This window comes from Metopolophium dirhodum, chromosome 5 (genome assembly GCF_019925205.1).
Source record: "Metopolophium dirhodum isolate CAU chromosome 5, ASM1992520v1, whole genome shotgun sequence".
Classification (NCBI taxonomy): Eukaryota; Metazoa; Arthropoda; class Insecta; order Hemiptera; family Aphididae; genus Metopolophium; species Metopolophium dirhodum.
The window spans coordinates 34734552-34878730 of NC_083564.1; the positions used below are offsets into that span (position 1 = coordinate 34734552).

At 29.8% G+C, this 144179-nt stretch overlaps 1 protein-coding gene, 3 long non-coding RNA genes and 1 pseudogene across 4 annotated transcripts; 4 read left to right on the forward strand and 1 right to left on the reverse strand.

Annotated features, from left to right (window-relative positions):
• The first annotated feature begins 6112 nt into the window (after positions 1 to 6112).
• LOC132945481 (uncharacterized) lies at positions 6113 to 9576 on the forward strand (annotated as a pseudogene).
• Positions 9577 to 30025: 20449 nt separating this feature from the next.
• Positions 30026 to 67597, forward strand: LOC132945338 (uncharacterized). Its single transcript, XR_009664549.1, has 3 exons — positions 30026 to 30322; positions 33231 to 33308; positions 66690 to 67597. It is a non-coding gene; the product is annotated as an uncharacterized LOC132945338 (long non-coding RNA).
• Positions 31661 to 32722, reverse strand: LOC132944666 (uncharacterized). The gene has a single exon (XM_061014135.1). The coding sequence runs from the start codon at positions 32720 to 32722 to the stop codon at positions 31661 to 31663; it is 1062 nt and encodes a 353-aa protein (XP_060870118.1).
• Positions 67598 to 69463: 1866 nt separating the features above from the next.
• On the forward strand, positions 69464 to 80326 carry LOC132945498 (uncharacterized). Its single transcript, XR_009664575.1, has 2 exons — positions 69464 to 69589; positions 79904 to 80326. It is a non-coding gene; the product is annotated as an uncharacterized LOC132945498 (long non-coding RNA).
• A 13563-nt stretch (positions 80327 to 93889) lies between these two features.
• LOC132944315 (uncharacterized) lies at positions 93890 to 109007 on the forward strand. The gene is made up of 3 exons (XR_009664443.1): positions 93890 to 94042; positions 94104 to 94251; positions 108840 to 109007. It is a non-coding gene; the product is annotated as an uncharacterized LOC132944315 (long non-coding RNA).
• Positions 109008 to 144179: the final 35172 nt, after the last annotated feature.

The window sequence follows — 144179 nt, forward strand, 5'->3', positions numbered from 1 at the left end:
TTTTTCGACTCATTAAAACGAAAATGATAATGATGAAAAACAGTGGCGGATTTAGGAGGGGGGGGGGGGGTAACTGAAGCATCCACCGTTCCACGTTGAACTTTTTTTTTATTATAAATGACTTAAATTTTAGATATTACTTAGAACTAAAAATATTAACTGTAAACTACTATACCTAGTACCTAAAAGTATACCGAAAAATAGGTTAAATTTGTTTTTACGCCGAAATTGAGTTGTTCATGATAAGTATAAGGTAGGTATATCTAAGGAGCTTTATTATTAACATAGCACCCACCATAAAAAAATCCTAAATCCACTACTGATAAAAACATATTTAAATGAAACAATCATTTTTAGGATTAATAATAATATGTCTAATACCCACCTCTCAAATATTATATTTAAATATAATATATAATATTTTATTTCAAACAGCCTATTCATGTCATGTAAATTAATATTATTTATACAAACGATTGTATGACCAATTTAACACGAATAAATATTTTTCACAAACGCGTATTTCATCATTTTCACTAGCGTAGTTTATAAATATGGCAACTTTAAAATATGACGTTTCGTCGAACTTATAGTTTATTCGTTTTAATCTAGTCCACATATATTATACATTATTATAAAGTTACATTATAATATTATATAGGTAAATGTACTAGTATACTATACTGATAATAATGATAATAATAATACCTACCCAAAGAATTTCGAACAAATCGTGTAAAATGTAAACCTACTATATGCAACTATTTTGATGAAGGTATAAAAAAAAATAGAAAATTTATTATACCGTTTTTTTTTAGCGTGTTTGTACGACCTAAACGAAGATGTTTACACGCGTTTTAATATAATACGTATACCTAGGTACAAGATTATTGTTACCCGTGCGTATATATAGCGATATGTATCCAAAAATGGTATATAATTAAAGCAACAAATGCAAATGGAAAAAAAAACTTTCGCTTGAAAAAACCAACAAGTTTTCATTAATCCCGTGTTGGTCGTTCATGTCTGACTCTGTAAACGACCCCGACCGGGGATTACGCCGTAGACGGCGCCGGACAATAAATACGTACACAGTAATAATAATGATAAAAAAAAAAAAACAATAAAACGCTTTTATATTTTATTTAAAAAAATAATAAATTTTCATACTTCTTAATATAATATATTACTTACTGTATTATAGGTATTAACATGTAACTTGATTTTATTACTTTCACGCGTATTGATGTATGTTTCGATTTTTTGTTTATCGTTTCATAAAAATCTCATCGTCAAATTGTTATTATATAGAGTCAGTAAAAATAATATATAATATACCTACGATCAATAATAATTATAATAATATATTATATCGTTAACGTTTTCTTCTCGATTTAAATACACGCAGTATAACCAACCTATATGTATATGCCGTTTATAAGTTTTAAGGCTATTGAGAAGAAACTTTGGAATATTGGAAATTTATTATATTTGAAATGTTTATGTGTATACATTAATAAACGTTGCTAAAATCATTTAAATTTCTAAAATATTACAAATGCTCCTTAAAATGTCTCTCTAAAAATATTAATTTACTAGTGGATACCGCTAAAAGAGAAAGATTGTTTCAAGTATTACTGCGATCTGATTTATATGTTATTAAAAAATTTGTATTCATTTTATTTATTTTTTACTAGATTATGTAGGAAAAATATTTAACATTTACAACTTAATACGTACATATACATTTGAAAAGAATAACTTCGTTGTTTGAACATTTTTTAAAATTAAAAAACAAAAAAAATATTTTTCTTCATCTAGAAAAGATGCTAATAAATTCATACATACATTCTATGCAGTAATCGAAAATTGCAGGAAATAACCTTCCACTTATTGGTCTGAGACCACAACAAATATAGGGAGCACCAATACAGCCTTAAAGCGCGTTTTCTTGGCGTGGCGGACAGTGTAACAGCACGGCCACCGTCATTCTGAGTCTAGACACCGATCATGTCAAGACTAATTGCTGCGAAAATACACTTAATAGGTACCTTTAAAGGAAGGTAATATAATAAAGGTTTATAGTATAATATATTATAATGGAATGCACTAATGCCATTATATTTGCGAACAAGAACGTATTATTACATGTTTGTATACTATGCGTGCTGAGTTCAAATAGCCACTATAATGTTACTACCTATTTTAATAAAATATTCGTCTCTCAGCCAATCTCTCTCACTCTCTCTCTCTCCCTCTCTCTCTCTCTCTTTCTCTCTCTCTCTCTCTCTCTCTCTCTCTCTACGATGCATATATATTTTTAAGTGATGCTGCACCACATCGTCTATTATTACATTTACATATATAGGTTCAAAAGTTACGCATATTATTATTATTATTATTATTTATTATCATGTAATAGGTGAGCGGAATAGGCGGTCCGAAAAACAGTTTCAACGATTTCAAACTTTCAGAGGACCAATGGAAATATTACTGAAATCGACGTATTCTGCACCACCTGTTTGTGTGAAGGCTGTATTTCTGTTTTATATAGGCGTCCAAATAGAAATAAGCAGATTATTCGCCACAATACGTATGCAAATGTTTAAGTCTGCACCTACCAGCAAATGAACACGTAAGCTTGCATTTTAATCCGCATTACGTGTATTTTACATATTATAATGTATTGGCATTGTTGTCGCGATTGGAACAGCAGTACATTTTTTCCATGTTGTTTATAATTGTTTGTGATTTACTCACGATTACGTGAGTGATTTTCATTTTCAGGATGAAGTTTTTTTTTTTCATTATTATTTAAAGAAAACTCATAACTCCACATTTTTGTTCTAATATAGGCCTAACACGCACAACTAACACAATTAATATAGAAAATAGCTTTAGAAAATCACCGCAATATCGAATGAAGTAATAATATCAGAAATAATAATATGGTGTTCAACGAAATTATATTAATGTGTTGATGCTTAAATAGTAAAAACTGGCAAGTTATTTAAATGTTTAAAACGTATACGACAACACGCGGTTGAAGAATATTTTGTTCACGTACGACACAACAATGTAATAATTGATAACATTTTAATTAAATATATACATTATAGTATAAAATATATTACTACCTAGTAAATCAATAATATTAGAAAATGAACTTCTATATCATTATAATTTTGGAACAAGATATCTCACAAACTAGATAATATAAGATTCAGGAAATCGTGAACGACAGATATCAGACAATTTTTAAAAATGTTTACAACGTTGATTTTATATTGAATATTAATATGTAGAAGAAACTATCTGAAGCTAACAGTCAACAGAAACTTTCTGTACACATTATACAATAATATACAATGTTAAATAATCAAATTAATGTCAGTAGGTATAATATTACTGTTATACAGTAGGTATAATATTATGGTAACGAAAACGAGTTGGCTTATATAATATAATGTATAATGCGTATTATTATTATATTATATATATCTACTCCTTTCAGTAAGTTGTCTTATATCTTCAAGATATGTATCCCGACGTTTCTTTTTACTCAATTTTATAATATTATTATTATTCCTTTCGAAATCCGCTACACTGCGATAAGTATAATAACTAAAATATTTATAGTTTATAAGAGACCATTTTTTTCGCCCTAAGGTTTTTATATAATTAATTGGTGCGGTACATATTTTAATACAAGCGATAAAATGTTATCGTTGAAACGTATACTTATAAGAGTTATTATGTGTTACTTGGTGCGTTATCCGATGGGATTTGGACCTTAAAATTACGTTTTTCACGTCCACGGACTGGTACAACACACGACATACTCAAAATACAGTATATGTGCGCATTACCGGCGGCTATACGTAGGTATGCGTATAAACCCGAGTGTTGTAATGTTGTAGTAGGTATTTATATTATGATAAAACAAAATAAGCGCACTTACGGATATATACCTACCTACAATAATATTATAATATAATATATACTGCATATGGCGCTGCAGCGCGTGTCACTCGAATGTACACGGCAATTATTATGCGCGACAGCGTGGCGGAAAAATGGGCAAGGTTCGGGCCGCGTTTTGTATAAATAACGTGTTTTCCGCTAAGTCCCCGGGCAGGTCGTTTTCACGGGTCCAAGATAAATAATTAACAATGCTTTTTCAAGCTGAAAAACAAGGGATTTCACTTAATCCTCGCAAAAAGCCGGGGCCGGCGGCGACTGCCAACAAAAAGGGTCGACAAAAAGACGGTAAATTTTCTTTACCACGGCCTGCGATGCGAGCGTCGGACGAGGGGTAGGTCCACATGCGAGGGGTAAAGCGCAACGACAACGGTGGGCGCAAGATTAAGCCCGGGGCCGACGCGCGTATAACGATGGGAGGGCGGTTTTTTGTTGAATAATATTCGCTAATTTGGGTCCGAAGAAAAAGGGTAAACTTTAATGAGATCTCCGCGGGGCCTTGTGTTTGCGTATTATATATCCCTTTTGCTCGTACAGCGGCAACGGCAGCGCTTACTGCTATACTGCTACTACAACTACTTTATACTACAAAGTTTATATATACATACTATAACACTATATACACACACAAGAACACGACTATATATATATATTTATACTATACATTTCGTGATGGCGGGCGTATAGCGTTGGCGAGGGGAGGGGTGGTCGGGCGAGGACTATCTAATTTCCTTCTCTTTGTTTTTCATGTCGGCCGAGGCCGTTGGCTGGACGACGATTGCGCAGAGGGTGTGCGGTGAAAGTGGGGGACGAAGGACCGAAGGGACATTGTTCTAGCAATTTATATATACCAGTCACCCGCACACACGCACACAAGTGCGGGCGTGTATATATATGCAAATGTAACGCGCAGCTCGTTATTTTCTTGGGTTGACGCGATTACGGACGGGAAATTCGCATCGCACAGCGCGGAGGAGGGTCGTATACTATACTATAACCTACTATATATACCGTACTACTATATAAGCGAAAGGGGTTTTAGCGGAGAAGGGTTTCCCGGTTTTGGTCGCGCACATGCGCCTTGCCACTCCTCCGGTGCGGGTAAAACACGCACACTCGCACACACACTCAAACACACACACATACACATATACTTACATATACACACACGTGCACATACGCACCACCGCAGGGGCATACAAGGTTCCTTTTCAGACCGGAAGCGCGTGCGGTAGCCCGGAAGACGCGCGCGCGGGACAATATCGGCGGTGGCGTCCCGCGATGGATCCGGTTCATCGTGCGGCGTATATTCATATAATATATTATATACAAGTAGTAAGGTGTTATTTCTACCCCAATAATAATATTATGTAATACTAATAATAACGGTTTAATAATAATATTATACACGTCCCGCAAAAGAAGAGGTTCGTATTTTTTTCCCCTACCTGTTGCGCTGACGTGCTGATACTCCGCTTACCATATACCGTGGTAGAGTGTGTACAGGTACGATATTATAATAATAATTCGTACATCTCTTGCAAATATTTCCCACCGTTGACGTCCGCTTCACCTATATAAGCTGACATGAAAACATAATACATTTTTAGTTATTTTGACGTAAGAAACATACGATTATTTATCAGTAAAATAAATCGAGCATTATAAATATTTTTTAATTTTAAATATATTTCAATGGTTATTAATTGACTTAAATAAAATAATTGTATTATGATCTTATTTTAACCGTACAAATGATTGTTCTTTATCACATATTTAAATTTCAATATGGGAATAATTAATCGACTGTTTACAATATACATAGTTAAAATAACTGCGACAGGTAGGTACTAATAATTATAATATTATAACATGTTAGCGGCGAGGTATAAAAAATGTAGTTCACATAACCGTTGTATAATTTATTTTATTGACGGAGCGACGCACGTCTTCTGAATATAATATAGGATCAACGGTAGAAAAAAATCGACTGACACTGCAGAGTGTGCAATATAAATAACGCCACGCCGTAGCACGGCGTGAATGAAAAATACTATAGCAAAGGACTTTTCCGAAATGAATTCGTTAAAATGTTTAATGTGCGAATAACCATAGGTCGTATGGTCAAAAACAACCCTAAAAAAAAAAGAAAGTAAAATGTACACAATCGTAACATCGTATATTAGCTATAACATAAGTACATAACGTACATATTCACGTGTCATGAATAGCTGCTGAATTTAAGACGAACGTTGTGTCGGAATATAATGTACACCTATAAGATATTATATTATATTATACTGTAAAACTATCAGGGTCGCCGGGACGACTATGAGGTACGGGTTACGGGGGGAGTATATAGGGGTCGCTTAGGGGATGGAGACTCAAGACCGGTTTGGCCTGGGAAAGTAATGATAATTTATAATGTAATAGTGTATAATATAAGAACTCTTGAACTCTCGAAGGAACTGGTTCGCGCGGTCATCGCGGATGCCCCGTTTTCCCACGGTCTCCCACTCCGATGCGAATTTTGTCGACATTATTTTCCGAATAAGAACTATTTCGTAACTGAAAATCTCGCTCGATATCACATCTATAATAATACTATGATCGTACGACGTCCACTCTATCGCCCTACACGAAGGTCCGCCAGTCTACAATAAATCGCCGTCGCGTCCGTCCGGTGATACAAACCAGGTATATACGGATCGAACAAAATCTCCGAGTCACGCGCGTCCGACGACCGGGAAGGGATGAAAAAAATACAAATAATAATAAAATAATAATAAGCGGTGCCACACCGGGACTACAGGTTTACAGGTGGCGCGTGCCGACGACAGGGCCCCAGCAAGAACGGTTAGAAAAAATAAAAAAGGGTCCCGCAGGGGAATGTCCCGAAAAGGGACACACACACCGCCGCACTACCACCAGTTATTCCGTCCGGTCTTGGTTCGATTTTAATTTCATCATCCTGCTACCGCAAAAATATACAGGTATTTGATTTTATTCATTCTATAATATTATATTATTATTATTTTCGTATAAAATATGCTGGCGAGTCCGTAGTAGTATAATACTTACCACAAGGGCTATGTTTAGGGAAACTTTTATGTCAAGTCAGTTAAGAATAACGTACTTAATATTTATCGATTATGTATGTTTAAAAGTAAAACACAAATATTAGAATTAAATATTTTTTTTTCATTTGATCGGAAGTACATATTTTAACGGTTTGGCCGGTACTATTCTACCTATATTGGCTATATTATACCTATAATAGATTTAGGATTATAAGTTAAATATGTTCAAGTATTAATATGTATAATATTACTCCGATCGAGTCAGTGCATTGTTATTACTATTTTTTTATAAAAAATTTTTTTACTGTCAGCACTTGCGTGTTTGAGCCCCAGATCATAATCAAAAATCTTCCGAATACGATATCAGGTTTTTTAGATATGACGCCGTCCGGACAGAGCACGAGCGGTGAACCGGTTGGCCCGTGTCGGACGCACGCCGCGTCCAGTGACCGGATCCGCGACCGGGTCACCAGTGTATCTATACAAACAGGGGGCACAGGGTGATTACCGCACCCTTGTGGGGTCACGGGGGTCAAAAGCACGTGTTCACCACCCCGTACGGGAATAATAATAATAATAATAATAACATCGTCGCGATGATATATTATGTTATGAATTTTTTTTATGTGACGGTTAGGTGGACGGTCTGACGGAGTAAACAACGGGAAAAAATTAAACAAGTGTTTTATTATTATTATTTTTTGCGTACCCACCGCACGAGCGCTTGTTCAGTCGATTTTTTTTTTTTAAAGGATAAGCAATTATTACTCGGCCGGTGACAGCTATTAGGTTTTTTTTATATGTACCTATATATAATAGATATTTAACGTGGTTTTAATGGACAAACAAATGGTTCACTGGTTGTTTTACAATATTTATATAAACGTCGTCATTAATATTGAGAGAGAGAAAATATTTATCTTCGTCTTGTTCACTATCATAAACAAGTAACAAGCAGGCGATCACATATACAATCGAACTAAATTGTCAATGCTTATTCAATAATATAGTTATGCGTCTCATTGTGTGTGTTTCATTAAAAACAATTAGAAATACCGGAAATATCATCTGTGGGTAGTACCAATATACTGTTTGAATATTGTCATACTGTATTTTTTAAATGATTGCTATTTTTATTTGTTTCACTCAATTATAATATAGTTGTAATAGGTAACAATAATATTATGTAGTCGTATAACCATAAGGCATACGGTATACAATTTACCATAGTTAATTAAATTCACCCAAAACCATAAAATACCATTGATTCACTTATTCTGCTAATAACACTTTAGTTCGGCACATTTATTATGCATAATATTTGATTTTTGTAATTTCTTATGCATTTTATTATTGCAATCTACCGCTATTAAAATTATATAATTTCTTTGATTAAATTATTAACATATAACATATAACTAGTGTAAAATCAATAGGGACTTTTAATTTATATATCTTAGTAATAGGCACTTCTTGTCAGAAAGAGGTTGAAATGGGTCGGTCACGTCTGACGAGCCGAGGGAACAATAATTAAGAAAATCATGGAAAGCAAGATAATGGGGAGAGACCAAAAGGCAGAGATGGAATGATGCAATAGAAAAATACTTAAAAAAAGTCAACCCATTGCTAGATATGGGAGCAGCATTGGATAGAGAGAGGTGGAAAGGTATTCTAGAAGCGGCGATGGTCCTTAATGGACCACTATAAGTCTAGGAAGAAGAATCTTGGTAATGGGTAATTAACATATTTAGTCTCAAGATAACAAAAATAAATATCGAATTAATATTATGCATATTAATAAGTTATTTGAAGCTTCTTGCTAAAAATAGATATTAGTAGATATTTAAAATTGGATATATTTAGGTACTAAGTATATTATTCCTAGATATCAATTTTGTTTAATATATCCATGTTCCTTTTATTTATCTGCATCTCAACGAAATTGTTGTAAGTTTATACTATTTTGGCTGCAATATGATATACATTTTTAAATACTAAGATGATTTAATAATTTATCATACTTGTTAAATAGACATAAATATTTAAGTTTCATTGTGATATTTGCAAATTACTGCTGAATGTTTATTATTTAGAAATTTGCTTTAGAATGTATTAATTAAATTATTTTATTTTTCAGGACCTTTTAAAGCAAACAATTGGGTCATGTTCAATATTTGGATTAGAACAATTTGCAGCGTTGTATAGATTTAATTAATTTTATATTTTAGAAATATTACCTATTATATAATACGTTAATGTGAATGTGCTTGCTTTGTATAAACTATTTATTTTATTGTACCATATTATAATATCAATACGTTGCTTGAATTAATATAAATATCAATTTTGTTATTAAAATAGACTTGGATTGATAAAATTATATGAATATAAATCTTTAAATTATTGATCGAGTGTAGAGTACACAACAATGTAAAATGTATAACATCATGATTTGCGAAATAAAATGACGATTTGAGCTTTTAATTAATTATTTTGCTTTATTTTGTGGTTTAGTTTAATAAAATATGTATACGGAAACAAAATAATTTGTAGTTGTTTTGTTTTAGTTCGCTTTAATTGCCTTAAAAACAATAAACATGTTATTGTATAAAAAAAATAAACAGTTCAAAGGTGTCGCGTGAATAAAAAAAATGTACCCGCAATTAATCGATTTAAAAAGAGATTAAACATATTAGGTACAAACGACCTTTTATTACAATACACGTTTGCACACCATGTCCTCATAATAAACAGAGTTCGACGAGAAAAGAAGTTTAGCCAATGTATTTATTTTTCCTAGACAATTAATATTATTATGCAGGTACCAGGTATCGGAAAATGAAAATAATATTATAGATTGTTCATTTCGGTTAGTCGTCGATGGACGATCAAAAATTAATATTGTTTGAAATAATATACATAAATTCAAAATTCATAACATTATACGATCAACAAAGATGTGGTCATATTTTACCTTAATTCAATCATGTGTACAGTATTAATGTATATTATTGAATTTGATAACTAAGCGTCAACGCAACGAGTGGAACAGTAGGTATATTTGGGTGTTAAAAACCGTCTGGAATTTTCAGTTTTGTCATCCACCATATTATTATTATATCAAATATCGAACTATTAAGGACTTTTATAATAATATAATGTAGTTTTAGTATTATAATATAGAAGTCACACAGATATATTGGTTTGTACAGTTTCTTAAAATGTTATATCGCTATGAAAAAAACTTAAACTCATATATTCGGATCATATTATTTTGCGATTAACGATGAATGTTAATAATAATGGGTTGAGTGAAATATAATAGTAAATTATAAACAATAATCAAACCAGAGGATTGTGCTGAGGCATAAAAGGTGAATGGAGATTGTGAATGGAGTGGTCATTGCCCCCACGTAAAAAAAATCATCATGTTGTTGAAATGAAAACAAAACAAAAAAAATAATACGCACAACTTAACAAAATGGCTGGCATTTAATTAGGAAAGTCGGCATTTAAAATTAATGCATAACCCTGCTCGAATTTTGTCTTTGTAACTTCGGTCGAGTTAATATATTTTAATTTATATATAATTATATATTATTGGATCAATGAAAATATTATTAACTTTTAAATTAGTAGTATTTCGAATTTTCATTGATCTAATTGTTTTTCCCGTCAGTGTGGTAAATGTATCATTATATATCATATATAATTGTATATCGTAGATTCAATAACAATATTATAATATATTAAATAAAATTTCATAATATAACAAAATATATTATGATATAAGTAGGTAATAACTTAATGTGTTTTACAAGAATATTTTCCTTAAAATGTTAAATTAATTAATTAAGCGTGACAAGATTTTAAATAACAATTATGTAGGTAAGTCAACAGTAAAATAAATTAAATTATTATAAAAAAAATTCCAAAACATATCATTTTGAATTAATATCTAATTTATTTATTGTTTTACATCATTAGTTATAAAAAAAAAAAATATTATTAATTTTAACATATAAATTAAAAATAACATTACTACAATTAGAATGATAGATACAAATGATGGATAATATGGAAATTTTAAAAATATTAACCTTTCTTAGTGTAAGAGAAAAAATTATTCGAGGACACCTCAAAAATCAATAATATAATAATATTATTACTTTATTATATGCAATATGTCAAAGTATCAAAATGTCTAATACATTATTTTCGAATGATGTGTATAAATAATATGTATTTGATATATTTTTTAATACAGAATATCTTTTATTATCTAATTTATAAACAGGTTTTATGAACTATTATAAGATACTACTAACTAAAATATAACTGAGTATTTTAATAAAACATAAAATATTTAGTATGAAACTATGAACCGTCAATGTATGCTAAAATAGGTAATATAACATTTTAGAATTATTATAATATCAAAAAAATTGAATACATAAATAAACACAAATATATAATATTGTCATATCGTGTTAAATGTGTTTCAGTAAAATAACACAAGACTAGTTAAAGTATCATATTATTATTTATTATATTGGGTGTAGCTAGTAGTTTTAAGAGATTAAAAAAATATAAGTTTTTGACAATACCGCTATTATTTAAAGACATCGTCAAAATACATTTACAAATTTAATACTGCGTAAGATATTACAACTGTTTGAATTTAAAATTACCATTTTAAGGGTGTAATCAAATTGCTTTAATTGCTTACTTATATGTGTTTAGTATATTTTATAAATAATTATTAATTATACATAAACATACTAAAAACTTAATATTATTGCTTTATCATTTAATTTTGAAACGATCACCAACATATGTTTTTTTAATTATTCCCATATTTTACGTTTGGTTTTTAAATCATTTGTTAACAGTAAACTGTAAACAAAGCATTTTTTTTAAATTTTGGTTAATACACAATACGTAAATATGTTACATAGCGGCATCTAGTGAATGAGATAAATCAAGGAAAACAATACTGAAGGGTTGTAGCGCTAAGGAGTCAATAATGTGTAGTTGTGGGTTTCACCCCTATGACAATGTTTTTTATTTAACCCTCACAATCGCTAGTTGTACCAGTTTTATATTCTGAATTTTAACATTTCCAAACTCACAGAAAGAATCAAATTGTACACAATGATATTGTGATGAATATTATAGTATAACAATACGATAATCATCCTACGTATACATACGTACATGCAACTGGGCCGAATAAATTTGAGTCAATAGCAATAATCTTAAATAATATAAATATAAAATTACCAGATGCATTATAATAATACGAGTACATACGAGTATAATGTATATTTTAATAGATTAAGTAACTAAGTAGGTATAAATTTACGAATTTGACGATTAATACATTATAAAATAAACGGTTATTTTTAAACCATAATGATCATTTTATATAATAAACAATTCTTGAAAAGTTCACTATAGAATCTATAATATATTTAATAGTATGTAGTCGTACAATATAACATGGTCGTAGAATGTAGAACAATAAAAACATTTATTTATAGAGATTATAACTTCGTTTACATTTTGTTGGATGTTCTTTTTTTATCATACATAATATATTATGCACATTTTTCTATTCACAATTGGAAATGTGATTGTATTAAAAAACTGTTAAACATAAATTATATGGGATATGTACAATACAATAAAAACAAAAATCACTACAAGATTAGACGACAACGACAAAAGAGAGATAAAATTCTTTTATTTTTGATATTATGTTATTATACAAAGCAAGTTTTATTTACAGTTGGAGTAATACTATAATAATAACTATAATAATAACCTAACCTACGAAAAATATTACCGACAAAATACTAAAACAAATTTTCGGGCACATTTTGTGATTCTCTATGCAACGTTTAAAAAGTGTGCATTTGTATGTTTCTTACAATATCATTAAAATTGCCTCTTAGTACAATCATGGTTGTTGTAGTAAATTCATAAAAATTAAAAGCATTTACGTTAACTCGAATAAAATTTTTTAATGAATGGATAATAAATTGCCTAAACCTAACTGTTATGGTTTAATAAAAGAAAAAAAAACAATTATAACCGAGCTCGAAAATAATCATAATTTATAAATTTGTTGACGTCGAGTGTGATAATTGCTATTTAATTGCGACCATATTATTATAGTATCACCGTAAATCGTGATCGGAAGCAAAGTATCATGTATATGGTATATTATTTGGGCGGTTCATTACAACCCGCACGTCGTATACAAAAGTATGACGCGGCGTACCGATTAGGCAGTTTAACCTGCGTCGATGTGTTGAAACATCGGAGCAGTGGTCTGGATATCGGTAAATATAATACGAGAACACATGTATTTTGTTTTAATAATTATTACAAAAAAAAAATATATAGTAATAATTAAAGTAAAAAGGAGGGCGTTTTTATGTGATTTCCATTAGCCATAATTAACCATTCGCATTTTTATACTCATTGTCACCCTCCGCTAGAATTTGAGGAACGACGGAAAGAATTATTATGATTTTTATTGTACAATACATAATAATAATATAATACACTACACTCTTCGATCGTTCGTTATAAAAAAAAAACTTGTTGATTTAATCGACTAAATAATAATAATACTATAATAATAATTCATTTTAGATTGATTCTAATGAAACGGTAATGCCAGAAATTATTGGCATTTGTCAACGATTCGACCGTATTTTATTAACCACCCAGTAATTTAAACCAAAAGTCAAATGCCGATTCTTCAACGTTTTTTAAACACTAATTTTAGTTTCACTTTATCCATAATCGGATAAAATATAATCTATATTCTATAGTGTTTATTGGTAGGCGATAAAGGTAATTGTAATATAATATAGGTAATTTGCATGGACGAATATTAAATATCTACAGATCACAGACATACCAATAAGGTATATTTTTTCATATAAATATATTTTTTGTAAAAATCAACAATAGTCACAATGTTTTTTTCAAATTCCCTGGAGCTTTATTAATTGAAACGACCCAGAGGTCTTTATAAATATGTTTAACAATTATATATATTTTACATATTATACTAGATATTAATGATTTATAATATACATAAAATATTGATGGAGTCACTTCCAGTGAAATGGCTCCTGCCTTAATTTAAAATCTTAAACTAAGTCTTACGTCCTTGGAGTTATCTAATAACTGGATGACCATTGATTGACATGGTGATATAGCCTTGTCTCGTGCTTGCGAGCAAACCTTTGGATTTCGTTTAGTATTGTAGGTTAGGTTGCATCATATCACGGGGATAATAATATTAACAAAATCAAATAGGAGGTAAATTTATATATTTAATATGATTATATATGTTTAAACTAACTATCCAGTAGATGGTGTAATGAAGTTTATAGGTAAAGTGAAACATCTAAATAACTGACACTCTCGGTTATCGACATTTTGTCCGCTAATCGGAGGTGTCCGTTAAAGGAGCTTTCACTGAATTATTGAAACAGGAATAAAATAACATTCAACAATTTTTTTTTGTTTAATTTGATTAGGTACATGATGTTGTATACCACAATGTTAGTTGAAGAAAATAAATAATCGTTACTCTTAAGAAATATGTGTTTCTGGGAACAAAATTAATACACATTGCCAAAATACAAAACAATACAATTTCAATATTCCCTTTGAGGACTGTCACTGCCTCCTCCTCCTTATATATTATATTACCATGTAAATATTCTCCATATCATAAACCTATCCTATTTGCTTATTGCGTACATATGCTACAGATTGTAAATTCTCTATTTTAATAAAAAAAAATAATAAATAGTTTTTCCATGTATTATTATTATTATTATTTTTTTTTTTATTAGGGTTTCGACTACTAGGTCATTAGCCTGTGGTACTGTAAGGGAGGTTACTGTAGATTTGTTTACACGTGTGTGTTTGTTTTGGCAGAATTTTTGATTTGGGCACCCGTAGGTATCTGCCATGCCCGGGTGGGGGATGGCGGCACTTGTTCTCCGGACACCGTGACTTGCCCGAAGAAAAATGCCACCCGCGACCGAGGTATCGAACTCGGGTCGGCCACTCCGTCCCGTATTATTATTATTACCAAGCTATTGCTGTTTTTATTTAGTTTATATTGTTTTTTAGTTTAATATCCATATATTGTATACAATATATTTTATTTATTCATACAATTTTATAAGTAATTTTATAAGTTGTACCTAATAGGTACTACCTCTAGGTATTCTAAAGACATATAAATCTACTCTCTGTTTTCCCGTCTACAAATATGATATCAAAAACCGATATTTATAATACCCTAGTTTTTTAAAATTATTTCGCAATATTTTGAATTTTTTGTAACTCTTTGTTATATGTGTTTTGACATAATAAAATAACTTTAACTTTATTGCATAAACTATATTATTATTAAGGCGTATTCATATATCTTAAAAAATAATTTTTATTTTATATTATATACCTTAAGCTATTTAAATCTACCGAATAAGATAAATATTATTATTATTAAAATGTTATAATAGATTATAATATAAAGTATTGATAGACATTAGGCACATATTATATATATTATTATATTATTATATTATAACTTATTATAGGTACTTCTAAATACCTATTTTACCCATCTGCCGTATAATATCATTCAATAACAATAATATGATCAAAGTCCATAATATTAAAACGGTGCTAAAATTAATAAACACTATATTATTTTATCATTCTACACTCAGTAGTATCTCTCAGTATTAATTGTTATTAATCGAAATAAAGAAAAGCAAAAGTGTAAACGGTATTGAAATAGATAAATATATAATATCGTATGATCCATTTTAATGCAGTCCATGCTAATTTTAATAGTAATTTTTAATTTTCAGAAAATAAATGTTTCTTATAATAGTATCAGCTCGTATAGTTGGAAGTACCAATAGGTACCTATTTATAAGGTATAAGAACAATTTTTTACTCTTTACTCACCGTTGTGATTTCTTAGTAGTTTCAATTTTTATATATCAATCTTTATGTTTATAGTTTTAATGAATGTATAAAATCACTATATGGTAATGATTTTTTTTTTTTGTAAAATTAAAGTTTTACAAGTATGATTATTAAAATGTTATGAAAAAAATTTTTTTATCAATTTCATAAAATGCGACAAATAAAATTAGTTTAATTATAGTTAAATTGATCACGACCTCCAGTATTATGATATTGGTAATAGTTTGTATTAATTTATGATATTAGGTACAAGCAATTATATTAAATTATAATGATCGACTCTATATATATCATGTTTCGGTTACACACCTCGGTTAGTACGGAAGTGCTGCAATTGCAAATGTTCTTAGCCGGTAGTATTATTTATTATAAATTAAAAAAAATAAATTTTATTTATTTATGTACATATTTATAGTGTATAAATGGTTGGGATGCTAAACCAAAAGAAACTATAATATTATTGGCTACGTGCTATTCGTGTTGAAAAAAAAATCGATATATTACTCAAGAGTCCATACTTATGCGGGCCAGCCAAAAAATCCTATACAGGATGACCATCACGAGGTCCTCGCTATACATATATGTATTATATTCACGTGGTATAATATGGGTTGTCGACCTCTGTCGGTGATTATTTTTGCGCGTTAATGTCACGTGCAAACGCTTAAATGCAGCGGATGCGTCTCGGTCGACCCAGCGCGTGCCATTATACGTCATGTAATATTATGCGTGGGTATTTTACTACGAGGGACGTAGGACGGGTTCCAGCTCGGTCGAAAACGGGTCTGGTACCGAAACGGTACTTCGTCGCACGAGGAGTGTAGCAGTCCTGCACAAAAGGCCTATTGAATTCTACGGGCACATAATATAATTAAAATATCATACACGTATACCTACGTATAACAGAGAGACTGAGAGAGACAGAGAGATAGAATCAGTGAGAGAGATAGATAGAGAGAGACGGAGAAAGAAACATCAGACATCGCTTGACCACACCAACGCGTGCTGAACACCCGTTTCCGACGGTGTGCGAATGATAAAATATTATGTACATAATACATAATAATGATACGCATATTGATAACAATAATATAATATTATGCATATTGTTGATAGGTATATTATTATAATAACGTATCGATTGTAGTACGTAGGTAAAGGTACTCAAGGCCTCATCGGTCTCCGACGTATATTATGGCTTTACGGGGGTATTGTAATACAGTCGACGGGATTATTACCTTAAAAACGCTTATAAACGGTTAACATACAATAGTATGGGTAAAATGTATGTGGGGTAGTTATGGTACATACGTACATATTCGCCATACATAATATCAGTCGTCCCAGATGGAAGAAACATAATACGTAGTTACAAGTTTCATATCATACCTAATATGTGAGTATAGGAGTGAGGCTCAGAAAAGCTTTTTAACGTTTCTAAGACAAGAACCGTATCAGGCATTCCAATCCATAATAATATGCCTAACTATTGATTATGCCAAAAAAAAATAGCAGCTCCCTGCCTCCCTGTAGCTACTATAGGTACATAACAGTTTACAGTAATGTTATCACTAGCCACCGATGAATAAAATATGTGTAATTTTGTATTTTGTTAGTATTATAATGACCATTTGCAATTTCCTTAAATATTCAAGTTTTAAATAAATAGTGCATTTTTAATAAAAACAAAAGAAAGAATAGTACCAACACAGCATACACATGCCATTACACATTTACATGGCTATAATTACTATTCACATATTATATAATATAATATAGTTAATAATAATATGAATGTCATTGGTCGGTATACACATTATTATTTCGTTTGAAATGTATATACCTATTATACCCTATATTATTATGACTACACTGATAGTTGATATCAAATATATTATTATATATTATATTCATATATTAATGTATATTATAATAATATGTTTGGTATAGATGAGACTATATTAATAGCATTTTTTTCAAACAAAGAGTGTTTTATTAATTTTTACAGATTTCTAAAAAAAAATCATGGGTAAAACGTTATTTTTTTCCGTTTAGGGCGCGGTCGTACTTTATTGCGCAAGAGCCACGTTATGTATAATATATATAGTATAATATACATTATAGTATAATACAGTATTATGGAGATTAATGTGCAACTATAGAGAATTAATAAGTGATCATAAAATAAATTGTTATCGTACTTATTCTATAAATTTATTCCAAAATGAGAGTTATCGATATTCAATGTAAAAATGGGTTTTTTTAGTATTAACTATTTTAATATACCTATCCTAAGACCAGCTATATAGATAAACATATTAATTTGACTATAATAATGAAAAAAACACGAAAATTGATACGTTTCGTTATTTACACAGTAGAAGCAGTTAATTATTTAAAAATATATAAACACTATATTTAGCTATCAAATACACACAATTATACAACTAAACATAATATATTATAATAATAATAAAAATAAAAATACCTAGGTTTATAAGGTTTTACGATTAAAAAAACTAAAAATGTAATAAATTAAATGTAAAAGGTAGAACTGTAAATAATATGAAATAATTAATTGAATTCATATTTTATTGTTAGTTTAAATAATACTCAACAGCGAATAAATTGCAATGGATTTAAAAAACTGTGTGAATTGTGGAATACGTAGTACAATATTTATTTTCTAATTTCTACCATGACTTTAATGATATATTTTTGATATTATTTCTGATGTTTTAAATAACAGACAAAGTCATAAAAATGATTTATAAGCATTAACGATCAAATCATAGATTTATCTAAACATATATATATATATATGTATGTGTACCTCAAATAAAATTTAAATTCACTCCATGAAAATGTGTATTTGAAAAATGTCACAGGTAATTAAGAAATCAATGGAGATCTAATGTGATTAAAAAATATGTATATTAACAACGGGTTGCTAATGACAATTAAAAAAGGGCGATTGATTTATAACATTTATTAAGCACCAGAAGTTTCCCACAACAAAATATTTTGATACCTTTACAGTTTAGCACTTTAGCCTGCAGCTTTTCTTAAAATGAAGAAATAAATATATTTTTGTCCATGCAATAAAAATTACATACGTTAAATCGTTGCGAAAATTAATAGTAAATTAGGACAAGTAGTAATAATATAGGTACATGTGTACAAATATCAAAAAATAACGTCCGTCAAATTGGGTATATTTTTCCAATTAAATGGTATAACAATATTTGTATAGACAAATATTTTATAAATGTATTGTAGTTCTTAAGTACAAATAAGGTATTTGAAGTAGATGATATCAAATTTGAATCGATTCTTTACTGATTAATAAACGATTTACTGAAATATAAGACAAAATGTTATAGGGTAGAAAAGTTTTGTCGTGCAGGTTTGGCTGCATGAATTTATTACTTTATAGTGTATAACTATTACCATTGAATACTAGCATATACATACCATGAAAATAACATTTTAATTTGGTTTCAGTGCAATATAATATATTATTATTATAATCACGATCTAAAGAATATTATGATACATTCATTATATTTTTTAATGCAAAAATGTCTATTGCCTTATAGTAATTACAAATTATGTGCTTTATTGTTTATATTATGTATTTTAGGTCATATAAACAGTGTGTTTACTATAGCTAGTGATATACTAGTTTACTCTTATAAATTATAATGTTATTCTATATGAATTATCAGAGTTACGCTCAAATGCAATCCTCACAATACGTCCAGAAAATAATGTGCAACTTAAAACTGTACAAAGGCTCGAAACAAAAACTAGTGTTTTATTTTTGTTGTTTTTATCATAACTCATGATATAAATCCTAGTCCGAGAATGAAATAATTAAACAAAGAGAAACTATCATACTGCATGCTTGTATACAGAAAAGTGAATAATAATTATTTAAAAAATTAAATGTGAACGTGCCATTGTTTCAAAGGTAAAATATTATACTAACTTTGGAAATGGTGTACTGATCTGCGTAGTTGCTATAGTAGTTGTAGTAGGCAACTTTTTTTTACCATCCAAACTGAACTGCCGGGAGTTCAAAAGAGGAGTCGAAAAAAAAGCGAAACCCAGTTTCAAAAACGACCTTTTTTTTAAATAAAACACAAGTTTAAAAATAAAATAAAATGGTCAGTGATATTATAAGTAAGTTATAATGTATTGTTTAGTGATGGACGGTGGTAACAATTGCTTATAAAACTATATCTGCAGAAGCCAAAAAATAACGATTATAGTTCACGAATCACTGGGAACAGCACAATATGATTTTGAAATTATTCAAAAGTAGTATGATAAGTGATATAATTACAGACCAATTAATTCAACTTACAAAATAGAGTATACAAATATTTATTTACGTTTTGTTTTTGGCGACATCTCTTAAATATTTGCATTCAACAGCCACTTAGGCATACTTGCATGACAATTGAGTTCAATAAATAGTGGCTGCAGGGTAATTAAAAATTCCTTGACACCACCACACTTAATGAATCACTCAATGTATATATACCTACAATCTACATGAATGTAAATGTTTTCAATGTTGACTTGTCGTTGTCAAATGTATGTATAATATATATTGTGTCAATTTTAGGTATATACCTACCTACAAATACAAGCAATAAATTATCTACTTCATTTACAGTTCATGAATTTTAATATTATATTTTGACAAGATATTAGGTATGTATAAATTATAGGAATATACTATAAGATAATATATTCAATAGATATCGATTATAAGGCTCGATTATAAAATACAATCCCAGGTTTTTTAAATAAAAATTTATTTATTATTATACTCGGACTAAGCCCTTATAATACGTAGTTACGATTAACAATATCAATGTTTACGATATATAAATATTACAAAACTTACAAAACTTATTATTTACTTACCTACCTAAATTCAATAAATACAATGAACATTAAAAGTATAGGATTCATGTTGGCGTTCGAAATCACAGGTCTTAGAAAAACGTTGGCCATTGGGAGAATGTGGAGTATAAAAAAACAATTATTATAAACTTGGACGAACACTGAGGTACCTTAAAACATATCAGCAATATAAAGGCTGCAGATCACTTAATTTCACCAATCAACAATAACCGTCAAAGAACTATTATGGTATTAGCCCACAGTCCTACGCTCAGCCAAAGAAAATAAACCTAGAATAAGTATATTATATATAAGAACTATAGGGCATAACCAATTGCGCAAAAACTTTGGCAGAACTCTTTTAAACTGCATTAAATCCAGTGTTTGGCAAGTTCCTTAAAAAAAGGAATTCGTTCCGTTCCTCGTTCTTTTTTTTAAAAAAATTAATTCGTTCCGTCCCTTGTTCCTTAAAAAAAAAATTCGTTCCTTTGTAAAATGAACGAGTTCCTTTTTTAGTTCCAAATAAAATAAAAATTCTTATTTAATCATTAATGCTTTTTTTTCATATGCATATTACTTTAATTTTTGATTCTAATATATACAGGTAGGTACATATTTTATAATTCTATTTTGACATTTTCTTCAAAAATTGTTGGCCAACGTATGTCGATTGTCTTAATGTCGATACTCGATAACGATCACTAATTAGCAATATGCATTATACACATTAAAAAAATATATCTTAATTTCAATTATTTACATAATTATCTGTGTAAATTATTGGAACTAGAAAGGAACGAAAAATTTTGTTATTTTTCCTTGAAAAAAAGAACTAGTTCATTTTCTCGTTCTTTTTTATAAAAAGGAATTCGTTCCAGCAATCCGTTCCTTTTGAAAATCGTTCCTTCCAATTTCCAATCGAAATGATTGGATCCCAAACAACAATACCATATTCAAGAATAAGGCGGTGGTTTCAAATGATTACAAATTATATTACATAATTCTACATATTAACTATAACAAAAATATTATATAGTAATTGGAGTGGGCCAAGGTAATTCACCTGCCAAGAAGGGCACAAAAAAAACGATTTCTCAGATATAAGATACTTCAGTTAATACATAATATACCTATATATTAGGTATACAGGTTTATGAATAATTTTGAAAAAATAATTATTTAATATTTTAGTACTTTTACGAGGATTAAACGCTTTTTAATTAATAATTATTATATTATTCATGTTATATATTATTAATTGTACCTACAAATAAATTAATACATAGGTAATATAATGAGTACCTATAATATGGTTTTCATTTTTCATTTAAACGATTCTCCATTGGGTGTATATTTTAGATTTAATCTGTCGTACCTATACTAGATTCAAAAAACGATTAGACCACATTGGTTACAGTTAGTGGTTACCTATTTTTTCTTTATTTCTTCAACTTTTTACAGGCCTTTTAGGCCCATTTCCGCAACAACCGTTAAATATATTATTTATTAAATATTAAATGTATATATTAATTGTATTTTATAATTAAATACATAATATCAAATTGTATGGGTACTATAATTGAAGAAAGCATCGCAGTAAAATATATGTGTATTCTGTATTGTTCATAACATATTATGTCACGTGAGTAATAATATCATGCGAGTAACTGATATAATTACTCTTAACTTGTGTGTTTGTTAATGGGATATTAATCGTTCTATATAGCTTTGTAAACGTTGAAAAACAGAAATAAAATTGATTTTATAACAATTTATAAACATACCGAGGTACTTGAATGTTAGAGAAATCATACAGTATCCTTGTAAACCGATAAACTACCTAGAGATTCTATAAAACGTATTTTTTTAAAGTATAGAAATGACAAAAAATTAAACGAGTGTACAACGTTATCAACGTTTGTATAACTATCAATAAATACCTTTATTTAGGTATGAAGCGGTATGGAATATAATATATGCGGTATAATGGTATATATGGTATACATTAGTATAGGTATATTTTAAATAGGAGTAGTAGATACTATACACATATATATATATACGATTTACGATGTATGTATGTGAAACGATCGTGATTCGCACGCTGCAGTTTTGTCGCTAGCGCAGCAGCGGTGTTAAAATTTTAAAATAATAATAATAATAATAATAATAATACGAATATAACATTATACGGTACAGTAAATTATATGATATTCGTCGCGTCGGGTGGTTGATGAGGGAGGGCAGGATCGACGGCGGTGACAGGGTGTTAAAAAAAAATAATAAAAATAATAAAAAAAAAAACTTTTTAGGGATTTGAAATTGAATATCCGGTCGTCGCCACAGCCACCGCCACCGCCGTATTTAATCCATCATTTATGCGACGGCAAACGGCATACGTTTAAGTGTCGATATGTCCCCATCATCGAGTAATTTTTTTCTCTCTCTCTCTCGCTCGCTCTTTCTCTCTATTTTTTTTTACCCCCACACCTCCCTTCACCACGACGATAACGTCGACGGTCCTTTGGGGGCAATGGCTGCTGCCACCGCTGTTGTTGGCCGCCGCCACGCAGTATATACGAGCCTTTCGTCGAGCAAAATGGCCGACCGACTCATGCACGCACGCACGCACAAACGCGAACGCACACTACACAGCTAGTGCGTCTCTCTGCCACCACCCCTACACGTCCTTACCTACACGTCAACATCAGCGGCAGCAGAATTTTCCCCCTACTTTTATTTTTTATTTTTTTATTGACGCCTTTTTTGCTTGTGCTCTACAAGCCAATTGTTTCCCTACATAATTATTATAATATATATAGTCACCACTGTCGCCACTACCACCTAGATAGGTATATGTAGATAATATAACCTACATATAACATATATATATATATATATGTACAGAGTTTCGGGTCTCCGGGTATAAAGATATTTGCCATTAAAAATTCTATACGATTATAATAATCTATATACATATATATAGGTAGGTACTCGTATATTCGCCTGCTGTAGCACCACTATACCAGACGACAAAACCGTAGTCGAATCGCGTATTCACCTCTTTTTTTTATTTTAACCGTCGCCCCTTATATAAGCGCGTAGATGTACCTGCACCACTTTATCTATATATGTAAATGTGAGTGTGCAATAAGCCTATGTGCTGCAGAAATGTGTGTGTGTGAAAATATGGTAATTCACGCTGTAATAGCGGCACACACGGTGTGTGTATATGATGTATGTACTGCGACTTGTGTAAATGAATTCGAAAAAAAATCGTATACGACGCACATATGTATGTACTATGTACATATGTATATATATGTATTATATATGTGTGAGCGCGCGCACGCGTTTAATAATTGTCTGCAAAAACCTTCCGGGTCCATCGAGTGCGGAAATATTACTCTGCAGTTTTAATAACTACCACGTCATCAATACACAGTGAAAAAATAAATAAATCATCAGTCTCCGGTTAGGGGATGAGGAGGGGGAGTTTAATACCGAGTGGAAAAGAACATAGTATTTTTATTTTATTTATTTGTGTTATATATGTATTTAAATAAAAACACAATTTGAACTAACCTAACAAAAATACATCTTAACCAAAACGAATTTCATATTCCAACTTAAGAAAACCACGAAAAAGTTATGAAAATCTTAAACGCTCCATATATACTTGTAAGACACTCATTATTTCAGAATACACTACTTAACGTTTTTTAACATATTTATTTTAATATTTTATACAATTTTAAGTCGTATCAAACCAACATTTTGAAAAAAAATTAGCTTTTTACTTTTATATTGACATACGTTTTTTATTTCATTTCTGAATCATAAATTTATTTGAAGGATTTCGATCAATAAAAATAAAAATAATTCTACAAATTCTTGTTTATTTTCGGAATTGATAAATTTCAAATGTAAATTTTTTTTTTGGTTTTTATCCTATATATATATAGTTATAACTGTATAAGTAATAGCTTCAAATTAAGCCAAACCTATATTTATTTTGATTTGAATTTAACTGATATTATCAACCTATATTTAGAGATTTATTATATATATTATGTGAACCAAATTAAGATCTATTATAGAATTAACACAAACAGAGTTAACTTCATTAGTCATTACTCATTAGAAATAAAAGACTCTAGATAGCTGCATATACCTATATATGTCATAATATATAGGATAAATTAGTTACTGATTTAAATAAAACTGCAAACGAAAAATAACAATAACGAAATGCAATACAAATTGTTCAACAAATCAAAATATCATAAATATCTAAAGTATATTATGCCTAGAGACCGTTTATATATAATAATAATAATAATTTATTATTTATTATTAAAAAGTACATAGTTATTATTACAAAGCCCAATACTTACATTACAATGATATGCGGCATTATAATTTATAAGATATACAATATATAGCTTAATATATTAATAATACAAGTATAAAATTCACAAGATAATATTTTTAAATTTCAATAAAGAGAAAGTTGGATTTACATTGCCAATATCCACATCATACTTCCAAGAGGCTCATTAGCAGCGTAGTTCGTGTTACTATAGCAATATAGAACGGATAGTGACTTCGAGAGGAAAAAGATGGAACTTTGAAAATTGAAATTAATGTAACTAAGGAGATTTAGGGTATATTTAGGATTTAGTTAATTTTACCTGAAAGTAGCTTATTAAGAAAATCTAAATTCGCTTGTACACTTCTATCATCAGCTAACGAGGACAGATGCAATAAAGTAAAAACAGAGAAGTAATCATGTGGTAGATGATTCATTTTTAGTATCTACACAGCACAATATAAAAATGTACGTCAAGGAGGCTTTAAAAGGGCAGGTGGAAAAAAAGCCCAAAAAAATAAACACAACCAAGGAAAAAAAAGCCCAGAAATATAAATATGAACACATGTATACTCTACTCCTAATTAGTAATTACCATGTACCTGTAACAAAATATAATTATATATTATCCATAGGTCCATAGGTATAAATACAAACTTGAGCAGCGAAAAAGAAGCTCATATAATATTTCTAATAGAACCAAGAATAACGATGATAATTATTTAGTTGCAATTCAATTTCTATTATATTTATATATATTATATACTAATATTATAGGTAAATTTAAATTTTTTACTATGGTTATATATGATTAATAGTTAAAAGTATAAGTCATATTCAGACATATAATTATTTATACTTGAAATTTTAAGATTTTATTTTATTTCTCTTACATGAGAGTATCCGTATATAAAATTGCCTATATTGGCCTCTTATACAATTAACAATTATATACTACTAGTTATTATTATTTATGATTATTATCTGTTATAGTAGTATATACCTATAAGACTTATGTCTTTTTACTTATAAGTTATTAGTTATAAGTTTATAACACAATATTTCATGACGTACCTATACCTACATATTGTGTTCATATTTATATTTTCATTATAATATATTATTATATTTTGTTATAGGTACATGGTAATTACTAATTAGGAATAGAGTATATATGTATTCACATATATATTTATATTTCTGGGCTTTTTTTCCGTGGGCATTTATTCCGCAATTCCTTTAAAAGATATTATACCTATAGTATGATTAGCTGTATGCGGATCATACAATACAGAAGCATATTCCAAGACAGAGCATACGAAGGCACAGTATAAAGACTTAATGGGCGCAACTAATTTGTACAGAGCACAAACACATTTTACAAAACCTAGAATTTTCAACGCCTAACAACAAGATGATTCAATATATATGTATATCACTGACTGTATTCCCTACACATGCAAGATAGATCCACTGATTTTGAAATCAAAGATAATCGGAACACGATATGATAAAACAACTTAAACGGCATTTTTTAATGCTTTGAAGATTTATTACACGATATTACGATATAAGTACTTTCTATAGTGAACAATGAACATATATATATAATATGGGGCAATGCGCCGATTTACGATAAACATTTCGAGTAAAATTATATAATATACACGTTTTACCTATACACATGTGAGCAGCGCACTTGAATAGATCCTATAGGCACTGTGTTCTAAAGTCATGATGACTATTATATATAATACATACACATACATGGATCCCTATGTTGAAGGATATAACCGATTTGCTTTAGGTTGCTTCCCGTTAAACATACTTCTAATCCACGTCCGTATAACCACACTACATTTTATGTACACCACGGAAGGTAGGTGCTGATGGTGGGGAGGGAGTGTGGTACATATCGGTATGTATACTGTAGTACACGCGCGTACTAATTATACATAGCTCGTCGTTCAAAAGCGCGCAAATTGTAGGGCAACGCACCGACGTTTTATATACATATTATGTATTTATGTGTGTGTGCGTGGGTGGATGTGTAGGTATATATAATACGTATATGCAGATGTATATATAGGAACGCGTAGCTGAAACTCAATCAAGAAGTCAATTTAAAATAAAGTATAAAACCTACAATAAATTGACAGGCTTAGTGTTGCTGCAGCGTCTACCAGTATCAAAATATGCGCGATGCTGGTAATTGCGTTAGGTGTAAATAAAAAACGAGAAAAAAAAATTGTTAATTTGAAAATATGATGCGTATATTCTATAGCAGGATATATACGGAATGAAAATATCTAAATGGTATGTTTATCTTATAACCGTTTGAATCCGATTGAACTACCTACGACCGTGTGACGTGTTATTATGTGTATTATATATGACGTGTCAGTTGGATAGAAATGTAAAATCTCACTGCATAATAGCACTTATTTTATTAGGAATGATTTTAGCTGAAAACTAGTAGTGAATAAGAAAGGAAAATATATCAGAGTTAAACAAATAAAAAAATATATTATGTGGGTCCTATTATACATTATACGTAGACACGAAACCTTCTGTATACAACTTAAAAAAAAATAATATAAAATTGCAATAGGTTACAAATGTTTTTAATTGTTAATATTTTTAAATAATAACGAGCAAATGTGCATTCATTAATTTAGCAAGTTCAACTAAAATTAGTACCTAAATACATTTATTTTAATTGGTAGCTTTTATTTTATTTTTTTTTTTTTTAAACACGTGTTAACACTAGCAGTAGGTAGTAGCCAGTAGGTAAACTTATATAATATATGAATTATAAACAAACTATCAAACATTTGGGATTTTTAAAAAATAAATGTTGAAAGCTTAAACAAATATTGTGTTTAACAAAAATAAAAATCCAGATTTATAATATTATTAAATATACCTATACTTAATACATAATATATAGGTAATAATATATTTATTATGATTAAAGTTAACAATAATAATATACCTCTTAAGAAATATTATAATTACATAAACAAGGACATAAACTATTCATATTATATAGTATCGTTTATTCGTTGAATTGTTATTGTAAAGACAATAGGTAACTACTGCAAATCTATAACAGAACTACAGCATCCCTCGACCTTTGAGTCAACAAGTAAACCTAAATAACATTTTTATTACAAATTTCCATAACGAGAATTATTATTAAATTCATCACCTTCACGCGTGTTCTAAAACGGTTTCCAATAAATAGTATATCGAATATTATATACCTCGATCAAATACAAAAACTTAAATCAAATATTTATAAAGGCATTATAAAAGTATGACCACGGTGTTCTAATAAAATCCTTATACTAATATTATAAATCCTTGATCGCGATAAAATAAAAGGTTAAATGTATATTATATAGTACCATAAAGTACCTACCTATATGGTATTATATATTTATATCACATAAAAACCCAAATGTTTTCCATTATATAGAACAATGATTAAAATTTAAATCAGCGATCTGATTAAAATTTGTCACGATCTCAAACAGGGTCGGGACACTGCAGATGTTTAGCGACGACGCTTTCTGCAATATACTCGTATTATAGTATAATATATATTATAATATAAAACTATAATAATAGCATAAAAATTATGCACAATATGTATGAGATAATTTTTTTCTAGATATAATATTATAAAAATATCTAATGAAAAAGCTTCATATATCCAGATAGAAAGAGATGATTTTTTTTACATATTATTCTTAAGACACATATATTTCTCGATATATAGAGATTATCAATACTATTATTAGTTTAGTTTAAATCACTAATAATTATTTACGGATGTTAACTAGTTTAAAATAACATGTACATTTTTCTTTATAGACGGCCACAATATTTATATCTTAGATGTCAGCTTATACCAACTATGGTCTATGAATATTATAATTATCTAGAAAAATTCAATCCTTCTAAGTGTAGGTACTTATTGCATGCAGCACTGAATAATTATATTAATTGTTGATAACAATAAACTATACTGCGCGTTTTGACCGTTGCATTATGCTGCAATGTGTATACGAGGATATTCGTCGCAATTTTTGTGCCAACTCTCCCCCAACGCATATTATACGCAGGTAGAGGCAATAATAATAATAATAATAATAATAATAATAATAATAATAATAATATAATAATAATATAATACGTAATGTTATTTAGACGGCAAGTCGCAACAAAAGGCGTCTATCCGAGGCGTCTCCGCGACGTTCTCACCGCCCCCGACCCTTTGAAACATAATTTTATACACACACACACACACACACATAGTATAATAATATATAAATGCACGCATTACACACATGCGTTCTATTCACCCAGCTCTCACCTACACACACTCCCACGCCGGTTATACACGTACCCACACCTACAATATTTTATGTACACGTATGGCAATAATATATAAAAACCGGCTCTCTGTTTCGTGGGAAGAAGTATTACTAGCTCATCGTACACGCTAGCGAGTCTCCCCCGCAACTGGTCCACATCTTTTGCGCACAATACCTATCCGCGCATAAATTAAAAGAAACAAAACCCAGACCCTGTGAACCCTGTGAACCCACACTCGTGACTGTACCTTTACTAACTGCGACTATCTATTGCTCGCCTTAATACATAATATTATTATTATTATTATCTTCGTAGTCGTTTCATTCGCCTACGCGACAACGTCGTTAACGCACGCACACGTCGTCTTCGTCGTCTCTGTCAGTTCTACAATTATTTCCGTGCTCGATATAATGATTTACACCGTCTCTCGTCATAATAATTTTATCACGCGTAGCAACAGTATGCCGGTACAACGTCGTCGTGTAATGTGTATAATATAAGAGTTACGCCGAAAACTTTTTATAATATAACGTCATTCCGTCTTTTAGCAGAGGTGAGTGAAATATAATATTTTAATTAAAATATAGTAGGTATAGGTACATTCCGATGAATATCGATGACCGGTCGATTAATAACAGTAAATAATAATAATAATAATAATCAAGTTAAGCAGATGATATAAAATAATATACAATTTTCGAAATCGTCATTAATTTTTTAGGATAGAAACTTTAAAAGGTAACTTTAATAAGTAATAATTAGTGATTGACTGTACTGTAATATTTGGTAAATTTAACGAGAAAATCATATTAAAATGGATCGAATACACAAATAATTAATTTAAATACACGATAATTTATTTAATAGGTAATAATAATTAAGTACAATATACACCAATAATTTTATCCCTCCAAAAACTATTACAAAAAAAAACAATAGGTACGACCCGTCTTGATACACCATAGTATAATATATACGTGGTTAAGCCCCGCGGCCGATTCCGGGAGGGTTCTCCAGCTCAAACCAGTTGGCGGGACGGCACGCGTTCACCTCTGACTCGTGGCCCGAGCAGCGTATAACACGCGTAACACGCGTACCTATATTATATATATTTTATATTGTAGACAGTATTATCGTGTGCGCGGGTCGCCCGGTTCGTACCCTCTCGGACCTCGGAGTCCGGTTTTCGACAACGCTACTGCACTGTTTACGGTGTCGTGTATTCATAATTTAAATGTAGGAACTAAGATATTGAATGAATATAACAAGCTGATAATAAAAAAAAATTTCTAAATATAAGCAGAAAAAAATATTCACCCAAATTTACGCTTATATTAAAAAGAAGTACGAATGTACGATGAGCCACGACTTCACCTTCCTTGTATCAAGCATACAGCACACAACCCTTATCGTTAAATCATAAAACTTATAATTTATGAAGAAAAAAGTAATCAACTAAGTAATACTTGTTTATTTATACCTAATTTATATAATTAATACGACGAATAATGTAACTTTTTTTTCATAAACATTAATATAGATTCTTTTAAAACTGAAAGCTGTTGTTCACTATTTTATCATTATAATATAATATATTTATACTAATACCGTCTGTCCCTCTATCTGTATTTTAATATTGTTAATTGTTCACGTGACTAATATGTAATATGCGAGTAGTAAAAAAAAACATTGAGAACAGCTTGAAAACAATATATAGGTACTATATTATAATCTATGTACAGCTTAAGTTAATTTTTTATGATAGTATTATAATACTCTCTTTTTAAATATCCCAAAAATAAGGGTAGTGGTGTCGTATGCTATCTACGCACTGAATGTTATCTACACATTGCTATTTACGTATATGAAGATAGTCAATGAATGTTCTTAATTAAAGTTGAAAAGTAATTTTCATATCAATAAAAAATGTTTCGAACGTATTTGTTGTGTTTATGGAGCGCCACCATTCTTCTTTAAGCTGCCTTTCCAGCAAATTAGTGGTACCATGCGATTTTATACCATATCTCACCTTTATATGTCGCCAATAACATTCCATAGTTTGAGTTTCAGCTCCTGTTTGTGGATCAATGAAATTAATTTTATGATTTACGGTATTGTGGATATAGCCATGATCGTTTAAACAGCTGTAAGCTTTCCATTCATCTGAAAAAATGGTCGTCCCTGGCTCAATTTCTCTTTTAATAATTGGAAGCAAAGTGGCGCGGTCTCTTTTTTGAACGATAAACAATCGACGTTCTACTATATTATCACGTCTACAACACATTCCAAACACTCGCGGCCCCTGTACGCGTACACCGTAATTTCGATTAGTTATTTCAGTATCGGTATCAGAACTGCTAGATCCTGATTCTACAATTTCTTCTCCAGGTTGACGATCTCCTAGACGTAGGCGACCACGGTTATACTTCCGCTTGCCTTGAAATAAAGATTCGTCTATTTGCACTACGAACCCTACACCACCCGTTTTCGTACGTTTTTGAAATTGGTCAACACAAATATCACGGCAAAGATTGTACCAATCCGACACGGTGTGTTGACTTCTGCCTGTCCATTTCATAATTTGAATTACTTGCATACCATGTGCCCAATACCATACGAGCTCTACTATCTGGCATAAACTTAATCCGCTATTACATTTTCCATTAATATCGACATAGGTAAAAAACGGATTTTTTTTACGAATAGTCTGATAGGTTTGACAACCACGTGTTTGGCAACGTAAGTATTTTGTTTTCACAAATTGCCCATCGGAATCTCGTTTGCGGCTATTTTTATAACATTCCTTAAGAACGCCACCACACACTTCATTGCTAATATTATTGATTTTTTCACAAAATTCTTGTTTAGGTAAGACACCTTTTTGTTTTAAAAAATTCACACTAGTATCATCAGTATAAATAATATGTCTATATAAATCACCAATTGAAGACATTTTGAACGCAATACAAATGACAAACACACGCGAATAATTCACAGACCCATCTAATCGTTAAAAACCCGTGGAATCTAACTTTGTACTTTGTAGAGTGTAGATAAATATTTGTAGATAGCATACGACACTAGTATTCAGTGCGTAGATAGCATACGACACCGCTACCAAAATAAGTTGGTACCTACCTACTGACTGATACTAGTGTATTTCCACGATAATCTATATTTTATTAATTTACCACCTATCATTTTTCTCGTCGTCTATACTCTGTTCCAAAAAAATAATTATTATATCGTTTAAAAAAATATTAATAATAAACTTTAGGTTTATAATTTAGGGAACTTTTAAAAGAATAATATTTCAATATCCATACTTGTAATACTTGGACCCAATTATATGGGTAGGTAAAAAGTATGTGTGAATTGTATATGTTATTATATAAATTTATAAATAATTTGTTGAACTGATTAACGTTTCATTTCTAAGCTCATATTTTTTTTTTTTTCAGGAATTATATCTATTAAATGACATACTAAGGAATATTGAAGAACGTACATTCACAATGGCACTAAATTAATATATTGCGGTAAGTCTTAATAATTTGTTTAACTACTTAATATAATTTTAAATATCGAAATATGTTTCGATTAATATGAATGTATTAAAAACATGAAAGATTTTATTATGCGTCGATCATGATAAATTATAAATAAACAACTTGTTTTTAGTAATCCAATATTAAAAGTAGTATAAAGTATGTATGATAAAATGTTAAACGGTTATTAAATTTATTTTTTTTAAAGTACTAAATTACAATAGCTCAATCACTGATAAAATATGGGTGATTTATTATTCCAAAAACATACAGAAACATCGCGTGGAATATTCATTAAGCATTATTTAGAACAAACAAGTATAGTGATCCGTATCGAATAATTTTAGGACAGTCGGGATGATGATAAAATATATTGAATTCGTTATGCAAAACAAAATATAATAATTAATAATCTATAGGTACCTACATATATTATATATATTGAAAAAAACTTAAAACTTTTATCGAAAATGGAAATTATAAATCCGTTTCCGTTAACATATTATATTGCTATGATAGTGTTAAATCTTAAATAATCTACCAATATATATATTTATAAATACTACATATATTTAACTTTTTATTTAGAACGTCGTTTATAATTTACCTCCATGTAGGTACCTATATTAATTAAATATGGACGAATTTTCGTATAACTCCTGTACCACAAAACTCGATTTTTTTAATAGCCATAATTTATAAATCGTATGGCCAATACTATACCTCATGAACATTGGTTTAGTTATTTTTATAATATGAAATGTGCAATGGTTGGTGTATAACATCATAATAATATTATACTATAGTATAGCATTATAACTATAAATTTATATCTACGCCAATCTTAAAAATTGAAAATATATAGGTACATCTACAGCTGAATGCAATGGCTGAGACAAACGACAAAACGAAATTAATTCCAGGATGTTGTTAATCGCGCACGTATATTACATTGTATAGATGGAGGGATGAATTTATACTGTAGCAGGCCAAAAACGTAATTATTTATAATGGGGGTTTTTCGACGTGTTTCGTTATATTGTGCAGCTTATTCCGGATTTCTGAGAGGAATAAATAACGGGCGGTAGCTCGGAGGTTTTTCCGGTTGAATAATGTGTCTCGCCTAGTTTTGCCGCGAGTTGAATTAGAGACGCATAAAGAAACGGCAGGACGTTTTTGTTGGACAATAATTCTGCCGGGGCCGACGAGCTTTTACCCGGGGTTTCTCGCAATAAATTAAACGGAAGTGAGCTGAAAAAAAACCGCTCGGGGCAGAAAAAAATCGCATATTAAAAAATCCTGCTTACTGTAGCGTTACGTTAATGACTGCCGGGTTGAAATTCTTGCGCACAAGTGGCGAGTAGGGAGGAGTGGACCCTTTTTTTCTGCTAACGGGGCAGGGTCGACTGTGCAAACATTACGGCGTTATCTTCTGGTCCGGGCAAAAATAAATCGCTTTGGACTGGACCGAAAAAAAAACGAAAACGAAACGAAAAAGGGTAGGAAAAAAAAGCCCTTAGTTTAGCGATCCTTTGGAGAGGGACCTCGGTCGACGTGGAGGAAGGGAGGAGAGAAAGGTAGGAGTGTGGTGGTATTACGCCCCTGTCCCTTAACAACACAAGGGTAGTTTTTAGGGTAAAGCCGCCGTGGCGTCCGCCATCTTTTAGTCGATAACGCGGACTGCGTGCGGGAGCTGTCTGCGCAGACTCGCAGAAAACGCTTGCGAAAAAAAAAAGTTTTCCTGGCAGCGAAGAAGTATGATGCCACCCCGCCGACCTCTCCAGTGTGTGTATTTTTATAATATACATCTATATGTAGCCGTATAGTGCGCGTGTACGGTGAAATTCCCCGAGTCTTATATTATAATATCACAACAGCCGGGGTCGTAGATTGTAATAATATTTTATGCACATTTGGTCCTTGGAGGGTTTTTTTAATATATATAATATTCTGTATATTATATGTGTATTGTGTATATATTAAATGCAGTATATATGTGCGTGTTTTCATTGCGCTTGATAATAATTGCGATTATGATAATGTCTGCGTCCGTCGCATTTCCCTATATTACGAAGGTATATGCATATACATTATACACACGCATATCGTTCTCTATCTTTTTCTCTTTCACCTCTCTCTCTCTCTCTCTCTCACTCTCTCTCTCTCTCTCTCTCTCTCTATCTCTCTCTATGTATATATATAAATACATAAATGTGTGCATGCATACCTACCGTTTTCCGTACTCCAAACACCCTGGATTATATTATCTGGCCAGCAGCAAAATGAAAATATACCCATCACGTTTACGCGCGCGCTGGATCGAGAGCCCTTAAAAATATGCTAAAATCGTTCAAAAACGGCCTCGTGGATTTAAGAGGGTCAGCTCACGTATTATACACGCATACATATGATTTATTATTATATAGATATGTATATTATACAGATGCAATATCTACGGATAGTAATAATGGCTCAGCGTGAGTATCCGATGCTAAATAATGGTCATGAAATCTCTAATGAACATCAATACTATATTTTATTATAACAAGCTCTACATTTTAATTTAATGAACAATAATACTCTATAATAATATACACATAATATATCATAATTTGAAATATTTGAAATAATGAGTTTTTAATAATATAAAAGATATAGGTACCTATATATATATTATCTTATACATTTTATAATGGAAATAACTCGAGTAGTTAGGTCGTTTTTAATTATATCTCACTTCAAGATTTCAAAATAAATTATAACATACCATAAATGTACGAGTAACAAGACAAAATAGTTCAATACCCTTTGTTAAATTGTTGCAAAAAACGATAATAATTTTAAATAATAATAATTATCATTATTATTTAGTATAGTATTTTTTTATCATATTATAGTTTATCAATTTATTCAGTTTTAATTATCTATTAAAAATGTGTATCGAATAATTAATTGTATCAGGTATATAATGATCTCTAAAAAATAGTAATAACCCTAGTATAATCAATATTCTGATACACAATATTGATGAAGATACAAATATACTATAATTATACATTAAATATATTTTTTAAATAATATATTATGTTATTATATTGTAGCAATAATCAATAATTTTAATAATTGTAATATTTTATACGTAATCACATTGGAAATGTATAGATACACGATAAATTACATTCAGTATGATTCTTCTCTCAATAGTATAACAAACTATTTCAATATTATTAAAATGTATTAATCTTGTAGGCAGAATATCTGGTATTCTGGCTAATAAATCGTTTGAAAAAGAACTAGTTACCTATATAGTCACGTATCATACATTACGAGATATATTATAAATGTAAACAGATGTACCTCATATTGTTATGTTTATTTGTTTAATGAAAAACAATACTGTACTATATTTTTAAGTAAACAATGTATAGGGAATACCTATTAGTGGGTATAAATGTTTAATAACAAATAATAATAAAAACGTGTTACATATACACGCCATTGTATTATAAGTAGTAATTAAGTATATACCTAAATAACTACTAATTTTATTATTAGTTATTACCATAGGTGCAATTTGTGCAACTGATTTGGAGGGGCTACATTTATAAAAACGATAAATACCCATAGGGGCTCCGCCCCCGCACCACCTCACCACTTGTAATAATTTTTACGGTAATAATATATTACAAAAACATTTAGTTTTGTACTCAACAGCAAAAACAAAAATATACTTGATAAATTAAATACAATAATATGCAACTCAAGTACTCAACAATAGTAACAACAATAATTGATTATATTATATTCTATAAATTGATATTAATTATTACTTATTACTTATTAGACAACATACGTACACTGATTATGAAGTTGGCTAAAAATTCCATAATTATTTTTTTTTTTAATTTGATAATTTTTTTTATTAAGTGGGTTTAAGAATGAATATATTTAAAAACTTAGGGGGGCTAAGCCCCCTCTAGACCCCCTCCCCCAATTGCGCCTATGGTTATTACGTATAAATGTAATTTGTAGGCATTTACAAAAGTAGCAAAAAAATATTATTTTTGTCTTTGAAGGAATTTTAAAAATAATTAAATATATCAAATAATAAATAATTAGTTTTATAATCAATTAAATATACAACTTTGTTAATCATGAAAAACTGTCCTACAATTGTGTAATCTATTTTGTACAATCACTGCATTTGTTTGAGTTTATGATTATGTATACCTAATATTAATAATAATAGACCTATATTATACAGGACTATAAATTGTAATTCAATGATCAAAATTATGTCGTATTAGATTTTTTCATGTTCAAAATTATTTTTGTTAGTAATTGTAGAAGTATTATAATTATTTAAAAATTTAACGTAAATATTTTAGTTAAAAAATTATTTATTTTCAAAAGTGAATGTGAGCATGAGTAATAATTTATTACTGAATTTGTACTAACCATATAATATTAACTACCTGTGTTAACTTATGAGTTATGACCTACGTTTTATAATTGACACATAAGTACCTATAGTATTTATTTAAATATATTTTATATAAAACAAACAAGAAAAATAATATTACTGACAGTACAAATGTACAACTGCCTATTATTAAAAATATTTTAAACGTTACGAATTCCAACTAATCAAAAATAAAATATATCATCATCCTCAAACTAAATATGTATTTGAGTAAAAATAATATATCCTATCAAATTAAAACCTTATAAAAATGATAACTAACAGAACGCAAATAATTTGGTACATACATAGCTCAATATTATGCTTGTTATTAAACCAAAAATACAATATAAAATGGATAGCATAAAGTTAACATGAGGTTTCGGAGAATACTATTCAATAACGTTCATACAAGACTGGATATAAGTGAATGTCTTATTTTGAGCTAAGTTTCATCATACAGTTAAACTCATAAATAAATCATAATAATTATAATAATTATATAGTGGACAATCTCAGAAATGAGATTCACAAATTAAATTTTGTTTTTGCTTTTTGTTGTTTTAATTTAATGTAGTCATTCGAACAACATGCAAGTATAATATTGATGAAAGAACTATTATGTTTGAATTTTAAATTATTACCTATATCGGGCTATATTGTCCAATATACCCATAGACCTATAAACTAGTTTATAGCCTTATAGGTCTATGATTATACCCATCTACCGTGCCTTAAGAAACTCAGTTCCGGCCGCCTCTCAATTATCCCCTTCGCCATGCAACTTCCACGAGTCCTTCCCGATGATCGTCGGTAAATGTGATGCAAGTCAAAGGATTAAAAGTAAAGAAAGATACTAATAATAAACTTGACAAATATATCTGCCGTAGGAAACCATATATACAAATTACTGGTCCATTTCATAATTGGCAAGTACCTACACCAGTCGTGGGAAGCAGACGATTCATATTATACTATTTTTTTATAGGTATATTATTTAGGTCTAAGAATCTTGTTATCAAACGTATTGATTTCCAATTGCTAAATATTACATTAATTGCAATGCAATAAATATTTTATTTTATATATAGTATTAAAACGAATATTTAACGGCTATATACTAGTCGCAGAATACTCAACTATATAGTATAAAATTAAATAAATACGACATAGGTATTATTATAAAAAAACATTATCGGTTTGAGATGTTTTGTATACTACATTATATTGAATTTACATACACATTTAACGAGAAAACCTTTAAATAATTATAAAAACCTAATTTTATTTTATAAAATCGAACTTTCATCGCTACTGAGGATTTCGAATGCCTACTATACAAATCGGCTATGGTATGCTAAATGCAAATACTCAACCAGCAGAGTCCATTAGTAATATATTAATCGGCTAAACAACATCCCAAGAGAATAAAAAGGGAAAAAGCGCTTAAATTGTCGATAATTGACCACTGTATATATATAATAAATAAATAAATAATTTTAAAATCTATTTATAAATGTAATGTAACATTAAAATATTTAACTGTTCTTCAGTTTGTACACTTACACAATTGTACATAAAACATAACAAACTAAGGCCATAACAATCATATTGTGCAGATCATACATTAACAAGTAGTATATATAGTTTTAGAATGTTAAAGTTGTATTAAGATTAAGGTTAACGAATAATGATAGATGCTCATATGAAATTGTCTAAAAATAAACAGAATGATTAAATAAATTATAATGAAAAAGAAATTATTAATCCAACATAAAAAACTGAGGAAGTCGACCTGCTGTATAGTAGGTTTTGAGTGTACCTTATCATTGTCCATTGAGTATAATAGGTCACAGTAATGGATGTGTTAAATTTGAATTCAATGTTCACCCATTGCATGTTCTCGATATTATAACATGTACAGTAAAGAAGTATAATTAATTATCAGAATTTGCAATTCCAATATAAACTATATAAATGTATTGTTTATTTATTTTATGATTGAACCCCAAAAAATAACTATTTAAAATCTCAACTAGGTATCCAGGACCTCTAAATATTTGCAAAATGACCGTAAATAAATATGTTTATCTCGGGGTTTATCTATATAGTACATTTATATCATAATTACGCGTTGTCGCTTTTTTTTTTAAAATCTGAATTCAAATACCTATAGTTAAATTATTATTATTCAGCCTTTGATGATAATGAAATGTTAATTTATTGGGTATTTTTTTTTTTGCAAATTTCTATTGATTATTACTACATAACATATTTTGTATATTACTATTATTTTTTTTAAATTACGTGACTATTATAATATAACGCGATAAGTCATGTAGAAAAAATTAATGTTAAACTAAATGCAAAATATGTATGTATTATATTGTTATAATTTTTGCAACCGATGTGGTTGAAAATAAAAGTATATATATTATATACTGACAGATATTTTGTATTTATTTAACTAATTAAGCTGCACAAAATTATGTTTTAAAGTTCTATCTCCCACAAGCGGCTATTTTATCACTTCATTAAAATGTTTATCAAATGCAGTAAAACACGATGAAAAGACCTGACTCGACAATATGAACGGGTATCTTTTTTTGCGCGTGAAATCATTGATGTGTTAATGAAGTAGGGGATTGAGGGAGCTTTTTCGCTATACCAAAAGCTAAAAGCCAAAAGGTATAATATAAAAAATATAGCTGATGAAATCTTTGATACCCAAGAGTGTTAAATATTTCCTACATATAGCGTCGCAGTGTCATAATTTGTTTCAATAGTGCACAATAACAGTGCTGTCATATTTACAAATATTTTATTTGTATTTAAAATACACTTTAAAACGCAAATGAATTTACTTGTTTTGCTTGTTAAGTTCTATTATGTTTATGAAACACCTAAATTTTTTTTTATATACAACACATAATCATTAATATTTTTGATATCACAAAGAATATTTATGTGTAATATACCTAATAATATAAGTACTTTTGTATTTAAACGAACAGTATAACATTTTAAATGCATTGTCATTTGTCGTACTTTCAAAGTACATTTTTTGTGTTAAGTTGTAATATAATGTGTAAATAACGTAATAAAAACGCAATTCAATTATTGAAATACGAAATAAAACTAAAAATATTATTATTTTCCATCTGTAGGATCATATTTTTACTAAAAATGTATAAATATAAAACAGTTTGATTTATAGAACTTAAAAATAAATATTGAATGGACTTATCATCTGAAGTTTTCATATAAATTATTGATTGGCCACATAGCCATATTATTATTACACTATAAACTATAGTATGAATAAATAACGATGCTTCAGTAATAATTATCTTATTAATATGCTAATATACGTCATACCTGCAAGTACAGTATATTATGCATTACACATAATACGAAATAAGTCAATTACAAAAAAATTTAAAACGTGTTTTCATGTTTATTAATTTAATCTAAATATACTGCCCATAGTAATTAATAAAATCGTTGTTGTTTAACATTGTTTAATATGTTGGCATGTAATGTAGAACAAAACTAACAAGTGAATAAAATAAACGTGTCTGTCGTTATTTAATTTTAAGTTACCTCTAATGCGTTTAGCATACAGAAAAATTAAATTTATTGCCTTACTGTGACCTATTTCCATGTGGTACACAGTTTAATATTCTAAATAAATCAATAAAATACTGTAGTCGTATAGGTATGATACCTAACGTCTCCATATACCATTTAACTTTGAATATCGATGCGACTATGTATATCCTATACATCAGTTGGGGGGAGGGAGAGGATAATTAGTCACAATACCCCACCACCCACACCACTAGTTTAAAAACGTCTTCCATCATGAAAAAGTATTTCTACAAAATATTCTTCTCTTCTCTTAAGTACAACATTTATATGTAATTTCGGTAAAACTATTACTAATAGAAACTCTTAAAAAAAAATCCTGTTTAAGCTACTAACTTATATAAGTACCAATTACCAATAGACACACCTCTAAAGTATTTTAGTTTTTTTTTCAGCTTATAAAAAAAAAATCTAGATTATTATTAAGTATTGAAATTAATTAAATACAATTTAAAATTATAAATATATATTTATATACACACTTTTAGTTTTCAAGACTACAAACCATTGGAGTGTTTAATATAGTGCCAGTTGGCAAAATGTTAAATGATTACCTATTATACTAGATTTACTGTAAATGTTATATACAAATGATGATACGTACAGTTAGATTATCTTGTTCTTCAAAATCAGATTGTGCTTCATAATAATTAACTAAATAAATTCAATATATTATATATTAACTAAGAACCATAACTAATCAGACGGCTGGACGCGACGGACGCTCAAAACTGTTCGACTTAGAAGTGAGAATAGGACGCGGAGCAAAACGAGCAAAATATAGCCTGCAAGACTGACCAAAAGAAAGTCATCTACGATCATAGATATAATAAAACAACTAGATAGTAGATAGCCGACTCGTGAGTCGTGATACAGCCTCATAAGATCTATGGAGTCTGGCAGGCGGCAGCCATAATATGCCAAGAGGGCAAAATTCAATTGATTAATTTCAATATAATAAATATATTAATTAATATTTAATTTATGCCATGAATTATGTGATAACGACCAAATAATGATTAACGATACTTAAAAACCACAGAATAATCTTATAATATAATAGGTCAATGGTTGTTTTGTTACCATAAAACAATATTATATTCCATGACATGGTTACTGATGTCATGGATTAATCAATCGTATTTTGCTCATAGACATTAACTTAGTTTATATGATCGAAGGCCTGCGACCCGCGGCTCGTGCTAGTATATTATTATACCTACTGCAAACATGATAATATGATATATGGACCGTGGTAAATTTGACCGAGTATATCGCGGTCGGGTGACAGCATTGACTTATAATAGATACTTAAATCATAATGACAGCGTTCTTAGAACTCCTTTGGAGTTCCCAGTGCGCGCCCTCGTCATGAAAATAGCCGCCAAAACCGATACCAGAATTGGATAGGATTAGTACCGCCACGATTTAAGATATTATCTTACCGTTTAATTTTACTGCCATGAAATATAATATTTATTTATTAATACTATTATTTGAGATAGTATTATATTACCTATGCGCCAAATAAGTCTCATAAATTGGTACTAGAAAATTCTTATAATTCGCATATTCTCAGTAATTGGTCTAGGCGAACTCTACTGCCGCAAACGCGATATTGTAAAAGCGCACACTGCAGTAAGAGTTTCATAGTAATAATAGCAATATATTTAACACAACTACCAATACCTAGGTGTGTATGGTTTTATATTATGATGGCAAGAAAACGGTATATCATTATTGTTCGTGTACGTATAAATGTTTAATTATTTTACTCGAGGGTTAGTTCTCCGATCGCCTTCCGCGAATATTCTTGAACACCAAATAATCATAATTGATGACAAACATAACGATCTGTCCGATACATTATCGGCTCGGCGTGGTTATATTATAACGACGCATTAGTCCAATAACCCTTTTATCGCATAATTTCTACACGGTAAGTGCGTATAATATTATTATAAATTATAATGTTACACGGAAAACACTCAAACCGTGTTCGCGTGGTTTTTGAACTTTATAGATGACGCGCGCGCGCTCGGACCGAAAAAATTACTTATCATTTTTCATACCCGTTATGAAAAATGATACGCATAATAAAAAGAAAACCCCTTGGAAAAAAAAAACGTCCCACCCACTCGCTTTATTGCCGTTGTCGTTTTTAGATTTTATTTTTAAATTCCACACAACGCAGTCCAAGTTTGTTCCGTACATACACAGCAGTAGCCCGAGATATATATATGTATACATATTATTATAATATGCGCATATATATATATAATATTTTCCCCGCCGCGCTCGTCCCGAGTAATTAGTATTTCGTGACCAGCGTCCGGGGGCTTTGTAATTAGACCCTCACAAGAGGGACGCCTCTCTCAGAATCCCCGAGAGAGGGAAACATGGCAACTCGTTTTTCAACCTTTTCCCGACACTTTTCCCGGGGTCTTTTTTTCCACGTACGTATATATATATACATGTATATATGGTTCCGCGCGCGCGTGCGAATGTGTACGCGCATTTTCGAGCTCGCCTGTGCGGTGTCAGTGTGTGGGTGTGTGTGAGTGTGTGTGTATACCCCAGACCGGCCACGCCCAAGCGGTCCCCACCCGCTACCATCGCCGCCGATCCCTTTTTTTCATTTTACCTCCCCTCCTCGGCCGCCACCGCCACCGCCGCGCCCCTAGGATTTTTCTCTGTAATTTTTTTCATACTCACCATCCGCGTCCTACGCGCGGGGCGGCGGACTGCGGCGGCGGGGCACGATATATACCTTCTCCGGTCCGAGTTTTTTAATAGGGGAAAACTTTCTGTTGGATTAGTGACGCTGCCAGTATTCGACCCGTCTGCAAAAAAAAAAAATAAAAATAAAAAATAAAAACCTCTCTGTAACTCGCGCGCACACGCCATACCTACACTTGCACACGCGCGGGCGTGGAGAAAAAAAATTGTATATAAAGGGAAAATGTTTCTCTCAACTTTTTACCCTCTGCCTTTACGTGGAGCCGGCATACTCTCTCGCATGCATACGCGTAGTATGCATACCTACACGTATATAATACATGTATAATTTATACGGCGTACCGCATGCACACACGTGTACGGTCGGTCGTGATTTCGCGGGATTTAACGATATTATATAAATCTTTGTTGTGACCGCTAGCGACGGCAACTGTTATAGGTGGTAGCTGATGGGCGATGGACAACATATTTTTAAATAAAAAACTGAAAAAAAATCCGACCGCAATAAAACCTACTACGCAGAGTAGTCGGGAAGTACATAATACAATATAATAATAATAATAATAATAATAATAGTAATAACATATATACGTATTGTGTATGTGTATGTATTTGTAGTGTGTATATATCGTGTCGAGTCGCAATGCGTTTCTAGGGGTTGAATCGTATTGTTTATGGTAACGCGCGCGTATAGTATATACAGCACACATATGTACATATTATAATATATATATTATATTATATATTCGCGTGTGTATACACTCTCAGGGCAAACCAAAGCTGTTTTCAATGAATACTTAAAATATAAAAATAAAAAAACCAAGCATACACACACACACACAAGAGGCTGACATGACTGTAGCGTGCTCCGTGCTCGCTCGTGCGTATATTTTTACCAGAATCATCGTATACTTAGCGCCGGTTATTCCGCGCTCGTTGTTTATACCCGGGTCGTGGTCCTATTGTATATATATATTTGGTTATACGAGTTCACGCAATTCGGTAAAACCTTTTGTTTTCACACACACACACACTTTCGCGTGCTCATACATGTATATATGTATATTATTATCCTCGATAACGTTAATGCGCGGACTATGATTGTTTTAAAGTTGTATGCAGCTTTATATGTGCTGTATATATTATAATATAAGCACACGTTCGAGTTGAAATCCTACCGCGCCGCGTATATAAAATATATTTTTTATTGTTTCACAAAACCCAGCTTGTGCAATAAAGAATTTCAAACAAAATAATTCTCAAACATAATAACAATAATAATATATTATGTATGGCTGCGGTTAAACAAAACTCCATTTTAATATTCGTATCGGACTTTACTATGTTTCAAAAAAGAATCGTATTGGAAAACTTAAATTAAATGATTTCATTCGGTTTTTTAAAACTTTGAAACTCTTAAAACTTTACATATAGTTATTACCTACATACATATTGATATTTGTCTATAATTCATTAAATATTTATATATTTTTAAAACGCATACTTATATTAGATTAAAACCATTTTTCATACAAAAATTGTATTCCATTTCTCATAGAAATTGATTTTTTCAGTATGTTAATTTATATAGAATAGATTATATTATTATGTACAGCTGTACAGGTTGTACACAGGTGTACTGAACATATCACGGATCCATGGTGCTTCATTGTAAATATTATGATATCCTACCTCATGCAAACACTTTTAAACTTACAGAACTATTTACATTTTAAACACTTAATGGAAATTAGTTATTTATTTTACTATGTATTTACATAAAATAGTGCTGACTCAACTTTTTCAGAAACAAAATTCAATAGGTTAGGTTATATTTTGAGTTTAGGTAAATTTAAAAATTGCCTACATATTATAATAATATCGTCAGTGTGACTCTAATTCAGAAACAACTTTCCATAATGATATTTCAAAAATAAGAAATAATATATTGATGGGGATCAATACTCTATGTAATATACATTATATATATATTATTTTTGATGTCAACATCCTTTTTTCCTAACGAATACTGCACCATATTCAATAATCCGCACACCAAACGATGCGTTATTGCTTCCGCTTCTGACATCGCTCAATCACTTTGCGTTAAAATTTCCTGCTTCGTTAAAAAATACGTTTAAATGAAACAAAAATTCCCCATTGGCCAACGTCTCTAATGGATACGCAACTCACAAACACTATGGGCAACCGTGTCTAATGGATAGGTACGCATCTAGAAATCACATCTTTGCTAATATAACAACCGAAAACGACTACAGGACCTAAACAATAATTCCTTCTCCAACTGAATTTTCAAGTATTCAATATTAAAACGTAATAAACAAATACTTAACGGAAAACGAAAAACAAGAAGACGTGAGAGATGACTGTATTTTTATTTCTAACATTGTATACGAAGAAGTATTGTAAATTAAACTGTACTGTAAACTGCTTTTCTTTGGGGTATTTTAACTTCAAACATTGTATATACCAAGTTCTGTACTTCTGTGTATACAAAAAAAAAAAAACATTTTTTTCACTTACCTCACGAACATACTATATCATTAATTTATTATCACGCCTCTGTAATAATAATTATATACCACGGACTAACTGGTATATTATATTATTAAGTACCTGCACCTATAATAGAAACCTCGTACTTATCATTATATCAATACTAAGTGCTAATTCTTGTATAGTTGTACTCGTATGACATAAATTCGCAAGTTCTAAGTGATATTTGTATGTTAGACTAAAACCACATTATATGTAGGTACTGCAATATTCTAATCAACAATGTGAATATGATCGTAGACCTACATCACAAAGAGACAAGGAATAACATTATATGCAATATGCATATAGCTTGTTAATAATATTATAAATGTCAAACAGTGGACAGTATTTCGAATGTATATTGTCATAATAAAATAATATATATAATATATTCCGCATGGCATTAAATATTCTAGTATATGTAATGCGATATATATTCGTGATATAGGTAAATTCAGGATATTTGTCAAAACGTTTATAATGAACACGAGAAACCTCAAAATATTATTCAAATTCTACTAGTGGACAGTGGTATTACTATCAATTGACGCAGGCGCAATCATATGGGCACAAATAAAGACTTAGGACTGAGGACCAGTTAATATTTAAATAATGAACTGAAAAATACGAATCAAATAATTTATCATACCATTTCCAAATTAAAATTTGTAGCGGATAAAAGAATATGTTTCGTTTTAAATGTATTGCTTGTTGTATCTATATAATAGTATATAACATATTATTATAGACTATTTGTCCGTCAACTTATTATTATTCAAACAAATATAATATGAGATAAATTGCATGTATTTTTATGATTGTATCTTTCCATAAATATAGTAGGTATAATATATTTTTAGTTATAAAAAACAATGTAATTTCTATACAGTTATACTGAACTTAGAATATTAAGACTATTTAGTATTTGTTTAAGAGTTATGCTTATGCGTTATGACAATATATAACTAATATTGATGTCCTATTATATACTGATACATAAATGTGCCTATACACAGGCTAATTCGACAAGCATGCGCATTGATCAACTCTTTTTTAAATTTAATAATGAATTAATTCAAATTTTGACTTTTGGAATTTTTAGATATACTTAGACTATATTTTAAAAGGTTAAAAACTGGAACTTTAATTTGTATAAAATTGTATAACATTTAAAATGTACAATGATTGAGATACTGAAAAATGTAAAGTTAGTGTTTATTATAATAATAATAATGTAACACTAATTTCTTTTATTAAAAGTAAATAAATATAACAAATGAAACAGAAAAATACACTTTTTCCTTTCTCGTTATATATACGACATATATTTTATTTGTCACGTAATGCACATGTGTATACGGAGCAAACAATTCAAAGCATTGTAATTAACTAAATGTTAGCGTTAGGCATTGTGACGTCGACGTATAAAAGAATAAAACAATCATTTCCCCGTGTCCAATAAGTGGTCCGTAAAATCAGTGCGGCGAAATCCGATTTTTAAATATTTAATCAAATAAAAATGCCGGAAAGTTTTAGCCACGGAGAGTTTGAAAATTACTGAGAATCCTTTTTTTTAATTAAAAACTATCCAAACAATTTATACAGTATACATATTTTATATATATATATAAATTATATATGTGTATTTATTTTTTGGCTTGGTATCGAAATAACTTTAATGCGGTGTACAATGGATTTAGTAAGTATCATAATATATATAATATATTATACTTATAATTAATAAAGTTCTATATATTGTATATACGTATTATGTATGCATAATATATTACATAAAACAGCTGAAACAGTTTAGTCTCAGTAATTATTATAAGCGTCACCCGATATCGCGATAATTAAAACTGTTCACGGATAACGATATTTTGTGCGTTTATATAAATAATGGTTTTTCGAACAGTAATAGTACCTACCTAACCCATGGGAAAATATAAATTATCTATATATCTCACTCAAGAGTTGTATAACTATTACATAGTTGGGTCATAATAATGTCGTGTGTAAAATAAACGTCGACGTATCGAAGCGGAAATGACATTATATTTGGATACAATATAAAAATATAATTTTCTGGACGCTTCTTCGATGCACAATATAGTTATGTTTATCATGACGGCGTCCGTCCTCTCGACACGATCTCTGTGTTTACAAAGAATAATACGGATAAAATTTATTTTGGAAATGATGATGATGTTCCTAAAATATTTCAAAAACATTATCCGCATGTGTTGTCTTCGTCTTACAAGTGCATAACATAGCAAATTTCGCTCAGCAGATAACGTTTAGCTCCGTAGTTTAAAAATTAGAGTGAAGAGATCTATTATGAAACTTGATGGTAACAATATTATTTGGAGGATTTGATAATATTGATCTCTTAAATCGTTATAATATTAACTAACCATGCAGAAGTGGTATCACTCGAAACTAGCAAACTATCCTAACCTAACCCGCGTCCAACTATACATTGCAATGTGCGCACTCATCACGACATATTATTGCGATATACTTTGTACAACAAAATGCTGATTGTCAAGATAGAAGACGAATGTTGGCATCGTTCGAATAATTTCACGTCGCTTGTACGGTGTAGACGTTAGGACCGGACAGGGTGGATATGGGCGCTGTTGCGGGGTGAAGTATATTATATAATGTAGACAATTTGTGTATCGCGCAGCGGTCCGTTCCATGACGACAGTGCGTCGGGCGAGGGATCGGCACGAACGGCGAACGGAGAACTTTTGCTAAATTAAATTAATAATCCCGAAATGTAATTTAATAATAGCCCATAGCGTTGTTGTATTTGCCGACTATTGCGCCAACAAAACGTGTGCATAGTTTGGCTCTGTACGTAATAATATATCGCCACAACGCCGACAGAATAATATGCACGCAAAATACTAATTAACTTTTTTGGCGAATATTGTTTTATTCACACTATAGTACAATTTAATTTCCAAGAGTACAATAATAATACATAAGGCGCAATTTATATTGGTACACGAGATGAGATAAACAACTCGCCTCAATCCACCACCGTACTGCCAAGCCTCCTTAGCTACGGATAAATTAAGAAAACGTTACACCCACCAGTGTTGTGTTCGTCTTACACAAGTACGACATGGACAGAACGCGTTCACGCAGTCTGAGTATAACTCACTCAATTTTGGGGTTCGATTAAAATGACAATATTTTGGAGGGCGAAACGTGAGTTTTTTTAAAAACAATTTTAATTTTAAAAAGTTAAAGGTATTTTAAAAATGTTGAAATTTTTGCTATTTCTAAACGATATAATGAACGTTTTATTGGGTATAATGGAAAAACGCAACGACTTGCCCTTAGAAATATTATCACAGTTCAATTTTATAACAATTATTTTTACTCTAGAATCAAAATTGATTGATTGACTCAGACTGCGTAAACGCGTTTTGTCTATATTGTCGTGTGTAAGACGGAGACAACACATGCGGGTGTGGCGTTCTCTTAAAGGAACCAAAGTAATGTATATAAGTACATAATGTCATAATATAATAATATACTGAAGGCGGTTCTCTTACCGTGAATCATAACTGAAATATCTGAAGGATATACACGGAATTTTTTTATTATTTTTTTTAACATTAACAAACATAGGTAGGTACTTTTACTAACATTTTTCTATGACTATTAGTTCTTATATAACTAATTGTTCTTACAATTTTGAAAATACGTTTATATACCTAACGTAACCTAACCTAGGTATCTATGGTCAGAACCAATTACCTAGAGGCTGATCGTCTAAGGAAAGCCATGTATCAGGTGAACCATGCTAACAAATTTTTGAAAAATCTGTTTGGCGTTTTTTAATTTAAAATAAAAATAAAAATAACATCTTGTACTTTCTAATCATTTTCTATATTATAATAATATGACTTACATTATCCTATATACGCAATACAGACACAGCTGCAGGTACATTTAAATTATAAAATAATTTGATTAAGCTTAAGATTGATAATCGATTATTTTCACTTACTGTATTTTGAAATTTCGATCAGCTTCATATTCAAATATGGTATATATAGGTTATTTTCCCACCACGCTGGTCCAAAATGCTAGAACACAATATACAAATAATGATGATATTGGATATAGTATTTAATGTAATTGAACGCAATAAATTGTCAATAAAAAATAAGAGAATTATTGTCATATCACAATAATCAGAAGTTATAGCACTGTTAAGACATGTCTGTGCACTATAAGTAGGTTTATAGGTAAGATGTATTTACATATTAATATATTATATAGGTAACTAAATACGATTAGTAATTTTAATTTTAATGCGACTTGCTAGTTGCTACTTTGTAATACAATGCATAATATAACGCAATGATAAAATAATATATAAAGAATATATAATAAGATAATAATATAAGATCACTGACACAATTTGTATAAAATAATACAATAAATACAGTAAAAGTTTAAATCGTGTGCTATGTATTATACCACCATTATTTATCTATTAGGAACACATTACGTAGGTAACAAACAACATGCTGGCTAACAAAAATACCAAAGCTAATTATTTAATTTAACATTTTTAACATTATTATTACTAAAAAAATTGTATAAATTACTATTAATAAAATATATGCTCGTTACTGTTGATGTCTAAGCTCTGAATTATATAATATTTATTATTTATAAAAACAAGTGTTTTAAACTTATAATACACCTCAATATGCGATACCTATATCATTTCAAGTTTTAATTTATTCAGCAAAATAAGTTCGGTTTTTTAATCCGAACACGGCTTGAACAAACACAACAAATATTCAAATATCATAATATTTATAAATATATATATATACCACCATTATTTATTTGCCAAAACATTATAAAAGTTATGTTTACAAGTAGGGGATTTCTATCTGCACAATAATTAACATGCAAATTTTATTTTTTGAACAGTATTAAACCTTATATGTATATATTGCGACTTTTATTATAAAGTTGTTTGATTTTTATTATATAATATCAGTGAAATACACACAAAAAAAATACCTACACTGTATAAACGTTCAGTTAAAATACAAGTCGTTTATATTTTTCATATATTATATAGGTACAATGGATATCATGCACCTGCCTACCAGCTACACTGGTTTTACCTATAATATGATGTTTAAAAGAAAACCAGAACTGTATATCTGTATGACTATATCTATATCCATATATAATATAAACAATAAATTTGATATATTATCTCAGTAATTACATTAAATTACGGTTTTCGTGATGTATAATAATATTATACTCACATCGTCCATAGAGTAGGTTAGGTTGGGTATTCAAGGTATTCAAGATGATTCACCAAGCATTCTCGTCCCAATTTGTTTCCTTTAGTGATGAATTTATTTAAATTCTGATTTTCAGAATTCTTAAAAATAAGTAATTATTCACTAGGTACTCGCAGACAATACTTTTAAACACGTAGGTATTTATACCATTTAAGGAGTGTGTTTAAATAGTTGTCCTGAGGCTATAAAGTTTTTTTTTTTAATGTGAATCGCTTTTATTTATATGGGAAAAATCTCATATAAATAAATTGTGATTCCGATTACTTTTTTAAAATGTTGATATATCTAAATTGGAATTTGAACGAATGGTTTTACAGTTATTTAACATTTTAGTTGTAAGGATAATTGGTCCATGATGATTTTCATCTGAAAAAAAAAATAGTTTCACAGGACACTCCTAAAGTGATAAAGTGATATAAAAATTGAAATATTTGAAACTATTAAAATCTGAATAAATGCATTATTGAAGAAAAAATGGGAGTGAGCATGATTGGTGAATCATCCCGTATAATAATTGTGCGATTGAGTAAATTAAAATAATATAAGTACCCACATCGTATCAAACACAATATTACAATATACTTATATGTATAATATTATGTATTATGCATAATGGTAAAATTGTATGACTCGCATTGTTGGATTTGTGAATGATTTAATTTGGTATTGTTATTAGCCAGAGCGGATGATACTTATGTATAGTGTGGCCAACTATGTGCTCGATGGATATAAGGTTCATTAGGTAGTTGATTTAGTTAGAGAATTGCGCACAGCATGCAACAACTGTCAATAATTATCGATAAGTAATGTTGAGTTCTACTGTACTATTGTATTATACTGGTCCATGAAGCTTGTAAAAAGTTAGGTGTTGTATACATGTGTAGAAATATAGCGATTGATTACTTGTTACAAAAATATTTAGTCTAAAGTCTTAAATCGAACACACGTTGACGTCGTTGACAAAACTAAACCTAAAGTGGATTTAACGGATTAATTTAAGTAATAAAAAGCAATATTTTCGTTTCAAAATAATTTCACAAGAACCTTCTATGTAAATCATGAAAAGCGTGTAAGACTTAAAGTCACATTAACTAACACATTTTTTATACGTGGCATTTTATTTGTAACCATTCATTCTATTTCTTTTAGAATCACTATTAAAAAATGTATTTATTTTTTATTTTTAGGAGAAAATATACAATCTATATCGTAGACATAATAAGTATAATATGTGGGTTAAGAATACAATAGAACATGATTTAAATAATTTGAGAAAAAAAGCCACTTATTAGTTTAGAAAGTTGACATGACTTGAGTTAGAATGGCAATTGATCGAATTGTTAATGGTTTGAAGTCATCAATAAAACTGGACATTATTTTATATCATGAGTTTAAAATAATTATTTAAAAGATAGTAGTTATAAATACTACAGTTTAAAAAGTAAATAAAACTATTCGGTACTTACATTATTCTACAACGCCATAACGGTATTACCTATGTTATAAATAATAATTATCTATAAATACTAATGACGGGGTCAAAATTGATTTTTTTTTAAACGCATCCATTAAAAATGTATAAAACATGATCTGTTTAATATGCACCGGTCACTGTTTTTAGTATAATATCATCATTGATAATCCACTGATAATAGCAAATACCTATAATAACCTATTATAATATACCTACCTACTGAGAACTCTTATAATTGTTTTAAAAATAATTTATACTTTATCGTCCAATGATTCGATTCCTGAATATTATGTGGAATCGATATTAGTTTTGACGTTGAGAACGTTTTCAAGGAAGTTAAAAATTTCTAAAACAATACTTCCGCCGTGCCTATATATATTTAAACTATCAAACCAGATGACTATAGTAGTATCGTTATAAGCTATAGTACCTACACAGTAACTCAATTTTCCAAATAATAAGAAATCATAATCAATACATTTAATTTATAACAATAATATTTTAATATTTCACAATTATTGCTTTATATACCATGTATAAATTATAATAACATTTCTTATTAGAATTAGGTCTTATCATAAGACTATTTACTGAGGGCCAAACATTCAGGTAATTAATTTCTAGTAACGCAATGCTTAAAAATTAAATCAAACCATTTTAAAGATTGTAATAATTTTAGAGGAATAACAACCACGTCTCGTGGAGTAGTCAGATTTCGATATATTTTTTTTTCGAGAGAGATAAAAACTTTATTCTGGTTGCATTGGATTCCAATTTTTGAACTAACTAATTGACGCCAGAAAAATATAATTCAAAATACTAAAAAGATTGTGATATATAAACACATATTATAATTTTGAAAATTGAGTTTTTTAAAATTGATGTCTAATCCAACCCGCATAAAGTCTTCGCCATTCAAATGGAAAAAAAATTATCGAAATTTGAGTATCTCGCTGTTCCAAGAGCGAGGTCTTTCCCGTGATCCAAGTTTATGTACAAAAAACACATCGGCTCGGACACCCTTAAAAACAATATTAATCGTTAAAACAATGATTTGAAATTTTAAAATGATTTTACATTTATTTTCGTTTAGATACTTACTACAGATAATAATAATATAATAAGAATAAATTTAAAAAGTGTTGTTAAAGAAAAGGAGTAATCTATAGGCAACACATCTAACATTATAATTATTTATCGCATAATATTATAGAAATCTTGGTAAAGATTTATACATTGTATTAATGAGCCGTGATCGTACAAAATAAAATATGAATATTGTCATATAATAATAAACTTTTATTTCGAACTTATTAATATTGTTCGCAAATGTTTTTAATGCAGAGAACGAACGAATCCGTCGGTAGTTACGTTATTGTTTGACAGAGAATTTCATTTTACGGTGTAGTTGAACATCAGAGCTAGCGCAATCTGTTGGCTCGGTATATTGTTAGCTTGGATTGGAAACTGATAAACACAGGAACAAAATAAAATTCAAAAGCATAATATTATTGTACCTACCACAAAAACATTAGTACACGAACCGTAAGCAACATGGCTGGATGACGATGAAAACAAAAATAATAGTCAGATGACGATCATAGTAATATAATATTATAAATAATAAATATAAATATATATAAATCATAGTAATATAATATTATTACGTCTTGGATTAGTTGGATTCGATCGAAATGATAATAATATTATAATTATTTCTATTTTCTGTTATATTATTATTATTATTAATTATTACTACTATAATTCGATTTGGCAATAGTAATTATAACAAAAGCGATTTGAATTTTTTTTTTATTTACCCATCCTACCTGCAGAGTCAACCGAACCAAACCCTGCGTGGGCGTTAATCTCGATCACGTACAAATAACAGCGAAACCAAAACTGTAGGCTTAAAAGATAATGCACACGCATCAGAATAAATTGATTATTATTACTTATCGTAAAACTATGTCTAAAATAATTATACTATTGGGACGTTTTCTGTTGTCTCGTGTGAAATTACTTTTTAAATCCATTCGTTTAAATGTTAACTGAATAAGTTAATAAGTTAAAACAAAAATAATTAACTAGTTAAGTTAAAAAGTTAAAAGAAATTAACTTTTTAACTTAACTTTAACTTTTTTAACAAGTTAATGCCCACCTCTACATTTCAACGCATAGTAATATACCCATGTAATAATACGTAAGTATTATGATACTTCTAGTTATTATATTCACATCCCATAGAATAGGTATGTCAAAAATAATACAAAATATTGGTGGGTTATAGCCATCCACAAGGTTTATTTGGATCCGGAGACACTATAGCTAGTAGGAGACACATAGTGTATAGACTTACATATTTTGTTCTTCCACCTCAAATCAAAATTATTTTACCTAATTAGGTAGGTTCTCAGTTGTTTTTTTTTTACTGTGATAGGTACATATTTTTAACTTGGATTATGACTTATAATTTATCTAAAATAACTTAATACTCTTAGGTCAGTAAAACTTTATTTTAAAACGGTGATTTTTTTTAATATTTATATTATTTAAGGATGTAATAAGTAATTAAAAAATATTAGCAAAAGAGGTCAATAAAAAAACAAGTATAATATTATTATGTAAGTATTCTGATTTCTTCATCAATTTTTATATTATTGAGTGGGTTTTTGTATATGTATATGTTTTTCATACCATCAAAAAGTTAATTGTCCATATAGGTAATTAAGAAACCAAAGTTTAATATATTATGATACCTAGTACCTATGTTATTTTTTAGTGATTAGTATAATATTATCTAAGGTTTTAGTGTTCTTGATTTTTCAGGTTGATATATTCTCATACCGTTATAAAATGTTTCTCCATAACATTGTATCATAAATATTAATATAACACAATAATTTATAGTAATAATCTCTATTATTTTTACATGTAATTTTATCGAGTTCAACCTACTAACATTTTTTTTTATTAATTACCTACATAAAAATAATTTAAATGATTAATTTGTTGAAATATATACAACAAACATTTTTTTATGAAAATAATTGCCACCCTGCTCCCCTTAGAACCAAGATTTCTCTCCCCCCACTAAAATATTATACATATCCTGTTTGAAGTTGTCTATATAATATAACTACTGCAAACAATAGGTACTTTTCGATGGAAGATTATATTAAAATATTTGTTATCGTCCTCTTATGTGAACATCGAGTTTTTATATTCATCAAGTCGAGCCGTAATGTTTTGTTAACCATCCCCAATCGTGTGATGGTAGTACGGTTAATTCTACGAAATTATCAACGAATTTACGATAATTTACACGTATACTTGGTGTTTCTGATCTCCAAGTACTTACGCATGGATGATTAACCAAGGCACACATTTAATTATTTATTTATTATACGGATATATGACTTTTTGTGATAGTATGTGAAATATACACATAGAAATATGTTTTTAATTCAGCTGATTTAATTTTATAAAAGTTGAATATTTATGGTGGATACCTACAACGATTTTTTATTTTACCATTCAGGACGCTTAATTAATGGACTGTTGAATACTCGAATTAATGTTCTTAATAGGCAAATATCATTACTCCCCGCCATTACCATATTATTTAAAAAGTTAATACTCCGTGGGACACCTTATACATCAAAAATATTTTAAAACACAAATTAAAAGTTAAAATATGTATCAAAAGCCAGTATAATTGTCGCAAAATCCAAACGAATTATTCGTACCTACCCAACTGGCAACTATAATACTTTAATTGTTTAGGTTTGATTTAAAATACTTATATAATATGTTTACATAATATTTATATAATATTATTATTATGTTATTAATTGTACGAGCTGATATGTAATTTTTAGTTAGGTTAGCCTAACCTACCTATTGTATGCTGTTGCATTATTCATGAAAAACAGCAGTCCGCTATAAAAATTGACAACCAGCTCGCAATCTCTGGAGATCAAAACAAACAAAAACAGAATTAACCATCTTATTTTGTACAAAAAATAAAAAATAAAAAATGGCAAAAATAAATCATAAACCTATACGAACGTTAAATACATTTTAACATCGCCTCTCGAATTTATGTTTAAGCCTTCTTACAAGAGTTTCGTTCAGGTAGGTATATCATAATTCTATTCAAAATACATTTTATGACTTAATAATAATATTTGTTAAAACAAACATGAAGGACCTATATAGGATGACGGTAATAACAAAATATAAATTAGCCGCCATAATTAACGTATTCGTATAAAACGTATATCGGTAAGTATCTATAAATAACGAGAAAGTACTCGGCCGCGGAGTTTTGATTTTGTTGTTTGTTTTGTAAGTACTTCTTTTATTGTTTATATTTTTTTTATGATTAAAATTATTTATTGATAAATTATAAATTTATAATACAATAATATTAATTAAAATCTATACATTTTAATCTAATATACAAAAATATAAACATCGGACAATGTTATACAGTTTTTTGAGAGCCACATAATATGTGGCATAACATATTATCCAGAAAGTGATTAAAAAAAATGAATACTTTTTATTGTATAATTGTACAGTTATCAAATACAAATTAAGCTAAGTATAGTGTTATGTGTTCACAGTTTTCGCACGTACTTTTTAAATTTTATTTTAAAAACAAAAATTATTGAGACATTTTGAAAAATTATTGTTTAATTTTTTTATCTACAGATAAAATAATATATACCTACATATAGGCGGTGCAACACAGGCAAGCAATGATTCCATGTAATATATTTTAATTCTTCTTGGCCCGTTTGTATTATCTTATTCGTCTTATATACTATGCATTTTTATAAGTTTTCAGTTGATAATTGTCAAATTATTCAAATATGTATTACTATTATTACTCCAATATTATAAGCTCTTTAAAGATTGAAAATAATATATGAAAGTATATTATAATACGTATATCCGTTTTACTGGTACATATGAAATTACAGCAATGGTGCACATATTACATATATAACTCTTGTAATTATATTTATATATAATATTATTATTTATTGCGCACGCTGTATCATACGATACAAATTTTTTAGTTGCGTTGTAATTGGCGATAATATATTATTATATAAAATACTAAGTTTCCTTGAACGCTGTATACAAACATGAACGCAGGAATAGAATATATTATACCTACATATAAGTACATATTATATACAACAATACGCGCTGTATGGTAACTCGAAAAATTGATGATATATTCGCCACTTGTGCTGCAACACTTTCGAGAGTATGTGTGTCCACAGAGACCTGACCGAAAGAGAGCAGAGAGAGAGAGAGAGAGTGAGAATGAGTGAGTGAGTGAGTGAGTGAGTGGGAAAATATATAATATTTCGTTGCCAGCAACTTTAAAAACAAAAAAAAAAAGTAATTAAGCCGGTCCGGGTGGTATATAGGAGGAGCAGAGGAGGACACTAACAAAAAAAAAAAAAGATAAACGATATATATTTTTTCGTAGCGAAAATAAAAAAAAAAACAAAAATAAAATACAACTTTTTTTGCGGTCTTCAACTGCGTGTGGTTCTTAAATTCATCCAAGAGATTAAACACACGGGTTCCCCCGCCGACTTGGGCTAACAAAGATTAATTCTTTCGCGACCGTCGCCTCCCCCCTCCCCAAAGCGGGCGCAGACCCCTCCGGAGCCCCTTAATTAATCATATATACACACACGTACAGCGAGTGCGTGCACGCGAAAAAGGAAAAATGTTTTCGTCCGTCTGTGTTGTAATGGGTTTTTATCCGAGCGCGGGTGTGTGCGTGGTATATACGCGGCGGCGGCCCCGACATGCCGCCATAGGGCGTAACACCCCCCCCTCCCTCCCCGTAAACTATCATACAGGGTGATTCACCCCGATCGTTCTCATCCCCTGTTTTTATTCTACTATTTTCGCGTTTGTATATTGAAACAATTACGATGTTTGCTGCAATTTTCAAGTCATGCGCGACTCGATGAAGACGATAGACGCCTATATACCTACAGGGTGATTCATTTATAGTTGAACACTAATTATTTCAAGAAGTGTAAATGTTTTTTTTCAAAAGGATTCTTATTTACGGTACCTATATAAAAGACGCGCGTGTCCCTCGAAGAAAGAAACGATTTTTGAGTTTTATTCAACTATTAGCACACCAAGGACGGTGATATGATAATGATGGTTAGAATAATAGTCGTAATATTTTAGCATTAATGATTTTTACTTGAACCTTAACAATATCTTTAAATTAGGCGTTTATATATTTTGAATTTTGGATAACAAATTGGACTCTTAGTGATCTGTAGGTAATTTTTAGTGATAAATATTAATCATTTAATTAGTTATTATAATATAATGTACAGGAATATTTAATATATTATTTATATTTCCAAGTTAAATCTTCAGTTAGAGGTACTTACTGTAAACAATATAATACTCTTTGTGCACTTTATTGCCCTTTAAATAAGTAACGTCAATAAACATATAATTATTAGGTTTGGTCCTCTAATTATCATACAAAGACAATTTTTACAGATCTTATAAAATGTTAAAATATCAGTATTAAAACATAATATATATTATATCATTATTTTCTCCTTATACAGCTACTAACTGCATACAGTTTAATAACTAGGAAACTATATAAACTATATGAATAGTCGTTCGAATTTATCTTTGATTTATATCTATACGTCAACATAAGAAAAATCATCTTCCTACATAACAAAATAGCTGTTTAATGTTGATAAAAAGTGTATCACTACAGCTATAACAATAATAGTTACTTCTTGTATGAGTATTATAGGTACTTAAACTGACATAAAAAAATCTAAGCAATTTCAGGAAAGATATTATGGTCTTAACAGGCATGCCTACTTAAAAATTCCAAAAATCATAATTTGAATAAATTCACAATCGAAGGAAAACGCACGCGGGGGCGATGAATGGCGAGCACCCTTGCCAAATGACCCTGTATGCCTATACGCATGCGCGTGTGCGGGGTAAGCATATAGTACCTATGTATAGAGATGCGACGGGGAAGTCGAAGCTCGAAAATGGCCATTTCGGTTGGGTATATATACCGTGTATGATATATACGCGCATTATAATATATACGTACATAATATTATTATACTACCTATACCGTTGTATTATTATTATTATATGCCCTCTGGTCTTACGCCACCGCACACACATCGTTACGTACATTATGATAATATATTCTTTAACTCCGAAAACTCGACTACCGTGCAGCATCTACCCCCTTTCCGTACACCCCCGATATCATCATCATCGTATGCGTTACGGTCGTCCGGGCGGCCCCGTAGGTACCACGCGACATATATATAGTATAACATGCGTTATGTGGTGGTATACATTGTATAATAGGCGTACAACAATCCCCTCGTGTAATTGTCGACGTGGATCGCAAAAAAAAAACGGTCGGATATATTATTATTATACGTAAATGTTACCCCGTCAATGATGTGATTCGGGTAAAATAACGTAAATATATGCCGACATCTTTTGGAATGCGCCCAACACTAATCAACGACGCCGTCTGCAATATACCTGTAGGCTATAACCTATAATATTATTATGCACCAACACAGACGATAATATGGGCAATGTCGTAACTCGCAAGAGTCAAATGTTTCGTTGTTTTATCATAGGTATGTGAACTTATTTACAGTCTGATTCGATCGGAAATATCGACGAGTCAAACACCGGTCAATCACTTAATATTTGCGTATTTTTTTATTGACTGTAACATAGTGTAAGTATACAGTATAATATATTTCCTTCAGAAAGCCGAATAGTTTGAATATTGACACTTAAACACATTATTACAATTATATGTAAATGTTACCCCGTCAATGATTTGATTCGGGTAATATAACGTAAGTATATAATATGCCTATATATACTAGCTGACATCTTTTGGAATGCCCAACACTTATCGTCGACGTTGTCTACAATATACCTATAACCTATAATATTATGCATTAACACAGACGAGTATAGGCAATGTCGTAAGAGTCAAATATTTTGTTATCTTATTAGGTATGTGAATTTACAAAGCTATTATCTGAAAACAATGAATGTTACCTATTAGTTTATTTACAAGTCAATATCGTATACAGTCTAATCCGATCGGAAATATCGAAAAGTCAAAAACCCGTCAGTTACTTAATATTTGCGTATTTTTTTATTGACGGTAACATAATATAAATACAGTATAATATTATTATATTTTCTTCAGAAAGCCTAATAGTTTGAACGTGGACACTTTAACACATTATTTTTACGTACGTCATCGTCAAAATCACGAAAATTATAAACATTTTTTCTGGCATAGAAAAGGTTTTCAATCACTATAATTTATACAATGTTTATAAGTCATTATTACTGGAACAGTAAAAAAAAATTGCATACCCACAATAATTTTTTACGAGTGGTTAAAAATCAAATAGAAACAAAAATGATTATTTTAGTTATTTTGTTTTAATTTAAAAAAATATTAATCATAGATACTTGAACTTTCCGACAATAATATACTTATAGTTACCTATGTTATCATTTACTATGCACAAAATAACTTCAAATTAATATTCACACAAATTTCAAACTATTTATTCCACCTATAGCATAATGTGCATAATATCTTTGTATGACAGTTTTTTTACATTTATTTGTATTATATAAATGTAGCTATACAGAAACCAAAAACAAATATATATAACATTATCATAAACTAACGCATGTATGCAATTAAAATTAAATTAAAATAAACTTCAATAATATTGTTTTTATTATTAAATTATTATAATATTAGCACTCATTCGGGTTTGATATAGGTAATTTATTATCTAAATCAAAATTTAAAATATATTTAATACTTTAAATCATGTGGTCCATTGATAGGTGTTTGTTAATTGTTGCTTCATTACAAAATTATTTTACTTTTTCGATATCGCGTTTGAAAAACATAAAAATAATGTATTTTCAAACAATAATAACTACTCTTTGTATTAAAACGATATTGCACGATCAAAGTTTATCTCGTTTTCTGTTTATCATTATACACCTTTGGTGACAATTTGGATTCTCGACTAGGACTAGGCAATGTACATAGCTCGAATATGGTTCGAAACTGTGTTGCATAAGAAATCCAACATGACCGACTGGTCATGAACCTCCTACTGTGATTGACACGTTGTATCGGTGACCAGAGCCATGTCGCTGCATTGCACCCTACATAAAGCCACATTATTTTATACAAACACTATCGTATTGTTAAATTATTATATCATTAAATGTTTTTCAGATTAAAATCAATTTATATTATTTTATTTGGGTGTATCATATACCGAGCCACAAATTGTCAAGTAGACGGAACCATATAGGATATACTGATACAGCCAATAAACAATTAGGTATAATAAAGTTATTGAAATGTTACAATCAAAGTTTACAAACTGCTCTGATATGGTCGGCGACTAGTACATTTTTGATGCCATGCAAAATTCTGAAATTAAGCCTAAAAAAATAAATGCATTTTCTTCGTAAAAACAAAAATAATTAATCTAATGTATAAGAAATAACCAGTTAAGTATAATGATTATATTTATGACACTATTGACTGAAACTAATAATTTACAAGGGTGCAATTAGAATACAATTATATTCTAAAAATAAACCTAATAGTGCTGAAAGTTACCTATTCAATAAAATAAAATAAAATAGCTATAGAATTGAATTATATATTTATTTTAAACAAATTCGTTATAACTAAACAAAATATGTATTATTTTTTAACATCTAACTCGAAATAATACATCAAATAATAAAACAAAATATATTATGAACTAATTATTATTTTTAGTTTATTCTTATTTTTCTTATGCTTTATAATCTTTTTTGCAGTACATTTTACCGGTGCTGTAACCGGTAAGCACCCCTTTCCTTAATTGTGCCCATGCTAACTATAATATATTATGCACCTTCATTTCACTTAAAATCATATAAACTATTTAATATTTTGTTTCCATTATTTGAAAATTTGAAATACGCAATTAGTAAAACGAATAGAAGAATTTACGTATTAATAGAGATACTATTGAGGAATTATAAACGTTGCTAACCATTCGTCAGTGACAATATTGGCTTGGGTTAATAAAATATATAACATAATATACGAGTGTCTTTAACTACCTGCTGAAACGTCGGTTTTAATTAAATCGAATTTACATATGAATATAATATGATTATATGACGTAGGTATATTATCTGTACGCGTATAATAAGTAATAAACTATTTCATTTCAATGTCACTCTCACCTTGAAATAAATAATACAAATACAATGATTCAATGAAAAATACGACAATTTGTGTGTTGGTGGGTGGATGGGTGGTACTCACCATAATTATATCGTATACAATATGCATATAATATATATATATTAGGGGCGGTGTTTCGTCGTCGGGACCGTGCAGCAAAAATCCACTCTCGATTTTTCCTTTCTTCCACGACCCTTATATTATATAACCGTAGTAGTTTTCCCCGCAACCCCTCGTGCAGTCTTCCATTTGTATAAAGCTCACATTTTCCCCGAAACTCGTCTCCACATCCGCATCGCATCCCACGATTTGCATAATGCTCTATGAATAATAATTCAATTACACGTCAGCCGGTATATTCTCTCTTTGCATTCGCATTGCCGTCCCCGTTTCGTTTAAATTAAAATTATTTTTTTTTTTACGGTATTCTATTTAATTTGGTCGATACCGCAGCAGCACAACACCAGTCGATCCCCAGAAATTCGGTTTGTACTTCTGATATAAATTAACGGGGAAAAACAAAACAAAAAAAAACCTATGGAAAAAGGATCCACTCAATTTTGCCAGAAGTGCCTCAAGATAACCCGGTCGGTTTTGTTTCGTAGCCAACAAAAAGGGTTTTTTTATCTGTCTCCCTTTCTCTTTCGCTCTCTTTTTCCACTCGTGCGTTTTTTCGCTTCCCTGAAGCCTTTTTCGGTTTCATATAATCATGTACCCTTTTTTATTTTATTTTTTTTTTTATTTGACTGTACCACCCCCGCGGGCCAATGAGGGTCGGCGAAGTGCCTTGGAGGGGTTTAGAAAAATCGAAGACACGGACCCGGCAGATAACGACATTCATTAATTCCCAGCAGGGCTTCAGACCGCATCGCCAAACGTAAATCGACTCTGCACAACTTTGGCCATTACGTGTGGAATTCTAGTGGGCTCGAGGAGTGGAGAAGGGTTATTATATATATATATATGTATTTTTTTTTGTTTGTCGGGTCTTCTCGTCCCCCGCGTCTCGTATTTATCAGGCAACATTTTAATGTTTATTTTTTTTTTGAACTCCCCCGCGACATAAATCTCGAAACTCAAAAGAGTAAAAAAAAAAAACTACTAAACTTTGTTCATTTCTCACATGTAAACACGACTGACTGACCACATTACCTCGTGTTTAAAAATGTAACTACGAATCAGATTTCTTGAATATTCTGCAACTTTTATGGGCACATCAGACTGAATTTAAAACCAATAAACTATGCCTAAAGATAATAGTTATGCTTGAATAATATAATACAATATAGTACCTTATATTATATTATATACGCGCATGGTTATTCTTTCAAATGTAAACACTGATATTTTTTCGGAAAGTTTCAACTTTTTTGGAAAAATTGTTTTTTCTTGAATCATCAATTTAGGTCTTTATAAATCAAAATTTTTGAAAATTTTTTATTGTTAAACTACGAACGAGAAGTTGGTTATAGTTATAACTTATAATATTTTAAGTTTAAGTGAGTAGCATAAAGTTTCTGGCCCTGGTATACCGCAAAATATTGGTCCACTACCTTATGAAATTAAAAAAGTATAAAACTATTACTATTAAGTATCAGCTTGTATATATTATCAGTTATAAAATGATATATAATAACAATTGTTTCCCCAACTATAACAATATAAAATTATTTACTTTGACGATTCATTAAACATTGATTGTGTAATTCATTCTAACGTTTGATATTATTTTTACATAATAATTTGTAATTATTAATTATTGTTCTTAAACAATTATAAATGTGTTTAAACTCGGTTTATATCCATTATTACTCTTTAGGTCTTCATATATGTTTGATAAAAAACGGAAAATTAGGTACCTAAACACTATTAATAATAATAATATAATATTATAACGAATCGCCGTCGTATGTTTAGACTTATTCTGTCGATTATCCGGGAAAAGTAAACACTGCAGAAATATAAGGCGATAACGGGACTTAACCGCCACAAGTCCCTCGATAAATAATTCCACGGGATTTTCGTCGAACATTATATTATGCAGACTTTGCGGCGACGATCATTAATACGTACGGCGGCGTGTTTAGTTTGTTTTTTGTTTATAATTATTTATTTTTTCAAAAGGGGTGGAAGGGTGGGAGGGAGGGAGGCTTATACAAAACGAACAGCACGCACCGTATACCTACATGCAATTGTGGTGCTGATAAATATTAATCATTTCATCGTACCTACATGTAAATTACTCGATTAACATCTCACGCGTGTATTATATGACTATAATACTGCTGCAACGTGTTGTTGCGAGCCGGAAAAAAATAGCACTCAGGATGATGTCTGGGGTAAAATAAAATGTAAAACAGAATGCGCTATTAAAAAAAATTGTAGGTACCGAATTTTATTTTTATTTTTTATTTTATATGACACGTCTAACTATTATAGCGGTGCGTTTTAGATAACACGTTTTATCGTTTTGGTCAAATTCACGACACCATCGTATATATAGATACCACACGTTGTTTTTAGTTGGTTCTTATGTTTATTAATATGTATTTTACTATACTATTATAATATACTTATAATCATATGTATATACATTAAATTAAAAAATAATGTCATGTTAGAATATATAAACTTTGTATAAAAACGTGGAAAAAGTAATTGCCTTAGCTGCTGAAGTTTTAGATCTATAAAAAAAATTAGCTATAACCTATATATATATTAGTCTACAATTTATCACATAATGAAATTTTTTTTGTTACAGGTTTTAAAAGTCATATACTTCTCAAGTGTTCATTCGTAAATGGGATTTAAGTGAAGCAAAACAACAAAATATTTATGAACCTAATATATACGTAAAAAAATTCTTAAGATTATAAGTACATAATACGCGATATCTATGTGATTTATTTTAACTTTTAAGTTTATTTTGTTGTTGTATTCGTCGTTATAACTCAAAAGTGTAAATATATATTTTATTATAGTATGTGAAATTACTTAAAAATTTAGTTTAGACAAGTGGGGAACTCTATTAATGAAACATTACCATACAACCACTTGCAAACATATTAAATATTTTAAAAGTGTATATTATTATTATTATAAGTTTTAAATGTGCAGTCGTAAGTATAAAAATGATGTGCAGCTGTTGTACCTAATGACAATTTTATTTTATTTTTATTCTAATTACTATATTACTATCAAGTGTCAACGATGTAAATAATATTATAATATTTATAGCTATGCATTAAATATTAGGTTATATAATAAGTCTTAAGAAAAGTTTTAGTGACCGACGATCGTCGCATTGTATACTCACATATTATTATTATTAATTTCTTATAAAAGTAAAATGTAAACATTTCATAATTTTTGTATTATTTAAATTGTAATTGTTCATTAGTTTAAACTTTAAAGTGTTATTTTAAAACTATACCTAATATAATTTTATAATAATATAGCACTATCGTTTTTGGTGCCAAAGCGCACATAATATGTGTTTAGTTTTTTTTTAGTTTAAGATCTGAAAGGGGCTGAAGCAAATGTATAAAGTTTCATAAGTCTTCAAAAATTTAACTTTGACACTATAATACTCATCTCAGATGGTGTATAAAATATAAACTATAATACAAATATATGAATGGTCAGATTCAGATGATTGCCTCTCCGATCACTCTACACTCTCAAAAAAATAATCATTCCATATCGAGTTTAATCCATTGCCAAATGATATTCGTAGATAAATTAGTTCAGTGTATATAGCATAGACTTTAATTTTATCATTTTTAAATACTTAATACTATGTTAGTACATAAATAAAGGCACTAATATAGAATAAGTAGGTATTGTTATATTATTTTGATGGAAACAATTTAACTTCATCTCTATATTTGTTTATAATTATAAAAAATAAATTCAACTTAATATATAGACCCTAGTCCTTATTTTCCTAGTCAAGATTAGTAGGTACTAATAATGTTTCCTCAGATTACTTGATAATATATACGATTACTATAAAGTATTCATCACCGATAGAACGTCGATAAATTAAATGTATAGGTACAGTGAAACCTCGCAAAGACGGAAACGCTTGGGATGGTCCAATTATTCGGTCTTAAAACGGTGTTTCCGTCTTACAGAAGTTCCGTCTACCCGATGTCTTACTGCGTATTCCAATATGTTTAAAACAAAATAATTATGGAAAAAAGAAAGAATTGAAAAAGTTAATTATGGCGTAGTTGTATCACAAAGACATATGGATTTCCTAATAATAATAAAAAAAACCCATTTACATTACCTATGGTATAATATTATCTAAACAAAATCGGGAAATAAAAATGTTTTCGACCAAAATTAAAAATACCTATACATATTTTTTTTTGAACAGTACGACGAATTACTTACTGTAATTGCAAAGACATTCGACGAGCGCGCATAAATTCAAAATAGTATAACACTAACGTATGGATTTCGTGTTGGTCAATAGCTGGTGGGCACTTTGTAAATCCCGATTTTATAATCTGGTTAACTGGGACGGAATCGTTAGGTAAATAAAAAAACAAATTATTATGATAATATATGTGACTGTTGTATATAACGCATATTGTGTGGAAACAACCGTCGTCGATTATGTTTATTAAGCTTAGTCGTTAAACGCGTGGGCCCAGGTTGCTCACGGCAGACACTCGAAAACTAATATACATAATATATAATATGTAGGCATAGGTGTCGTAAAGGTACCTATTATATATAATGCTTCATAAAAAAATATATACAACATTTTAGCGAGAAACGTCCGTTACGTGCGCGCTGCAGCTCCGCGCAAAAGGTCTCAAAGCGAACCCCCTTTGGATGGTTGCAAAATCTCCGTGAAATTTCCATACGGACACAACGAGAATGCGCGCCAAAAGACGCGGTCCGCCACCCGGCTAATAGGGGGTGGTTGGCTCGAACGGGGTGAATTCCGACGCATTATATATTATAATAATAATATACGATATCGCTGTATATATATATACATAGGTACCGGCCGACCGTGCATATATATTATAATAATGTAATGTATTGTAATTTGCGCAAGTGTGGCGGGTGTGTGGGCACGACGATGTGTGGGAAGAAGACACGCACGTTCGCGCGGGAGGGTACATGTGCGGACAATGCGGACGCACCGTGGGAGTCGTCGGGGCGTTCGCGGACCGGGCGAACCGGTCCAGGACCTCATCGCAGCATCCCGCCGAAAGGTAACAAACATTTCGCACGGTCAGAGAGACTATATAAATGGACACATATACACACAATATATACATATCATTATATATATGTGTGTGTGTTTTATGTACATATTAATTGTACGTTGTAGACGTACGTCGGGCCGGTATCTGCACCCCCTATATAGGTATATATACATGTCTGAGTATTGGTAACATAATAAATATGTATTATAAAGTATATATATATATGACGTCGAAGACGACGGTTATTGTGATTTTCGCGGCCCTATATAAGCCATCGGGACGGTTTGTTTCCGTTTTTGTACATCGACGCCGTCGATACCATTCCGACGACGTCTACTGCTCCGGCAGCATCAGAAGTTTGACTGCCCTGCACGGTAGCTATACGAGAGCGACACGCGTTATTCACCGCCGTCATAGTATTGTTATATAGGTAAGTCCTGTTTCATATTTTATTATAACGTGTTGTAATAGTATAATATTATGTAAGTAGTAGGAAATCTCTGAAAAATCGAAAGCATTATCGTATATTAGGTATATTATAATATGGGAATAGCATGTACACTCGTACAGGTGACAGGTCACATAATATTATGACGAATGAGGTAAGAAATTTCAACGAAAAAAAAAAGTTTATCGTGACATATTTTAATGTGATGCGATAAATAAGATGAAAATATTAAATCTCCTCACAAATACTTCTGTTATTTTACCACAAGAATAACAATATGCATTACTCAGTTATAGTATAGGTATTTATATATCATAATGTATGTCATAGGCTATGGTATAGCGACTAACTTCTTTTGTAAGTAATTCATATATTAATATAATATGCATATTTTTAATACTATTTTGTGGGACACGCTATGCCGGAACTATAAACTACTAAAGACGTCAGTTGCTGTGAAGTTTTAATTATCCTATACAGTTGATGACACTTGACACATAATCATTAACTTTTCAAAATTTCGATAAACGCCGATTATTCTATTGCAATTTCCAAATCGATTTATAGTATCCGACCTTAACAATAAATGACACGCTAAAAAATATTAAATACCGATATAAATCAAACAATCTAATAATGATGTAACATTACATTTATCCGGATATAATAATATAACATACATAATAGTACTTTTTCCATACAGGCGAACGTAAATCAAATATATATAGCAGAATGAGAAAAAAACAATAGCAATTTAATTTGGTATGTCAAGCGAGCAATATTAGAAAATACATGAAAATTGTATATTTAGTATTCTGAAAAATATTAAGTAAATAAAGGGTGTTTATTTAGTAAAAAATATTGCAACTAATAAACTTTCAAACAAATTTAAAACTTTAAGAAACTTAATTATTTATAAATTTCAATTATTATTGGAGGTATTTTTTAAATTAATTTATCATATGCTTTTAAGTAGGGATCGTTGTATCTTTTCATATGCAGTCTTACATAATTACACAAACAAATCGATAATAATCAAAAAGAAAGTTATGACTATTTTTTTGTGTTGTATATTATATATTATATATGTATCTTTATTAAATTTGGGAACTCTAAGAAATGAGATGACTTCTTTTGGATGGCAAACGGGTCCGATTTGTTTCGTAGAGAATCTCTGCTATATTATATAATGGTCTTTTCTTTCTTATTCAATGGATATAAATTCCGTCATTTATTTAAAGTCTGTAATAAAATGCATATACAATCAATACGTACATAATCTATAAGAAACCAAATTAATTGAATAATTATTTTTTTTAAATAAGTCGGTCATTTGGTCGATGTTGTATACGTCTTATGAGTTATTGTGCAGGTCATAAAAGTTTATTGTATCTTAATATAGATATTTGCAACTTGAAAATTATATTTTTACCACAGCACTGGATGAAGAATGTAGAAATATTATTAGGTTTATTATTATGTACCTACCTATTGAAAAGTATCTAATTAAATGTATAGGTTAAAAAAATGAATGTGAACAAAAAAAAGTACCTATTGTTCATTTACATAATAACGTAACTATTATAAATTAATATAAAACTTAAGTAGTATACCTACCTATATCTACAAAATAAATTAAAACTTGAAAACTTATATTCATTCTCACTTACTAAAATAATGATGAATGCACTTTCCTGTATTTTATTTCAGTGTATATTGTATATGAAATAATTATAAACGAATTTTAAAAAGGGTGCTTCGGGATTTTCAATTAGTATACGTTTATATATGGAAACTTCATTATGTACTAGCCACTAGGTAGGTATCTATTATAATATTATATATACCGATATTAAACTCGATCCTTTGAAAAAATATTAATCATTCACTGAATATTCGTGATTAATATTTTGACAACTTCCTTACAACATTAATTTGAAATATGGATCAAAATAAAGTCTTTATAAAATAATCATATTTCCATATACATAATTATTGTATATAACCGTATATAATAAACATGAATCGACGGTTGCAAATACGATTTGAGTAGTATTTATTTACAATCTTCGTATAAGTAGAAATACAAAAATGTATATGTATATATTTAAAGTTTCGTTTTAACTCATCAGTTGAGTGAAGGTACAAACTATACAAACGACTTTGGTAATTTATTTTCGTTTTTAATCATGAGTTTTATTTTGTAATAATATTTCTGCGTTTTCCAAAAATTTACATATAATAATAATATGTGTTTTATTATACTTTCTCAAAGTAATAATATATTATCTCTGGTGGTTTATGAAACCATCAATTCATATCCATATATATACACGTGAAAATAATTTGAGACTGCAGAAAAACTTTTGTGCGTCATAAAAACTATAAAAACCTCGTAGAAAAGATCAATACTACCAATTCACTGTCGTAAAATGTCAGGTCTTTACAAAACATGTTATATTACATAAAAATATATAAAATTGATGTATAATATTTAAATCCCTACGTATCCGTTGTAGTGCTTATTATACTCAGACAACCTCACGGAATATTATAAAATGTAAATTGCTTATTATTAATTACGCATACGATGTAGTTTTCAAATAATTTAATAGCCGTTATTTGTTTTTAAGCCAATTATATCAATATTCTGTTTTACTTAGTAAGTACCTATAAAAAGTCTAATAACTCAAAAACTTCTCGTTTTACATTAATGTACAACATCGTTTAAAATAATAATCATCCATCTACAAACAATAAAAAATAGTAGTTAAAATGTTAAAAGAGTAACATATAGTATTGATATACCTTATGGTATATAATTGAATTTTTTTGTCTTATCCGTTGGTTTTTTTTACCTTGGATTTCTTAATCATTGGATATAAATCGTGGTAGGTACAGAATATTTTTTTCCCAATACTTCTTTTCGTGGATACCTATCCTCAAAAATGACATAAATCATAATTTTAATTTAACTGTGAAAAACCGGTGCGGTGGGCGCATCGTGCTTTATGATTTCACTCTGCAGTACGTAAGTACGTATATAGGTAGGTGGCAGTAATATGCTTCGTACTATATATTATATATTGTATAAATCAATTCTTAAACTATAAACGGCTAAGCTAAATATAGTAAAAACCGTACGTTGCACGTCGCACAGTCATTGTCAATAATAATATAGGTAATTAATAAAATCAACCTTTTTGCACTGCACCGGGATTACGAATTACTATTCTCGGCGCGCGCAGTGTCCGCGTGCGCACGTGTGTTTGTGTTGTGTACTCGCGTGCGCACGTGTAATATAGTATATTGTGTAAACGTAATTTTTGCAAAATTGTGTAGAAACGTACTGTATACTGTGCTCCAAAACAATGATAAAACGTGTATAATACGTATGTTTAGGTATTATATAATATATGACGGTGCGTATATAATATAATATAATTCGTGCACGAGAGTGCAAAATATAAGACGATAGGTACCAGCTATATAGTAGTGAAAAGCCTCTATAAATACCGGACACTCTCGGTCGCTGAAATTGCAGTATTCGTTATTCGGAGGTGTCCGCTATTGAAAGTTTGTCGTTAAAGTTAGTTGCGGGTTCCCAAGAAAACGTCCTCTGTTAGGAGGTGACTGCAGTTATAGGTTAGGTTAGTTTTAGGGGAGATTTCACTGTATATTGTATTGTCAGTAAATTTAATGCTGTGAAATTTAGTGATGTAGTGGAGCGTGTCGATAGTGGTGTATTTGAAATTCACATAAAGGCTCCCGCCTGAGCCTGTGCGAGCCCCGAAATCACACTAATTATTACGTTATTATTTCAATACTGATCGTTAGTCGTTATTACTGACGTATGAAATGTTTCCAAAATCACTTTACTCTGTATATTCGAAAATTAGAATGAATTGTCCTGTTGTAAAATTTAAAACTAAGATAATTATTATCTAAAGCATTTATAGGAAGCTTTTATTGATATTTTTATTAACAAGCAAATTATGACCTTTTTGAAACTGTAAAATTGTTGTTAATCATAAATAAGGAGGGTGCAGAAATTCTCATGCTTTGCTTTAGGTCTTAGCACTCCCATACATTTTACCCTAGTTATACGCCCATGCAAGCAAGGACTCTCTTAATTCTTATGTGCAATATATAATATATCTATGTAGGCCCAAAAATAACATCTATTACGTTAGTAATAATAATAATTTTAATGTTAATCGTTAATACATTGATTTGTATAATGTAAATAAGTACATAATATAATTATATTATATTATATAAAATAGAATACCTACCTATATGCATAATATATAATATCTGTATAATATTGTACATTGACGATAGAAATCATTTGACAACAATGAACATTTTAGTCTGCTTTCCCTCTTGCGTCAAACTGTTTATTATTGTTTATAAGTTGTACCTACCTACATATATATAAAGGTACATATATTAATATAGTACGGTAGCAGTACTATGTTATAGCCGGCACCGTCATATGATTATTTTCATATCGGAATTTAATATCACGCGTCCACCACCTTCGTCACCGGGTTGATGATCTATATTATATAATATGCTGCAGGTATATATATAAAAAAGGCAAAACTACCTGCATATATATTTTATGAAGTAACTTTTTGATGTCCTGCAGTGTCCACTACCTACCTACTCATTTTTCAAATCAACCGTTCTGATATTATAATGAGAAGAAATATGAATACCTATTTGTACAGTTTGAAATGTTGAAATGAAAATATATTGTTTGAAACTATATATTATATATGGTTATGATCAAGCATTCTTAAATTGTTGTGGTATACATAGATTAGATTAAATTAAGTAATACATCGATATTTCTTTAATAACGGATGTGGATAACCACTTAAAACACTCTCTAAAACATCCTTGGTATATTATATTATACAAGTATATAAGTATAGGTATATGTAGTAGGTACCTCCTATATGGCTATATACATATTTGGTATGCTTCATAGTTTTTAAGTTCAAATTTCTTATTATTCAAATTAAAAAATTGAAGAAAATTAAAAATAATCTTTTACACTGCGCGATGACCCATCACTATTACAGTAAAAAAACTGCACGAGACGTCATCCGCATTATGATTGAAATATAACAAAACTGCAATATAATTATAGAATATAGAAAACATCGTCGCGTATAATGAAAAAATCTGCAGTTATGTAGGCTCCAATAAACGATATCACTGTCATCGTTTATATATTATCATGATTTATGATGGGTGCAGTGTCGGATATGAGAACAGGTGCCACCCTAGGCCCTTTTAAATATCCCACCCCTACCCCATAAAAAAAAGTGTAGTATTTATTACTAATAAATTAATTTCATTATAAATGAATTAGCTAGGTCAGTATAGTAATCATAAACAAAACAAATAATTATAAACTCTAATAAACAAAAATACATTTTTTTTTTCAATTTCTTACAAAATTTGACGCCCTAGGTCCGAGCCTCACGGGCCTAGGCGTAAATCAGGACCTGCAGGATGGGTGCATAATATAATACCTATACCTATATATAGCTGTATCGTATACTCAAGCCTAAAATATACCTAGATAATATATCTATACGTATTTATGAATTATTATTAATACGCTGAAATCATCTACGTTGATGATGTTTCGTCGCAAGAAACGGTCACCTAGGTATCGCCCTGTACAATATTATATTTTAGCGCGTTTGTCGGCGGCAGAAATAAAGCGGCAAAAAGAAGTCCCAATAATAATAAAGTGTGATACGAGGGTTACGGCGGCGGCGGCGGCGAAGAAGCGGCTCTCGCGAGAAGGCAAAATCGCGGCGGCGGCGCGGCATGAGCCGAACCAGCGAGGGGCGTGTCCGGCGACCAATAGTCGACGCGAGCGGCGGCGGCCGACTGCGACGGCTCCCGCGGCTGACCGACAGCGACAATAGCGGCCATTTTTCCGACCCTCGCCGACGCTTTTTTCCACCCGTTTCTCGACGGTCGAAATGATCATAAAAAACGCGTAGACCGAAAACGTCGACGACGACGCCGCTTTTTTACTCGCCACACAGTGGCTTAACTTCACTGTGCATGATGTTATTCGCGGCGGCGACGACGACAACGCTCTTTCTATATATTTAGGCGAACATTTAAAAATGTTTTTTATTATTTATTGCTTTTGCACGTGGCTTTCGTATTGGTATAATATAGCTCTGATATTGGCTATTATTATATCGATAGACGACAGAAATACTGAATGGAATATGTTGCACTTAACATACATATTTAACCCCAAGTTAGAGCTGGGTATCCACAATGCAGGTGCGCCTCCCTCCTCACTCCATTTCATGTTATGTATACCCTATATTAGCTATCAAATTTACTTACGATAATACGGGACACTCGGTATTAAAATAGTGGTGAACAATTTGTTTTCATTTACCCCCGAGATTGTATATAATTTGCCTATAATATTTTGCTATATTGTCCATGTTAATCGTATGGATTAAAATAGGCAACTATTACAACAATCTCGGGGGGGGGGGGGGGAATCAATATTGTAACGATTTTTTGATAAGAAATAGTTCACCCGTTTTTATATGCCAGTGTCCTGTATTTTCGTATATAGTAGGTATTTGATTTTATCTAATAAAAAAAAAAAAAAATATACATATATTATATTATATAATATTATAATTAACATAATTTATGTATAGTATTCATATTTCGTCAATGTCTGTTTCGGTACATAATATATTATGTGCCCGCTGCGTAATATTTTCAGTATATCTATAAACATACGGATTCCTCTGATCTTTGTCCATCGCTAACATAATAATGTATAAACTTATACATATATAAACTTATATATCCATAAACTATATATATTTTAAATAAATTACGAATATTTGATAGTATGTTGAAATATAAATGTCTATAATAATTATAATAATTATAAAAAACATGATGGGGACGGAGTGGCCGAGCGGACTAAGGCGTCGGCGCTGGTTCGATACCTCGACCGCGGGCAGCATTTTTCTTCGGGCAAGTCACGGTGTCCGGAGAACAAGTGCCCAGGGCATGGCAAAAACCTACGGGTGCCCCATTAGAAATTCTGCCAAAACACAACACACACGTGTACCAATCTACCCAATCTAAAAACCTACAGTTCCTTCCCCACAGGCCCATGTTGCCGCGGGTTATCCAATAAAAAAAAAAAAAAAACATGGTAAAAATATAGGTATTAATGTATTATTAATACCTATATAGTGTCTACAATGTCATAAATTCATTCATTGAGCATAATATCACTATGTATATAAAATAATAAACAATAATACGCATGCCGTTTTTGACAATACAATTTTGTCCCACTTAATATTATGTACCTATATATAGTGTATATTTTTATAAAATATACCTAAGCATTAAGCACACCAATACGCACATTCTGCAAATAGACGTAGGTACACATTATAATAAATATATACCTAATATTATAGGAGAAATATAAAAACGTTTTTAAGTTTTGGTTAATTTTGACATAATATCTAAGATCAATATGGATCAATTCTAATATATTTTGAAAATAAACGTTTCATATATCTTTAATTATCTATATACGGTTTCCAAAGTACCTATATATATGCATATTTTATTTTTTAACCAATGATGTTGGCTCATCTTTAGGTAGGTACCCAAATAAGTATAAGTAAGACATATACCTATAGGTATAATACCTATATGCAATTTAAATAATTTGTTCATCTCTACAATAAGTGATTTAATTATTATTTTTTTGGTGTGTTTCAATTATAATATAGGTAACATATTAATTTATAGGTAGCATAATATAGTTAAAATTGTATAATATTTTGGCAGTTATATATAGGTAGTATGTACCTATCTAAATATATATATGTAGAGATTTATCTCGTTTCATGAACGTCAAGAATTTCATAAGGCTGTTTTTTACATATTATAATACGTAGCAGGTGTCTTGAAATAAGTTTATTTAATAGCAGCTGGTTTGAAGTCTGAAATTTGAAATTAAGTTCTCAACATCACCACAACAGTGTTGGTACGCCTATAACTTTACACCTATACATTTCTATCTCATTATTTTATCTTTGTATAAATACTTTTTTAAGGGAGGTACTTATATACCTTACAACCTTTTCACTTTTGCGTGTATAATATATACCAACTTAATTAGTTATTTTTTAATTTATCAAGAATTAATTTTAGATTATAATAATACTGTATTGCCCGGGTCTTCTATAGCTAATGCATATTTTTGCATATTTTATGTATTTTTTTTACATATTCACATATATTTGTTAATTTTCATAGTTTTTGAGAATATTTTGATTTTAAAACGAAAAAAAACCACAAAATATATAATTATGAAATATAGATGATATATTTAGAAACATATAAATAACTGTACCTATTATTTACTTATTCAGTTTTAAAATCGATTTGAAAAAAATATTGAAATAACAATATAATATAATGACACATTGGTATAATCAGAATGAACTGCTTTTATTTGAAAAATATAAAGCCGACAGGCTGTCTAACTGCATTGTTGCCTATAATAGTGACACTGCAGTATATTGTTAGATAATATTATTTTATTGGTTGTAATACAATTTGAGGAGCTTAAAGATAAATAAATATATAGTTTAATATAGTAACATATTATAAAATATAAAATTTAACATTATGAACAGTGAGGTGCTAATATTCATTATGAATCACATATAGAGAGCAAATGTCTATATGTATTATAATTATTATGTCTTTTATTATTTCTAATCAGATTATTTTTAGATAGGTAATATACCTGTATAAGTATTTTAAACAAGTCCACTATCACTTAATTCACATTGAGACGTTATTCACATATTCCACTATACCATAATTTATTACCATCATTACATTGAACTGTAGGTATTATATATACCTATAGTGTTTTACTTTCATATTAATTGTACAATTATAAATTCTGCATTTGTATGTTATGAGTGAATAAAAATTATACTTTTAAAGCTTCTTTTTATGTACATAATAAATGAGAAAATTTGAAATTAAAATGTTTCCATATTATGTAAATTTACTTTTATTCTTAGAATCCTTGGTTCTAAATAATAACAAGGGAAACAAGGGAGTTTGCAGTGTACACTGTCGTGATTGTTTTCAATTATTTTTTGAAATTGTATTTAAACATTTTAATAATAGTACCAGTGCATAATATTTATTATAACAAGCACATTTTTTCTAAATTGGAATATGTACCTATTACCTAGTATTGTAGATATACCTTCCTATATTATTATATTCTGACGTTTATTGTCTTCGAATTCATTAAAAAGTATTTTTTTCGAAATGGATATGATAGGTACTTTGATATTTTTAGTTGCTATAATCTGGTACATCCATATTTTTTTTAATGTGAATTAGGTATTATTATATCTTAGAAAAATATTTCTGTTGTCACCGTGGAAACGTTTAACATAGGTACTCTATATTTATTTAACTTTTTTATTTAAATTTAAAACACTCACTATAGCAATATTATGTATGGACTTGGTACTAGTAATAGGTCGTACTATACTCGTTGCACTATTTTATAAATAATATCATACAATTATAGGTATAGGTACAAGGTACCTACCTATAATATTATATAATATAATATATTATATAAATAGCTACAGATTTTCATTTGTAACTTTAATAAATAAACAAAATAAAGCGGGTACGAACATTATTATTATAACTATATGAACAGTGTTTGCATATCGTGGTGGTCTAAATTCTAAATAAAGACCGTTACATAAGTACCTACATAATGCAATATTAGGAATAATACAGTTCTATTTTTCTCTTTTTTTATTATCTTTGACTTGAACATTTACAATATATTCAACAAACTAAACTAATACCTATATAAACCTATGGTGAATGTATAAACTATAACTTCTAATAATAATAATCGGATAGGTACTATTCGCACTATGCATGTCCTATATATATAAGTACCGGCGTACCACACACTGACGTATATTATGTTACAAGATAAAAGATACAAGATTTCAATTTCTGTACATATACATATATTTATATAATATCAAGTAGATATCTATTATGTTTCATATTTCTTTATACATGGATATGTGTTGGGTTATCTATTCCCATCCCTGTATATACCCCTATACCTAGATATATGTGTTATATACCCCTAATTCCTATATGTCTGACAAAACAACGACATTTCTGTTTCAGATTCGAAATGACGAAAGACGACGGTGACAAATATGGACAGCATACCGCATATTCGCAATATTTTTCCATGATAATATTATGGTGGCGTGCCCTGTTGGAGTATACCGGGTAATGTTGCAGGATTTCGTATTTCGTATATTATTATATATTATTATTCTTTTTGGTACGCGCTGTTCGTACGGAGGACGAACGGGGAAAACGGGAAAAAAACAACCCCTACGGAAGGGTGTGGAGGAAGGGGGGGGGGGGGTCGAACCGAGTGACAAGATTGGCCGGCGTGCGGTCCGGAGCTCCGCCGTTTTATGGATTTTCACTCGGTATCGACCCAGACGCGCGCGAGTGTCGGCGGCGGCGGCAGCGACCGCCGCTACCGTAGGGGGAAGTAAAAAAAAAAAAAAAAGAACCCGCGTGTTCATACGATAATATCGTACATATTATTATAATATATACATATACAGCATTCTTGAAACCATTTTGGCCGACCCTTCGAATTTCATACTCTCCACGCGCGGGCCAGACTGATGTGATGCTGCACCAGTTATTTCAAAACGCGTACACAAAGATCTTTAAACTGGAGGATAATATAATCCTATAGTAAAATAGCTGTATACATGTATATATAGGTACACTGCACTTCAATTTAATATATTCTTTATAATGTTACATATCCAATTTGACGAAATTACTTTCATCAAATATTATACTACATTTTCCTATAATTAGATTTTTAAACATTACGCTTGCTGTATTTTGTATATATATTAAAGTATTATAGACTATAGTGCACAGTATACACTATTATTGTTATGTGATTTAAAAATAAGAATAACGATGTCTTAGTTGATTTAGCTTTTATTTTATAGTGCGTGCAGTAGGGTATCCGGGTATATACTTACTTAACGCGCAATAATGCTTTGTAGTTGTGATGCGAAGAAGCTTTCGCGATATAGTTCAATACCGATAGACATTTGTTATTATATAGACACCACGTAGAAAATTAACATTTAATGATATAATAAATTATGACAATGCTACGAAGGTATATCAATTTATTTTATCGCTTATTATCCATATCATGGTTTTTTTCTTTAAATTATAATAGTTTATCTATTAAAATGACTAAATAGTAAATATAGACTGTAGTACTGTACCACATAAAAATGTTCAAAAAAATAAAAGATGTATCAGCTACGTGTATGTTATATTTCATACATTAATTCTAATTTCAAAATATGTGTCTTCACAAAGATCTTTAAAACGCGTATTATAATATATAATATAGGAATAATATTCACACAGCCATATATAATATTCTTCGTAATGTTGCATTGAACCGATGCAACTTCTTTTAGATCCGGTTTTAAAGTATTGCGCTCATTGTACATTATAATGTACGATGTAAAATAAAACTGATATTTTAGTTTTTTAGCGTTTATTTTACTATTTAGTATGTACAATACAATGCTTTAGAAAGAAGCTTTCAATAGTTTAATATGGATAGACATTTATTATTCAACAATGCGTATAGAAAATTAACTTTTCATGATAACACCTATAACAATTTGTAGGTATATAAATTTACTTTATCGCTGCTTTTCATATTATATAGTTTTGTTTTTTTTTTTTAAATCCTAATAATTAATGATGTATATTGCTTGATTCTGAAACGCACATCAATAGATTAAATACGTGTAGATTATAGTCTAAAAGCGTATACTTATATGCATTGTAAATTTGACTAAGGACTGTATTATTAAAAAATAATTATAACAAAATTAGTACGAGTTTGTATGTTTATAATATACATTCTATAGTTTTCGTATGCTTTATATAGAAGGTTGTAAGTTATTGTAATTGATATTATTGATTAATAGCGTAAATGTAAATACTAATAAAGGTATAAATATATATACATAACTGCTATTAATTATCAAGTTCACTAATTAAAGCTGCAGTAATTTAACAATGCATATTGCATAGCTATGCCAGTATATTTATTCAACTATAATACCTATACATACTCTACTGAATATTGAGTCTACTCTATTTAGACTATTATGTATTTTAAAGTGAAATATATCGAGGCGCAAATATAATATTACAATTATTAAACTGTAGTGAAATATTAATACCAAATTCTAAAATACCAAACTTAAGTTTAATCATTTAAAAATGTTTGATAAAACTAAAATGTTTTTTAATCTACATAAAGCTAGGATGATTTGCCAGTTGAACAAACTTGTAATTTTATATAACTTATATAAAATTTGAAAGGGATATAAAAATACAACACCTATAAACAATTTTCATACACTGCCTTTATCTGAAAAAATATTGATAGCTTTTGAACTTCAATAAAACTCAGTTATCTGTATAGTTAAATATACTTTTTTCTATTGAAAATAAAATTTTCACAATACAAAATTTTGAAGTCACCGCACTAAAACTTACAAGAAAGAATATATTATGCATACTAGATAATTCTTTTTAATTTAACTGATTATTCCTATACTACCTATACGTAAGTGCCATCTGCCATCTTAAGTTAAATTTAAAATTGCATTTCTGAAAACTAGCCACCATATAAAATTTAATATTTTACTATATATCAAAAATGTATAAAATATAATATAGAATTAATTGCTTTTTAGCTCTGCTCAAAATCTCTCAAAAGATTTATTATTAGTATTAGTTGTTATATAATGTATAAAAGCTTTTTAAAGTTGATAATTTGTAGTTATAGTATGTACAAATATTATTGGTTACACTTTACACTAGGTACCTATGAAGCGTAGAAATCAATTTATAATAAAATTGCTACATACCTAATATTATGATACCTGTAATAAAAATTGCATTTTAATACTATATATTTAATACTTATACACAATAATCTAATACACGCTATAGTCAAACGCTTAATGTAATACCTAAGTATAGTTAGATATTTAGATTACGATTATCATGAGAGTTTACAATGTGCGAAAGCCAAAATATTATATATAACTGCACGCGTAATTTTTTTATTAGAAATCGTCATTAGTTGCTTTTAATTTTAGTAGGCATTTTTAGAATACTGTATATATTATGACAGGACAAGTTTCTTTTTTAGTCGACTGATAAAATATAATATTTGATTAAAAGAAAAAAACATAATATAAAGTTATTTATCTTATGTATTAGCCCGGTTCTATCGCATTATGTTTATAGAACCTAAGTAGATGCAAACCATATAATATACGCAGAAAACGAATATGAACAGATTAATTGCACATTGTTACGGCTTAATCGAAGTGTTGGTTTGAGTATAACTGTTTAGACGCGTACGTAATTGATTTTCGATTACCGAGGATTCGATTTGCTATCAGGCCGAGTGTTATTTAATTTGAATCGCGCCTTACTAAATTCTACGTATGCAATTTAAACGTTCAAACCACATTCGCAAGGCTTTGATTATATTCACAGTCTATACAATTTATCCGCAAATAATGCTTTGTAACATGTTAACTATAACGGCTCGATTGTTAATATACACTAATTGTAACGCGTTGAACTAAAATTTGCTTATTTGGAAATTTAAATAGGAAAACTGTTGGACCATACCTTAATATTATAGAAACTATAAGATATAAGTCACAGTGGTAGTAAAATTTAAAATTGTAGAGCCCATGCACGCATTATACTAGGTGCAATACGCCAATTTTAAATATACGAATTTTATATAGACAGTAAAAACGGTTAAAATATCTTATATCGCATAATTAAGTATATATTAGGTACAATATATAACTGTAACAGAATACGCAAATTATTTTTAGTAGTCAATGAAAAGCGTAAAACGCGGTGTATAAATATAGATATAATAAAGCGTCACAACAAAAATTAAAATTTGAATTTTATATTTTTCTTCTTGGATAATTTTTTTTTTTTTATAAACAAGTTGGGTATATTTTTTTTTTCATGCGCTCGGAGCTTACTTGTGGTTAATCATCAGGGATTTATTGTTCCCGCTTTATAGTAATCCCATAATACACGTATAATACAGTGTAGTGAACATTAGTTGTTTGTTCAATTTAATGATATATTTTGATACGAAAAAATATACATCTTAAAGCGAATCACGTTATAAAAATAAGAAAAAAAAGTTATTATTATCATTGTTGTTTTGTATGATATAGTCATAAAAAATATTTTGGTGGTAACTATTATAGTTAGTTATTCGTCATTTAGTTTTAGTTATAAAATATGTATTCAAATATATATATTTTTTTTTATTAGTTAGTAGCACAAAAAACACAGCATTTTAGCTTTCGTTACTCGCAGCATAAAAATATGTATCAAAGATTATATAGCATACACGTGTTAGTAAAACAATGTTCTTTATGAACTTAAAAACTATTTGAATAATTGTACTAATATAACGTATAGAAGTTAACAATTTGTAAGCTTATCAAATTATGTATTTATATTTTATATTTTTATAAATAATACCTACATTTTACTCTATATAGTAATAAGTAGACGAATTATTGTTCGTAAATATATCGCTATTAGTATAGAAACATATTATTATAGTATTTTTAATTTATGCAACAGTACCTATCTAATGTTTATTAATTTTATATATACAATATACATATATCATGTATCAACTTATGTTTTACGCACCCTATTTCACTCAAACTATACTTCTTGAGAGACACTCAACAGTTATACTTAACACATAGAAATTTGTAAAAACAAACCGTATTATATATGAATGTAAATTAAAAATTAAAAATTAAACTAATTATACATTATAAATAAAAATAACCAATTGAATCACAACAGGTATTCTATAGAAGAAACATTTTGTAAAGGAATGACAAATAATTATAATAACAGAAATAATACATTTATACAATATAACATATAACTATTATAAAATTGTCACTTAATACATAATTGATAAAATACTTTTCAAATTAAAGGAAATTCTTACAGTTTTGAAATTAAACGTAACCTTAGGATAAAAAGGAAAATTTCACAAATAAATATTTAGCTGATCAAAAAGTAAAAACCTTGTCGGATACATCAATCGACATCAATGAAAACGGTTTTTTTTTTTTTTTTTATTACTTTAAAGCCTCAACAACTAAGGTTATTAGCTTACATATTTTAAAATATTTCTTACATATACAGGTACAATTTACAATACATTTTATAATATTACAATAAAATTATTCTTGGTATGCGCAATTAAAGTAGGGGAAAACATCTAGGAAAACATATGAAATTATATGAGGTTATAAAGTTTGGTTATTTTTAGGAAAGTTAAAATATTATTAGAATTTTCATAATCCGGTCTGAGTGGAAAACGGTTTATTTTTAGTATTTATAGTTATATCATTATTTATTAAGCGTAGTATAATTATTGTGACTATATTGTATGAAATATTGAAATGTGATGAAAATGTTCAAAATTACACCGAGAAAGCGTACCTATGTAGCGTAATAACAGCTGGTACACATTTTTACTCGAATAATTATTAAGTCGAGTCGATGAGTGAATAATGAACAGTGGTGAACAAAAATTCGTTACTCGTCGACATCATCAGCCAAAGCTACAGCGATTTTATTTTTATATACCTATTACATTATATATTTTAAAACTACCAATACTCTTTAACACAAACTATATTTTAATACCTCTACGGTTAAAAACAAGTTTCCCAGCCGCATACTTAATATAGGCGTAATGTATCGTGCAAAGCGATCTGTGTATATTTCAATCATACGATTAAGGACGAAGCTTAAAAATATTTTAATTGTTAGGTAGTAACAAAGTACGTTGTTATAGAAGTTATTAAGTAATCGGCAGAAGAAAAGTAAGGATTTATTTTCAAATAAGACTTGCATGTTCTGCATTACTAATAATAATAAATCCTCGTATGAATTGTTTTCAGAACAACATCGAGCCTTCCGTGTACTGGGTTAACGTGTCAATTTTATATAATTGTATAATATGCGTAAACACAGTCACACGCACACACAGAGGTGGTGATGGTTTGAGTGTACAGTTTTTGGTTCAGCGCACCACCAACATATAAGGGAAGGGTGCAGGGTGGTTTGTCGAACATTTGATGAACACGATTTGTACGATTTTAATTTTCAATAAAATAATCGACGAGAAACGCGGCTGAAATTCATTAGTTGTCGCAACGATATAAGTAATAAGTATATACCTACTTGAAGTAAGTATCAGTTAACAGTTTAGTCAACTTTAATAACACAAACTAAACTAGGTAGGTGTAAATATTTATACTACACCAACCAAACTAAACTGCGTTTGGGTAGTAATATATTATATTATACTAAAACTAAGTACACACACACTTTGCAGCGAGTATATCTAAACACATTATATATATATAATATATTGCATAAACGTTGAGGCGAAAAGTACGCGATATCACGTGCTTTTATGTACACGTTACGATATTATATTACGCGCACACACACACGCGCACACCCACACATCCGCACACCCACAGACCCACACACATATAATAGGGGGGGGGGGGGAGAGAGAAAACGTGTGTATACGAGTACTCGCACACGGACACGCGCTGGGCCATAATTTATTCGGCCGCCTTTGCAAAAACCGCTTTGTACCTGCCCCGTTTCTGCAGGCCGCCGCCGGAGGGTCGGTGGGAGAGCTCACCTCGTCCGGCGACTCCATCATAGTCCTCCACCGCCCCCGTTATCTATCTTTCTCTCCGTCGTCGTTGTCGTCGTCGTCGTCATCGCCGTCGCCGCCGCGTTGTATATAAAATATCATAATGGGATGTAGGGAACACACTGTATAATAATATGTATGTATACAGTATATATAAACCTGTGAGTGTGTGTGTGTGTGTGTGTGTGTGTATACAGGTACAACACACACTCGACACTATACGAGCAGGTACACCCTTTTCGAGCGGCGTAGGCCCGGAGGAGGACGTATTATAAATATATGTAAAGGATTGACGGGCGCGCGGAAGAGAGAACGGCACCGTCGGACACTGGTGTTGGCCCGGGGATTATGTAATTTACAATTCTAATTATTTCGAATATTATATATATACGTACAGAGTCATAAGAAGAACCTGGGCAACGGTCATCGGTCCGGTGCTCACGCAATTTTCACACAGCACACAATATTATTATATTATCGCGTACACGCCGCCGCCGCCGCCGCACACACTCGCTGCTATATATTATAATATTTATATTATATAATAGCGTCGCCGCGTGGGATTATTCATGTACACGCATTGCTAAACACTTGCCGCCGCCATATATATATACGTTTTCATAATGCAGTAATCAGAAAACTCTCCTATTGTGCGACCGAACTCCCGTATATGTGTGTGCAGGCCCCCGAGATGTGTGCGCACACCCCGTGCACCTTTGGCGTTTTACTCTCTTGACGTTTTTTTTGCGTTTTCAAATTTTTTTCTGTTTGAAAATTTCTCCGCTCTCTTTTTTTTTATCCTTCTTTTATTTATGCGCTGTACCCGGAAGTTTGTGTTCTAATGAATGCCCCCGAAACACTTGAAACGAATAAAATAGCTATGCGATTATAATATAATATATTATATACAAATTACAAACGCGTACACATACACCTATACATAAATATATATATATACCTAAGTACGACCATTATTATAATATGCATTGACCACGTGTAAACAGTATCATACATAATATAAATATACCTATATAGGTATACACACGCGTAGGTGTGTACCCATGGAATACAATCCCTTAATTGTCGTCGCTGCAGGACGTTATCGCGTGTGTGTTTAATATATTATATTGTATAGGTGGTATGTATTACATATTATTATATTGTATACATATCGTATCGTGTTTAATAATATAACGTGACGATAGCACTAAATATCACTCTGCGTGCGTGTGTCTGGGTCTGTGTGTATATTATGGGGAAGGGGGGGGATTTGTATATAATATTTTATGTATATGAGTCTTATACTCTGTGCACAGTGTTTGCGAAACGTTGTAACATTTTTCTCGACTGTAATGTTACTACCGTTAGGTATACGAATCCATCTATCCATCCCTATAACGCGAGCAATACATATTTACTGTTTACCTATGTTATATACAACAGAGTGGACTGTTTCAAGTGTAAACACTCGTTGTCTCGACAACATTTTAAATGATTTTTTTTACATACCTACTGTTTTGATAACACGACTTTTTTGAAAACATTATATATTTTCATATTTTAATTTTTTTGAACTCGTTTTAAATTTAATTTTTATATATTGAATGAGAATTTCGAAATTCCTAATATTCCGTTTCCGGACATGTAGGTAGGCATCTGCTGCTATACTTAAACTAATTGTGCGTAACTATATCATTTGTCTTTCTAGCGCAGTAAATACTAAATAACGTTGCTGGAATTCGTCTAATTTAAAATGTATTAAAACTTTTAAAAATGTGTTATATATTATTATAGTAAAATGTGTGATATTTTATTCTAATTCTTTATCATACTGCGCGTGTAAAATGTATATGCGGATTTTAACGCCATTATCCACAGCCAGAGTCCCATACAAGGCTACAAGGATAAGAGTTTTAATGGTCTGTTTCCGTCTGCAGACCAAAGTGCGCGAGCAGTGTATATAGATGTAAATTGTGTTCATTGCTGAAAACCTATGTGTGTTTTGTTTCATCCTTCACGTGTGTATACTGTATAGACTATATATAATATGTATATATAGTTATGTGTGTGCGTATGTTACAGTACATATATATATAAACATAAGCGCATTTATATGTCTGTGTGTGGGTGTGTTTATATATATACATATATATATATATATATGGGGAACGAGGGGCAGAATCCTATTAAAGAACCGGACAAAAGGGCTTGCAGGCAAAAAGCTCGGCTTGCGCGTCGGGGAAAAAGCAGAGCATGCAAAACTCGTGTCCTTTGTAATTAAGAAAATAATTAATGTTTTATGCGCAACAACTGGTGAAAAACCATGTTAAAAAAAACATACACGTGTATATAATATAATATATAATACACACGACGACAAAAGGTCGTAGACTAGGTGGTATGTGATGCGGGACAATGCGACAGTGTGTCAAAATCAACTGTTCGCCAAGTTGTCGTACACAATTTTCCATTTCAGTGAAACCTATAATAATGCACTGAAGTAATGTTATTTTGTAGCTTAAAACGCTTTAACGAGAAAACTATACCTACCCAAAGTTTGTTATACGTTATTATTATGCCTAATATATATATATATGAAATTCAGTAGTTGGAACCTATGTGTGCGTCATAATTGATGGGATTTGCGAAGCTTATAGGTATAATAGATGTAAAATAGTATAAACACCAATAAAACACCTAATCAAAATTCAAACGTAAAATTCTATCGACACTTGTTTTTCTGTTTACAGATAATATTACGTGCGACCATTAAATTAAATTCCATTTGATTTTTGCATAACTGGAGTTTACTGAACATTAATTAGGCGATAGCTATTATTGTACACGCCGTGTATATAGGTACATTTCCGTAAGTATTCCAAGAGCTTAACTTAAAACCGTAATTTGGAATATCAATGATCAATCGTCGATTTAGGTTTTAAAAACATATAAACATTTTCCTCTGTTTTAACAACCATAATATAGTATATTAATATGCATGTTTTACAATAATCAATTTCGTGTCCTAAATAAAATTTGCACGTACGTACGTAATTTCGTAAAAGTCTAACCATCATCGTGATTTAAATATGCATTATATAAGTACCTAAAATCTATAGTTTTTAGTTGATATAACATTTAGCTACATACATTTACGAATAATGAACATATTAGTTTACATTTTTAACTTTATTAATGTATTACTACTACGCTATTGATATAAACGCGTATTAAGGAATTTCTTGATCTCAAATGTAATATTTTAAAGCTCAACCACCATTTTTGTATTTATTATATTACAACGAAATAGCATGTGAATATAATTTTCTAAAATAGAGGTGGTGCCGAATAATCACGAATATAGGGCGGGAATTGCCATGGACGTTTTCCCTATATTATTATACAAAACCAGCCCATCACAGTATGTCAGTATTGTATTTTTTCGTTTTCGGGATTAAGGCATAAACACTTATTTTGATATAATGATTCACTGAAGTTAACTCCTATAGGAGCGAACTAATAATAATGGTCATGCGATATTGCTTCACTCACGACTCAACTAAACATATTATATTTTTTACCATCGGTGACAAAGTTATTATTATTTTATGTTTTATACATATTTTAGTTTCTTGCTTTTTTCTGTTTGAAACGTGTTTTTTCGTATGTCGTCCTAACGTGAACAAAATTCTAACACTGCCGCTGTTTTAAATAATATACATTTTGGTTTTACCTTATTATACGTCCATTGTAGATTTAATTTTCTGTTAATTATCATGCATAAGCCACCATAATCGTGACGAGTGTACAAAGTAGTCTGTTCACTGTATACGCGTATATTGTTATCTGTAAAATGTAAACGAAACATAATATTATGTAATTTTGAAAAAAAATTTATATTATACTTTAATTTCACTAAAGAAATTTATTTCGTTTAAAAACTAAATTGTTTATACTGCAGATGCACGAAAATAACTATTTTTAAACACAATCACAATAGTATATTCATAGGCGCTTATTTTCTATTTTCAAGAGAAAAATCTCAGTTTTAACTCGTGTTTTGGAAAGAAAAAAAATCGATATGAACTGCCGTAGTATAAATTATTTTACTATATAACATTACCTATAAAATTTCTTAAAAAAAAAACATTACAAAAATGTTTCGAGTGGGTGCTTATATATGTACAATAATTTTTTTTTTTACTATTATTAATTAACCCGCGGCAATTTAGGCCATTGGGTGGTTTTTACTATGTGGGACGGTACTGTAAGTTTAAACACGTTTACACAGTTTGGCAGATTTTTTAGTGGGCACTGGGCACCCGTAGGTATCTGCCATGCTTGGGTGGGGGATGGCGGCACTTCTCTCCGGACACCGTGACTTGCTCGAAGAAAAATGCCGCCCGCGGCCGAGGTTTTGAACCGGCGTCGGTTAATTTATTATATGGTTTTATGAATAATAGGATCGTCGTATTATTTGCGTTTAGAACCTATGTCAAAATGCACATAAATATTACTGTATGTATGTAGTAGGTACACAATACTATAATATAGTAGGTATTGTATTCATCTAATAGAACGGTATACAACACAAATATAGAAGCATCGACCCTTCACATAATAATACACATAGCTGTTGGCTATAAACGTTGCTTTACATTATTTACTTTAGAACATAGGAAGTAGGTGTACCGTCTATGTATATAATATTTAGTACCAAGCCCTCGTGGTTGGTACCTATACGTTTCGAATGCTATCCGTATAATAATTATTATTAACTCGTCTAGGATAGACATGGCGTTCTCGAGTGTCCGGTTTCCCATTTGTTAGTGCCCTATTATACAACTGTATCGTATGGCGTGTTTACATAATATATATATATATATATATTATGTATAAATAATAACAACTTGTCGAACGAATAACCCCTAAAACATAACGATGCTTGGTTATACACGATACGCGGCAGACCAAAAGTATCGATGAAATATACGTAATAATATTATTCGGTAAAACTCGTTCGATAGATTTTATGACGAAGGGCCATAATATTATAATAAACTTTATAGCTTATTAAAATAATATACTATATACTATTATACTGTACCTATAATGTAATCTGTAAGGTGAATGATATATCATATTCCAGTCACTGAGTCACACGATAGCTGGTATCGAGTGAAGTTAAAATGCGGTATCCATGATAGACGATATTATATTATAATATGATACAACCCGTTGGCTATATTATATTATATAGTAGTAAAGTAGTAAACTATAGTAAATCGTTTTCGTTGTCAATTAATAGAATAAACAAAAACGGCGCAATAACTGACTATTTTTCGTACCCTTCGTATAATATAATATTGAAATATTATTATTTATACTTTATACGCACAATTTGAAAAGTAATTTTTTTTTTTTGTAAAATTAAAGGTCAAGTTGGTTAACTGCAGATTACGAACCGAACCAATGAGCTAGTCAAATTTTAAATTTAATCGGTTCTCAAAATTCTATACAACACTACCTAAAATATTAAATTGGTACATTTTTCATCTAATATAATATCGAGGGTAATGCAGATATTTTTAACAATTATATAAGTGTCAACTGCAGAGGGCTTAAAGACTTAAATTTTATTATTTATATTAATTCGCTGAAATGGGTATTTTCTATCTTAATTTAAAAAAATACGAAAGTCGTTAAGTATAAGTATAGTATGTTTGCTATAATGTTATCGTGCAGTAAAATATTATCATTTAGGTAGTTTACAAAACTAAACAAACAAATTAAAATCACGAGCACAGATGGGATATAAAAAAAATACTTGGTAAATAAATAGAAATTAAAAAAGTTTTGAAGGGCAAATTAATAATTTGCAAAATCTAATCTAATTTTTAATAATGATGCTTTTTAAATATAAACTACCTGTGTACAAAATAATTTATGACATTTTAAACGGATTCTTTAAGTATTTACGCATTTTGTTAAACTTAATATCAGCTACTTGTCATAACTCATAAATAATGAGTATATAGGCACATGTAGGTAACTCGCTTACTCGCATAACTACAACCGCATAACTATAGGCACCAAAATACAAAATATTCATAGAACGTTAAGGAACATTTGTATAAATGTACAATATTCATTCCATTTATTTTGCTTTGTAGTTGCTTTTTTACGATAATAAGCAATAACTATATACGTAAATATGAACTATAATGAACTCGTTTTTAAAATTACTTTTTATTGGCCAATTAGTTTCTATAAATTACAAATATTAGAGAAAACTTTCGTAAATATATTTATATATTAGATTTACTTAAAACAACTCTAATAATTGTGTATTTTATAGTCTGTGCACTAAAAAAAGTAATCAAGGCCGATATATTATTTGCTCACAATTCACGTTATAACATATATATACTCACAAAACTTCTATAAAATAAAAAGCTTGATTAAAGTTAACAAACCGCACGCTATACAATTAGAATAAAACAAAATATTTATCATTGTTGCTTTTAGTAGTCACGCCAGTAGTTAGTAGAAAAGTATCACAATTTAAATAGTCACTAACTCCATTTTTATTTTCGTTGAGTACCTAAATGGTTTACTTAATTAACTATTGAAAATACTTACAAATCCTAATGAAACACCGGCGTACATTAGAATTCACAATTCACAACAACGTAATACATAATATTATATGTTCAAACAGTACCTATACCTATGCTTGTATTCAAATTTGAAGCTAAGGTAGATAGAAAAAATTAAAACTATAATCGTAAAGTATTTACTTTATATACAATATTATTTCTAATTCATTATTATTAATTATAGTACATATTATTCGTAATTTTAAAACTAATAATTATTAATGATTATGACATTAGTGCGTATGTTTATTACATTATATATATTTTTTAAACTGTAATTATTGTAGTAGAAACTTTAAATTGCTAATACCATTATATATGCTATTTTGTGTGAGAAAAATTTCAGAAGAAAAGAACCGCTTTTATATTACATGTATTAATATCGCCAAGTATTGCCTAACCAGTTTGAGAACTACAGTTTGAATGAATATAATATGCGCTTTATATTCCTATTAATTGTAGCTACATGAAGGTATCTACTATTTTTCAATATTCTTATTACATTTTACTAAATATTTCCTTGTTTATAAGCATAACCTATTTTAGCTATAGGTATAGAAATTAATTATGAATTGTTTCTATTGAACAGCTGAATATGAAAACGATAAAAGAAGACGGAACCTGTGAATAAAGTCATTGTACCTACACATAGACATGACGTTTCGATCAATCAGGCATTACTGCAGCACCTATATCCATTTGCAGTTACGTGGAAACAATATGATGATATAAATCAATCGATAATATAATTATTCAATCAGTGTAAATATTCTCATTACATTTTACTGAATATTTCCTTATTTATAATCATAACCTATTTTAGCTAGGTATAGACATGAATTATGAATTGTTTCTATTGAACAGCTTAACATGAAAAGGATAAAAGAAGACGGAATCGGTGAATAAAGTCATAATACATAGGCATGTTTCGATCAATCAGTCATTACTGCAGCACCTATATCCACCTGCAGGTACGTGGAAACAATATGATAATCTAAATCAATCGATAATATTATTATTCAATTAAGAGGATACTACCCATGCATTTGTTGTCTCCGTCTTACACACGTTCGACATAGCAAATTTTCGTTCGCTATAGTTTCAATAGTGTGCTGTTAGTTTTGATATTAGAGTGATTTGACCTACTATTTATTTTTAAGATAATAACATGATCTGCGCTTAAGCGTTGGTTTTTATTCGATATTTTAATTTTTAATCAAAATATGAGCATTTTTAATTTTTGATATTTCACACCTTTGAAAATTGTGCTTGAAAATGAAAAATTGGCAACGCTTAAGCACAGATAATGTTCTTACCTAAAAGTTTCATAATAGGTCAATTCACTATAGTATCAAAACTAACAGCACACTATTGAAACTAGATAACGTCAATTTGCTATTTAGTATTTCGTGCGTGTGTATAAGACGGAGACAACAAATGTATGGGTAGTGTCCTCTTAAGTCATTATACATATTATATCCATTACACATTTCGTGAATCGTGATTCATTAAATGAATAAAACTTTTCTATCAAGTCAAATATGTTTGAATATAAAATGTAAAAAAATATTATTGAGCATTTGAACTTATACTTACTACAATAGTATTACTATAGTGTATAGTGTGTATGGCGTAAATTATAACAAATCATTGACAATTTGACAATTTTATGAGAAACAAAAATTATTTATAATCAATTGAATGATCTGAAGTAGTATCGTAGGTATGTTTATTGTTGTGATCTTGTTTTCAATTTAACATGGCAAACGCGAAACGATACAAGACGTGTAAAGTTCATATTATAATAAATGCAATATTATTGATGATATTAAAGAAATCAACTTTTTTTTCACAACGATTTTAATTTTAATTATTGAATACAGCCACTTCTTCAATTACTTAAATAATTGAAATATTATTCAAAACTCAGCTTAAGCATCAGCAGAATCATCTTTAGTACTTTTATAGATATATGTAATATTATAAGTAATATTATCATAAAAGCAAATACTTTGCATTTAATATGTTTATTCACACACATACACACACAAAATATATATATTATATAAATACATATTATAAAAGTAACTATACAGACACGCGCGCAAAAGGTCTTTGCGGGCCGCCCGATCGATACGCCGCCGGCGGAGGAGAAAACCTAATTAAAACCGACTTAGCAACGTCCGCGGGAAAAGACCCCTGTCGGATTGCGAAGGAAAGAGGTGGAGAAGAGATCCCTCGGTTGGCTCTTGTTTTTATGTATACGTGCAAATGGGGTGAAAACAAAATGAGGAAAAAAGCTAATGCGTATACGGTGTGCGGTCCAGGGGTAGTATAGTCGTACGCTCGTTCATCTTACACACGTCCCTGTAGGGTTTCCTTTGTGCCTGTGTGCCGTTGTAAAAAAAAACCCCTCAGTTCTGTTGCGAAGTATACTTAGCTCTGGGAATCAAATATAAATTTAAATTTTTTCTAAAAAAATAAAATAAAATAAAATGATAATCGCGTACCCCAACGGGCAACGGCTAACGTACCAAACTTTTCATTTTAATTTTTTTTTTACCCACTATACTGACCCTCATCAAATTTGCATACGAAAACCTGTTTGTTTTTTACTTCAATCTGCTCTGTGCTAATATTAGGTGAACCGGAAACTATCACTCGTTTTACCATAAAACCACTAAAATGTTCATCAGAGTCAAAAAATAATATTATCTCTAAAATATTTTCCAGCTATGCCTACATGTATATATGTATAATATTAAAGTTGACTTATTAAATTAATGTATATGGAATAAAAATACCTATGAAACTTAATTAATAGTAAAACACACGAACCACAATAATTATTATATTATGTCCAAAAAAAATATTTTTGAATATTATGCAAGAGTTTAAACCACACTATACAATATATTAGTGCACCGCAATATCTGGAAATTCCAGTCGAACATTATAATATAGTGTTATGGATATATAAAATGGGAACTATGATGATAAACCGCATCCAATCACGGTATATTATAGAATTAAAAGAATGGAGAGGAATGTGGTTCAACATACCCACCCATCATTGTTGTTGAGGCGAAGAATAATTTTGGAATATGAAATTAAAATGCATACCTACTTAATAGTTATTGTAAAAAAATAGAATTAAAAATGTAGAAACAAAAACACTAAATGATAGCATCAGGCATTATGTAAGATATGTAGTGCATCTATAAGAACAATTAATGATATCCTTACGGAAACATTTCTTCTGAGTAAAAAAAGTAAAATAGTATTGTCTGTATTGTAACTTTGGTCGGTAGGAAGTAGGTACGTATAATTGATAGAAACATATTAACTGATCAAGTAAAAAATAAAATAAAAATATTCTGCTGAAAATCAAAATTCAATACATTTCATTTCAAATGTGTTTATCAAATTTTGATACTTAATAATTCGTAGGTATAGCATGGCGTGCTGATATAATTATTGTAATATTGTTATTTTGGTAGAAAATTATACTCTATTTAGAACAAGTATTACATTTTATGTCAGTGTTATAACTGCGCGTGGGGCAACACAATATCTGTTATAGTTTTCCTACTTAAAAATTGTGATAACCACAATTATTGTATGTACGATAAGTAGATATTCGAAACTTGAGAATAACCTGCAAAGTAATATGCTATGCCTACATTTTGACAGCACCGAAAATTACAAAACTAAAGCATAAAGAATATTGTATTTTAACGAGTTAAATATCGTCAACGCTTATGTTTAAAACTAATACGTTAATTCATAATAGTTTACATACTTTTGTTTTGACGTATGCTAAGGTTATGATTTTCGACTACTAATAAAATGATGATCCGTAGTAAATAATAAACTAAATGCCAGTAAATATAATAAGAAATATCACCTTCAAACAAATTCGGGAATTATACAAAAATATGATATTAAAATGTTGCAAGCTATGTGCATAAGGTTTTTTTTTTTTTTTTTTTTTTTTATTGGGTAGGTTTGGTAAGTTTTATATTGGGTAGGTTGGTACACGTGTGTGTTGTGTTTGGCAGAATTTCTAATGGGGCACCCGTAGGTTTCTGCCGTGCCCCGGGGTGGGGGGATGGCGGCACTTGTTCTCCGGACACCGTGACTTGCACGGAGAAAAATGCCGCCCAGTGGTCGAGGATCGAACTCGGACCGGCTGTGCCGAATCCGTCGCGTTAGACCACTCGGCCACCTCGTCCCCCGCATAAGGTTTGTACTTATTGCATATATTATATCATTTGCGTAAGGCGATAAATAATTTATTAGCCAAGCGGAGAGAATGCGTGCATATTATCTCTTGAAAATTTACTATACTTAAACTTATCTATTATCAATAGCTCTGGTAAGCGTTACCAAATAAATAACTCAATTGAAAATATTAATAATTTAAATTTGAAACCCTAATTGCTTAAACAATACATAACATGTTTATTGATCAATCTATATAGGTATTAAAAATATTATTTTGTTGTCCAAATAGCACCTTATAAAGGCTATCTACGTGACTAAAATAGTTACAGGTATAGTAATTATTATTGTTATCTATTTACTTTATCCTATTAAAAGTCTTATTCGTATTTCGTAAATGTATTGGTTTTTTTTATTTTTGTACAGTAGCTACACATAACTGTAAAATTACGATGGAAAAAATCTTGAAAACCTTTGAACTAAATTGGACTTAACTAAACTTGGTATTATTTATTGTTAATAGGTACAACCGACTGGCCACTGGTATTTCTAGATAACGTAAATGTAGATTATAAACCCTTTTTTCCCTAGTCGGGGTACTTTCGTTATTGCCGCAACAATAATTTTGTCCTTATCAGCATTGTCCGCACTTGGGCTTTTAGCACCGTTTCGCCGCATTTTTCGTGAGTATTATGCATGTAAACTTAGGTAATTTAAATTTTTAATTTATCCTCTGCAGTCTCGTATTTTTAAGGTAATTAAAAAACTATGCCATTATTGTAATAGACCTTAATGCGACGGGCAAACAAATTAAAAATAAGTGGAGAGATACTCTAAAACGATAGTATTTTTTAAATATATAATATAAACTTACTACCTTGCATGCCATATAGAAGAAAAAAAATCTAATTATTATATATTTTAATATTTATAATATTTTATACAGGTACCTTTACATACAATATTCACTAAAATAATGACATTGTGTATTTGAATATAATTTCTTTGGCACAAAATCTACTTTATTCTCTGTTAGTCAAATAATAGATGCCCCATTATTCAGAAATAATACAGAATAATGTACCTACATAGCTACATAAAGTAAGATCATTACCTAATATATAGGTACCTACTCGTGAACTTTAAATCATTCAAATTTCAAATCATACATAATTTATTGAAATCAACTTATTGAAAACTATATGACATACCAATACAATGTGCAGATTTAGTAAGCATGCTCATTCATCTTGTATCCTTTATTATTCGTTCGTTATTTGTAGAATTGCTTAGTATACTTGAGGATTATACTTTTATTTATTGTGAATTGCTAAACACGTGGTTTTTTTAAAATGTTATTTAAATATTATGCATTTAAATCAAAATTTGAACGAGTTGTTTCTATGTTGTTTATGTTTATATAGACAAAATATAACCCTTAACAATTTTTTAACATAAAATATAATTGTAGAAAATACTTCATGTCCTATTTAATCGGTAGTCTAGTAACATACTTATTTTGCTTAGTTTTAAAATGGTAATAAAATATATTTATATTAACTGCCTATGTACTATAGTTTTTAAATAACCAAGGATTTCTTATCTTTAACCCACTTTTTTTTATTGATATAATTAAGCTCCAGGAGCTAAGGCCATCAGTTTTTCCACATTATTATAGAACGCCTATATATAACATCAGATATAACATTATTTTTTTAAAATATAATATTTATATTTTTTATATATTAATATATTATGTTCCTACAATGGAAAAATATTAATTAATAAATTTGCTTGTCCAGTCTGGTCTCTTCGAGAAAAGTGGTTAGGTCACTGGGTGTGTTTAGCCCAGAGGATTTATATAGGTTTGGGTTTGTTTTGTGCTTGAATGACTTCTTCTGTTATCTACACTCTTGAACCTAATATCTTATGGATTATTACCATTAGTAAATAAAGTTTAATAATTTTCCAGATATGAATAGATCAATTTTCTATATTATAAATCACAATGTCAACCTAATTTTTTAATTTTTTGTTTTTACAATGAAAACTGAGCCCCACTGAGAAGCCTCGTGATATTTATTTTTTATATCTAAACATTTAAAGAAAAACAATTTACTAAACAATTCACGCTAAAAAAATATTGATAGGTATCTACTCATTTGATAAAATAAAGTTTCCATAAGTCATTTACAAGTTAGAAAATATGGTCCAAGTATGCTTAAGAATTTAAAAAAACCAGAATTTGAATAAATTCGATTAAAAATGGAGGTGAGCATTTAGCATGCTGATCACCATGTATACTGTGCTCACTATTCTCTATTGTTAACCATGCAAATAAGCTTAATCCAATACGTACTCACGTTCGATCTTATTTTGATGACCATCAATCATCAATCAATCTATACTATAATCATATTATAATTTATAAAGCTGAAGAGTTTGTTTGTTCGGTTGAACGCGCTAATCTCAGGAATTGCTGGTTCGAGTTGAACAATTATTTTCGTGTTGGATAGTACATTTATTGTGAAAGGCTATATAGGCTATATATCATCACTTTAGGGCCAATAGGACCGGAGTATCAATGACAAATTGTATACTATACAAACAATTTTGAGATTTATTTTTTTGTTATATAAATTGTTGCTTTTTGGTTTTAATAATAATAATTATAAGCATTTGTATTTTAGTACAGAATTTGAACCACGGTATTTTATTGTTTGCAGTTTTTGATACTTTAGAGTTGAATATTATACACATACGTACCTGATAATATATACTGGTCGCATAATCACAAGCAAATCTCACGGACAATGCCGGTATAGGGATGGCTATAAATTAAAATATAATATAATTTACACTTAAAAAGACATTGCTTTCACAGCGTGTTATACCTAAAAGGAGTTGAACAATCACAAAAACCTAGCAACAGCAAAGTATTGTCGTGTCAGCGCTAGTACATCTTTTAAAATTAAGTCGCTTTTTTTTGTTTGAGATAAACTCCGAAATGACTCGATCGATTTAGCTGATTTTTGTTTTGTTGTGTTCGTGTAGATAATATATTTGTGTTTTTTATAAGGTTATTATTGGTTATAAAAAATAAAATGGTTATTATGATTGAATATAATATCATTTTAGACAGGTATTTTACATTTGCAACTAATTTGGCTTTAACATTTATTACTTTGCATTTATTTTCACACATTGCCTACCAGGGTGGCTAAGTTGCACTTCCTGCAGCGAGTTACACCCAAAAGGAGTTGAACAATCACAATTTTTTTATGAGTTGTAATTTTTTACGGGCAATGAAGTGCGCTGGTTCAGCTTATAAATGTAAAATAAAATATCCAACAACCTGTTATTTTATTTCCCGTTAAAAGTTTAAAAATTATATTTATATAGGGACATAAAGAAGTATAGGTCGATTATGTCCATAATATTAACGAACAATGTTCCTTCGTTAATATTACTACAGTCTATATAATAAAATAAAGATGCTGAATGCTAATAGAATATAATTTGATTATTTTTAACTAACAAATCACGAGATGTTTTTTTTCCTACCTCAAAGTTATAATTAAAAATATGACACAGATCGGTATATGGTATATTGATGGCAGGCTGCAAGCAATAATTAAATTACATATAAAAATAAAAATTACAGTCATTAAAAACTCTTTTTGTTTGAACTTCTTACTTTGATCTGTTTTATTTCATATATGATGCACAGATATACTTTTCAAACTTTAAGAATACTTACCAATCTACAAATTAAAATTGTTTAGTTATCATTCAACATTGAATCTTTTTATAAAAATAAAATAAAGGAAAATAAAGGTAAACTTGAAACGTTGAAGAGATGAAAATTGTAATAAATAAATATTTCTTTGTACCAGATGAAATACTTTATTTAGGTAGGCAAAATTTTAGATATATTCCCGTAATTTACGTACCTACCTATTTTAATTCTTACGGAAGTAACAATGTTATTTCTTTAAAATTGAAATACATACATATGATTTTAATATACTTATACCTAGTTATTCGTTTGTTCATATACATATTGGATTAAATCGTCTAACAATAAGATATAACAATATTTTTTTTAAATTAAAATGTCTTGATTGGAATTGTATTATCTCATGTAGGTACCTATTTATGGGTAGAATATGTATGCTACACTGGTGTATTATTTTGCTATATAACAGACAAAGATAATCTAAGAAAATAGGAGAAATTAAAAAAAATTTTAATTTTAAAAACTGTAATACTGATTAATGATTATCATCAAAATATGTGAAACTGTATGTGTTTAACCTTTGAAAAGAAAATAATTGGAAAATGCCTTGTGTATTTTCCCTAATATTGACTACTTTAATAATATAGTAGGCACTTAGGTATATATATATATTATAGGTACATGGAAAATTGTTTTTTATAAAAGCCTCAACAACTAATTGGTTATTGGCTTACACATTGAAAATATTATAAGCCTCTCATAAGCTATAATCAACTTTCCGTATAGGTATTCCCGGTGTTCGTTGTATTCATTAAATCTATAAATCCCCCCCCCCCCCCCAAAAAAAATAACGATTTTTCAAATCTTAAAATAAAATTATTCATCCGATAGTATACTGCTGAAGTTTTCTAAACGTAATCCCGCAATGCAGACGATTTATTAATAGGTATAAAACGATTTCACGTAGTATAGTCGTCGGATAAAATGAGCTTTCGTCGGTCACGCATCACTCACGGTCGCGTCTATTGCGAGTACCCATAATATATTATTTAATAGTTTTTATATATATTATAATCATGTCAAATTCGATTTGAAATATTAATAAAATTTGGTCGCGGCGGCTGCGGCAATGTCGCGCTTGGTCCGTGTACGCGTATTCAGATATACCTGCAGGTTTATATACCAATACAACACACTGTATATATTATAAGCGTGCGTGTGTATATATATGGCAAGCAGTGTATGTGCGTATACCTATATATATATATATATTGTACACTCGTTGAACAAATGAAGTGCGAAAGAGCCCGCGAAACTGTTATTATTATTTTTGTACGAACTGTTGGTGGTCGGGGGTGCTGGCGCCGCGGGAAGAATGGTGCAGGAGTGGGGTTTGCGCTTGACATTTCATTAATTCCGGGGCACGGCAGTCTGTTCGTGTCACGGGGAGAAGAGTGTATGTGTACGCGCGTATGTATACGTGATATAGGGGAAGGGAAAACGCGTACGTGTGTATGTGCATGGTGAGAGGGGGGGGAGAATAAAGGGGCGGTGGAATACAAAAAAAAAATATATGTATATATACACTGCGGCGGGCTTACAGTGCAGCCCAGTATGTATAAAGTTTATTTTTTCGTAGAAAAAGCCCGCGTTATAAGCACTTGACGGTCCAAAACATTGTTTAGACCCCAAGTGCAAGATTAATCAACGTCTGTTTGTTTTTCTTTGGCCTCGTCCAACCCTGGCCGGAGCCCTCCCCTTCGGCCGGAGACCACCCACCCTTCCTTTTTACGGTCGTCATGATAATAATATAATGCCGTAGTAGAATTCGCTCTGGTAAATGATTATGTATTGTTGTTAGTAGCCAGGGGAAAAAAATAACTTCAGGTCTCCACAGCCATTTTAACTTCTGTATATGGGACGTCATTATTTTACTTTTCGTGGTTTAAAACAAAAAAAACAAAACAAAAAACACCTTGAATAATACAGAGTGCACGTTTTTATTTAAATGTGTCCAATTATTAGGCAGTGTCCAAAAAGTAACTGTAGGATAATAATATTGTTAACTATGTGATTTACGGAGAATCAAACTTTCTTATTTACAAATTTAATATGTTTTTATAAAACATTTCTTAAAAACACTGAATAGTGTAATAATATCATCTTATACTCTAACTACATAAATATAGATAATATACGTAATTCCTGTGATGGCAAAGTATTCTAATATTTGTCCACTAAAGTGTCGTGGTCAACTGACTCTAATGATTTTTTGAAGTCAAGACAAATTCCAAAGACTTTAATTTTTTATCTAAGTTATTCTGTGTAAAGTGAGAAGATTTAATTAGTGGATCAATAGTTGACATATTTATACAAAAATCAAATTGATTAGTTTAAAAGATTCGTTTTTTCAATAAATTCATAAACCTTTAATTGGAACATTTATAAAGAAGTTATGATAATGCTAGAGTTAAAGCGATGGGTCTCTAATTATCACACAGTTTTTAACACCAGATTCAACTATTGGAAAAACAATAGTTATTGTTTTACCAGTAATAATGGAGGGATTAAAATAATCACAATGTTAGTATTAGCTAAATTTTTAAATATTTTATTTGTCAAACCATTCTCATAAAAAGAAGAATTTTCCTGGTTTTTACCAATTAGATTTGAGATTTAAATTGCATCAAGAACAATTGAGTTATCAATGTCACTGTTTATATTTAGAACATTCCAATTTATTTTTTTATTATCATTAGGGTTTATATTATTAGGTATTTTATTAACTATAGGTATACATCAACAAAGAATTTTAATTGTGTTTGTCAAAGAAATACCTATATGAGAAGTGTAACTATATTGAAACAATCAATCATCCGTCTAGAGACGACTGTACAGCTGCTGTGTCTTAACTGAATCCATCGAATGTCTATGTTCATTTATCGCGATATCCGGTTTGCTTTTATATTATATTTTTAGATAAAATAATCGCTCAATGATCAATCAATCGAAAGTCGTAAAATATATACATTATGTATAGGTGTGGGTAGGCAAAAAACGTAAATAATATGAACCGTGCAGGTATATCTATATTATTACGTATACCACTGAATGTGCGTACAACGTGTATCAGAGATAAATACCTATCTCTGTATATGTATAATGTACATTGCATAATATAATATATTGTACCTGCACACGTGCAAAACGTTTTAATACATTGTGGCGGCGGTTCTAAAAAACAAAAACCTTTGCGCGGAAAGCGTAGTGGTGAATTGGAAATTTCGCGATAATTCCTGTGAATACCCAAACACGCGCTAGGTTTTGTAAAATTAAATATGCGAATCGCTAAAAACGCGTCCGGGTATATCGCGATATTGTGTTTCCGCCCGTCCTAAACGTAAACCCTTGTTTTTACCGGCCATTTGCCGCGGTGCTTTTATATACGACGGTCAGTAGTCGTGTTGTTAATCGTGCAGTGGTACCCCGGACACGAGCATAAATATATATATATATGGGTAGGTGGGTACGTGTATATAACCAAAAATGTATACATACCGCGTTTATATATATTATATTATATTATTATTATTATTATTATTATTATAATAATATTTCGCCTAAAAACATTGGCGATAAAATATTTACAAACAGCGAGCATGACAGGTAGATGAATAGCCAAATTTGTACTACACGGCACAAGAATGTGAAATAAAGACACTCAAAAATATATATACAATAATGATAATATTATTAGAGACGGACGGGACATGATGCATTTTTCCCTACGAGTTAATCGTGTATAGTTATTATTTTATAGCTATTATACTCTATAAACCGATTATTTTGTTTACATTCATTAAATATAATTAAAAAACTGTTTGTCCATTGTTATATACGTATATAGGTGCCCATTGTATAGGTCTATCGTTAAATACCTATTTCGATTTATTTGATTTTTATCTTTATAATATGCAACATTGTATAGTGGTACACAGTTAGATACACAAGATGTAGAAGAGCATATTATATTTTTTATACCATCACTAGTATAATATTATACACCTATAATATTGTGCTATACGCATTTTCGTAAATATTTTTCCATCTCTCGGAAATACACGTACCTATATACGTACAAATATTTTTATTTTTTATTTTACTCGACTATGTGATGCAAATTAAAACATATTATGTTTATAATAATTAAAGGTTTGAGTGTGCGAGTACCTACAGATTAAGATTAAAATAATAGCATACCTACTGGCTACTGCCATGATATTGTGCAAATACTTCTAAATCAATAATAAATATAAGATTTTATAATTTAAAAATAATAACCTAATTAAAGAATTTGTATTTATATTTTTCAACTTTCAAGCATAAATCGTTCTTTAAAATGTGTAGTTTGTATACAGATTAACTGTTGTGTCAGGAGTATTAATCAACGGCATTGTTGGTTTCATAAGTGATAAACACTATACGAATTGCGTCTAATATTAAACAATATAAAACATAAAAATCATTAAAAGTCGTAATTTACTAGTTACAATACAGTAGTATAATATTTAACAGTATCATTGTATAATAATGTATACCTACCTACGGAAAATGGAGTTTCAAGATTTTAACGTGTAGATAATAATATGGTCAATATATTTTGTTACATAATTTTCGTCGTATGATAGACCGCCATCTAGCGATATCGACAACTAATAATTTCATCCCCTAAATAAAATAAGCGAGTGTGACGCCATCAATGATAGAACTCCAAGGGGGCTTACTACACGACGCCATCTACCCCAACGCGACAGAGAAGGGATCGCTTGACATTCTGTATTTGTAGAAACTTGATGTCTAAGGGCTGTTGACGTTATTCTCAGAAACTATACGAAAACGTAAATAAAAATAATATGTGACTCGCAGCGATACGCGCACACATTAAAAATATGAACGCTATTAATATATTAATAACAAATATAAAATAATAGAATACATGTTTTATAGAATAATTAAAAGTCGGTACAGCATTAGTATAATGATTATAATAATTACGAATATAATAAAATATGATTTTAATTTCACTGCACAATACATAGGTACGCATATTATGTAGGTTTATGAAAGGCAATTTATTTCAAGGTATGAAAGATGTAATATAAACGAACATTTTACCTGCGATCACAATTTATTGTTATTAAAATTGTATCCACGCACAAAACATCGCTCTTTATAATAAAAATATAGCATTGAATTGAATATAGATATTAAAAATAAAATATAGCCATAAAGATAACAAAATAAGTATAAATAATCAAATAACGATAGCCGACATAGGTATAATAAGTTGTAAGCCCAACATAGTTGATAATTATTTTAGTTTTGGTAGAAACTGTACATACTGTAGAAAATAAACATAACTACCTATGTGTATTATGTATTAATCAATACCAATTGTCAATATTAAATAGTAATAATAAGTATTTTAAAGGTTGTAATAATTATAATATGGGCGGTAATTAATTTGGTTAGATCAATAAATATTATACAATCTAATTTATATAGTCATATTCACTGAACAAACATAAATCGATTCTATAAATAACAGCATTTTTAAAGAATCATTAATCAACTTATTTTTTCTTAATTTTTAAAAAATTGTAATTGATTTAAGGTACCTACTTTATACCTCTACCCGCTACAATTCGTAACTTAACGAAAAAATAAGCAAGTGTGCTTAAAATTACAAAACTACTTTCTATAGGTAATTAATTTTTATGTATTTATATTTATTTCTCATCAGTGATACTATTTAATCTATACATTTCATTTTTATAAGGATTGAAAATGATTTTTTATAATATTTATAATTAAATTATATAACATAATAAATCCGATGCTTAAGAAAAAATATGACATAATAAAATAATATTTGTGTGCCTGTCTAATCAAAAAATAATATTCGAATCTGTTTATTAAGTTAAATAGAGCTTATATATCTACCTACATGATAATGAACTAAAATCAACTGCGAGCTGATGTGGACAAAAATAAAACAATAGACGGTCGGTGTTTTGACGACGGATTCGCGTGAAAAAGGTCAGAAACACGTGAATAAAACGTCGGCGGCAGTGGCGGAGGTGGTGGCATGTAGGGAAAAAAGTTCAGAGCAACAGTTGTTTTTACCCTTTTCCGCCTTATACATAAACGTATGTATAAAAACGCCGTAGTCCCTTTCTACCACCACCAGTAAGGTTTTATGAATGGGCAATACTCACACAAATACGCATATATCCATTGCTCTCGTATTTTATTTTGTTATTATTATTATATATAAACTCACGTGGCTCGCTGCAATAATATTTTGACTCGTAGATCAGGTGTCTTACACTGAAACGATTTTTTTTTTTTTAAAACTTCCCAACCACCTTGGCCCAAACGAAACATTTAGTGCGATGAGATGTGCACATGTCGTATAACATAAAATAATAAATAGATTACATTTGGTTTTTTGTATAGTAATAATACTAATAAATAGTCACAACTTATACACAACCAGCACTATAACTTTTATAATTGGCTAAAATAAATGTATTAATATAAATTGATTATCTACATATTATTATAACTGATAGGTATATCAAGTGCACGATATACTGATTGTAAGACATTTATATATTATTTGACCAAACGTAAAAGAGGTAAAAAAAAATGCATTATTTATAACAATGATTGTATGATATAAAACTGAAATATAAACGTAATTGCGTGTACTCAAATACAAAAGGGTACATATTATAGCAGTGGCGATGCGTTAATCAAAAACCGTTTTAAACTCATAAAAATGGGTATAAATATACGGTAGATGCTCCATCTTTAACTTTAAAAATGGTTTTAAGACTGCCTTAAGCACAATAAAATTATCATAATTCAATATTTACGCTATTGGTATATATCTACGGTTATGCTTCGAAATAGAATCTTCAGATATTTTGGAATTACGGTCAAAATCATAATAGAAATAGCTCGTCGTTCAATATATATGCGTCGGCGACGATACTATACAAGTGCCTATAACTAGATTTTTAGCGCAGGAAAATAATATTTGTGTTATAATATGATTTATTTATTTTTGTGTGTGCTTTTTTTTTTTTGATTTTTCTAAAAGATCTTCAGCCCATCATCGAGAACGCAATAATAGCTATTTAGCACTCTGAGAACAAAATAACAAAACTGACCATTATGTCCGGGACATTTTTGTGTGTGTAGCATTGTCATTAAATGAGTGTATTCACTATCAATACACACGGCACAAATAAACATATCAGTTGTGTATTGAAATGGCATTGACATGGCACTCAAATCGTAGTAATGGCGTAGGTACTTATATGATACGTCCCACGAAATGTACCGTCACAGAAACGTCTACACAATAAATCTTCGACCGACGCGCGATAACCGTTATCAGCTAATACACCGCGAGTCTTATAATATTGTATTCGTAGGTACATCAGCTATCCACAAATCGATCATTCACAAGATATTGCGTTTTCAACAACCGGCTATACCAATAACCGTATGATGATTTCTTTTCAGGATCAGTACAACAATATGATACTGACGGACGTGACGTGCCACGCGAAGGAAATAGAAGACGGCCGGCGAACAACGCGCGCCAATAATATTATATTATATGTTAAAATATATACCTATATAATAATATCATAACAATCGGGGCGGCATCGTCACGATAATATTATTATAATACAGGGAAACTTCGGTTCGGCCGCATAGCAGTAGTATTAATCAGTATAGATAGGTACCTATATACAATATATAATATAATATTATTATTAAGTAAAGGACTGGGACTATGGACATATATATATATACACCGCACGAGGCTCATCCGGGGTTCGTCGACGATCGCGAAAGGAGAAGGAAGGGACGGCTGCTGCAGCAGCAGCAGCAGCAACATCCGCAGCAGCCGCCGAGGGAATCTTATCGGCCGCCGTTCCACACTCTATGCTTGCGCACACACGCGCACACACATACACGCTCACACGTACACACACACTCGTCTACTCTCTAGTCCGCGGGTATAGTGTATATAGTTTCGCCTTCATTATTCATGGCCGTCAGAGGATGCGGTCGCCATGGTTACGACGCGGCGGCGGGGGTGGAAGCGGCGGAGTGGTGGTATACTACACGCCCTCCGCACGCGGGTATCGCCGGTCGGCCGCCCGCCGCCGCGACGCCCGCCCGCCGACCGTCCAGCGCTACGGTGTCCGGGTCGCGCGCCGTCATAAGAAAAATTCCGCTAGCCGTTTCTTATATTCCGCGCGCACGCCGCGGAGACCGCGACCGGCCGCCCTTAAGACGGGCTCATCCCCAGGCCGCCGGCAACGCCACCGCCGCCGCCGCCGTCGCCGTCGTCGTCGTCGTCGTCGCCGCACGCTCGCACGCAGACCGAGCGCCGCACGTATTGATCCGCGCGCGTTAGCTGCGTCCACCGCGAGCGGAGACCGCGCGCACTCCGTCCCTTTATCTTAATCGACCCGGCCGGCCGGCAGAGGAGCCCGCGCGCGAGAAGAGTTTGCGAAAATTTCACACACACACAGGCGCGCGCCCGCTCGTATCCAACCCTCGGTCGGTCGTCGTCGTTCTTATGTGTGTGAATTGTTAAAGGAATGAATTAGATTACGCGAATTACAATATTATATTGTAAATATATTATGTATGATGCTTAGGTATTACTATTTCCCACGATATTAATCATAATACGCGTTCGTAATTTTTTTTTATCCGTCTTCTCCGGATCCGATACGCGTCTTGAGAGTTCCAAGGCGGTTCTATACGTACTTAAGTAGGTAGCGATTATAAATTATAATATAATGATATGTACTGTATAATATAATATTATACTCTTGTGCGCGCCATGTATTATAATTATTGTTCTTAACGAAACCTTCCCGACACACGCGTTTATAGTGATATATTATTCAAGATCTATGTCTATAATATATTATATACGATATACCTGTTTGATATTCGTATGATTCGGTCTAGAAGATCTCATGGTTTTTCGCAGTCGAGTGAAATCTGTATTCCTAAGTCCGTCCAAACGTATCTCCCATACATTCTCCAATAGTATAATAATTGAATATAATATTATATATATATACCTAAAATTGAATATAATCATTTATTTCTATTGTAATATAATACTCATTGTTCCCGGATCCCCCCTTCCTATTCTTTCCCGGGGCTCAAACGGGTCCAAGATGCGCAACATACACAACCGGTCGGCCAAATGTGACACTTATATATAAGTGTCACATTATAATATATACACATTATTATCGGACCTGCCTATACCTACTTAAAAGGTATGACGTCTAAAAAGTGTATATAGAAACGAGAATGACGTACGATGTAAATCCGTATACTTTATACTTAATAGGTACATTATACCTATTGCGCAGAGTAGCGTGAAATGTGTTTAAAAATGTTTCGAAGTCGACTGTTCCAAACCTTGTTGAACTTATCCGATGAAACGCAGTGATATCAGTTATAGATAGGAAAACTATATATATATGGAAATAGGTGTAAATTATAAATAATAGTACTGTTCGAACTAAAGGTTTATTTTTCGATGTTCACAATATAATTTTTCTGAATGCATCTACATGTAATTGCGTAGGTATATAAAATTGTGATATTATTTGGAAACAATTCGTAAACGCCGAGTTAAATAACTGTTCTAATAAAAATTCTTGGTAACATTTTGTTGAAACAATAACCACTAAGCAGCATACCGTGGTGTGAACCGCAGATGCCACAGTGAACAAATACCGAAATTAATGCTTATATCGGGACTTATGAATATATTGTCCGGATTTTTTTTTTTTTAACCTATACATAGGACATAGCAGATTATATTTTTTTGGATTTTTTTTAGCACCAAGCATTCCATTAAACGGTTCAAGAAAACTAAATGCAGCTATATTAGTTATATCCAAGTGTATAATATTATTATTAATCAGTATCTTTGAAATACACGTACTTATGCCTTCCTACAATAATATATATATAGATTATATAAATTTAAATTACATTTAAAATTGTGAAAAGTATGAATAATATTTGAATATAACTTCCAACTTAATAATAGTCTATCATATATACCTAGCAGTTATACGAGTTGTATATTTTATACGTTTTGTCGTAGTATTTAAAACTATATACGTGACAGATTAAATTTGTTAGGTTAAATTCAAACATTTGTTTAATGCATATTTCATAAGCTCATTAGAACGTTTTCGTTTAACATAACAGTAGGTATGTCAGATGTAATTATTATACACTATACGACCGGCCGGTTTCTCTATAGCCTCTCTTGGTCCAATGCTCCTCGGCCACCTGCACGAGGTGAGTCCCGCGCACACGGCCGACGGCCAGAGGAGGTTATAAGTATCCACAAAATTCCACATTCCATCCCGCACGCAAATCCTTACCATAAATAGGTACTGATTGTTACTGTTATTTTACTGTACTTATTATGTTATGTATTTTTGATTTAGTTATAGATAAGACGTGTGAACAGTTAATATTAATACAAATCGTATGTTTGTATAATAATAATAATATCTGAGAGTGTATTTTCGTTCGATAACAGAAATAGGTATAGATTGTCGTAATTAATGAATGGCTACTGATTAAATTCAGTTGAAATATTATCATAATAAATCGTGAAACTTTTAGATACATATTATACAGCCGCATACTACAGGTGTGATAAAAGCGAAATATTCAAAGTACCTATTGGCAATTATTCATTATTGTTGATTCACGAACATAAATTATTAATATTTTTGTTTTCTATTATACGAGTTGGGTGTATATTTTGTAAACATCACAAAACCTACGAACTATATCCTATAGGAAAATCAGTAGACAATTTCACTTGCAATACGTACTCATATTTGGCAAGGAAATTATAGTCCCGGTCGACACTATGCTGAATCCGGAAGTAATTTCAAACTAATGCGATGGCTTCGCAATTGATTTTCTACAATCGTAATCCCAACAATCGTATTTTATTATATAACACGGCTGATGGATGTTTTTCAGTTAGGCAATAATTGGAATAATAAATAAATTAATGTGTTATATTTCAACAAATTTATATGATAAATTAAATAATTATATTATACCACCCTGAATAATTTATACTCTATATAGGTACCTACCGAATGACTACTGTATAAATTCATAATACAATATAGTAAAACTATATAATATGTTAAATAACAATAAGAATTATAAATTTTATACACATAATTTACCATCTTAAAAACATAAAGTTATCATATTTATTTAACTAAATAATTTATTATTTTTTTGAGGATATTATATTTTATTATAAGAACTATAAAACTATAGGTACTTAAATATACTAAAGCAATTTAAAATAAGTAAATTAACAAACACTAGAAGCCAAATAAAACCGCTACACCTGTATTTTGTGTTAAATAACGATTTGTACAATCTCTTTGTTATATATTATGTTGGGGCATAGGCATTGTCAAAGATTCGTTTAAAGCTTTCTCGGCCCGAGCATCCCATCCGGTGACATTCAACAAATAAGCATGCTACTATTCATGTACTTAAAACAAAAGATTAAATGGAATTATTAACATTTTGTTTCGTATTTACTATTTTTGTTTAATTCTGTGTTTAATTAAATGCACAGTATGTACCTATATAATATAAAGGTAGGTACTACTAGAAACGTTCGTCGTCGTCGAACAACATGAATTGTTATTTTCTAATTATATCTATAACGTACTTAACTCTTTCATTTAATTAAAATTACTTTTACACTTTAAGATATAATTTAAATAAATAAATAACATTTTAAAAAGTACTTATATCAAATAACTGTTCCAAATAAACATAACTTGTAAGTTGTAAGTTGTAACTATTAAAAATTAAAGAATATATTTTGATGACATTTTTACAATTTTTTCTCTGCCATTAATTAACGAACCGAGGAATTATTTTAAAGAGAATCTTAAATATGATGTTAGAATTGTTAAATAAGGCTAGAGTGAAATAAATAAAAAACAATAACAATGGACAAATATATTGGTAAATAAATTAGGTATACCTAATACAAAGTTGTATCAATAATATATTATGACTTAGGCTTATGAATATTAAGTTTATAGTATATGTTATGAATAAGAACAAACCTAGATGATACCGACTACTGCCAGTAAATGTCCGGATATTGATCTTGGTAAATTCTAGGTCCCTAGGAATGTAGGATATATTACATATTATTAATTGGGTAAACGAGAAATGGTAAATCTTAGAATAAACTATCTATTGTGGTTAACGTTTAAATAATTGTAAAAAAAAATAATATCTGCTAATTTAACGAGGTGAAAATGAAAATAGTATTTAAACATTTTTCTAATTTTATTTTATTTCATTAATACATATAAATGTATTTAAAATAAAAATGATCGAAGATATAAAAACTAAACAGTTGCTTCTAAAATATTGTATCATTGAAGTATAAGTTATAGGTATATAATTACATTTCTTAATTACGTGTTTTTGTTATTTTGTCTGTGTCCTTCATAAGATTCTTTTTAATTAAAAATTGAATTAAGAAAGTAGGTAGTTTAATTTTAATTTGTTGATGAAGTAAATAAATTCGTAACATAGTATGAAATAAAAAAATGAATTTTACTACAATGTGTGGTTCAATAATTGTAGTTGGCACATAAAGAATTGTAAAATACAACATTTGAAAAAAAATACAAAACGAAGTTAAATGTATCTTATATACCTATAGGTAATACCTAACCTATACGGCTATACCTATAGGTTGAAATTTAACAACATTTTTTACAGCGATACAACATTTCAAACATTCATGCTAATCTATAATTTGTACATCATCAATAGACAATAATATTTATGAATAATTTAATATAATATAATATGAATGAAATATTTTTAACACGTGTTTGTTCATTAATACAATATAATATTATCTAAGTATGTAGAACATTTTCAAATACGGCTAACTTAAATTTCATCGTACTCTATTAGTACTTTTTTTATACTTTGGAATTTTACCATCATATAAATAGTTTATTATCTTTAAATTTACAATTTTTCTTTTTTATACAAATCCGAAGTATAATAAACATTCAGGGTTAACCGAATAAATAATTTATTTTATATTTTATAAATGACCAAGACGGTAAACTCCGAAATTCGGCAAGCATTATAAACGGCAGTAGTATGAACATTTAAGGTTTCTAACTGGTATTCGTACTTTCACTGAACCATAATATGGGTACCTATATATATATATACTCATGCCACACTAAATATGAACTAAATACTACGTAATATAATATTATTATTTATTAAATACTATATTACCATGGTATTTAAGTTTCTAAACGAGTATTGAAATAAAAATATATCCATGTAAAGATACCTTATAACTTTTTTAGAAACCCACTGAATAAATAATTTTAAAATGTACGTCTATATAAAAAACACCCACAGTGTTCAATTTATAATATTTACAAAATATGTTGAAATGTGGTATATGAAACTTGTTGAGCTCAACATTTTAACAAAATAAAATAATACAGCATTTTAAAACCAATAGTTTTCTGAATAAAGTAATAAATTAATTTACAAGTACCTGTATTATAGTAATTTTATTGCCCTATACTTAAATATAATTCATGACTTTTATATTGTGCTATTATATTCTTAGTTTTAAAATTGTACATACATATCCATTTATATGTTATTTTGTATTATAACTCTGTAAAAGACGTTCTACATTAGTATATTTAATATTAATATGTAAAATTGTGATGAAAAAAAATATGTTTATGTAAATCTGCTTTGTGTATCAATGTGAATTTCTGTTATAAGAAAATATTTATTTTAATGAAATTAGAATTTATACAATATCTTAAAAATATAAATATTTTGTACATCACTAATATTAGGAATATTTTTTTAATAATTATATTTTTGTCAATGTAAAAAATTCTGTTTTTAAAGAATAGTATGTTATTAAATATACAACTTATTACCTAATTCTTTATTTTTTAGTTTTTACAAAGTTGGTTGCAGTGTTTTTGTGACAGATGTATTACCTATTTTATAATTTGCATTTTGATATTGAAATTAAAAGCAATGCTAAACTATTGTCGTATTCATAACATTTTTCTAACTAAATAATACTAGCTCGTCGTATCAATTTAGTTAAAACATCATTGATAACCTCTCTTTTCAACACTATTAAAAAATCTATAAAATATAATATGATTTATTTAAAATACTATAATTACTAAAGTTAAGAATTTTTGGATTATACAGGTACTCAAATGTTTCTAAGATTTATAACTACTTAATTTTTTTCAAATTTTAAATACAATTTTAAAAATTATAAATTATCACTTGCTTGGAATAGACAAATAATGATTTTCAATAGGTATGTCATGAGAAATATGCTGCATAGGTACTGTAATAACTAATAACTTAAATGATTACAAATATTTGATTTGTATATTATATAATTTTAATATGATCAGAAGTCGTCTAGACGGCAATACAAACGTTCGAGATATACGTTGGATGTTTTTTGCTTTTTTACCATGTAGGAATATTATGTTTATTTTAGATTACATTCTCTAAATTAGTATAAAAGTCATAATGATTTTAATATTTAATTAGCGCTTAGCTTAGTGTTACACGAAAGCGTAAAAAAATGTTAATCATCAAAAAGGTAAAATGTGTCAGGAAGTATTATACGCGGATGCGAAAAACACTATGAGTAGGATATATAATATATAAATAATTCAAGACCGGAACTTTACAGTAACCATCTGAGGGCTAGTACGGTTTAAACCGGTCTGAATGTTTAATACGTCAATTTCCTGCTACCTCAATATCATTGAGTGGCTTGAACCACACACGCCTATCACCCTCGTATATCGTTTTAGCCGAAGATAATATTTCTCGGGGTCCGAAGTAATTAATTTTATGTGTTTACGACGTCATGTTCCTGAGGATAGATGGTCGGTCAGCGGTGGCGGTGAGCGGAGAAGCCAAAATGGCTTGGGCATAATCAAAAGTTTCTCGAGCGTTTCCAAAGTCACAACTTTCTGATGAGGTGGAAGAAGAAAGAAGGGGTTTTATGTTAGGGTGGAGAGAGTAAGGCGGTAAAACACAAGGTATGGTGGAAGAGAAGAGGGTGACGTGTGTTCGGGGCAGCCACAAACGTCAAAGTCGGGTAAGGGTCCAAAAGGATCTATACTGCACATATATATATATATATAAATATATACGAGAAGGTATATAGAGAATGTACACCCACCTCTCACTCATCCCTTCAGGGCGTATTTCGTATTTCGTATATGCGCGTGTTTGCCATGTTTAATTTTCTTGAGGGACACCCCCGCCACCACCCTCCATCCCTATACAATCCCTTCGCCGCCTGTCTACAGTTCCCGATATACGTCTAATCCCGGGGGTTAGGTCGATGCGGGCTGCGCGGAAAGGGCTTGGTTTCGGCAGAGGGGTGGCGCGGGTGGGAGTAGTGGTGATGCAGGTTTTGAAAGCGCCAGTTTCTTTGTGCCGCCGCTTCTTCGCGCGTCCCTTTCTCGTTCTGTTTTAGCGTTCCGCCGTCGCTGTCACACATTCCACATGCACCGCGGGCCTCTCCGAATAATTATTAATATAGACCGTATACCACACCGTTGCGACCATTATACATGTATATATAGTATACACGATACACCCCCAGAGGCGTCTCGGCAGGGTTGTTAATGAATTCCCTTGTTCGAGATATTCGCACACCTCTTCTTCTAGCCAATCTTCCTCTCGTCCGGTCTTGATTCACTCCTTACTGGTTATTGTCCAACGTGTATGCATAGAGAAACCGTCATTCTAGAACCGATCGTTTTATTGAGGTGGAGAAAAATCCAAGATCAATCAAAATAACAATGTTTTAATAATATCAATACGAGAAAGGCCATGTTTACGTCACATTTTAATATTATATTATATATTATGTACTATATTTTATGTGAACATATTATTATATACTACCACTTCTAATATTTGTTATAAGATGTGTAGATGCGAAATGACAAAAATCGTCGAAACACAATTACCACGCGTTCTTAAGCCCCGACAAAAATAACAACAACAACTTTAGTGAAGTATAATGTCACTTGCATTCAACTCATATTAACGCCCAGGTGATACTTGAATATTATTGGATTCGATCTGATGTCTATTAAAATTTAAACAATATTTGGAGATTTTAGAGAGTTAGAAAAACAATGGAGATATTTTAATATTCTACAGTCATTCGTCTATGTTCTGTATTAAAGGGTAAAATTGTTTATAGTTAACCAATATTCTTAATATAATAATAATATACAAGTATACTTGAATCGTAGTTGTTAATATATTACAAGCCAAGCTGTGCGCATATTGACGAATACGCAAATAATAAAATATACAATAGGTATACATCGAGATGATATAAGTATAATATTTCAACGTTTGCACGACTCGCTTGCTGATATTATACACAGTGATTTGTGCCCAATCACAAATGTACCAAAAACTGAATTGAATCGCTGTTGATTTTCGTGTTTTAAATGCAAAAGATCATATCACTTTTGACCCGCCGCCTTTTCCAGTATATACACCGTCGTGGTTTCTGTACAATAAAAGTGCCAAGCGTACGTGAACTACTTATACACCGCCGCCGCGTGCGTCGTACACTGCTGCAGTCACGTGTGTGTCCAATAGACATAATATTATATATTATTATTATCATCGCTGCACGTGTGGGATAATATACACTATGTATTTATATCCATATATGCGCTTCGTACATATATATATATATATATATAGGTACGTATTATATTATCGTCGTCGTGAAACACGGAGATAATTAACGGGCGCGGTGGAAAGTCCGAGTGAAGACGCCCGTAATGAAAACGCATGTATGTGACAAGCATTGTGACTTCAGTACACACTCCCTCGTGCCTATCTACACCTACCTACGATGCACCTCCCCCCCCCCCCCCCTATGTATACACTTGTGTGTGGCCGGCAGACAGGGTATATCTACGATATATATATATATATATAAGACGGGTCGAGAGACGGGGTGGTTACAAATTGCCACGTATTGTTCACTGTCCGGCAAACTCCAATTTGTGTGAATATACGCGTATGTGTATGTGCAGGATGTGTATCGCGAGTATGTCTGCGTATACCCGTTTCGTACCCCGCGGTATTAATACCCATATATCACCCGAACGTAGTAGTGGTAGTTGTTGTTGTTGTTGTTGTTGTCGTAGTAGTAGTAGTCGTAGTAGTCGTAGTAGTCGTAGTAGTAGTCGTAGATACGTATATATACGGTATAGTCGAAGGTATATAATATAATATCGATGCGGATAGCCAATCTCCTCTATGCGTGTTTGATCGTATGTATGTATGTATGTATGTATGTATGTATGTATGTATGTATGTATGTATGTATGTGTGTGTGTGTGCGTGTGCGTATTTACAGTAGTCCTGTAGGAACCCTTATACGCCACCGCCACCACCACCGCCACTGGTTAATATTACGATACGGATGCCAAAAGAGCTGCGGGGGGATGAGAGGAGGACGACGGGCGTGTGAACGTGAAAGAGCAACGTGAGAGGAAGCTGCAGGGGTACGACCGTTCTACCGCCGCCACCGTCACACAGTAACAGTCTCTCTACCCTCTCCATTTACTATTTAGTGTATTATATATATATATACATATACCTACATATAAACGTATACCACACTTTAGTGGGGACGGGACTACTACAGCCGCCTCCGCCGCCGCCGCCGTCGAATCACAAGCACTACACTCGTATATAAATGTATACATTATAGATGCTAGTAAACCGCCTCCGACGGAGAGTAGTCGCCAATGCGTCGGCGGCGCCCGTCGAGTGGTTTTTGGCGGCGGAATGTTTGTGTGCGGGCCACATTCACGGAACGAGCACAGAAATAGATTAATGGTTTATGTATATTTAGAGACATCGATTTAAGTTGTACACATACAGAATCGAGGACCGAGAAACGAAGGGTATATATGAATAATGTAAGGGTTGATGGATGATTTTAATAGTGTCATGCGACGAAAACCTATAAACATTAATTTGTAAAATACAATACAACCCTATATACTATATGATAAATAATACTAATAAAGATATATGTCTTCGTCGTAATTTTCCATCATATCCGACTCGTTACTATGGAAAACTTAGCTATAGTTTACGAACAACTATAATATTATGTAACTAACTATATGTATACACTGTAAGTAGGTACTATACAGCCAGGGTTGACTAATATTATTTTCAAGTATTTTAAGAGTTTTCATTTTCTAATATTATTTTTAAGAAAATCAATCAAATGATTATATAATGCCACCCTATATATTGTTTAAACAATGGTGGTTATTTTTTCGTTTATATAGTGGTTATAGAATATTGAACTATAGCTATAACTAAATAACTGCTGTTGTTCAACTTAAATATGAATTTCTATGCTGAAAAAATATTACATTAGGTACCTATCTGCACTGGGTAATTTTAAAATTGAACTAAATGGCCATCTTTTAACTTTATTGGTGACTGGCAAGTACCTATGCATATATAACAAACAAGAATAATGGAATATTATATAATGTACATATTCTTGTGATACGTATAAAATATATTATTATTACCTAAATTTTGATCATCGCAAGTGCGACGGATCCGATAGTGTATAACAATTTATAATTGTTAAAAATACTAAACCTAATAATTATCGATACGTTTAAGACTCTTTCTTAGTTGCAAAATAATTTAATAGAAATGTATTAATATAGTATTTGATACTTACAAAATAAACATTGGTATATTTGTATAAGTGTCTACTGTCTATAATTGCTTTTAAAATATGTTGAACTATATTATTAATATTAACATCCTTCAATTTAATTAAACTTTGTTTTAATATATAAGTTAAATTTTTGATGTACATATCAGGTATATATATATAATATGAAAGTATTAAATGTGTTTAAATTGGTTAGGCTAAATACTATACTCATATAAAATAATTAAAACGACTTACCTTCAAAATAAACAGCGTATATACACTCAATCGTTTTCATAATTACTCTTTCCGTGGTGTTTTCTGTATTACTAATATTGTGCTCCGCACATTAACCATTTAGAATATTGTTGTAACACTTTTTCGATATCCGTAAAACTGTAAAAGTAGTGTATACTTATATTATAATTACAATTTATTTTAAACAAATGTCCTTAAACTGAGACAAAAGTTTATTTTAATTAGAATCATACAACTGTGTATAATTAAATCGATATAGTAAAAAAAAAACGAATTTAAAAATCTAGACAAATATTACACACATCAGCAAATTTTCCTATTAAAATGTCTACAAGTCGTTAATTTAATAAATACATTGCAATATTCAACATATTTTCTAAGCCATTGTCCCTGTGTTTTCATTGGACAATAAGGGGTTGTATAAAACCGTGTATGTGCCGATAAAATTAATTATGCTTGAAGACAAAATGAAGTTTAATCCTGTATTGTGTGCTCGATGATGCTATCTAGAGGGATGCAGTTTTTATGGTAATATACAAATTTGAGATTATACGACACTTGCGCCGAGCCCGAATAGCTGTAAGTCGTTTAGAACTTTTGTTGGTTATATGGAGGGGATTCTACTGAAAACTAGCCGTTCCAAGTTAAATAGGCCGTATATATCTCTTAGGCACTGCGGGAGCACATTATCTTGGAGGCACCCGCCCATTAAGTTTTATATGTGAGACTCATAAAATATAATTGATACTTATATTTTAACTTAGTATAGTATCCCAAATACACATCCCATTTTAAGCATGCCTGGGTAATTTCAAGACACTATACTGAATAACGGTATGAAAATAAAAAAATTATAACAATAATTTATGTGGGTAAACGATTTATGTACATATTATAATAGGATCCAAACAATCTAAATGTAGCTGTGTTGTTTTACTGTTACAGACCTTGTTGTTGTTTCGATTGACATTAAAAAAAAAAGAATTCTAGTTACAATATTTTGTCATATAAAATTAAAATATTGCCATACTCTTAGTCATATTATAATTTATAATCAATTCATAATAGTATAATATAGGTACACATTAAGTGTTTATTTTAGGTGTCTAATATAGTAATATATGATTTAAAATTATGTTCAGTTAATTTTTAGACTGTTGGTATGAAAAAAAAACATATAACGATAAAACTATCAAAAATCACGTTGCGCCCTAAAAAGGGTTGTTATTGTTTAAGATGTGTTTCCCAGATCAACCGGTCCAAAACAGTCTCGGGACCTACGGCGCATTAAAACTCCTGGTTACAGTGACCCCCCCACGAAACCCGTTCCTGGGACGACGGATGCTGCGTGTCTATTAAACTGGTTTAGCGTCTCGCTGGACATTAGAATCCCATATTGACCTCTTATACATCAAACCAAAGACCGTGGGAAGACCCATGGGAAACAGCAATATTTTTATGATGATGCAAATCTCATAACATCCTCCGCTATAGTTATTCTAAAGGCAAACGCACGATGAGCCTGATCAATGATTCGATGATGGTCAGTTACCGTTTTTAATTCGTACGCAGACGACGTGTAATACACAGCGGCTTGCTATTTTTTTTCAAAAATATTTTTCAATATGAAACTCAAAATATTTAAATATTATTAAAAAAAAAAAATTATGAAGTTAAAGTCGGTAACCGCTAATTAAATAATAATACAAATATACGTACCTGTGACGTATCATATTACCTCCGGGGTAGTCTACACACCGATGTGTATTTTAAGGGCGCGTTCTTCATTGCAATTAATTATTTTAATTGGACTCAAGCCATGCACCACTAAAATCTACAATTACATTTTAATTATTTTGTTTTAGTTGATAGGCAGACATAATTTACAAATCATACTAAACTTAGCCTCGATAAATTAATAATTTTAAATTCAAACTCTTAATTAATATTTTAAAACATTTTCACTTAATTATTTCGTTTAATTAGTTAAAACGTTACAATTATCTTATTAAAGTATTAGATCAAATATTAAATACAGTGTTGGAATATTCAAATAATACGTACCCATACCAAATTCTGTATGTACTCTTGAGCACAAACATTTGAAACATATGATGCATCAATGGACTTCAATAAATATTAATATATGCTAGGTAAGTACGCATTGGATAAAATAATGATAGTGATTTCTAAAATGTAACGGTTATACATTCTAAGCGTAAGATAATGTTTTGAATATTTTACAAGTTCTTGCAAAGTAATGGACAACACCTCGAGCCAAGGATAAAAATAACTATAAAATGTATTTATTAAACATTTTTTTTTTTTAATTATTTATCTATTGCTCCGTAAAATATTATATTATACATTGTGCTTAGTTATTTACAAATACAAAGTTAACTATTTCAATGGAAAAAGAACCGTTTCTATATAGTTTTAATTAATTTTATTAATACAAATATATAATTATTAATTTTTATTGTATATTGTGTTAAAAGTTAGTTGGTACCTACATTAAATCCTATTTATAAGATATTATTTTTATTTTTGTACATTTAAACCGCCTTACTGATTGTTTTTCTTTTATTTATTAAAAGGCTGTCCTATAACTATTGGACGTAACATTGATTTTAGGTTAAACTTAGAGTCACATTATAAAAATCATTTACATAAAGATTAAATATTATAAAGTATATGCATTATGTTATAAATTATAATATAATATCTACTGATAATATTTGAAAAATTGCTTATATTAATTTCGACTAACCCAAAAATATTGGCTTTATAATTTTTTTTTTTCGAATATTACTAGGTAGTCATTACTCTAAAATGTAATTACTTAAACGATTTGAAAACTACAAAGGTACCTCTAATGTAATATATTTTTGAGCTATTTTACTAGATATTGAAAAATAACATCAATGAAAATTTAATAATAACTCTCATGATAAAATAGTAAAATACATGGTCATAATATAAAAAGTATAATATTCAATAGTAACATTTGTATTTTCTATCACGTAGAACAAAAATAATAAATTAGAACATTTTAGTAAATATTTTAGAATAAATAAAAAATTCGTTAATTCATCAGAGTTTATTGACTACTAATTATATTTATACTAATAATTATATCATGCAGTAAAATAATTTAATTGGCCAATTTTAATTGTATTTGGCTATACTCGAAACACTGTATATTATTATGAATTTTATAAAATGTCAAAAATAACATTTTTTTACTCGATTTGTGCAAAAACAATCTCAATGTAAGGATTAAATAATTTATAGTATGATAATCATAATAGATAGTATAAATTCTAATGGCATATCTATTACCTAATCAGGTAAACAGTTTATTAACAGTCATATTATATACAAGAAACCCAAATGTCACGATGTATACTGCAGGACATCGTATAATTATATTTTATTTGAATTATTTCCTAATTATTTGGCTACGATTTATGAAGCCGATACCGAAGCAAATTTCGAGTATCTACCTATTAAGTATATTATTTAAACACGCTTTCGCTAACGACCAACCAGAGAAGTCAGACGTCCAATCACTCCATTCGCTCGTGTAAAAAAAAATGAAAAGTGCATTATTGTACTTGACGCATATAAACACGCCAACCAACGAATTCCCAATTGTTCACCAATATTATACTTATACGATATGTAGGTATAATAGACAAAATATTAAAAAATAACTATACATTTACCCATGATCCCGACGTCTAATAAAGCTGTAGAGTTAGTGTGTTTGAACGCGCAGGAACTAATGGTTCGAATTGAAAAATTATTTTTTTGTTGGCTAGCCCATTCATCGAGGAAGGCTAAAGGCTATATAACATCCCGCTACGACCAATTAATACAAGTGCTCAAACAGGGATTTTGAGATTTACCATGGAAATATTTGTTTATAAATGGCTGATATTGGTTTAGGAGAAATAATTAATAGAAAAAGTACTTATTTATTATTGGTTGCTATTAATTGATCGGGCAGATCAGGTACAAGCATTTATCAAATCGAATTTTCACACATTGCCTACCAGAGTGACTGTAGTGAGTTACACCAAAAAGTAGTTGAACAATCAAAATTTTTTTTGTAATTTTTTATGGGCCACGAGATGCTATATTATATATAAATGAATGTTTGTGTGCAGATCTCTGGGAAGAAGATCGGCTAATTTAAAAAGGGTTAAATTTGGTTTTTTTTATTCATCGGATTTTAGTACGGTTAGGTTAGGTTAGGATTATGTATTAATTGATTATATTAATGCACCGTATTATATCAAAATAAACTTGGTATAACTTTGATACTTTAGAGTTAAATCATACACTTACGTACAAACAGCACTGGGTCCGCGATCCACTGCAGGTAGATTGCCTACCTGATAACATACTGCTGTGAATCAGAATTTTTATTCCAGGCAACAGAAAAGTTAAGATAAATTTTGAACACCATATACACCGAATATTAAATAACGAATTGAACAAAGTTTGAGTCATATAGAGTTGGTACATTTAACGGGTAACGAAGCGCACAGGATCAGCTAGTCTATATATAAAATCAATATTTAATATGAATAGTAAAAATAATATTTAACAAGATTAACATCACGAACTCAATAAGCTGTTATCAAATCAGCAATATATTATGTTTTGTTAATTTGAATAAAATTAGTATTTGTTAGCTATACTATATGCTATCATAATCACTTTGGTTTTATGAGGTAATAAATTAGGCAAGGTATGTTATAAATTACATGAAAAATTTTGACGAATTTAACCAATACAATATGTCCATTCAATATAATTATAAATAATTAAATATTGTGGCTTGGTATGGCGCAGTGCGTGCACTCAACTGCGGAAACGCACTTAGTGTACGTAACGGCCGGCGTTGCAAGTTCCCGGATGGGTGACCACTCGGGATTTGTAACAACGAATCCTTGCCACACCTACAAAATGCGTTTTCAACCATTCCTCCCCCTACTAACAACCTACAAACAAATAAAAGCAGCTAATGGCCTAAGTGGCCGGGCTCAAGCTCAATAAAAAAAAAAAAAAATTAAATAATTTTTAGTATATCTTATAATATAATATAGGTACCTACATTTTTTACGATCGGATCTAGTGTTTATTAATACCTATTGGGAAACGTTATCGTGTGTTTTTCAAACACCTACTAAAAACGCGTCACCGACCCATTCCCATTGGACCGTTATTTTTTTTCTTTTAATCTTATACCGCCTTTTTTTTAATACGTTTTCGGGTCGGTATTATAATAATGTAATGCTTATAAGAACTTAAGACCGCTATAATATTAATAATATATCTCTTCCAAATTTTACATTATATAGTTTGGTCGTCTCCAAGAACTTAATGAAAATACTCTATCCCCGGCCAAAGTTCTCCGGAAAATATTAATAAACGGCGTCACGGGACTTAAGCCGACCCTGTAATGTGCCTTGCACGTCGCCCGCGACTTTAATAAGCGCGGTCTTCATAAATCATCGCGTCCAAAACTCCACATAATAACAGGCTGGGCTCCTCCCCCCCCCCTCTCCGGCCATCGCGGCACCCGCCGACGCAAGTCTCACCCAACACATGGCACGGTGAATCCTTTTAAACCTGCTCTCGGTTCCTACGGGCGGATATATTCCTGAGAACCCTTTATAAGCTCCCCGCTGCCGTCGCCGTCGCCGCCGCCACCCCGAGTATATACGTGAAACTTTCGCGGAAAACCAATATTTGTGTTCAGGATTTTGCCGTACTAGACGTCACCGCAGGAAATAATGAAACCGAATTATTATTATTATTATTACTATTACTATTACTATAACTACTATTATTATTATAATTATAATCATAATGGACAGTGGAGAAAATAGCGGGACAAGATAACGGCGGGGTTAGCCCGGTTGATCGTAAACACGTATTCGTTTTTATTTATCGTGCGCAGGCAAACTTCCGCCCGTCGTTGCGAGCAGTGTGTACTTTGTTTAATCGCCACGGTCCAGTGATAGCCCAAGAATTATCGTTACTATGCATTTAACGCCGTATAATAATAATATTAGTGTATAGGCTACCTCTACCTATGCCAAACGCGTGTAAAATGTATGAAGACGCAACAATTTAATGTTATACATTATACTTATAACAAGTATACTTATAACTCCGTTTGAGAATAACGCGACGTCTGTTAAATGTAAAAATATCAATTAAAACATGTAGGCACTTATATGTTTGCCATATTATAATACAGAATATTAATATATTAATTTAATACATAATTTAATTAATAATTTTAGATTCTGAGCGGAGCGAGGAAGCTAGTGGTTTTACAATGGTGTTTATTTTCTTTTTTTTTTTTTTTATTCTGTGTACAAAATTTCTACCAGAAGAGGTGATTCGATTTCAACATATAGTACCTTATATTTTAGAAAATTGGTTCAAGATAGTACTTTAGACAGGTAGTTTTTCGATTTTCCCAATATTCATTTAATTCCATGAGAAAAACCACCGTCAAATTACGAAAAACCGCTAAAAATGGGATTTAAATTTCTAACGCTTCGTTTATCACCATAGAAACGAATAAAAAATTATAATATTATAATATCAATTCAATTTACAGGCTATAATAATTAATAATAGTATAAAGTATCCAAACTGACAAACCGTTTCCGCTCAGAATCGTGTTTCTTATACAATGATATTATATCATTGAATTCAATTTTAATACTATCCATTATACAATGACCCACTTGTAACCTACTGTACAATAGAGCGACATCCACTTTCCCACTTTTTAAAATTTTAATATAGTGTTATGCCAAAAAAAAAATCCAATTAATATATCTAAGCTTACATTGAAACAATAATATATCATTACAATATAAATGTATTATAATAACAACCACCGGAAAAATATCAATAAAAAAAAAAAAAAAAACTATAAACATGTTTGCAGTAAACAACAGCAACATTTATTACATAACTACTGGATATTATAGGCTATAAAATAGCCTACCTATGCACTTTTGAATTTAAAACGTTTTATTATTACTTTATCAAGCTTTGTTTATTTTTAGAAAGAATGTAGATCAAATCTAAATGAAAAAAAAAATATTTCGTGAATATTATTATGAAAAACTTTTTACAGAATATTTCGTGAATCTAAATGAGTCAGTTATTTATAATTATTACTAAAAGACAACCATTATAATATATACATTATAAATATTTTTTCATATTACACATGTAAGTATAGGTATACATACTGTTCATATAATACCTGATGTGTATGATACTTTACTAACGGCATGTCGCGCATAACAACTGGTAAAATTGCATCGGTAAAATACGTTATAAGTATAATTTGTTTTGTAATACGTATACGGTTCGTTTAGTAATAATTTTATTATGCACTATAGTCTCAGGATCACTGATGCTGTGTCGTGGGAACAAACGTTTATCCCTTGTCGCTCTGTATGAACCTGTATGTATATATTTTTTTTTATCTGTTCAAACCCGTTATATTCCAGTTCAGGACCCTTGATTGACCCCCGGTGACCGCCGGAATCAACAAGTAGAACGTCCCGTTCAGAGAAAAATAAAACCTGCAACACGAAACAATAAAGGGTATATTTTACACATACCTACATACATATATATATATATATATATATATGCGTCGAAAACGTAATCCCACAACAACTTTTTCCGTATTCACCCTATACTGACCCCATTTTTTATTTTACTAATTTAGTACCTATACAAGCAATATGTATATTATAGTCTGAAGTGAAAACACCTATTAACGATTCGCAATTAATCGAGCCAAAACCACTAAATTAAATAAACCAAACCGTTATTTTTACATATATTGTAATAAATTGAATATTATCATTTTAAGACACGAATAAGTAATAAATAATAATATTATTAAATACAAAATATATTACAATTTCTTATATACTTGATGCATCGCGTCTCGATGACCTGATTTAGGAAAACGTATAATAATGACATTCTAAATATACCTTTGCATTTAAATCTATCAATGTAATATAACCTATAAGTACTATACTATAATATATTATTATTATTATTATTTACTATATTATATAATTGTAGACGTATGTCTATAGTAAATGTAACTGGGTTCGCTCGTTTAAATTATACAAATAAATAAATAAATATGTAACCTACGATAAATAATATGGATTTTCCGGATGAGCACGCGTATCAATAAAAATTATTACTTATATAGTATTATTATTTCTTCGTGTTATGACTATAGTATACTATGTATAAATTCATATTACTGTCATAATTTTTATTCATACATACCGAGTTTGAGTTAGTCTTAAACCATAGTCTAACTACATATAGTTATATACTTGGATATTATTAATTTAGTATTCATTTTACATATATACCATGGATATATACATATTATATTTTATGATTATAGTATAGGTACCTACGTTACAAGTTACAATATTATACTTAAATGTTACTGCTTCGTATTTAAATGATGACAAATTAATTTAACAACTAACGATTAATAAAAGTCGTTATTTTAAATATTCCGTGTATACACCTATTTGAATACCATTCGAACGTATGTTTTTTGTGAAACAAATAATTAATAAAATCAACAAAATGTATTGTAAACAACCATCATATCATTTTTATAAAACAATACGACTTTATACATTAAAAAATTATAACTTATTATTAACAAAATAGTAATGAACTTGAGATATTTTTTTTCAAATATGTGTGGTTTTCAGCTATAAAGAGTATGTACCTACAACAAACAAAAATAGCTACAATTTAAGCATATCATTTTATAGATTTAACTATGTATGTAAGTAATGACTAATAAGTATTCAGCACGAGCATTTTTAATTCAAAAGAAAGGTCGCTTCTAGACATTTCTCATTATGGCTACGCACAAAATATGGCTGCTGACTATCCTTCATGATTTTGTAAGGGTGGTTTTGCGGGGGAGAAGGAGTGGACCCTTTTTCACGCGCGTGATAATGGCCTCCGCTTATTATGTTCGAATAAAGTATAGCATTTAATTAAACGAATTATAACAGAGAACGTCATTTTAAATTTGTATTTTGAATGTTTATTGTGGTCAGTAGACACGTGAATATATGTATTAATTATCAATACGTAGGTACCTATTATTAACAGCTATTGTTTTTAACATTTTTGAAAGTAAATTATTACTATTTACAATTGTATAACCGTTTGAATCACAATAATTTATTATTAATTTCTAAAACGATTTGTTTCTAATAATATCTTATAACTTCATAACTTTTATAATTTTTTAATTAAATTTAACATCAATCGATACTCTACAACTTTACAATTTTAATGCCGGCTGTAAACATTTACACAGCTTTTCAAACGTCAATTAAACTTATTGATTCTAATTTATAATAAGTACATTAAATGGTGAAATATTGACTACCTACCTATAATTATAAATGTTAAGTTTAAAATAAAGTAATAATCTAGATTTTTAAAACGATAAAAAGGTTATTGGACTCATCGAAAAAAAATGGTTGATGAATAATAAAATATATTAAATACATAGCGTATAATAATACATCCTTAAAGCTTAAAATTATTTTTCAAAATATCATTTTTTTTTTCATTCATTGAATTACGTAGAACTAATTATCTCGAGAATAATAATAGTTATAATACATTTCATTGATTTATTCTAATCATTAAAACATTATGTAAACCTCTGAGATACAGCGAGTAAATAGGTACCTACCTATATAAATTTAATTACCATATTAAATTACTATATAGAAACAGAGAAACGGCTAGAATAACGAAAAAAGTTATGATTGCACTAGAATACATAATATAATTTTAAAATATTAAAAAAAAAACGACTAACATAATTTAGGAAATAATGTATAAGATGGAAAATCTTATAAAATATGTCGAAAAGTTTGTCATACAGAAATACGACGAGATGAGTTAAGTTTGATATATTATTGCTTATATTAGCTTAGAGATTACCATATGTTCATCAAAGGTGATCGAACGCACGATCCTTTATGTCGAACAAGTTCGATCGCAAAAAACATAGAACTGAAAATAGTATATATACGTGCTTGTATATGTTGTGAAGGGTGTGCGTGTGAAAGTGGATCGATATTACGCCATCGGCTCTTGGCCCGCGTCACGAAATAGACCACCCCTCGCAAGAAGCGCCTTTTGCCATCCCCCATCTTGAAGAACCAGCGGCGTAAGGGGGTGGCTGTCCCTTAGCACTAACCCACGCGCCACCCGTCTTAGCAGAATAATCAATATGACTGTACACCCCCTTAAAGAAGACGGGCGCCGCCGCGTATCTGTCGTTTTACGCCGCGCGTGCATCTCCATCTCGGCAACTACCGTCGAGCACTTCTTCTCAATATACGCAATATTACAAATCTTAATAATATTATACTAAATTATACGATTTATTTCACTGGGTCTGCGTGTATGAATAGCAGTGTCGTTGAGTACTCATTTCGTGGATACACGATCTTCTCGTAATCCTATAATATAGGAATAGGAATATTACCTATTGAAAAAATACTGTTGTCCGACGTATATAATATATTACCTCTGTTTGAGAGTAAAATGTATCTATCAGTTACGGAATTAAAAAAAAATGTATATATTGCATGACCAATACAATATTTAATTATTATAATATGAAAACTTGATTTTATAGCTGGTTACACAATAATTAGTAATAAAAAAAAAGTTTTCAATACAATTTGATTTATTATAAATGATTTAATGTACTATAGGTATTCTAAAGCACATTATACAACCAATTACCATATTGTTACTATATGTATTCTTACATATATAATATTATTCACCACGTATAACCAATAACCAATGAAGACGTATTATATTGCCTAATACTATTATTTAGTATGTTACAGTAAGAACGTGTTATCGTTTGATGAGTACGGAATAAATACTATAGATAAAAAAAAATATCAATTAATATCATATTATATTAAATTTCAAAACCAGTGGTCACCTTAGCTATTATAGCATTGAGTATATAATGGCAAGACGCACCTTGGCCGTTAAATTGAAGTTGAGACCGTTTCGTACTATTAAATCAACAACGCCAGCATTCAACGGATGTGAAACACATTTAAAATATGCAGTAAACAGAAACACGCGTATTACCTATGTAGGTATAATATTTATATGTGCATTACAAAGTATGCCAAAACCAACTTTAGATTAATTTGAAAAATTATTACGAACGTCGAACTCCATAAGAAAAAAATTCAAATAGACTAAAAGAAGTACGATAATAGTTTTATTTTTGATAGTAAAATATACAAATGATTTGTAGTTTGACTATAAAATATAGATAGCGCAGTGAAGCCTCTAAAAATCGGAAACTCTGGGTCGCTGAAAATGTGTCCGTCAGCTATTCCATGTACCAGTATAAAGACCTTAAATACCATATACTTCGTCGTTTGATAATAGTAAAAATGATACAAGATAATACAATTTGAAATAATTTTAATATAGTATTATGTTAATTTTAAAGGCGACAAAAGTTATTACGAGAAAACTCTTTCTAAATATAATTTAAGTTTATGTATATCTAATATATTATATTATCCATTATTAGATATAGCTGTATAATGATGCCATACAATATTATCAAAACTGAACAATATTATTAGTACCTACTACAACCTAGCTACATGGTTAAAATAATATAATTTTAATACGTTAATATATAAATCGTATTTAGTGTTATTCGAACTTATTTCCCACTGTCAGGTACTATACCACATTTTATACTTACCTGCCTATACTATAAAACACACATAGGCTTACGTTGGATGCTATAAAATATAATATATGAATTAATGTGCCCTGGGCCCTTCTTCAAATCAAGATATTATTATGACAGTAGAAAAGTGTGTCTGTTATCCTCAATAAATAATAATATTGAACAATATTATAAAAATTTGATATTTCTATATTTATAGATATTTTGAATACCTATACTCGATTATCCAAAAAATAGGTAATAAATACTAATAATCGGGGCATGCGCGTCGACACTTGGAGCACTAACAGGTAGTATACTAGTTGAGTATCGTTTTATTTTATATAGTATAGGTATAACCTAATTTAGTTGGATCCCGAATGTTTTTCGGAAAGTACTGTATGGTACCTACTACTTATATGGTAGGATACTAGGACCACATAGTGTCACGTCATTTGGACGTGATAATTAATATGCGTTAATTTAGAAGCACGTCAAATATTTAATATGGACACAATATTGCTTTAAAGCAATTGGATGCATGCAAAATGTTGACACATATTTTATTTTATTTTTTGTGCCGACATTATTAATAAAAATATAAAAGTGTAACATTTGAAAATTACGATTTCATCACGTTCATCTTTATTGCTATTCTATCGTTAAATATTACGTACAACTATTATACGAAGCAGACATATCATATTATAATATGTATCATCGTTATACACAATATTTGACGCATTTCGAAAATATTACCCTGCAGACAAAATTATGTCATATAAGTATCAGAAAACCGAGACTCAACTATAATAGTAAACATACCTATCCCCAAAATAAATCCAGCGCCCAACTATTAAGTATAACAAATGAATTTTGGGACTCAAATCATGTGCAGAAAACTCCAGACGTAATACGCAATCCAAAATATTATCACATAAAGATAATAATTTAGTAATTAACAATATAATACTAATATATAAATAAAGACAATACCGTTCGTTTCAAGAAGTGCGAGAATCATTTTTGTTCATATAACAGCTCATATACTATTTCGTATGTAATATCTATACTATGCCTACCTAAATCGTTTATAATACTTAAAAAGTGCTGTATATTAATATTTGCTGCCAGACTTTTAGTTTCAAATCGAATATTTGATATTTAATATATTCTTTTTAAACATAAAAGTTTCAGATATTTTCAAAAGTTATCAGTGTTACTTTTAAGCTTTAGGGCAAAATAAAATAAATTCGAGGACGCTTTTATAAGTCATATACCTACACGCAGGAATCATTGAACAAAAATGTAGTATTATATATGACTATATATGCTAGTACCTATATGATATGACTTAAATGTTCACTAGTATACCTATCGAACTATTTAAGTAATATAGGTGTTATACTTAGTACACTTCCCGTCATATGAGATTGCGAACTACGAGAGGAATCATTATATTATTATTTATTATTTGCCATTGGTTTTACTATATTATATTGTTTATCGAAAACCATCGGTGCAGAAATACACAATTGATAAGTTGACAACTTCAATGTTTTAGTTAGGGACACAAACAAAACCTTAAATAGCTTCTGTTTAGACAGAGTGTAGTGCCGAATGGCAATTTTTTTTATTTCAAAACCATAGAACAATATTATGAAAATACTACACAATTTTCTTTGGATCGAGTAGATTTTTACTTAAAATTGATAATGAATTAGTTGTCCACATCTTTTAATTTCATTAGATTGAAAATGAACAGTGCTGTCAGTGCTAAACAGTATCCAGGTACTTACTCGAACAATTTACAAAAATGTACGGACAAATACAAACAAATTATTTATTTTTGCTAGAGTAGAGAACAAAAATAAAAAACAACAACCTTTAATGACAAATTTTTATAAATTATACCTATGACGTGAAAAATTAAAATAATTTGAAAAACTGGTGAAAATGATAAGTCTAGAAATGAAAAACTTATTCTCTCTGAAGTGAAGCGAAAAGATTTCTTACGGATACTTGATTTTTTTTTTTTTTTGTAATTTGTATAATAGTTGTCAATCGACAATCATACAAATTAATGTTGTAGCTAAATTATTAGCTGTTTACTTTAGTAATAATACTATTAGTATATAGTAATAAATTCAATAACGAACATGAAGTGATAGTCTCCTCATATTAATAGTGAATATTTTAATTAAAATACCATCAAGCTAATAAAATCAAAAGCTTATTTAATAATTTTATTATATTATAAGGGGTTTGACGGACGAATCAGTCAAATCAAATCATATTTATTTCCCAAGGAAACGGTATCAAGAACGATGTCAATACAGGATGCGACCCAAGATTCCCATTAACCGATAAAAATTATTATAATATTCATAATTGCGTTTCCTCTTTTCGTAATGGTATTACATTATTAATAATATAATATAATATTATGTAAAGTAAACGTATCATCACATATACAACAGCGCGGTCTAGTTTTATAAATATAAGCAAATAATCAGAAACTCAAACTTACCGTAGGTGTAGCGCTCGTAGTGACCAAAATTTGAACGAACCCCAAGCGGACAATGGCATTAACGCTCAATTTGTTTACTGTACTTCAAAAACTATTCGAAGAAGTTTGTTGTGCATAACATAATAATATTCCGTGTGCCCATGATAGGCCCATCGGTATTGAATTATTAGTGTTAACAATATTTTTATAAAACAATATAATGACGTATTGCTTAAAATCAGATCATATTAATATAAGTAATAAAACAGTATGTATAATAGTAATTTAATTTTTATAGAATGTTCATAAATTAATTAGTACAATTTAAGTAGGTACGGTATTATTGACTCTAGTATACATCCTTCAGAAATTTGGGCTGAAATATTTCGGGGAAGGATACTACAGATTCGGCCGAATCATAATATTATTATCATTGGCATTTAAAATACCAATTTTATGTCGCTGGGTTCATATTAATGTAATATCAACGAGGTGAAATAAGTCGAATAGAATATCTGAAAAATCCGGGTTTAAAAAGACAATATTTTGTACTACAAAAACAATTATTATGTTAATTTATTTTTATTTATATTAGGTAAGTACCTACCTACCTATTATTTTATCGTCACGATTTCAGTTTTACTTAACATTGATTATTGACGATTTTAAATAGTTTTAAATTTATAAAATATTACCAAAAATCAACCATAATATTAGGTAGGTATATAAAATATTCATATTAGCACAAACTATATTTCTTTATATATATCTTCGGAGCTTCTGACATATCATAATATTGGATAGGTATAGTGTTATATTGGCGCTTTATGACCAACTGATTTTGGTGCAAATGATGTGTAATTTTCACACCTATAGCGCTCATGTCATACAGTCAAAAATAATGTTTGTATACAATAATTAATGTAAATGTTATATCATAAATACCTAAAAATATAACATGTCCTTACTTTTCTAATTGTCTTCAAATAATCTTTGATTTCCCATGCAATATTTTTTCTTAATAATATAATAATAACATTTTTGTTTAAATTTTTGTATTTTGCGGATTAAACACGAAATTCGCTTGTCCGTGGTCGACGTGCCACCCTATTCCGTGGATAATCGATGTTTACTGTAATATATTATATTAACAATTTTATTCACTAAGATAAATAGTGCACAATTGTATTGTAGCAGTGGAGCAGTGGTGTAGCCAGGTGGGCTGAAGGGGCCCCCCCTTCCCGAAATGTTAAGGAAATTTAAAAATTATTTTAATGATCTATGAAAGTCACTACAAAAGTCTTAATTTGTATTTTACTAATTTTAAATTGTCATCTTTATTTTGTTAGTTTTCTATAGCTTCGGCCGTGCTAGTAGGTATATTTTAATGCATATATTATTATATAACATTGTGCATAGGTCGGTTTCATGATAAAATCTAATGAATTTTGTAAGCGATTAGCGACAGACACCCGACGGGCGACGACTGTTCTTATCTTTACGACTTTACACTAATCGTATAATGTAATAGATGTATAAATAATCAATATACACAAACGGGCCTACTAACCCGTATCGACTGCTACTGCAGAAAGGAGTTTTTCTTCTTTGAGAAGACTAAAAACTTACCTTAGATATTCAACTTCAGAGTCAAGACTTGTCGGACTCGCACTACCATTCAAGAGATATTGACATTTCAGATGATCAAATGTTGGACAAATTTGGTAACAGCGGAAAGACACGAAGGTTAAAATTGTCACTTTACATTTTTGTAAATACATATTGTTAATTTTTTTTTTATTCATCGTATTATATTCATATTTATTAAATTTGAGTTTGTTTTATTATATAAAATGTTAGTATACTAAATAGTAAATTATGTCCTATTAAAAAGAAAATTGATTACTATTTTTATTGTTTTTTTTAAATAAATAATACAGGTAAAATAATTTATTGTATATTACTAAACCACCGCTGTGATAAAAATTGATCCCCCCCCCCTGAAGAAAAATCCTGGCTACGCCACTGTATTGTAGTAAAAAGTAATATTGGTGTACTTGCTCATGAGAGGGGATGAGGAGAAGAGTCATATCCCTCGTAGCTTTTGATTATTTTTTTCATATAAAATATATAATAAGGCAATGAAAGTATACGAGTGCTATATGAGCAGTTCTGAGTACAGTCAAAACTCAAAAATGCATATACCCCTTTCAAAAAAGGCTGAACACGCAACTGTTACCTTGTACTATATATTTCTTTAATTTCAAATTTCAATATAGGTATTACAATGTTTAAATATCAATATAATATTGTTTATCAACAATAAATTTAGTAATAACTTATTACAAAGCCATTAGGTAGGTATTAATTTTACACTTGTCAATTAGAAATATCTTAAGATAAAAATTTTTCTATACATATTTTATCAGTTTTAAACTAATTAATAGGATATTAAATTATTTTACTCAATAATTTGATGAATAATGAATCATTCACAATATATTACTTTCGTGTACCAAGGTACCTATATTAGTATTTAAACAGTTTTTGAAAGGTTTTTATTCGAAAATATTGGGCAATTAATAGATATTAGATACCTAATATTATTTATGTATCAGTACATAACCAAGTCGCGTAAAAACGATGTTTCCGGTGATGAGAGGTGCTCGAGACCGCGCCTTATTTATAGCTTGTAAATAATTAAAAATGAATATTTTAATTAAAATTATCTAAATTATAATATTGTAACTTATAAATTATAAATTATAATACTTAGGTACTTAATCTAGGTAAAATATTTTTCATTATAAACAAGTATTAATTAGTTATTACTCATTAATAATAAATAGTAAATAGCTTATGGTTTTAGAATACTGAAAAAAATATTAATAATAAATAATAATTTTGGAAGTGCTCGATAAAACGAAAATGTGAAACTATGAATATTATATTATATTATATTATATTATATTATACAAAAATGATTTGTGTATACCTACATATTTTATACAAATTTCCATTACAGACTGCATTAATTGACCAGTCATGATTAAGTTGAAAATGTAATAGGTACATATAGTATGTGTTATAACAAAAACGAAATGCAAACCTACTTGTAGCGAATATCTAGAAATTTTTTTTTTATTTTTGAAGTGTACAATTATAACTTAATTATAATTATAACTATATGTCCTCAATTACCTATGTGGGGTAGGTGATAAAAAGACGCGATATAATAAGAATAAGAATAACAGAATATTAATAGATCCATGGTAACAAACTTAATGGGTTGTGCTAAAAAAATCCAGAAATATCGAAACCATTTCCCCTGTGTTAACTGCTAATTACAACAAAATAAAAGTGAATCTTATTGATTATTAAAAAAAATTATGATATATTATATTAGTTATATTAATAAAAATATGTGATACAACATCATTATATTTTAAGAGAATTCTTATTTTTCGTTTTTAAAACCCCTTAACATTCCTCTCCACCCATAAATACGTCAAAAGCTGATGACATAATAGGTAGACATTGTATTGAACAATAACACAAAGTATGTGTTAGTGTAATTGTGTAGTGATGTGGCAGACACGGTCGTTTTAATTGGGGATGAAAAACCTGTACTTATGCTGCAAAAATATTATGATTGTATGGGTAGGTATTATAGGCAACACAAAATCCAATTTCAAATATTAATACCAATCACTGTTTACTATTTAATGTTGACGTCGTGGCGTATAAAAAAGAATTAGTATAGGTACTTTCCTAATAACAGTATTACAATTTTACCCACAGAGAGTGAGCATGATTGTGTATACTAATTATGTGTGTAAATACTAAATACAAATCACGGAGTGCCCCAATCTGCAGTAATTTGATGGAAAATTGTGAAAACAAAAAATAAACAGCGAAAATGTATGTGTATGTAATTAGCATTTAGCATGTGCCCAAACTTTAATAAAATATTAACCATTTTTATTTCCCCAAATTCTGTTCATAATCGTTTTTAAATGTTTTGTAAAAATAATACAACTTTCCTATCTTCCACCGAGACGAATGAAGCAATAATATGAGTGTCCAATACCCCAACGTAGTATCTAGCTTTTTTTGTCATTAAATATAATATTATGCAAAGAAGATTTTAATAGGTAACCTTTATAACTTTTGTTCCTACCGTGTTGGAAGAAAATATGAACATTCAGGAGAACTTAAAATGGCTATAGCAGAGTATAGTTAAAAAATTTGTTTTCCTAAATTTACCTATGCAACACATTTTATTTGTCATGTTACATTTAGCACTTTCTGTTTCTACAAATTACGTATCTTGTGATAGAACATTTTTAAAAATGCATCAAATAAAATACTTATATGCGTTACAAAACCGATTTATCTATAATATCATAAAATATAAAGATGACATTTTAAATAAATTTGTTGAGGACTGACCGAAGGTAAAATTACAGTTGATAATGAGAAATGACTATAGTAAATCGTGTATTATTTTGAATTGAAATCTTTTTAGAGAATATTACAATAATAGTACACCTCAGTACCTCACTGACACTGAGACCGGGCTACCGGAGACAACTCGTGTGAAGATTCAGAATTATCTCAAAAAAAATGTATAATAAATGTATATTAAATGCTTATAATAAAAATAATATTAATAATAATAATAATAATAATAATAATATAATATAACATAGTTTTTTTTTTTTATTATTTATTAAAGAATATACAATCTATACACAAAGGCATAGTAGGAATAAGTGCTACAACAATTAAAAAAAATAAATACATAACATGAATAGAGTGAGGGAAGAAACAATCCAGCGAACGCACTTCCTTTTGCAATTATAACATAGTCAGAGACAAAAATATAATGATAATAATAATAACTTCAAAGTGTCACTAATGAGTGGCTTCTTCCATCAATGTTTTTTTTTTGTTTTCTTTCCGCGCTACGTATGTAATTTATCAATATTCTTACCAGGCATTTTTTGTATAAATAGTTTATCTCAATGTATGTATAAATAAGTTTTAAAAAACAATAATAACAATTAGATATGATAATAATTGTCAAAGTATAATTTTATTCACGTATTAGCAACGTCACATTATGTATGTAGGTATTATATATAGGTAGTATTATAAAAATCCTTAATATTTCACTCATAAATCATAATTTAAGTAAATAAAAAACGTGAGTTCTTCACAATGTATTGTCATTAATCAATATAGTTCATAAAATGTAATTAATATGTTACGTATATAGTAATATTATATATTTTGAATTTTTATAGCCTTTATATACCTACCTATTGCATTTCCTTATAACCGATATACTTAACACGTTACATTGCACATCACACACTATATGTAACAATATCATGTAATAATATCATTCTATTAACAAATGATATAATGCGTCGATGAGAGATGTTTGGGTTTACGGCCTTTTCATCTCACTGTTCATTATAAAATAGATAGAAGTATCAAACCCCTTCCCCCCTCCACCCCCAAACACTTGAAAAGTCCTATTCCTACTCAGTTGGTCCTGTGTTTGTTTTTCCCATAGATAGATACATGTAATATTAGTTTTTACTATAAGTTTACAGATAAATATCAGAGTGATTCAGTGATTTATGAATTTTTATATTATTTCACATATTATATAAATATATGTAATATAGGTATAGGTAACGTAAAACTATATAGCTAACACACATGTAGGGTTGAGCTGATAAATTCTAGCCACAAGGCTTTCGATACGAGATTCTCTCATTTATCTTATGCGTATTAAAAAAAATCCGCACATAAACTAAAACCGCCCGGTTTAACTGGTTTCTATTCATGTCAGTTTTTTTAAATAACTATAATAATAATAATAACGTTTTAAAAGCATCTGCTTTCGTGGACCAGTTTTTGAGGGTCCAGTTTGACCAGCATCCCTTCGAAAGGACAAAATAGTTCCCCCATAGTTGTTCGAAGCATCGTCACTATTATCGGGTCAGTTGCACATAATCATCACAGATAGAATATTACAGTCGTCGAGAATAATGTTGTCGATAAAACCTCGAGTTAAGGTACATCACACGATCAATTATTTTACTCGGCACGATCATTCAATTCAATCAAATAATTTTATATCTGTTCATAATTTTTTATGTTAGATATTATTATACATATCGATACATCATCAAATCCATTTTTTTCAAAAATAAATAAAACTTTTTTATTTTATTAGTATAATTCGTCATGATATTACGAAATGTACATTTTAAAATAATTAATAATTAACATTATTATATTATATAAGATGCTCAATATCACAAATGGAATTCATTTTAGTAAGTACTATTATATTTTTTGGTGTGTCATATTGAATAGGCATGTAATAGTTAAAACGTTATAAACTTCCATTCTCCAATTATTTTAAGTTAAATTATCTTTATTTTTTACGTTATTTTAAAGCGATAAATAAGTAGGTACCTAGGTACTTACTGTCCAAATCACGACAACTTAGTGACATTTATTATAGTTATACACATTTGTATTATTTTATTCAAAATCGTGTCTGATTATACATAAGAATTAAGAACTACTTACTTGCATTCAATTTTACTGCATTATTTTTTGAACAGACTATGACGTATAAAACTGAAAAAAAATACACATCCAGTGCACCTACCTACTTAATATGTAAAATTTTGTTTCAGGGTAAAATCAAACAAAATATGTTGGAAATATTAAATTGTTTATCAAAAGTTATAACTTTTTACAGTTCAAATAAAATAAGTATAAATTAAAATATATTTATTTTTTTTTAATTTTGTGTGTTATAGTAAAATTAATGGGTTTTGATTTTTCTCGGTGAATAAAAAAGCTTATACCTACTACGCGGTCATGCTAATACATTTATCAATTTTATTCACATAATGTATATGAAAGAATAATATTGTATACAAAAAAATGAATTAGTATTTACATATTGTACCAACGAAACGGATTACATGTTCAATAGGAATAATGGCGCCTTAGACAGAAATTTAGTTTTGATGAACGTAAACCGACTGCTGCGAGCAGTATATGTTTGTGTGCACAGCAGTTAATTAAAAACGGGTTGGTTTTTTGGGGTGGGGAAAAATCTCCCCTTAAATAGACGCTAAAGAATATATATGCATATTCATATACGAAATCATTGGTAGACAAAGCTGAAAGGATCTTTTGAAAAGAAAAACCTCCCCTGCCGCAGGTTTTCAAAACGAAGTACAAAACTTCCAAATAGGGTAGGTCGTCAGATGTTAAGGTTGCTTAATACACGAGTAATGTATTACTAGCCTGTAGTAATTCGTTCGGCATGTTTATCAATCTACATACTCTGCACTATTATAACAGACCAACAAACAGCAAAAGCCCTTCAGAGTTCAAATAAAATTAATTAATGAACAGTAATTATTTTCGTAACATATTTATAGGCATGGATAAACAATTTTGTATATAATATTATGAAAAAAAAATATGAATAATACATATTTTTAAATAAAATCGAACTTTGAGGAATGTAGAAATTAGCTTTATCGTATGTTAGATAGATACCTAAACGTCCTAAACGATCTAAAAATCTTGTAATAATACCTATATGTATAATACTTAAAGTAAGAATTATACATCTACAACTAAATTTTTGCAAATTTGACATATAATATAAAAGCAAGTAAAATATGAATAACAAATTAAATACACTGCATAAATTTACTATTTCAAAATTAACTTGATCGTAGATAAAAATCTGTCATTTATCTCCTAGTTCATAAATAATAAGTGTTTTTGTTTTTTTTTTGTTTTATAGAATAATGGTATTATTTATATTTTAATGGATGAGATTTGAAAATATTTTAACGAATAAAAATAAATACTTAACAAATGCATAAAGTTTTAATAAACGTGATAGTGTGTGGGTCAAATCTTGATTTAAAACTTGACTACACCACTCTGATTTCCAAAGTTAACAGCAGATCATGGGATTTGCTAAATACAATCAAAAAGCTGTGTTCATATTATTAAACGGTTCAAATTTCAAACTGGACACCAATTCGTAATAAGATAAACTAATAGCATGTTAAATAATGTTGGTATACCTATACAATACGCGTTGATAAAAATACATTCCAAGTAATTAAATTCAAATATGAATATGTCAATATGCACCATTTGTTTTCTCATTCCGACCCATCACCCGCTACATAGCAAATTTATGTTTATAAGAACAAACTCTGTGTTATTACTTTTAATAATAAAGTGATTTCACTATCAACATCAAACTTTATAATAAGAACATATTACCTGTGGGCTGTGACCCTACATTGCCTTTTTTGATGATATTTTAATTTGTATACAATGTAGAAGTATTTTTAAATTTTAATCATTAACACGCTCATAACTTGCATACAAATTTAAGTATCATTAAATAGCCAAGGAACACATGCAATGTTCTTAACTTAAAGTTTGATAATAGGTGAATTCACTGTAATATCAAAAGTAATAACACAGGGTTGGTTCTGCTAAACGTAAATTTGCTATGTTACGCATGGGTCAGAGGGAGAAAACAAATAGTGCGCTGACATACTCTTAAAGAAATTATTACCTATAGTGTAGCAATATTGGAGGTATACAACAATAAATTACTAGAAATTAGACAACATCTAAATAACATATAAAATATGTTCTATTCAAGTGGCCATGCTCATTATTTCGTAGTCTTAACTTTTTTTAAATATTTATTGTACGTAATTTGATGTCATTGTAAGATATTCATTTAAAAAAATTATACTTTTTCCAATTTTTATTTTTTATTTTTTATTCAAATTATTTTTCAAGCTCTTATTTTCTGAATCCTATCATACGTTTTTATTTCATATTAATAACCTAAATATTCTTTTTAAGTATTTTGATTTTTATAATATATCGAAGCTCTCCAAAAAATATTCTACTTTGAAATATGAAATTAAAAATGTATATTATCGTTCAATAAAGTAAAAACTTAAAAAGTGATAACAATAACAAATAATTATAAACAATATAATATTTATATGATAGGTACTTAAATGGTCATCTCATACTTTACATTAAATACATAATAAATGGGTTCATTATTTGATACTTACTCATTATTTGATCAATTAAACTCCTATTTATTAGATATTTTTGTATTCTAAATAAATTGTTAAAATATAAAATGATCGCATAAATAATCTTATTGATTAATGGTAGATATTTATTGGTGTATAATGGTATTTTTTCGTTTTATTTCACTGCTTTGATAGC

Coding starts and splice junctions, on each gene's coding strand:
- LOC132944666 (XM_061014135.1), bottom strand. CDS start 32,722: ATGTCTTCAATTGGTGATTTATATAGACATATTATTTATACTGATGAT.